At 44.4% G+C, this 107984-nt stretch overlaps 1 protein-coding gene across 1 annotated transcript; it reads left to right on the top strand.

The window, feature by feature from the left end:
• Positions 1-23412: 23412 nt before the first annotated feature.
• LOC115459269 (zinc transporter ZIP10-like) lies at positions 23413-104596 on the top strand (the record flags this gene model as incomplete). The annotated part of the gene is made up of 6 exons (XM_030189120.1): positions 23413-23614; positions 35121-36178; positions 38612-38792; positions 72393-72562; positions 88395-88589; positions 104476-104596. Coding segments are annotated over exons 2-6 (1714 nt in total), but the record flags the coding sequence as incomplete, so codon positions are not given.
• Between the last annotated feature and the right edge of the window lie 3388 nt (positions 104597-107984).

Here is a 107984-nt window from a genome sequence, read left to right as displayed (position 1 = left end):
GAGACCCCACCCCAGTCCCCTTCTCCCCTCTGAGATCCCCACCCCAGTCCCTTTCTCCCCTCCCCTGTCTCAGATCCCCACCCCAGTCCCCTTCTCCCCTCTGAACACCCCCACCCCAGTCCCCTTCTCCCCTCTCCTTCCCTTCTCCCCTCTAAGACCCCCACCCCAGTCCCCTTCTCCCCTCTGAACACCCCCACCCCAGTCCCCTTCTCCCCTCTGAGATCCCCACCCCAGTCCCCTTCTCCCCTTCCCTGTCTGAGACCCCCAAACCCAGTCCCCTTCTCCCCTCTGAACACCCCCACCTCAGTCTCCTTCTCCCCTCTCCTTCCCTTCTCCCCTCTGAACACCCCCACCCCAGTCCCCTTCTCCCCTCTCCTTCCCTTCTCCCCTCTGAGACCCCCACCCCAGTCCCCTTCTCCCCTCTGAACACCACCACCCCAGTCCCCTTCTCCCCTCTCCTTCCCTTCTCCCCTCTGAGATCCCCACCCCAGTCCCCTTCTCCCCTCCCCTGTCTGAGACCCCCACCCCAGTCCCCTTCTCCCCTCTGAACACCCCCACCCCAGTCTCCTTCTCCCCTCTCCTTCCCTTCTCCCCTCTGAGATCCCCACCCCAGTCCCCTTCTCTCCTCCCCCTCCCCTGTCTGAGATCCCCACCCCAGTCCCCTTCTCCCCTCTGAACACCCCCACCCCAGTCCCCTTCTCCCCTCCCCCCATCTGAGACCCCCCACTCCAGTCCCCTTCTCCCCACCCCAGTCCCCTTCTCCCCTCCCCTTTTCCCCTCTGAACACCCCCACCCCAGTCCCCTTCTCCCCTCCCCTTCTCCCCTCTGAGATCCCCACCCCAGTCCCCTTCTCCCCTCCCTTTTTCCCCTCTGAACACCCCACCCCAGTCCCCTTCTCCCCTCCCCTTCTCCTGTCTGAGACCCCCACCACAGTCCTCCCTCCCCTGTCTGAGACCCCCACCCCAGTCCCTTCTCCCCTCTGAGATCCCCACCCCAGTCCCCTTCTCCCCTCTGAACACCCCCACCCCAGTCCCCTTCTCCCCTCTCCTTCCCTTCTCCCCTCTAAGACCCCCACCCCAGTCCCCTTCTCCCCTCTGAACACCCCCACCCCAGTCCCCTTCTCCCCTCTCCTTCCCTTCTCCCCTCTGAGATCCCCACCCCAGTCCCCTTCTCCCCTCCCCTGTCTGAGACCCCCAAACCCAGTCCCCTTCTCCCCTCTGAACACCCCCACCCCAGTCTCCTTCTCCCCTCTCCTTCCCTTCTCCCCTCTGAACACCCCCACCCCAGTCCCCTTCTCCCCTCTCCTTCCCTTCTCCCCTCTGAGACCCCCACCCCAGTCCCCTTCTCCCCTCTGAACACCCCCACCCCAGTCCCCTTCTCCCCTCTGAACACCCCCACCCCAGTCCCCTTCTCCCCTCTCCTTCCCTTCTCCCCTCTGAGATCCCCACCCCAGTCCCCTTCTCCCCTCCCCTGTCTGAGACCCCCACCCCAGTCCCCTTCTCCCCTCTGAACACCCCCACCCCAGTCTCCTTCTCCCCTCTCCTTCCCTTCTCCCCTCTGAGATCCCCACCCCAGTCCCCTTCTCTCCTCCCCCTCCCCTGTCTGAGATCCCCACCCCAGTCCCCTTCTCCCCTCTGAACACCCCCACCCGAGTCCCTTTCGCCCCTCTCCTTCCCCACCTCAGTCCCGTTAAAACCGGCGAAGCAGCGCCTCGTGCCCTGCTTGTAAAAAAAAAAAAAATCAAATCTCCTTCCTTCTCCTCGTCTTGACGTCTTGACGTCGACTCGGGCCTTCCAATCAAATTGATTGGAAGGCCTGAGTCGACGTCAAGACGAGGAGGAGAAGGAGGAAGGAGATTTGATTTTTTTTTTTTTTTACAAGCAGGGCACGAGGCGCTGCTTCGCCGGTTTTTTAAATGTGCGGCGCCGCGGGAACGGCCACGGGAAGCGGCGGGAGCGGAGCACCCCCCACCCACTAGCACCCGGGGCGGACCGCCCCCACTGCCCCCCCCCCTTGGTACGCCACTGCCCTCACCTATCCACACCCATCCTGTTAGAATATCAATGATATGCTTTGATGTCCCCATGCATACCTCCTACCCACCCCTATCCTCCCACCCTGTCAGACTGTCATAGTAATGCTTGAATGTTTTCACTTATATACACTGTCAGCTAGCACATTTGCTTATTTCCAATCTGAGGAAGAAGGGCGACCTTTGAAAGCTAATCAAGAAATGTATTAAGTTATGTCCAATAAAAAAGGTATCATCTTATTTTCTTTTCCATGTTTTATTTTGTTTGATTTCTATTGATAAAACTTTAGTAAAAAGGGGTATGCTTGCCACTGGATGGTAGTTTGCCCACATCACTTCAGCAGTGGAGTGAGAACAATTTTGCCCATATGAAGAGGAAGAGAGCCAGTTTTTAACAGCTCATTGAGATTATTGAGTAACCAGTTTACTGCTTCCATAGGGATGGATTTGAGTAGGTGATTTGGGCATTGATCCAGGGAGCAGTTGACTTGGGAGCATTTCAACAACATTGATCTTACATTCTCAACTGTTAGTGGTTGAAAATATTCTCAGTTTTGGTCAATTTTGAGTCCTTGGTTTGTAGGATCTCTGGTGATTAAGGCTGAGCTATGGGTTGGACTATTTTCCTCTGTTGGTGTAGCTTTAGATAGTTCAGACCTAATTTGGAGGATCTTGTTGGCGAAATGATCAGCTAGGTCTTAGGCAAAGGGACATGTTTCTGTGAATGTTCATCCTTATTAGTGGAAGCTAGTGTTTTAACTAAGAAGAAAAGTTTTTTGTTGTCAGTTAATATCATCTTGACCTATTAGGCTTGTTTTTATTTACCTCTTCTTATAGACCTCTTTCTGACTCCGTCACATGGGGGACTAAAGGTACTTAGTTCATATATCAGGTTCTGTATAGTTTCTCTAACCTCCATTGTCACCCAATCATAAGGGGGTCTGTTCTGGGGTGGCATTAGGAGCCGTAATTGAAAACTAATTCCCATAACTACTGCTTTCTGTCCAAAACTGAGTGTCACTTGTATGTGATCTACCTTAGGCTAAATGTAAGGTAAAGAGAAGATAGAATCAATAAAAATAGAGACAGAGATAGGTTTAGATAGATAGGTACATTTTATTTCTTACCCAAACACAGGTCTTCAAGTTGATACAAATACAGACATCAGATTCTGGTTTCAGCCGCACAGGGCTTCGCCGTCTGACAGAAGCTTTGGAGAGGACTCTCAAACTGAGCCAAAATCTCCCCTCTTTTATACTCTATCTTCTCCATAGAAGTGAATGGTGAGATACCTAGCTCCTAATATTTCGCAATTTCTGAGATCATACTTTCCCATGCGATCTGCTATCTGATGTACCCAACTCCTTCCGTTCTCAGCTACTGCTAATTATCAACATGTTTTGGGAAGCGTTGAGATAACAGTTTCACATCTTCCGGCTGCAATACTTTTCATACCTTTCTCATGAACTCTGTATTACCTCTGTATCATTGTATACCAAAACTAATAAGCTCCATTTTATTCATCTGATCTTTCATTACAGGTGCTATATTTGATTTAAAAATTGTACCAATTTGTGTCAGAAGTCATTATTCAGACCTGCTTTTTGCAGATTCTCAAATATTAAATCATTTACTTGTTGTTTGGCCTAGTCAGTACTTTTTCAGTTGTTTTTAGGCTGCATAGCTTTGGCCATCACTATTCCAGTGGTAGCCTTAAAGCTAGGCCATATATTAACATTCCCCTCTTCACCCTATCCCATAGGGTGACACCAGGGTTAACGTACCTTGGTACCATCCATTCCAGAAGGTATTCTATGAGGCCATAAAATTATCTGAGTCTTAAGATCAACTGGTACAATTTGTTTCGTTTTCGGTTTGAAAGTATCATATATTAACAGGCTGCTATAGTATTGGCGTTTTGAGTCCGCTACCTTCTTTTTATAGCATCGGAAGACTGACTTCCATTTGGATTTATCAGTAGTATCTTTGTTCTTTCTCAATTGCTTTTCAAGGCATCAATATTATTTTTTTAGGATGGACAGTTCCTCTGTAAACCATGGCAAATTTCTGGATGTCTTGATCTATTAGTGGTAAATGGAGCAATTTTGTCTAATATGGCTTTCACCTTGGTGTCCCAGCGGGATTTGATCAAATCATGTGTAGGAGATGCAATACTGAGGGGCTCTGAAAGCTCAGACCAGAAAGTGTCCTCATTGATTTTACCTCTGATGGAGATGAGTGTGGATGACTTGTGTCTAGTTAAGCTTGACATACTGATATCAATGGTGAAATCCAGTTGGAAGTGGTCAGACCATGGTACTGGCTTCCATTTGAATGAACTAATTAAGCTATTGGGATAGGAAGTCATGAAGTCTAACATATGGCCTTTTTCATGAGTTGCACCCTCGGAGAAAGTAGTTAATTTGCAGTCCTTCAGAACGATTTGAAGTTGTGGACATTGGTGTCTGCATCATTTTCCAAGTGCAGGTTTAAGTCTCCCAGGAAAATAATCCTTGAAAATTGTGACATGGCAGAGGACGTAATCTCTTCAAGTAGAGGTTTTGCCTTGGACCAAGCTCCCAGAAGATGGTAAATAAGGAATAGGGTGATTTAATTTGCCTCTTTTGAATCATCGCAGAATTTGCACAGCATGTATTCCAGTTCAGGGAACACCCCAGAACTAACTGAAGACAAATGGGAAAAAACCTCTTAAAGATAAGAGCAAAACCTTCTCCTTTTTTACCTTGTCTTGGAGAATGAAGAATACCATAACCGGGTGGATAGATGTGTGGCAGTATCGGACTATCAACTTCTGTGAGCCATGTTTCTGAGTTAAATAGAAAGCCCAGATCTGAAGATTCTAACAGATCACTAAGAGAGCCTTGTTTCCCACAGACCTGGCATTGATATAAATGGCGGGGACAGGAGTGAGTTGAAATTTGTGTTACAAAGGGGAGAATTGTTTGGATAATTGCAAAAGGTAGTGAGGTTTTTTACACCATCAAATGTTAGCCATTTGGTTCTGGTCTATAACCATAGAAGTGTTCTGACGGTATATATTGGTATTGTCTAGCAGATAACTAACAATACAATTAGGCTGTTTCTTAGTACAGGGTTTTCTAGACAAGTTATAGATTACGGGGATAGGATTAGGCACTAAGTTATCTGGTAGGTTGCTGCCCGACTGCTCAAAAGGGCTAAGCAAATCTGTGTGAGCCACTTTATGGTGATAGCTTTTGGAGCTAGTTTAAGTCAATTGGGTTTGGCGTTCTTTATCAGTCCTAAATGCGCGCTGTTAAAGACTTCAGAACAGAGACCTCCTTGAAGGTAAATGCCACCAATGGTGAGGAGAGGTCATTGTGTCTCAGGTACTCATAAGATGGGGAGGTATGGATGTTCCAATGTGTCAGGCTTCAAAATGACACTAATACTCGCTATAATTAAATACAGTTCCTCATCATACAAAAGTGGAGAAGCTTCCTGAAATTTATCCAGCTTAAAAATCAGCCTGGCTGCTGTATTTTGCAAAAATCACATTCTTTTCTTTAAATTCACATTGCAAGAGCTATATAAGGAATTACAATAATCAAGGTAGGGTGTTAAAACTCTGAACAACAACCTCAACATTTCCAGAACTCAAGAATGATCTTATACCTATCAATTTACCTAAATTAAAAAAAAAGAATTTTCATTCTAATTGATTAATATGTAATTTAAAAGACAGTCTACAATCTAAAATCATGCCAAAACTTTAGATATGTCCTCACACTGAAGCATTTCCTCAGAGGACAAAGTAATATTAACTGATGTAACCTTCTGTATATCCCCGAACCCTGCTGAACAATGCCCAAACTTTTTGATGTCATTGCTTTAGGATGTTCCTGCCAGTGTTGGTTTGCCCCTCTCCCAGTGCTTTGAGGACTTCATGCCACTGTTTCTATATTGATTTCATGTTACAATCCTATTCTCCCAGAAGCTCTGCCTTACACTGGTTAATAGTAGCTCTTTAGTGACAGGGGAATAGTACAGATGGACCTTTAGGCTACATTCCACTTTTTTTCCTCTCAAAATAGGGGTCCTATGTTCTTTCATGTGATCTTTCTGGCAAAACAACATAAACTATAAAGAAAGCATTGAAAAGTTCAGGGCATTGTGTAGAAAGGAAGTGATAACAGCAGCACATTTCAGCTAACTCATGTGGAAACCCTGACTACACACCACATGCAAATGCACTGAATTTGCTATCCTGCAGCATGCACAGTTAAAAAATCATTTTTTGGCCATGTGGCTACCAAGGAAAAAAAATGCACCAGGTCTGGGACAGAATAGAACAGTTGGTTAGAGAGTGCCAACACACCTTCTCTCTTCCCAACCCAACTACCTTGCCCCAGATACCTGCATTGCTTGCATACCCCCAACCCCTGACCTCAACCTGACTTTTAAAAAAATTATCCCTGGTGCCTAGTAGCACCCACTCAAGCCTCCTCCCCATGACTGCAAAAAAGCCACCACTCCCTGGTGTTCAGTGGCACTCCTTCATCCACCCAACCCCAGGACACCCACTTCATTAAAAAAAAAAAAACTCTCATTCCCTGATGTCTAGTGGCACCCCCTTCCTTCCCCCTAACTCAAAACCAAAAGTCCCTAGTGTCTATTGGCACCCACCCGATCCCTCTCCCCAGACCCCCGTACCTTAAGTAAGGCAGGAGCAATGCCCATTTGCCTTTATCCTCTAAATGGTGTGCCCTGCCCTTGTGTGGTATATCCTGGGATGCACTAGGTAGGGCCAGTTCCATAAAGGGGAGAAATTCCCTTATTTGGCAGACTGATGCCCACCCAGTGCATCCCAGGATGCACCATACAGGATGCTGACATTTTGAAGAGAGGGGCACTGGAGGCAGGAGCAAGTGGGCATTGCTCCTGCCTCTTTTGAAGTATATGAGTCTGGGGGGGGGGGGGGGCACTGGACACCATGGACTATTTTGTAAATCAATTCAGAGCAGGAGGGGTGCCACTAGACACCAGGGCAGTATTTTTAAGTCAGGAGGGGGACAGTCGGTCCATTTTGGGGGACTGTCTTTCTTCTATGTTTGTGCAGCGCTGCGTACGCTTTGTAGCGCTATAGAAATGCTAAATAGTAGTAGTAGTAGTAATGGGGTGGGCTGGTGTCTGGTGCCATAAGTACATAAGTATTGCCATACTGGAACAGACCGAAGGTCCATCAAGCCCAGCATCCTGTTTTGAACAGTGGCCAATCCAGGCCACAAGTACCTGGCAAGATCCCAAAACAGTGCAATATATTTTATGCTGATTATCCAAGAAATAAGCAATGGATTTTCCCCAAGTTCATTTTAATAATGGCTTATGGTCTTTTCTTTTAGTCACTTTGGAGCGGGGCGGGCCACTAGACACCAAGGATTTTGTTTTTTAATATTGGGGTGGGGGCAGGAGAAATGGGGTCATCCAGAGTTGGGCAGGATAGGAGGGAGATCTGGGGTCAGTGAAGAACGCTGATAAATATTTTTTTCTAATGTCACCCTTCCTGTCAGTGCCTGAGCCAATCATGGCTCAGACATTGACAGGAAGGGTGACATTTTGCTCTGTGTTGCAAATTACTGCCGCACTTTTAACATGGCAGTAATGTGCATGCTCATTGCTTAGAGCAGTGGGGGGTTTTTAAGTCAGGGCCACTTTGAATCCATATGAACTGAAGGAGAGCCGCACAGTCTTCCCATGTGGGACCATGACAGTGCTTACTAGCAAGTGAAAATGACATCCATCCCTTTAAGTCCACTTTTAAAACTTGCCCACCTCCTTGTGGATACTTCCCAATGACATTTCCAAATGCCTTGTTTTTCAATCATGCATCCCTTCGCTCATCCACTTCCTGCTTTTTGTCATGAGCTTGGGAAGAGAAGCAGAGAGCAGTGAAGAGCCGTGTTCAGAGCTGGCTCTACCACATGACTTTCTGCAATGGCCCCTCAGTTGGGAGCTGAAGGTAACAACCAGAAAGGCTCTGTTAGTTTCTTTTTTAGTAAAAGATTACTGTAGCAGATTACTCCTGGGTACTTGTTTAGCTCTATTGATCTGCTTTCTCACTTCATTGGGTGGGTAGTATAATCCCAAAAATGTCTTTTGTAAATGGGAGTCCCTCTTGGATAGGTCAAAACAAATGTGATTGTACCATAGGGCTTGGTGTAGACAAAAGACCAGTAATAGATGGAAGCTAGAAGCATGTAGATATGTGCACTGGTAGATTTCTAGCATATTACATAGTAACCTAGTAGATGATAGCAGATAAAGACCTGCTATCCATCCAGTCTGCATGGTCCATCCAGTCTGCCCAACATATGTATACTTAGTCTTGAGCTGTTCTTGCCACTTTCAGGACACAGACAGACCATAATTGTCTGCCCAACAGTGGCTAAATTTTTAATTACTGGAGTTGCCATCGAAGCCCACTCCAGCTCAACCAGATCTATCTATCTATCCATAATCAGGACACAGACTTTAAAAGTCTGTCCGGCACTAGCCTTACTTTCTAACTACTGGATTTGCCACTTAATTGTGGTTCTTATGTGTCCCTCACATAGGTGCACAGAAGTAAAGAGAAGGTGAACCTGCTGTGTGGGCTTTTAGGTTCAGAGTGATGGTGGGATGGAGTTTGCTAAATTGCTGATGGAATCTCTTCAGGGCTTCAAGTCAATGAGAGCTAATGATGATGAAGATATCATTAGTGTATATTGGTTGAGTAGAGGCTTCTGGGCATAGGAGTTAAAAAAAACATTGTTCTAAGTCAGCTTTAAAAATGGCATATTGTGAAGCTATGAGGGTATGAGATAGATACAATTTCTCTTCATATTTGAAATAGTTCTGTGTAAGGACAAAGTGGCAGAGTTCAGTGGTCAGGTCAGCTGTAGTGGCATTTGAAATGATATTCCTGATGACTTGCAGTCTATGTTCTTGGGAAATAATGGTGTAAAGGCTTCATCATTCATAGCTGGCAGGACAGTATTCTCTGGGAGGTAGCCAATAGAATAGAGTTTCCTCAGGAAGTCAAAGACGTCACAAAAGTAGCCGGGAATGCCGTTGGGATTGAAAATGGAATTCATGTAGCCAGCCCCTCCTATTGTGATATTGATACTAGAAAAAAATGGTTATGCCACTGAAAATTAAATACATCTTTCTGCAATTTTTAATGCAAAATTATTTATTAGTTGCTGATTTTAACAAATTAAAATAATAAAACAGTAAATATATCACATGCAAAAGTTTGGAAACTTTTCCACTTGATTCATTACTACTTTAAGTCGTTAGTGAGGACCAAGAAGTTGATTAACTCATTGAGCCTTTGATTAGTTAGGAGAAGATGATTCCATTATTGAAAAAATATTCTGACCTTCTAACTTCCCTGTGATTGTCAGTCTGTGTGCTTTCACGAATCATAGGCTCTTCTAATCAGCTGTCTGAGCATTTGAAAATGAAGAGAATTCAAGGCTAACTTCCACAGTTAGTGGAGAAATTGGAGATAAATAGAAGTTAGGCATTTTAGCAAGACAACTGATTTTGAAATATACCTCACAATTAATCATGAAGTACTTACAGGGAAAAATTTTGGAATGACTTTCAAAGTCATCAGAGAAGAATATTATAGAAAAATCAACGTGGAAATCTCAACCATGCAATACCTGCAAGGAGAGCTAAGAATATTTCTGAGTTAAAAGGTTCTGCAAGGAAAAGGGTGGAAAATCCAAAAGTAAGAATAGACGGACTCTTAGCTGTCTACATGAAAGATTGAGAAGCTGCGATTTCTGCCAAAGGAGGTGTTAAAAAGTACTGAGTGTTCAAATTTTCAGTATTTTCTTATTCTGAATCTATAAAAAAAAATAAAAATAAATAACTGGCAATCCTGCATTAAAACTTGTAGAAAGATGTAGCTCCTAGTATTCAGCTCATGGTAGTAAGCGTTTTTTAAATGCAGGCCACCAAAAGTTTTTTATGACTGAATATTCAATACTAGACCGAACTCTGATACTGGCACTGAACATCAGGGTATAAAGCAGCTGTAAGCACTTACCCAGAAACTAGCAATATTTAGACCAGTACCTGGATAAATACCTGGACCAAGTTAGGTCAGCCTTTTTGCTGTCCCAGCTTTATCTGAATAGTGGACTGAATATCAGCAGTAACCCCTGTCTCCACCTTAGCTCTAACCTGGACCACCTTGGCACTATTTGGATAGCTAAAAATCCATGACTTGGTGCAGGTGAATATTGACTTATCTGGGTAGTCGTTGATCTTAATCCGGATCAATGAACACTGAATACTGACCCTGTAATGTTTAACTTTGTACCATATAAAAGTTGTGTCTGCTTCTATTCACATAGGGGCCCTTTTAGAAAGCAGTGGTAAGCCCAACACGGGCTTACCACATGCCAATTTGGAGCTACCATGGGCACCTGAGGTAGTTCCAGACCCAGAGCATGCCATTTCCTGTGCTGGAGAAAATAAGGCTTGATTTGTTTTGCATGGTGGTTACCCAGCAGTATTCGGGCAGTGCCGCGCACTGCCCATTTACCACCAGGTTAGCACAGGATCCCTTTCCACCCATATGGCCATGTATTTTTGCAGCCTTTTTAACCACTGTGGTAAAAAGGGCATCAGCGTGCGGCAAAAACGCCACTGCCGCTACCGCAGGGCCCTTTTTACCGCAGCTTGGTAAAAGGGCCCTATAGGGATTCACTGAAACTTAGTTTGGCCAGGGATGTTTGCATACAACTATAGGTAAATTAACCCAGTAATTATCTTACATACAGCAGAGAGACAGCAGGAGCAGTTGATGTGCACCTGGCCAATGACACCTGCAAATGAAGTGTTTTCATTAACCAAATAATCGAATACACAGAAATTCCCTTTCTAGAAGTGAATGGGGGTACAGTATTGATGTGGTGTCTTATCTGACTATCATGTTTGATTCTTTTCCAGAATAAGCTGCAGTGTTATTGCAGGAAAATATCTTTTGATCTCCACTATATGTCTACTCTAGGAAGAATTCAGTTAGGTGTGGGGAACTCTTACTTTATTATGCAGATGATATATTGCTGTTAATTCCAGTCTCTACTGAAAGTTCTGATTTGTGAATATGATTACATTAGGTATGAGGAAGATACAAAATTGGGTACTGAATACCAAGTTAAAATTGAACTGCAGTAAAACTAAGGTTTTGTGGTTTAAAAACACAGGAGTTTCTATCCCTTCTTTTGTAATATTACCAGGGGATCAAAAGTTAATGGTTGAGTCTTCCTTGTCTTATCATTCTCAAATTAATTCTCTATGGCGGAAGACTCTTTTTAGACTAAAAAGGCTATCTTATTTTCATCAAGAAGCATTTGCCTTACTGGTTTAGATGATGATTTGGCCTCATTTAGATTACTGTAATGTCCTTTATCTGGGCTTATGCACTAAACTGATGAAGAAATTCCAACTTAAACAGAATACTTCAATAAGAGTAATATTTAGGCTTAATAGTTTTAGCAGTGTGTCTTCCTATATCACCAGACTTCATTGGCTTGTGATTTATGAAAGGATCCTTTTAAAACATCATGTTTGGTTTTCATATTTTGTGTGGTTCTACTTCAGAACTATTGATAAATTTAGTGTCCACCACTGTACTAAGATTGTCCTGTCAATTAAGAAATCAAATGACACTTCAGCCGCCTTTAAAAAACAAACATGTGATTCCTTAGAATTGTTAATTGAATTTTCTCTGTCATTGGGGTTTCTTTTTTTTAATTCTCTTCCTGCTTACGTTAGAACTGAACAAAATTGGATCCAAGATGGCGACGGTGTGACTTGCACTGACAGACACGTTCTGAACAGTGCTCAAGCTGAGTCTGGAAAGAGCCTCTTACCTGCTGTTTCAGATGGGTAAGAGACGAGGGAAAGTCAGGGAGATTCCCTCTACCCCAGGCAATAAACCCCGCCCCCCCGCTCGAACACTTTGGAATTGCATCTGGCTCAGGTATGACCTCTACTTCTGCTGCTGGAGTCCGCCCCTCGGAGCCGACCGACAGTGTCGACGGGGCTTCTTTGAGCCCTGTCCCATGTACAGCACCACCCCAACCAGGAAGAGAGAGCTTTGTGGCGAGTCCTGTTAATTCAATCCTGTCAGGTGAAAGGAGCATTCAGGGAGGGAACTTGCTCGAAGCTGGAACAAATGCTGTAAGCTTGAATATTCCAGAGGAAAGCTCTACTCCTGCTGTGACTGTGAGTATCCTGGAACAAGTTGCTAAAGCACCTCCACTGGTTTTTGAGGGGAAGTTGGAAAGACCTGCTGTAGTGACATTAGAGTCACTTTGGGATTTAAAGTCCACAACTCTCTCTGCTTTACAAACTATGATAGTTAAGAATTCTGAAACTATCAAGGTTTTGGCTGGGTCTACATTGAAACAATTACAAATTAATGATCTCCAAGCAGCAGAGGTAAAAACCCTCTCTGGTAAACTTGAAAAAATGGAAATTGTGGAGTAATCTTTGATTAAAGAAAGGAATTTTGCCTCTAAATGCTTGGAATATTTGGAGAATCAATCAAAGAGACAACCTAAGAATTATTAACTTTCCTAAATCTCCACTTGTGTCACCAGTACAAATGGTTAAGAAATATTTAGTAGAAATCCTGGGACTACCTGAAAATTCTTTACCACCTATTACAAGGGCATACTATTTGCAAATTACTGGGAAAAACCCAGATAATTTAAACCCTCAAGGTGTAATGAACTTGACTGAGTTCCTGGAATCATCTCTGGAGGTTGTCACACAAAGAACTACTTTGTTAGTGACATTTGCATTAGAATTAGATAGAGATGCTGTACTCAGACTGTCCTTGAGACATTTGAATTCTTTATTTTTAGGTTCAAAAGTAAGGGTTTTCCCGGATTTATCCAGGGAAACCCAAAAGAGAAGAAACATTTCTTTTACAGCGTCCTAGGGTAGTAGCTTTAGGAGCAAATTTTCAATTGAAATTTCCTTGTGTTTTTAGGATACTGTATCAAACAAAGCAATATCAATTTTTTGAACCTAAGCAGTTAGAGGATTTTTTTTATTAAGCAAAGAGAGTGTAATTGTGAAAATTTAATCCTGAATGTAACACTGTATAGTAGCTTGGATTAAGTCAACAGAGCATGGTGCAGTCTTTGGTTTAACAATTAGAGAATAGGCTTTGTAATATTAGCTTATAATTTAATTTCTTTTTCTTGGATCAATTCCTAAATTGTGGTCGATAAGAGTTTTTTTTCTATTTCTCTTTGTATTATTGCTTCCCTATGATGATGTTGCATATTTTGTGTATTTTATTCAAGATTTATTGAATATTGTAATTATTAAAATTTGAAAATAAAAAAAAAAAAAAGAACTGAACAAAATTACTTAGGGCCCTGTTTACTAAGGTGTGCTAAAATTTAGCACGTGCTAATGCTAGAGACACCCATATGGGTGTAAAACTTAGTGCATGCTAAAAACGATAGCATGCCTACAGGGTGGCTTAGTAAACAGGGCCCTTAGCTTTTCATAAAAAGGTTAAAATATATCTGTTTGGTCAATGATAAGATATAGCTAGGTAATAATTTTACATTTTTTCAAGGTGCCTTTTATAGTATTCTGTTTTATCTTTTTGATTTTTGTACACCATATTGAACCCATTATAGGGGAATTAGCGGTTTATAAGAACTGCTTCGATATTGATTTTGAACTGGTTTGGAACCTGGTAGACTGACAGACAGAGGGTGTTTATGAATGGAGTTTGCTCGAAGGAAAGGAAGGTGAGTAGTGGAGTTCCTCAAGGACTGAAACTGCTGATTTTATTAGAATTTGTGAGCAACATTGCTGAAGGGTTAGAAGAAAAGGGTTGTCTTTTTGCAGATGACATGAAAATAACCAACAGAGGGAGTAACATAGTAACATAGTAGATGACAGCAGAAAAAGACCTGCATGGTCCATCCAGTCTGCCCAAGACAAACTCATATGTGTATACCTTACCTTGAATTTGTACCTGTCCTTTTCAGGGCACAGACCATATAAGTCTGCCCAGCAGTATTTCCCGCCTCCCAACCACCAGTCCCTCCTCCCATCACCGGCTCTGGTACAGACCGTACAAGTCTGCCCTCCCCTATCCTCTCCTCCCAATCACCACCCCCTCTTCCCCCCACCTGCTCCGCCACCCAATTTCAGCTAAGCTTCTGAGGATCCATTCCTTCTGCACAGGATTCCTCTATGCATATCCCACGCATGTTTGAACCCCGTTACCGTTTTCATCTCCACCACCTCCCGCGGGAGGGCATTCCAAGCGTCCACCACCCTCTCCATGAAAAAATTCTTCCTGACATCTTTCCTGAGTCTGCCCCCCTTCAATCTCATTTCATGTCCTCTCGTTCTACCGCCTTCCCATCTCCGGAAAAGATTTGTTTGCGGATTAATACCTTTCAAATATTTGAACGTCTGTATCATATCACCCCTGTTCCTCCTTTCCTCCAGGGTGTACATTAGGGAGTAGAAAACTTGAAAAGAGAACTACAAAAATTAGAAGAATGGTCTAAGGATTGGCAGTTAAAATTTAATGATATGACATGACATGCAGAATGATGCACTTGGGGTGCATAAATTCAAAAGAGATGAATGAGATAGGGGACAAGAGACCTTCAGGTGGCAGTGTCGGAAGATCTCAAGGCAGCGAAACAATGTGACAAGGTTGTGGCCATAGCCAGAAGGATGCTAAACACTATAGAGAGAAATATAACCAGTACAAGAAAGGAGATGTTACTGCCCCTGTATAAGTCATGGCTGAGGCTCCATTTGGATTATTGTGTTCAATTTTGGAGGTCATATCTAGCTAAGGACATAAAAAGACTTGAAGTGGTCCAGAGAAATGTGACAAAAATGGTATGTAGTTTGCATCAAAAAACGTATGAAAAGAGACTTTGAGGCATATTTTCAAAGCACTTTGGGAGGCTAAGTTCCATAGGTTTCTATGGAACTTTGGGAGGCTAAGTGCTTTGAAAATGAGCCTCTTAATGACCTGAATATGTATATCCTAGAGGAAAGGCTGGATAGAGGAGATATGATACAGACATTTAAATATTTAACAGGCATTAATATACAAACAAATCTTCTCCAGAAACAGGGAAGCGGTAGAACTAGAGGACATGATTTGAGGTTACAGGGGTCGAATTAGTATAGTACTACTACTACTACTTAACATTTCTAAAGCGCTACTAGGGTTACGCAGCGCTGTACAATTTAACATAGAGGGACGGTCCCTGCTCAAGGAGCTTACAATCTAAGAGACAAGTGAACGGACAGTCCGATAGGGGCGGTCAAATTGGGGCAGTCTGGATTTAGTGAATGGTATGAGTTAGGTGCCGAATGCAGCATTGAAGAGGTGGGTTTTAAGCAAAGACTTGAAGATAGCATTAGGAAGTATTTTTTCCACAGAGAGGGTGGAGGATGCCTGCCCTCCTAGGGGAGGTGGTAGAGAAAAAAATGGTGACGGAATAAAAAAATGCATGGTATTAACACAAGGGATCCCTATATGGAAAGAGGATGAGATTAAAACAAAACTTAACAGTGCTTAGATGACAACACCAGCAATTGGAAAGTAAGGCCGATGCTGTGGAGACTTCTACAATCTGTGTACTAAATATGGTAAAAGAGGGCAGACTTCTACAGCAGTATTTTCCGAGTCGGTCCTGGAATACCCCCTTGCCAGTCAGGTTTTCAGGATATCCACAATGAATATGCATGAAAGAAATTTGCATACAATGGAGGCAATCTATGCAAATCAAGTTAATGCAGTTGGGAAGTAAAGCCAATGCCGGGCAGTCCTCTATGGTCTGTAACCCAAAAATAGCAAAGACATGTCAAGAACAGGTATGCATATTTTATATCACATTCAGTATCTCTGGCCGCCTTTGTGGGCAGACTGGATGGACTGTGTGGGTCTTTACTGCCATCATTTAATATATTACTATGTGAATTTGCATATGTTAATGAGAAATGTATTACAAAATACATTGCTAGAGCAACATTTCTGCCCTTACTTAGCTTGTCGACATACAGAGATACACCACAGACAAAGTCCCAATGTGAACGCTACACATACAGAGTGAAAGCTAGGCTTCTATACATTTCAGACAAAGGCACACTGTAGTCTTGCAATTAATTACAATCATTTTCATGTTATCTCTATTTTCCTTTCAGGCTTTGAGAAAAGGCAGGATTAAGTTCTTCCCATGATATACACAGTTTCCTCCCTTCTAATACAATCATTTTTCACCTTGAGTCTGGGATTTTTGCTGACTTAAACTGAAAATAATGTTTCTGTTTATTCAGGCACTCTTGCTTTACCTACAATTATTGGGCCTAAGTTCACATTTATGCATATACCCCCTCATTCTGTAACAGGGAACCTAAAGTTAGGCGCTAATTGGTCCTCTGTGTTTATAGAATACCAGCAACATATGATCGTAAGTGCAAGCTGTGTGCTCAGTGATTTTCTATAACATACACACACAAGTGCCTTAGCACATAAATGCAAAGAGTGCATTCACAGGGGCGGAGCACGGCTAGGACCAATATTTATGCACATAAGTTACAGAATATTGTAAGTTATGTATTAAAGTGCTACATTGAGTCACTAACATTTAAGCCAGCCATACACCTGGCTTAAGTAGGTGCACCTAAATGAAGGCAAATTGTTGCCAATTTATACTAGCATTGAATAACTAAAATTATACATATAATTGCAGTTATAGAATTGCCACACTATCTTCCGGATTGTATATAAGGTGTCTGAAAATCAGTGCAGAAACCGAAGCATGTTCTATAACAATGTACATAACTTAATTTATTAACTAGCTAATCAGCGCTGTTAATTGGATGTTAACAAGCAATTATCAGCACTAATTGGTATTGAGATTTATACACACAACTCGTTAAGTGTATGTGGCTAACATGGTGTGCCTAAATTCTAAGTTGCATAGTTGAAAAGGGGGTGTGGCCATGGGCGGGGCATGAGCATTTCTAAAATCTATACGCATTATTATAGAATACACCCGATCTGTGCCTAATTTAGGCATCAGGATTTACACCAAGTAAAACATGGAGGCATGTCCAAATTTGGTTGCATGGTGAGCCACTTGGCATATTCTATATACTGTGCAGAAATTTAACACTATTCTATAAAATTTAAGCATACTTTAGAGAATATGCCTAGGCATAATTTTTTTTTCCACGCGGAATTTTCAGGCTCCATATATAAAATCTAGCCCTATCTGCTTAAATTGATGCCTTACTCTAGTGTCCAGTTATAGAAATGTGCCCATAATGGATGTATGCAGCAAGCTGATCGCATCACTCAAGAAGGCCCTCACTTGAATATGTAGAGTAAGTAGGGCTTCCAAAACCTGCCTTGGTCTCCCACAGCCACTCATGTTTTCAGGATAGCCATAATGAGAAATTTGTAGAAATTCAGTTATCGTTCTTCCATCTCACTCATTATGGTGGTAAATCTCGTTCTTTGGGATGAACCACCCTTGACATCTCTGTATACAGCTGCAGTTCTCTTGTTTTAAGCAACAACAAAGAATTCATTACATTAGAGATGGAATACATTAGATGCAACCAATTGTAATGGTCCTCATTTAGCTACTTATTTTTACTCCCTTTTTTCTTCCAGTGGGCTGTATTGAGGGTATATCTCAGATAAGAAACTGCTCCAGCACCAGAGTACTTGCAGCAGTCTTCCCTCCCTTCTTGGACCTGAGCACATTGCTCCTATAGCACACCAAATAGCCCTGTTGATCAAGGGTTCCAAATACAAATCTACTATGCCAAAGCCCATAACAGACTAGCCAGAGGCAGGCTCTAACCCATTTTTTATTTGGATCTGAAGGTAGAACAGCCTAGTTGTCTGTAGCAGGACAGGAAGACAGATTCAGAGAGACAGAATTAGATAGCTGCCGCCAGGTTATAATGTGAACGAAAAACTTTGGAAAAAAAGGGGATTTCAGAGATACTTTGCACACAGAAAAGGGCTTAAGATGAGCCTCAAGCTATACTAGAAGCTGCTGACACTGGAACAGAGGCTTTTTATGTTGAGGGTTTTGTAAAAGGAGCGGCGATTGAAATCAAGAGGGTTTGTGAAACAGTAGTTCTGCAGTGGAAAGTGTGTACAAAAGGTGCAGTACGTTGTCATAGCTTTTAATTCACTACTGTTCACAGGTGTAAGACAGGAATACCAGTTAACAAATAAAAAGAAAATCACTGTTTACAGACCTTTAATAGACAGCTGTCAATGCCAGAAATATCTGCCTCATCCATGGCTTTGTTCATGAAATGGTGAACTCTGAATTAAGAAAGACCAAGTCAGAAATTTACAAATTTAAAATACCATGCCCTTTCAGGCAAGTGGGTTCTCTGTCCATTCCAGCTGGGGAATTCTGTAAATTCAGGTGCCCAACTTTCAACGTGGAAACACGTTCTAACAGATGAAACGTGCCAAAACGGAGCTGAAACTCAGCATGAAAATACACTTATGAGCCCAGTTATAGGATAGCGCCTAAGTGTCTTTGGGGGTCTTTTACAAAGCACGCTGGTGTTTTTAGCACGCGTTAAAAATAGGCATGCGCTAAACGCTAAAGACATCCATAGGAATGCTTGGTGTCTTTAGCATTTAGCAAGCACCTATTTTTAACGCATGCTAAAAATGCCAGCACACCTTAGTAAAAGACCCCCCTAGTGTCTAACTGCAAAGGGGGCGTGGCCATGGGAGGGGCACAGGCAAGTCAGGGGCATTCCAGAAAATTGCACGGTTTTATAGAGCATTACCGATGCACGCCAGAATTTACATACCAGGTATCAGTTGGTGCAAGTCTCGTACCCAATGCTATTCTATAAAGATAGCTCAACCCGGAGTGCCTTTTATCGAATGGCACTGGGTGCCAATTTTTTACAGTGCCCAAATTGCTGAATCTAACCTACTGTGTATAGATTACACCAAACTGAGCAAACTGAGGCTAAGTACAAAAGCTTCCTTCAAGCTGGTGTGGCTCCACAGCATGCAGCTCTAGCTAGCCAGCGTGTCCTTGTTCAGTCTTCTCACTGTGGTAGTGACAGATGTGCTATGGGAATCTGTAACATGGTAGGAAATTTTGAACAAGTAGGGCTGAACATCCTTTAAATATCTGTCAAAATCATGGCCCAAGTTCCATGCAAATGTATAGTCAACACCATTCTGTAAAGTATATTTTTTCAGACCACCAGAGGCATCTTTATTAATAATAAGAGGCCTTTGGAGTGGAGGAGTAGCCTAGTGGTTAATGCAGCAGACTTTGATCCTGCGGAACTGGGTTCAATTCCCACTGCAGCTCCTTGTGACTGTGGGCAAGTCACTTAACCCTCCATTGCCCCAATACAAAACAAGTACCTGAATATATATAAACTGCTTTGAATGTAGTTGCAAAAACCTCAGAAAGGCAGTATATTAAGTCCCATTTCCCTTTCTCTTTGTGAGCATCAAATGTAGATCCTGTTTAAGATCTGTAGCTGTTGTAAATCTAAATGTTCCTGGAACAGAGTGCTTTTTCACTCCTTTGCAAGTTATTGACTGACTTTCTTCTCAATTTTCTTTCCTTGTCTTCCTCCTACTGTGGCTTGATATATGCCATTGAGGTATAGCTTTCTTCCCACCTTGTCATTTCTGAACAGATTACAGCTCAGTATAATAATATCCCAGTCATAGTTCTCTTTGATAGATGGACACCAAAGAAGAGAAGAAGTGTCTTCAGCAGCAGACTGGCTAGCCTACTAAAGAGGGCTTTAAACTAGAATCATTGGGGCTGGATGATCAAAGCCTCGAGGTAAGTAAAAGCCCTCAGGTAAGTGAAGCATTAAATACCTCTGCACAAATGGGCAAAATCTGGAAAGCAGTATATACTAATGTCCATAGTATGGGAAATAAGGTTCTAGATCTAGAGGATGTGATGGAAGTGGCTGATTTGGATTATGTAGCGATTACAGAGACATAGATTATGAAGAACTACGATTGGGATATAGTTCTACCAGGCTATAATCTGTTCAGGAAAGAGAGGGTAGAAAGGAGGGGAGTGGCATTATATATTAAAAATATTAAAGCCACACAATTGCAGGGCCTACAGCATAAGTAAGAGGCACTGTGAGTCAATCTGGAAAAAGGGAGTGGAAAATGTATTTACATTGGTGTGATATACAGGCCTCCTTCACAGACAGAAGTGGACAGAGATTTAATTGAAGACATTTAAAATATAGCTGTGAAACGGGAAGTACTACTACTAAGTGATTTTAACATGACAGATGTTGATTGGGTTATCCCTACTGCAGAGTCTTCTAGAAGAAGGGAGACCCTGGATTTTCTACAGGTTGAATTGTTCCAGCAGTTGGTAATGGAACATATATGAAATGGGACCATACTGTCCACATCTGACTGCATTAGCATCTGTGGCAGGTATTCATGCCTATTCATCACTTCCACAATGTTGATCTTTTCACCATGTTTCTTCCGACCCTAATCTCTTTTCCTGGCCTATCTGCTGTGCTTACTTATTGGCCAGGTTCACTACATTGATGCTGATAGTTCACACCTCCCAAGGGATGCACTCATCTGAGAAAGACCAACACATTTTTTGGGGGGGGGAGGGAGGTTAAATTCCAGGAATATCTGTCCTAGTCCATCACCTCTGCAAAGCATCCAAGAAAAGAATGAAAAAGGAATAATAAAGTCAGACAGCAAAGATACAATAGAAATATATCCAAGTATAACACTGCTGGCAGAACTAGCATCTGATTGAGGTGAAAAGGAGAAACCACTTTGGGGAAAAGGTGGGGGAATAGTCCTGATTGAAACCGAGTGCTCTGAGAAAAATAGGTAGGGATCCCTACAGGATAAAGCCTGCAACTCAGAGACCCATCTGGCCGAAAAAAATGCCAGTAGAAATATCCCAGTTGATATTGAAAATAATTTAAGTGGGCAGGAGAGGATCCTGCTGCTTAAATTGTGCTCTGCGGGCCAGCTGCCTATATTCAGCAGCATATAAATTGGTAGTGCCGCCAAATATTGGCTCTGACTGGCCATTTTTGAAGTAGAATGGAAGACAAAGAAGCAGACGTGATGAAAGGTAGATTTAAAAAGCCTTTATTGTAGAAAGCTGGATAAAAAGGCGCCTGATACAGCCGTGTATCACACAGCTTGGCTGCTTCATGAATGAGCAAAGATTCACCCTGTGTCTGGAGGTTCTGTTTTACATAGGTGTATTGGTAGTATTACACGTTGGGGCTTTACCTTGGGTGAAGTGGCAATATTACACCTTAAGGTGTAAGTATCACCCCTGAAGCAGCCCTGCTTGGTGAAACACGGTCGTGTCGGGCGCCTTTTTATCCAGCTTTCTACAATAAAGGCTTTTTTAAAAATCTACCTTTCATCATGTCTGCTTCTTCATCTTCCATTCTACTGGGGGTAGTGGACCGCTTGCCCATCTGTTGCCTAGGACCATTTTTGAACAGAGCCAGAGAGGGATGTTGCAAGGACAGAGTGAGTAAAGAGCTGGCAGCTATGCGGGTGTTGGCAATATTCAATGCTAGTATCTGCATAGCTAAGCGACCAAATAGAACTGCATATATAGTGGTCCTGACTTTGGTCATTTAGCTATGCAGGCGCTGACACCGATACCCAGTACCTGCATAGCTTCCAGGTCTTCCTGTCCCATGGTCTGGATCTAATGAAATTAGGTTGTTGTTGAGGTCTGTGCTGAAACTGCCTGGAATAGGGTTGAAAATGCTTTCCATAAGAAGGTTGATATTGGTAACTTTTTCTGAAGTTGTTGGAAAACCACTTCTTGGAGGATACTGGATTATCCAATGAAGGGCTGGAAAGTTCTTTAAATGTAGTCTGGTCCTCTTTAACTTGAGAGACGGCATCTTTTACTTTATTGCCGAAGAGATTATCCCCTAAGCATGGGGCAGAGGCAATCAGTCATATAAGTCGTCTCTGAGACTTGAGGTCCTGAGCCAGGCAATACGACTGGCTGCTATAGATATGGCCCCCAAACAAGAAATCGTGTCATAGAGATCATAAGTATTAGTAATAAGATGAAAAGTAATCTCCTCCATAGTAGAAAAAAAAAGAAGACAATGATTCAGGGAGTGAGGTATTTAGTTTTTCTAATGTAGAATATAGTTTAGAATGTTGAAAATTAGTAGTTGAAGTTGATGGGTCACTATTCTGGAAGCTAGCATTACAGCCGAGTAGACCCTTCATCCCACTGCATCAAGAGTTTTAGGCTCTTTCCCAGGAGGGTAAAAAGGATAGGATTGTAAAGACTTTGACTTGTTAATGGCTGCCTCAAAAACAACTGATTGGGCACTGTGTCAAGTCCAGGAGCAGGCTGGACCTTGTATTTTGAGTCCAATCTTTTGGAAATATGTTGTTGAGTATAAGGATTTTGCCAGATTTTGGTCTGAAGGCCCAATAAGATTGAGTGGATTGGAACTTGAACGGGACCAGATGCATGAAGTATGCTCTGAAATTTTTTTTTTCATAGCAGAAAATTGTGTTCCCAGAGTCAGTTCTTTGAGGATATTGTGAATGAATTTAGTATAACTAACATCTTCTATGGAAATGTTTGTTTTTAATGTGTCAGGCTGATGTGAAGTGGAAGCAGAAGTTGAAGGTTGTTCAGCATCTGGGATAAGAATGGGTTCTTCCTCTGAAGAATAGAGTTCAATAAGGTCTGGCGATGGAGAAAGGCTTCAAGGTCTCAGTGAAGGAGCTGGCGAGGGTGTATGTGGAGGAGGCAGTGGAACTGTATGAGGGTGTGGCAGAGGTGAAACCTGAGGAGAGGGCTGCTGAAGCACTTTCTGAAAGAGCTGGAGAAGAAGAGAAGCTGTGTCCTGAGTTGCCTGAAGAGGAGCAGGATCAGGAGCACTGATTATTTATAACAAATTACAACTCTTCCTATGAAAAGTTATTCCGTTATTATACTTCCTCTGTGTATATCCGTATGCTGCAGAAGCTGGCATATTTGAAAATATAAGTGAGATTAAATAAAAACACTAAAGCACGACAACGTGGATGCAGCTACATGTTTTTGTTTTGTTTACCTTTTTTGAGTGTACGTGGAACGGAACGACGGCTGCTACGGGGAGAGGAAACAGAGATCAACCTAATTTGCTTCAACATTTTGACGTTATGCCGTCACCTGTTCTCAATCAAACCTTCTTGGTGTCATAATTCTTGGTTTGAGGCTCGCTACATTAGCACGGGCAGAAAGCATTTGGCATGTGCGGCTGCCCTGAATTATTGAAGAGAGAAGGAGACGGTACCTACTTCTATTCCGTCCCCGCGGGATTCCCGCAAATCCCATTTTCCGGCGTCCCGCGCTCCTCGACGCAACTTCCTGTTTCCGGCAAGGCGGGATGCCTCAGAGGGAGAGAAGTTGTGTCATAGGGGACGGGGTACCGGAGAAGGAAAGCTGTGGAATTGTCGGTGGGCGACCTCAGGTATGAGTTTTTCGGGGGGGGGGGGGGGGGGGGGTTTGAGGGACAGGTGCCGGATCGCGGTCTTGGTGGAAGATAGAGGGAGAGATTGCAGATCATGGGGAGGGGAAGTGGTTCTCCCGATCTCCGAATGCGTGTGTGGAGCGGTGATTGGCGTGTTGAGAGTATGAGGGAGCCGAAGGCGTGTGACTTGATATGTTTGCGCTGTGTTGAAATTCATCTTTTCGGTGCTGTACAATTGTTTACGCTACCGTGCCGGGATTTGACCGTTAGCTTCCTATTGTTTAACGGGTGTTCGGTTTATGGAACGTGCTGAAGGAAGGCGAATCTAATACCTTTGATCGTTCCCGACTCTAGCTCCGCGAGTAGTGTCTACACACCAAGATTCAGAATTTATATTACTTATTATTATTTTTTTTAGAAGACGTTTGGATTGTTTGTCTTCCAGTGGAGTTACATTCTTGGTAGCACCTCAGCCTTGAAAGAAGTTACCGGAGATACGTTATAGTGTACACATTTTCACCAGATTTCGTACGTACACTAAGGATCTTTGTGGCATCGATAATCATCTAGTCGCTGTTTATTTTGGAGCTAAACAGGGTCCAGTGGTGATCACAGAGACCAGTGATTGAATGAAATCCAGCTTGCTTGTGTCACACTACATTTATTCGACTGATGCCACCCACTGTTCATTACCATATTCCTGTTTTATACCCAATCATAAGAGCATGTCTGATTGGAGCCATTTTCAAGTTGTTTTGTTTTTTGCATCATCTTTTTAGGTCAGGTTGTATGCTTTAAAGACATTTGAACCCCCAACAAAATATGAGACAAATATTAGTGATCATTTTTGTTGTTTTTAAAAGCAGCTATGCTCTAATATAAGCATCTTAATTTTTTGTACCAATTTTCAGTATTTGAGTCATACCTCTTCAACAAAACATTCCTAAATATTAAATTTCATTATAGCCCCGGAACCTATTAGACAGAAAGGTGAATCCACTGAAAATACATAATTATCCAAAGGTGGTCATTTAAATAAATGTTATAGACGACATATATTCCTTCTTTAAAATATTTGAAAAAAGGTTTGCTGCTGTTTTGAATTAATAATACAACATATTGCAATAATTCTTACAGGTATTCTAAAATATAATCAAGCAAGAGTTTTGCAGGACCAATAAAATTAAGAGTTGTTTTTTTCTACAGGAAATATGACATTAAGTAGAACAGCTTAAGTTAATATTGCATATATGCTGCCATGGAACTAATTCAGAGCATAGGTATGTATTAAATGAACTGCAAAATATGTTTGAATAAAGGTTGGGCTGAATGGGCCTTTGGTCTTCTTTCAACCTAACTAGCTATATTTTGGAAATATGAGACTTCCTGGGAGAGGCTAACATGCTCATTTTTTTTGTATGAATTCATGGCACATCCTGTCAATTTTTGGTTGCAGAAGATGTAGGGTAATTGACATTACAAGTTACATGGCATTTATTTGATGAAAAATCCACTAATATTTGATACATATTCAGAAACATTCTTTAGAGGAATGGTATAGTAGTCTTAAATGGGGGCGTGGAAATTAGGAAAAAAGTGCCCAGTGTATGTTACAGATGTGTTTACTGTCTCACAAATATGTGAATTTAGGAGCTTTAGAATTGTTTTTGAGCTGGCAGAAATTCCATTTTATTGGTGGTTTGAAGGAAAAATTCTGATAAATATTTTGGGTGAGTGATATTGATACCATGTTTGTACAGATATTTTGATACATTGAAAGTTAAAGTATAAAATGAGCCATGCTGAATCATATGAAAGTTCATCCTTTCTCCAGCAGTGACCAGTAAGGATCAGAAGATCCCAAAAAGTAGATTGCATTTCTTTATCCTTCTAGACTCTTCCAGACTGATGGATTGTGGTCCCCCAACCTACAGATGGAAGCAGAAAACACTAATTTTTCAGTGACATCACCACCAGTTAAAAAAAAGGGCAGCCATGGAACTAGTCAGTTTCCACTTTGATTGGAACCACAGAAAAGCAGTATAACAAATCCCATCCCCTTTCCCATTACTCTTAGGGTCTGTGTACCTTTGACCTAATTGAGCCTGAAGGAGAGTCCTTGGACCAGAACTCTGACCTCTGGATCCTAGTGGGTCGTGTTCTAATGGGCAACTATGGGTCCTTGGGTTCAAGGATGTTCCTCTTTGCTTCTTCATCTGCCCCTCCCCCTACCTTTCCTCTGTTTCAGTTCTTTCTGATCCTGTGGGGTTTAAACCAGGCCCTTTCAGAGAATTGTGGTGGGGGAAGGGTTACTGGTTTTCTATTGTGACTTTTCTTAGGTTTCCTATAGGACTGGCCAAGTTTTTTGTGTTGGTCTTGATGGAACCCGAAGTTGAAGAAGAGGGAGAGGGTCAGCATTTGTCTGAAAGCATGGCAGAGAGGAATTAGCACTGCAGCTAGCGTCTACTGCCTTGCATGAGAAAGAGAGGCATCAGATTCGGTTGTGCAGGAAGGTTTGTCACTGGGTCTTGAGGAGCATGCTGAGGGAGGCAAATCAGAAGCTTCTGTGGCCACAATAGATCTCATTGATAGACATCTTAAGCACGTGCCTTGTGTCTCTGACGTGGCCCGACAAGGAGGAGAGGTAGCGTTTGGTTGGTGTGCACCTGGCAGGGTTATTGGCACAGAGTGCCTCTGTAGGCCAGGGTTTGGCAGACCCCCTCCCTCGCTCCCTTTCAGCCAACAAAATTGTTTGCCGAGAAAATAAAGCTGGAGAAATGTTTTTTTGAGAGATCTGGATTAGGGTCTGCAGATAAGCTTCAGACAAGTCTAGAGGCAAGAAAGTCAACCCTCTAGACTACTACTACGATTGATCACAAAATCCCCATATAAAACAAGGACACTTGCAGGGCAGCAGTGATCCCCTTGATGTCTGTAATGGGACAGAATCTCCTTTGGGGCCACAAAATAAATGAAGTGATGACCTCTTTCCTACTCCTCTGGTGGGGTATGGACTAGAACAGTGGGTTTCTTCTACAGCCACTCTTAGCACCGATCTGCAGAAAAAACTCTATATAAATAAAGAGGTCAGAAACTCCAGAATACAGCCTTGTTGGATTTATTAAATAATTTATTTATTTGTAGCATTTATACCCCACTCTTTCCCGCTCAATAGCAGGTTCAGTGCGGCTTACAGAGTATGGTACAAAGTATCACAGATACAATACAAAGTATGTTGCAAAGTATGTTACAATGTATCACAGAGGTAATACAAAGTATGGTACAATATATCTCAGAGATAACATAGCTATAAAGAGTGGGACAATAGTAAAAGATGTGGGGAAAGAATTGGAGTGTGGCTAGTACTGGTGGTGTGGTCTAGGTTCGAGGATTAATTTGGGTCGTTTGGGTAGGCTTGTTTGAAGAGGTAAGTCTTCAGCAGCTTTCGGAAGGGTAGGTGTTCATTGGTTTTTCGGATATGTCTAGGTAAGGCATTCCAGAGTTGGCTGCCTATAACAGAGAAGTTGGATGCATAGTAGGTTTTGTATTTGAGGCCTTTGCAGTTGGGAAGATGAAGATTGAGATATGTTCGAGAAGATTTGGACCAGTTCCTGGCTGGAAGATCGATCAAATTGGACATGTAGCTTGGAGATTCGCCATTGAGGATCTTGTGGATCATTGTGTGGGTTTTGAAGTTTATTCTTTCCTTGATAGGGAGCCAGTGAAGTTTTTCACGAAGTGGTGTTGCGCTTTCGAATCGTGATTTGCCAAAAATGAGTCTGGCTGCTGTGTTTTGGGTGGTTTGGAGTTTTTTCATGATTTGGGCTTTGCAACCGATGAAGATGCTGTTGCAGTAGTTGGCATGGGTAAATACTGTGGATTGTACTAGATTGCGGAAAGTTTTCTGTGGGAGGAATGGTTTAACTCTTTTCAGAATCCACATCATGTTGAACATCATCTTCGTCGTGGCTTTTGCATGAGTTTCTAAAGTTAGGTGTTTGTCTAATGTTACTCTTAGGATTTTTAGATTGTCAGATATTGGGATTGTAACGTCGGGGGTTGGGAGCAGAGTGGAATGTTGTGATGAAAGGATTAGGCACTGAGTTTTTTCTTTGTTCAATTTCATCTTGAAGGCATTGGCCCAGGAAGCTAGGATGTTCATGGCAGTGATGATTTTCTCCGAGATTTCTGTAAGGTTGGATTGGAAGAGGAGGAATATTGTGACGTCATCAGCGTAGATGAAGGGATTTAGGCCAGACTTGGATAGGGATTTGGCCAGAGGGATCATCATGAGGTTAAAGAGGATCGGGGAAAGGGGTGAGCCTTGGGGGACTCCGCATTTTGATGGCCATGCAGGCGATATTGATGAGGTTGATTTGACCTGGTAAGAACTGGTGATAAAACATTTTATCCACTTAATGATGTTTCTGCCGATCCCTAGTTTGTCCAGTAGTTTTGTAAGAATATCATGGTCTACCATGTGAAATGCGCTGGATAGGTCGAACTGCAATAGAAGTATTTTGTTACCAATTGAAATTTCTTGTTTGAACTTGGATACCAGGGTAAGTAATACTGTTTCTGTGTTGTGTGTAGTTCGAAAGCCCGATTGTGATTCATGTAATATGGAGAACTTTTGTATGAATTCGTTAAGTTGGGAGGTCACTCTGTTTTCCGTCAGTTTGGTCAGAAGAGGGATGGAGGCTACAGGTCGATAGTTGATCAGGCACCTACTAATCCTAGTGGTTAGTACAGCAGACTTTGATCCTGGGGAACTGGGTTCGATTCCCACTGCAGCTCCTTGTGACTCTGGGCAAGTCACTTAACCCTCTATTGCCCCAGGTACAAATAAATACCTGTATATACTATGTAAACTGCTTTGAATGTAGTTGCAAAAACCACAGACAGGTGGTTTATCAAGTTCCATTTCTCTTATCTGAGGTGATTCAGACTCTCATCGCATAAAATAGACAAAGGCAACCCCACCCACCCATTAGCTCTCAGGATGGGCTTTCAGCCCTTCACTAGGTCCTTTTGCTCCTTTCAGGAGGCACCATTCCATCCAGGATGTGGGCACAGATTGTCAGGTCCTTGAAGAGGAGTCTTGGGGGCCCCTACCTACACCTTTAAAGATTGGGGGATGTCTGAGGAAGAAGCCACTGCTTACCTCGGGATTAGTAGCATGGAATGTTCCTACTTATTGGGTTTCTGCCAGGTACTTGTGACCTGGATTGGCCACTGTTGAAAGCAGGATACTGGGTTAAATGGACCATTGATCTGACCCAGTATGGGTGTTCTTATGAGGATGAGAGGTCTCCTTTTTTTGTTAGCATCATCCCAAAGAAGGTGGGGGGCAGTTCCCTGTAAGAGATACTAATCTTCGATAATCCAGCTTTCCATGAGGAGGAGCTGGTGTCCCTCATTTCTCAGGTTACTTCCTCCCTTCATATGACAGAATCTGTAGTGGAGTAACATTGGATGGTGGTCCTATTCTGGTAAGCTTTTGTTGGCCTTCTAAGTCTATTCCCATCCATAAAACTCTCAGAAGAATGGCCTTGTTGGAGTGGGACTACACAGAAACAGTGCTGAAGAGCAGCAGGGCATGGCAAAGCTTTACCCCAAGATGATCTGGAACAGCTGTTTTGCCTCCCTTGAGTTGATGCCCTCGTGATAGCAGTAACCAAGTAGACCACCAATTCTGGTGGAGGGAGGACTAGTCCTTAAGGATTCACAGGATAAAAAGATGGAAGTTGTTTTGAAGCAAGCGCATCTTCTGCTCTGGAAGTTGAGGTGGTGATATGCAGAAGCTATGTTGTCCATGCATTCTTCTGATGAATTCAGCAACTGCTAGAAAACCAGGAGGTTGTACTTCTGGAGTCAGGGACTACCTTTTTGGCAGACACCTTGTATTACCTGGTCTGGATTGGTTCCAGGAATGTGGCTTCAGTTTTTCTGATATGCCTCACTGAAAATTGTCATATTCTGTAAGTGAGTCCACATCGGAGGCAATTTTCAACATGTGGGACTGGTAGTACAAATGTGCGCTGTTCATCATTTGAAAGTGCAAGAAAAATCCTTTCGTTTGATGCCAGTTTCATTTTGCTTCTCACAAGATATCCATAAAGATAATGGTAAAAAGTACGAAGCAACTACATCAATTCAAGTCCAGATAAAATATGAAAGCTTTTCCTTTAATATCTTTGGCACAGTGGTTTGCTAAAAGTGGCATTTTGTTACATCATATTGAATAAAATCCTATTTTTTGACAATATTTCAGAAACCATGCAGCTCAAAATGGGTTGCAGTTGCTGAATGCCCGCAAAATTCTGAACAAGTGCAGATTTCACAGCTGTAGGTCACATTATTTGTTTCATTTGTACCCCACATTTTTCCACCTATTTGCAGGCTCAATGTGGCTTACATAGTACCATGAGGCGTAAGCCGCCTCCAGTGACGAAACAAATATAGAGTGAGGCAGAGTTAATAAGATTTGAAAGGTGGCCAAAGTTTCAGTTGGCCGCGAACTTTGCCGCTGTGTCCCCTCCCCCCCCCCCCCCCCCCCCCCAGTTGGATAATATGCCAATTATCTGGAAAACTGTTGAAGCTATAAGTCAGAAAGTTTTGTAGTTTTTCATCTTATATATTGGTCTCCATTCTGGTAGATTATTATCAATTTCTGAAATAGTGATGGAGGGAGGATTCCAAACTGTGGTTGAATTTACATGGAGTGACCCTTAGGCAAAGTACTGATGAAGTTGAAAATAGTAAAAAGAAAGGGAGCAGCCTCAACATTTCCAAAGCTCTTCTAAAGTTTGGAGAAAGCTCATGTGAGGCAGGTCTCTGAATTATAGAGGGAATGTGTTTTCATGTCTTGTACAAAACAGTGGTAATCCCATATTAACAATTCATTCTTGGGATTCTAAAGATGTATGAGCAGAGGGATAAGGAGAAATTCATAATGTTTTCAAATGGACCAGATCTGTCAATCTTGACATGTGACAGGGTGTTCAGTAGGGGACCATTTAGGGGGAGGAGAGGAACTGAACAAACTTCAAAGAAGGCTATTTGGATTCTTTTTTTTTTTTTTTTTTTAAACCTTTTTAAAGTAGACCCAGTGTAGTGATGCTTTCCTATACAAAAATATACAGGGTAAAAATAGGTTCACCAAAAACAAATTTCCATATTTGCAAACCCAGTTCCTTCTTTTGGAGTTAGCAAAGTTTTAAATTTGATTTTAGGTAATTTCCCACTCCAAAAATAATGTACAAAAAAGTTGGTCCAATATTTGGAAGAATTGGAAAGGAGGAGTTAGAAAGGAAGATAAGTTTAGGTAAAATAAACATTCTGATAACATTTGATCTCCCTTACCATGAGATAATGCAGTCTTTCCAGTCTGCCAAGTCTTTCTGTGTTTGTGTACTCATATGTTTATAATTCATTCTATTTATTTGTGACACATTTTGTGGAAAAAGAACAAGCAGAGCGTTCCAGCATCAGTGGTTCATCGCAAGGAATCAGCAATAAGCTGTATGATACTACTGTTTATTAATTCATTACTTTTTGCACAAGTAGTATACATCATCATATTTATTAGTACAAGGTTAGCTAATAAGTTCATACATCCAATAGAAGACTCCTGAGGCAGGCCGTTTGGAGCCGAAATATGACTCATGTCGAGTCGAGGATGTTTTGAATAAAGCTTCCTAATATTGGACATTGTCTGGGTTCAGTTTTGTGTCACCTTCATAAGAACATAAAACTAGCCATCCTGGGTCACACCAATGGGCTATCTAGCCCAGTATCCTGTTTTCCAAACAGTGGCCAAGCCAGGCCATAAGTACATGGCAGAAACCCAAATCGTGGCAACAGTTCATACTACAAATCCCAGGACAAGCAGTTGCTTCCCATGTCTGTCTCAATAGCAGATTATGAACTTTTCCTCCAGGAATTTGTCCATACCTTTTATAAACCCAGATACGCTAACCGCTGTTACCACATCCTCCGGCAAAGAGTTCCAGAGCTTAACTATTTGTTGAGTGAAAACATATTTCCTCCTATTTGTTTTAAAAGTATTTCCATGTGACTTCCTTGAGTGTCCCCTATTCTTTGTATTTTTGGAACGAGTAAAAACTCGATTTTCTTCTATTCATTCTATACCACTCAGGATTTTGTAGACCTCAGTCATATCTCCCCTGATTCGTCTCTTTTCCAAGCTGAAGAGCCATAACCTCTTTAGCCTTTCCTCATACAAGAGGAGTTCCATCCCCATTATCTTTTTGTTTGCTTTTCTTTGAACCTTTTCTAATTCCGCTATATCTTTTTTGAGATACGGCAACCAGAACTGAACGCAGTATTCAAGGTGCGGACGCACCATGGAGCGATATAAAGGCATTATAGTATTTTTTGTTTTATTCGCCATCCTTTCTTAATAATTCCTAGCATTCTATTTGCTTTTTTGGCCGCTGCTGCATACTAAGCAGAAGATTTCAATGTATTATCTACAGCAACACCCAGATCTTTTTCTGGGGTGCTGACCCCCAAGGTGGACCCTAGCATCAGGTAATTATGATTCAGATTATTCTTTCCAATGTGCATCAGCTTGCATTTGTCCACATTAAATTTCATCTGCCATTTTGATGCCCAGTCTTCCAATTTCCTAAGGTTTTCCTGCAATATTTCACAGTCCACACGTGTTTTATCAACCTTGTATAGTTTTGTATCATCTGCAAATCTGATCACCTCACTCACCGTTCCGATTTCCATATCATTTATAAATATGTTAAATAGTACCGGTCCCAGTACAGATCCCTGCGGCACTCCGATGTTCACCCTCCTCCATTGAGAGAAATGACCTTTTAACCCTACCTTCTGTTTTCTTTCCAATAACCAATTCCTAATCCACACCAAATCCTTGCCTCCTATCCCATGACTTTCATTTTCTCAGGAGCCTCTTATGAGGAACTTTATCATAAGCTTTCTGAAAATCTAGATATACTACATCAACTGGCTCACCTTTATCCATATGTTTATTCATACCTTCAAAGAAATGAAGCAAATTGGTGAGGCAAGACTTCCCTCGGCTGAACCCTTGCTGACTCTGTCCCATTAAACCATGTTTGTCTATGTGCTTTGTAATTTTATTCTTTATAATAGTTTCCACTATTTTGCCTGGCACTGATGTCAGGCTTACCGGTCTATAATCTGGATCACCCCTAAAAGCCTTTTAAAAAATCGGCATCACATTGGCCACCCTCCAGTCTTCAGGTACTATAGACGATTTTAATGACAGGACAGGTTACATATTACCAACAGTACATCAGCAGTTTCATGTTTGAGTTCGAGTACCCTCAGATTTATGCCTTCTGGTTCAGGTGATTTACTGCTCTGTTTAATTTGTCAGTTTGGCTCAAAACATCTTCCAGGTTCACCAAGATTTCTTTCTGTTCCTTCGCATCATCATCCTCGAAAACGATTTCCGGTACAGACAGGTCTCTTACATCTTCTTCCTTAAAGACCGAAGCAAAGAATTCATTCTGTTTCTCTGCTATGGCCTTGCCCTCCCTGAGTACCCCTTATGCTTCTTTGTGATTTTAGATTCCACTGCACACTGAGTAGAAGGTTTCAACATATCATTGTTGACACCAAAATCCTTTTACTGGTTGGTGATTCCAAATGTGGAACCTTGCATCACATAGCTATAATTTGGGTTCCTCTTTCCCACATGCATCACTTTGCAATTGGTTCACAAAGCCTTGTTTCTGAGACTGCTTTGGTCACAGAGCCTCCTACAGCCTCCATTTCTAGTACTGGTTATTGCAATGAATAGCTGGAAGGCACCCCACGCTGCATTTGAGTAAAGTCACTGGGGGCAAAGAACTCTGGATTTTGCTGGGAGTGTACTGGGTCTGTTGTAGGTTTATATTTGGGCTGTTTATAAGGGAGCTGGTACTGGGTGGGGAAGAAGTTAGGGCTGAAATGGGATGTGCTGGGTGAGAAAAGGTTTTTTTTTTGTTTGTTTTTACAACTAGTGAATGTGGCAGAGTTCTAGGGCTCTGGGGTATATGGTGAGTGCTAGAGGTGTGGGGGAAATGCTTTGGATGTAGGGCTTCTGATGATAATTTTTAAAAATATGTTAATTTTGAAAAAAAAACCCTTATATATGTAAGATTAGCATAAAAACACTGACGAGCACTAGTTTTAAGGTACTTCAAAAACTATCTAATTGAAGGGTCCCTTTTACAAAGGTGCAGTAGGCTCTACACGCGTGCAGCACGCGCTAAAACAAGACTACCACCAGGCTAGCGTGACCCCTGGCGGTAATTTTGGATTTGGTGTACACCCATACCACTGGGACAGATTTTTAAATTTCCTATTGCGTGCGGCTTTTTCAGCATTAATCGGCACTGCATGTGTAGCGCGTGAGCCCTTCTAGATCAATGGGTGGCGTTATGGGCTAAGGCCGTAAATAGGCGCGCGCTGGTTTCAGTTTTACCACAAACCCAAGCCCTTGCCCTGGCCCATTGAAAAAAAACCCTTTTCCCCATACGCGGTAAAAACTCGCCTGGCGTGTGCCAAAAACATGAGCCTACACTACTGCAGGCCACTTTCTCCGTGGCTTAGTAAATGGACCCCTGAAAAAAATAAATACTGTAATTCACTTTTTCAAAACACCTAAAATTAAAAACCATATTTATGTGCTCATCACCTTTTTCGAGCTCCTCATAAGGTCTCTGTTCCAGCTTTTGAACAGTAAATATTTTTATTCACTGCTGTGAAATAGGTGAATTAACACATTCTATTTATCATGAGAAATTTCATATGAAATAGACTTTTGGATAACAGTCCTATTCTGCAAATAGTTAACTGTCAGATGATTTCTGGCAGTGACAATGGTTTTATTGTGGTAAAGATGAACTGTGAAGTTCTGGGATGCTGTTTTGTTTAGAGGAATATGTTCCAAATTTTGCATCTTATTATGCAACATTAACAAGTTTTGTCATTTGACGTTGAGTGAATAATCTGCTGAAACGTCTCCTCCCCTACAAGTACATAAAAAGTAAATACCAATGACCATTCAGTTCAGACAGATATCAGCGTGCTTTCTTTAAGGTAAGTAGTAAGGTTAACTTTATAGTGTGCTGCTTTATTTACTATATTTTTAATACTAAAGTTCAGTTATAATGAATTGAATTTGTTTAAATCCTTCTGATGAAAAGATGTGTGCTTTCAGGATTAGTGTGCTTCAGAAGTATATAGCAATTAGTGCAGTAATTTTTGCCTAGTTATTTTGTGGTTTGAACATAATAGATTAGTAATGTAAAAGCTTTCTTTATATAGCAACTAATTTAACTATGGAAGACTGAGTAAAATCATTCATTTCTATACAAACATAATTGAATATTTTAGATATTATTTTTTGTTCCTTTTATAGGTTTGACTTGAAAGCTTTTTGCAGTTGTGATATAAAGTGTGTTGCCTTTGAATAAATTATTTTCTCATTTCATTTCAGGAAATAGAAAAATGAAGGTACATATGCACACAAAATTTTGCCTCATTTGCTTGTTGACATTTGTTTTTCATCAATGTAACCATTGCCATAAAGATGGACATAACCATGGGCATAATGACAGTCGCATACATAACCACAGTGATTATCAAATTTCAGAAGCGCCTTATCACCAGAATGGAGGAGTGGATTCTGTTCCAGAACATGAACAAAGATATTATATTGAAAAACTTTTTGACAGATATGGTGAAAACGGAAGATTGTCATTTTATGGTCTAGAAAAACTTTTAGCAAACTTGGGCCTTGGTGAAGTGAAAGTAGTGGAGATAAATCATGAGGACATTGGTCATGACCATGTTTCTCACTTGGAAGCTTTAGAAGTACAAGAAGGGAAACATTCTCATTGGCATAGCCATATGCACTCCCATTCTCATTCCAATTCAGAAAACCAAACTGTGAGCAGTGAATCTGCAAAAAGAAACAAAAAATGTGATCCACTGAGAGAGACATCAGAACCCTCTGTCAAATCTGATAATAAACATTCTCATGACCATAATCATCATCCTAATCACCACCATCATCAGCACCATCATCGTGACCATAATAGTACTCATCATTCTCATAATGACTCCATTAGCCACACTGAATATAAGGAGGATAGTCAGAAACCATTAACAGATACCAATACATCTCAAGAGCAACTTGAAGGAATGCCACAAAAGCACAGAAAGAAACGGAAACGGAACAAAAGCAGAGAAACCACTGTGGAAATTACACCTAAGTTTGGTAGTGACAATGATCATGGTGAACAGCATGAACATAATCATGTTCATAAACATGAGCATGTGAACCTCTCTCTTATTCACCCACACACTCATTCGTATGGTAATGATCTTAGTGCAACTTCTAGACAGCAAGATCATAATCCTGACGAAGGAAATGGACGTCATCGTGCTGAAAAACGTGAAGCACCAAATAACCAAATAAGTGTTCGCAAACATGATGATTTTTCAGCTCATAGTCACCAGGATCATAGTGAAGACGACCATCAACATGAAGAGGTAAATGACCTTAGAACAAATATTGTGTTACTCATGCCACTCAACATACACAGTGCAAAAACCAGATGAATCTTAAGTAGATTAGTTGTAGATAAATGTTTCATGTATAAATGCATTCAGATGGGAAAATGTGAATCTTAAGATTTCTCTCATTTTGCTTGCTCTGAAGGAAAAGGAGACAACCTACTAATGATAATATTTTTTAAATAATATTTTATTTTCCTGCTTGTTTCCATTAGCAAGTTGATTTATGTTTACATTGAAAGTAGTAAATAATCTCAGGCAAAATTACTCTTTTAGACTTTTGAGGAATCCTATAGTAAATTTAGCTCATAATCATGTAAAATTAAGAAGTTTTACTTTTGCTAATTTTTTTTAAACGTCTATAGAGCAGAAGTAAGAAGTGATGGAGAATTTTCAAAGCTATATATTAAATAATAAATTACTGTTCTTTTAAGAAAAATGGGAGAACTTAGAGAATGCAGGCAGTTCTTAATAATTGTTCGTATGCCTGATTGGATAATTTGTATCTTTGCGTTTATCCCACCATGTCTTATAGCAAATGTGCATACGGTAAACAGTAATATATATATATATATTTTTTTTGTTGTTGTTGTTTTTGTTTTCCTAAGTTCTTTATAAGATTTGTAAAATGTCTTGTTGCAACAGTCCTGGAAGGATTAAGGTAATTTGTAGCACAAAATGAAATCTGGCTATTTCCAGAAATGTAGAGAATAGTAGTGAAATGGTTAAATGTGTATATCTGATTCCATAAAGATTTTTCCAAATAAGTGTATACCTATATTAAATTATGTATTTCAAGTTTCATTTTTTTTCTTAATACATTTGATACAGGGTGAACTTTAGTAGTAATTATAAGGGAAATCAGCACAGTGGGCACCTTTTATTGTGTTTGTTAAGCTATTTATGAAAATGAATTGCCTGGATTTCATGTATGTGTGTTGTGTTCATATAATTTTTAGGTCACATCTGCTCACTTTCCAGTTTGATTTGTTTTGACTTTTTATCTCTGAAGTATAGATTTCACCAGTGAGGTTCATAATTACATAACCCAATAGGCAGTTACTAGGCATGACTTCATACAAGTCCTGTAGCTGATGACATAATGCTTGCAAATGAGGTTTTTTCAAGTTTAAAACATTGTCAAAACCAGTATTGTGGCAAAATTAAAGACAGAGGCCAAGATGCACTAAAAAATCATTAAAGCCCTTCCCTTACTGAATCGGTAAGGAACGGGCATGCATCAAGGAATAGGAATGCAAATGAGCTGTAAGGTTGTAACTTGCATTCTCTATTCCATCGTGTCGGCCAGTCGAGAATGCGCAGAGCAGCCAAGCGTTATTTTTATTTATTTTATTTTTGTTACAATTGTACCCCACACTTTCCCACTCATGGCAGGCTCAATGCGGCTTACATATTATATACAGGTACTTATTTGTACCTGGGGCAATGGAGGGTTAAGTGACTTGCCCAGAGACACAAGGAGCTGCCTGTGCCTGAAGTGGGAATCGAACTCAGTTCCCCAGGACCAAAGTCCACCACCCTAACCACTAGGCCACTCCTATGTTGGTTGCTCTGCGCATGGCGCAGACGTCCTTTATGGACGTCCTTCACTATATATAAAAAAGACGAGCTGTGCCTATGGACGTCCTTCACCCCCCCTCCCCCCAGGTTCGCCGCCGCTCCCCCCCCCCCCCGCATTGAAATGACAGCTTCCCGCAGCCCCGTCCTCCGCAATGACCTCAGGGGGGGCGGCGGGGGCAGGGGTGCGGAGGATGGCGGGGAGGCCGGGGCTGCGTAAAGCTGTTATTTCAATGCAGGGGGGAGCAGCAGCGGCGACCTCGGGGGCGTTGGAAAGGAAAAAAAAAGCCAAGTGCACGTCAGGGATGTCCTTGAAGGACGTCCATGTTAGGCACTTTAGAAGGACATCCCTGACGAGCACTTGGGACACGCAGCTTGTTCTTTTTTTTTTTTTCCACATGAGTGTTGGTGCTTTCCCACTGGTCTCCATGGGTCCGTCCACAGTAGCCCCAGCCTAACGAGAGGTGCAGACCTCACATTAGGTTTTACACGGTAAGGGGAATCGGTAAACGTTAGTGCATCTCATTATAATAGCCTTGCAAAGGTAGTGCATCTCCTTTGGATCATTTGCATTCTGTTTTTGTTAGCTGCTACCGTGATCGGAAAATGGCCTTCAGTGCATGCCAGGGTTTATTACTACTTGCTCGTTAAGTTTAGTGCATCTGGCCAAGAGAGTCCTCATTGAATCAAATATGTTAATATTCAGGGGGTGTCTTAAACCATTTTAGTATGCCCTCTTAATGTAGGTTGGTTTCTGCTAGCTGTCTCTATTATTTATATTTGTGTTTAGTATGTAAGATTACTTATTAAATAACTGTATAATTTTTGTAGTGTTTGAATGTCACCCAGCTGCTTCAATATTATGGTCTTGGCATCAACTCTCCAATTTCTCATGATCAGTTTACATACCTCTGCCCTGCACTTCTGTATCAAATTGATAGCAGACTTTGCATTAAGCACTCAAGTCATCTCCATGTTGAGGATTTGGATAAGGACAAAGGTAGTGCCTCAGGTAAGACACTGTAACTTGGTAAATAATTCAAATTAGGGTTACCTCTTAATCTTTGTTGTTTCTCTTTTTTTAAAAAGACCATTCCTCTTGCTATCTAGTATTGACTAGTCATTACTTGAAGCTCAGTTGTTCTGTAGGGGCATTTGAATGAGTCCCTATACCAAAGTGGTAAATGTAGCTTGATGCATGTTCTAATTTTCAGTTTCTTTAACTTTGACCACTGTTTTTCGCAGTATAATTTAATGCCGTTAAGATATCTAATAGATCAGCTAGGAATGGCAGAAATTCAGCACCAACCCCTTGTAGAAAAGTAGTGACTGTTTGTGCCTATTAGCACAATCACTTTTATAAATGTATTTTACTATAGTTATCACAAATAAGTGGATATGACTCATATATAGTACATTTTGTCTATTCTTTGTTCATATGCTGCTCTAAGAGAAACATGGTAATCGGGTAACTTCTCTAAATAAAGGGCTAACTGTAAGGGACTTAAATACAAACTATTATATGCATCCAGCTTCTCTTCATCTGCACGCAACTTTGGAATGCACTGCCGATTGCCTTAAAAACAACGCAAGATCTGGCAGCCTTCCGGAGGTTACTGAAAATCAAATTATTCAACGAAACTTATAATAAGATTCCTTCATAAATGACTCACTATCACATCTATATTAGAATTAATAAATACTGAACTCCATAATTAGTTTCTTTAACCATACTGTTATTATGTACGTTCTACTTTACCCTACATTTTGCATATCCGATATGTATTAATTATTTTCTTTACTTCTAATTTTCTTGATATCTTATGTACCTGAATTACTCTGTTCTGTTAATGGCGATTGTCATTGCGGCATAATGCAAGCCACATTGAGCTTGCAAAGAGGTGGGAAAATGTGGGATACAAATGCAGCAAAATAAACAAAACAATCCCCTATAATAAGGTATTTTACAGGGCTGCTGATTTGGAGTTTTAAGATGGTTCCCTACTAGCCCGATATCTGTAGCCTCCAGTCTCTTCTCTCATGCGCTCAGGTATCCTCAGTGGTCACAGGTCACCACCTCCCTTCACTCCATACCCACTTCGATACTACCAGACCTATCCTGCATAGTATCACAGTAGATGACCACAGATAAAGACCCGCACAGTCCACCCAGTCTGCCCAACAGTCACATTCATTATCAATTAATGATTAAACCAACAGTTCAGCAATGTTATTAACTAACAATATTTCTCTCTCTGAATTCAGCATAAAGATATCCTTCCCCCACTGAGTTACACTTTACCTGCACTTATAGTGTATGATATGAAAGTGGTATAAAATAAAATAGATATACTTGATCCTGATCTGTCTTTCCATATACTGGACACAGAATGTAGAAGTCTGCCCTGCATTGGACTTGCCGAATCATACCACAGCAACAGCTGTAAGGTCATTTAGGTTTTGTTTTGATACTCTCCCCTTTCTGTTTAAGGATCCTCTGTTTATCCCATGCATTTCTGAATTCCATCACTATCTTTGTCTCCCGCTCCTTCTCAAGGATTGCATTCCAGGCATCTCACCCTCTCCGTGAAAAAGTACTTCCTGATGTTGTTTCTAAATCTTCCACCCTGAAACCTCAACTCATGTCCTCTAGTTTTATTGCTTTCTCATCTCTGGAAAGGGCTTGTTAATATGTTAATACCTTGTAAATATTTAAATGTCTGTTTCATATCCCCCCTTCTCCCCCCCACCTTTCCTCTAGGGTATACGTATTCAGGTCTTCAAATCTCTTCTCGTAAGACTTTTGACACAAACCCCCATACTATTTTTGTTACCTTCTTCTGAACCCCTTAAAGTCTTTTTATAGGCTTAGCAAGATACAGCTTCTAAAACTGAACACAATACTCCAAATGGGGTCTCGCCAATGACTTAAACAAGGGCATTAACCTCTTCTGCTACTTGTGTCTTTCTCTGTGCAGCCCAGTATCCTTCTGTGTTTGTCCACCACCTTGTCACATTGTTTTGATGCCATGAGATCCTTGGACACTATCACCCCTGGTCCCTCTCTTGGCCCATGCATATCGGCCTCTAGTGCCCTAGCCACATGCAGCTCCTTTGATTTCTACTCCCTAGGTGCATCATGCTGCAGTTTGGTCTAATTTTTTTTGTCAGTTAAAATTTAATGCATTCTTCTCATTTTTGTAGATCACTTTTCATGTTAACTTCCTCCAGGGTGTCCACTCATAATCTTCCTGTCATCCACAAAAGGCAAACTTTTCCTTCTAACACTTCGGCAATGCCACTCACAAAGGTATAGAATAGAATCGGCTCCGGTACCGATCCTTGAGGCACACCACTACTTGCCTTTGTTTTCTCAAAGTGAATTTCATTTACCTTCCGTCTTTGTCATTTGTGAGTCAACTGGTTTCTAATCTAGTTCACTACTTTGGGACCTAACCAGCCTACAAGCTGCATTTCTGATCAGGCACTGCTTTGAAACACATGGTACAAGAAGCTTGAGGCTATAATCTGAAGTCCTGTGAAATTACTTAGAAAACAACAGGGCAACAGGAAGCTCCAGTGTGCTGCCTCAGACATTTTGGGTTAATTTACTGTCTTCTTGAAGAAATTCTCCCAAGGTAGCGTACAACAAGAATAAGCTGGACATAGGCAATAGACAATTACAGTAGAAAAGTGTTCAGATAATGCCCATTATAGCACAGAATGCTACTTACAATATCAACACAATACACATTAAAACATCTTAATAGACAACATAGGGTGTAAGAGGATGTGAAGTATATAGACAGTATATAATAGGATGACTAACAAGGAAAAATTGGACATGGAGCTATAAAAGATGGTTAAATATTAACTCAGCTGGAGGAGGAGTGGATAAACAAGTCCTGCTACTGTACAGTATGTGCAGTTGATATTAGTCCTTGTGCATGTGACTACTAGTTAGTTGTTTCGTCTGTTAAAGGCTTGAGAGAAGAACCAGGCTTTCTCCTACTCCCTGAAGTAGATTTTGTAACATTGTGCCTCAGAACAGAAATGCTATTGCTGCTGGCAAACCAAATATTTTTTTCTTCTACTTAAGGAGAGAGGAGAAACTTCCATACCTACTTGAGAGGGTGTTAGAACATTAGTTCAGTCAAACAGTAGCAAAAGCTTATCTGGAATAACAGACTGCCTATGTCTGGTCCATCTGTAGAAAGTGTAAAGCTGTTCAAGTTGAATAGGAAGTGCCTTAAAAGGTGGAGGTTAAAGGATTTTATTTTATACTAGTAAAAAAGCCCCGTTTCTGATGCAAATGAAACGGGGGCTAGCAATGTTTTCTTCTGTGTGCATGTGGGAGTGTGTGTGTCCCTGCCCTCTGGCCTCTCTCCCCTCCCCCCTCTGAGTCCTTCACTGTTACAGAGCCAGGGATTTGATTTCGTGCTCTGCTGTTTTCCTTCACTGACTGTGTTACAGAGAGGGCGGGGCAGACACTCATAGGGAAACCGGATATCTCGCCCCCTTCACACTTCCGGCTGGAGGCTTCATAGAACGTTGGTGTTGCTTTTTATATAGAGAGATTAATTATTTATTTATTTATTTATTTATTCTTTGCGGATATCCTGAAAACCTGACTGGCTGAGGTGCCTCTAGGACCAGGTTTGGGAATCACTGATTTCTTTTGACAGCTTTTGTATTTATTTGAAAGCCTCCCACATCTAGATATAAATATCATAAAATAAAATTGAATATCACTAAAACAGCTTAAAGAATTATTGTACTGTGTATTTTATGCTAATTTTTCTACACTGTTCTATAGAATACAGTAGTACATGGCCAAATTTAAGTGAGAATATCCTGTTTTAATCTGTCTTGGAAATCCTGGTGTTATAAAGATGGAATATATTGAAATAAAATGGAAGTAAAATTAAACTTTCCTTTCATTGTGGTACATGGAATCATCTCTTTCCTTGTCATCAAGCAGATGAAGCCATTACGTATGGGTTGTGTCCATCAACCAGCAGGGGGAGATAGAGAGCACTCATTTCACAGTGCCACATGGTCAGCAAGCTCCACTGCCTCTTCAGTATTCTCTATCTCCCCAAGCAGGGTGGTTGCAGCTTGATCAAGCTCCTTAAAAAAATCTGCCTGGGGGTGGCTCCTGGCTTGCCAGTTGTTAGCCGGAGTGTTAGAGGCTATAGCAGCTTCACTTTACAGGCACATAGGTTAGCCCTTTCCCTGCCTTACCCATCCCCCCAGTGGATGTGAGCACATTAGTTTCACTTTTCCCTGCTCTTTCCCACTCTATACTTGGTGGATGCAGGCACATTGGTTCGCCTTTCCCTGCCTTTCCCACTGTTCTGTACCTCCGGAGTTGATTTGATTGCCTCTTTTGCTGTTTTCTCTACTTTCCTCACAGCGTTAAAAAAAAAAAAAGCAAGAGGTTTTCTTCAGTTTCTACAGCGTGACCAGAGCTTCTATACTCGGTCCAGTGAGGTAAGAGTGTTTTCTGACTCCTCCGGGGAGGGCCTGTGATCGGGACTTTTTTGGCGCGAAGCCGCCATTTTGAATTTTCCGCCGTTTTTTCGGCGATGGCTGCAGAGAGTGTTAAGCCCTGTTCCAAGTGTGGCAAGCGCAGATCAGCAGCGGGGCTCTGTAAAACGTGCTGTTCAGGCGTAAGAGCTGGCCCGAGCATGGCGAGTGATGATTCTTCCCGCTCGGTGAAGCTGGCAGTGGGCGCCATTTTGAAAGCACCACATGGCGCGACCCCCGCTGAGGCGGAGGGTCTGGAGAATGGAGGGGGCCCTTGAATTGAGGCTGGCCAAAGAGCTACTAGCCCCGGACTGGAACTGGGTGCCCAGGGCGAGTTTTTCTCCCCTGACTTTGTATTATTGCTTCATAATGCATATGTGCTTAAAAGAGCTCAGCCACAGGGGTTTTCTACGGCCCCCCTTACTGCCCCTCTGGTGGATGCAGGCCTGGGATTGCCCTCTGAGGCATTTTTCCCTGATAGCTGGCCGCAAGAGAAGCGCAGAAGGGTAAATTCCCCTTCAGAGAGTGGCGCACTCCCCTTCCCCCCCCCCCCCCCCCCCCCCCCCCGTGGTCGGGATGTGGTGACTCTGAGGGGTCTGGCAGGCCCTCGTGGCCAGAGGAACCAGAGGAAGGTGCAGAAGGGCCACTGGATCCAGATGATCCGTCCGCGGTGAGGATTTTCCACCGCGAGGAGCTGCCAGCGCTTATTTCAGATTGTCTTACAGGTCCTCTCTATTGAAGATCCTGGGAGTGGCGTGGCCTCCTCTGGAAATCCGAGGATGGCAAGTACCAAAAAGCCTGCTCGAGCCTTTCCTTTGCATGACTCCATCCAAGAGCTTATTTCAGCTCAATGGGCTGACCTCGAAGGACCTTTGAAAGTTTCCAGGGCTGTGGGGCAATTATACCCTCTGAGTGAGGAGCATTTGGCTCGCTTTGCAATGCCTAAGGTGGATGCCCTAGTCACAGCTGTGACAAAGAGAACTACCCTCCCAGTTGAAGGAGGTGTTGCCCTGAAGGACATGCAAGACCGTAGACTGGAATCAGCACTTAAACGGTCCTTTGAAATTGCTGGTCTTACTATTCGGGCATCTGCATGCAGTTATTATGCTGCTGGAGCCTGCCTGGCATGGTTGCAACAGGCAGTGGAACAGCCCGGTGATGGAGCGGAGCCCTTGTCTGAAGTGGCTCCGCGAATGGAGTCGGCCTTGTCCTTTTTGGCTGACGCCCTTTCTGATATTGTCAGAGCTTCGGCTAAACAGATGGCTGTAGCAGTGGCGGCTCGCCGTCTTCTGTGGCTACGACATGGCCTCTAAGGTTGGTGAAGTTGCCCTTTCAAGGCCTTCTCCTGTTGGGTGAGGAGTTGGAGAAAATTGTGAAAGGCCTGGGAGATGCTAAACCCCAGCGCTTACCCGAGGATAGGCCGCGGCCTCCCTCCAAGGGTCAGGTGGTTCACTCCTCTTATAGACCTCGCTTCCGTGGAGCTAGAAGGTACCGCCCGGGGCATTCTGCTGGGTCCACTTCTCGTGGCCGGTTTTCAGCAGAGGAACTCCTTTCGCTCGGACAAACGTTCCGCAGCAGCAGCAGGCTCAAGACTTGGAGTTCAAGGGCAACCCTCTCAATGAGGGTGCGCCGGCCCCCTCCTCGATTCCTGTTATAGGAGGACGTCTTTCCCACTTTCTCGAGGAGTGGGCTAAGATTACCTCAGATCAGTGGGTCTTGGACCTGATCAGAGAAGGATACCAAATAGAATTCGATGCCCCAATAAGAGACGTGTTTGTGGAGTCCCGATGCGGTTCTGCCGCCAAACGGGCAGCGGTAGAGGAGACCTTACAAGGCTTGATTCACATTGGGGCGGTTTCCCCTGGTGCCTCCCGCCAATTTCGGCTGCAGCCGCTACTCCATTTACTTTGTGGTGCCACGAAAATGAGGGTCTTTTCGCCATATTCTGGACTTAAAAGAATTAAACAAGTCCCTAAGAGTGCGGCATTTTCACATGGAAACCCTGCGCTCCGTCAGTGCGGCGGTACAGCCAGGAGAGTTTCTCACGTCTCTGGACCTGAAAGAAGCTTACTTGCACATTCCAATTTGGCCCCCGCACCAGAAGTTTCTGCGGTTTGCGGTGATGGGAAAACATTTCCAGTTTCGGGCCTTGCCTTTTGGCCTCGCCACAGCTCCCCGAACCTTTTCCAAGGTAATGGTGGTAGTAGCTGCTTTTCTCAGGCGAGAAGGTATCCGGGTTCACCCGTACCTAGACGACTGGCTCATCAGAGCGGACTCCGCAACAGAGAGCCATCAAGCTACAGCCAGAGTGGTCTCAGTACTGCAATCTCTGGGCTGGGTTGTCAATGTAGCCAAAAGTCACCTGACCCCCTCGCAATCTCTAGAATATTTGGGGGCACGGTTCGACAGAGACTCGGGATATGTATTCCTACCCGAGCAAAGGCGGTACAAGCTTCAGAATCAGGTCCGTCTGCTCCTGAGGATGCCCCGCCCGTGAGCTTGGGACATTGTCCAGCTGTTGGGATCAATGACGGCCACCTTGGATTTGGTGCCCTGGGCGAGAGCGCACCTGAGACCTCTGCAGTATTCCCTACTTCAACGATGGTCTCCAGTATCTCAGGATTATCAATGCAGACTCTCTTGGCTCCCTGCGGCCCGACATTACAGGCTGGATGTGGCTGCTAGGAGGGATGCGCGTTTTGGAGCACAAGTGCTAGCGCGTGGTGTGACTTGTTCCCACCCAATATTGGGATTGCTTTGATACATCCCATACGTAATGGCTTCATCTGCTTGATGACAAGGAAGGGAAAATTAGGTTCTTACCTTGGTAATTTTCTTTCCTTTAGTCATAGCAGATGAAGCCATGAGCCCTCCCTGTATGATTGTCTGTATGATGTGAATCTGTTTCAGGTTCTGTTCTTGTTTCCTGAAGTTCTAATCCTTCCTTGGGAGAAAGTTGGAAAACAGTCTTCAGGATTCTTGTTCACTTATAGGAGGATGAGTTCATTCCCTCCAGTTCATGTGTAGGAGGTTGAGTTCATTCCCTCCAGGAGGATGTGTGTATTCCCTCCATAAATACAAAGAGGAGGACGAGTTTATTCCCTCCAGGAGGATGTGTTCATTCTCTCCTTTTGAGTTCATGCCCTTGTTATGGGGCCATCGTTCGCTGTGAGGAAAGTTCATGTTATTCCCATTGCGGTTTGTTATACTGCTTTCGAAGCTTCAAATACTGAAGAGGCAGTGGAGCTAGCTGACCATGTGGCACTGTGAAATTTGAGTGCTCTCTATCTCCCCCTGCTGGTTGATGGACACAACCCATACATAATGGCTTCATCTGCTATGACTAAAGGAAAGAAAATTACCAAGGTAAGAACCTAATTTTCCCTTTGTAGACGTTTACATCTTAGATACACACATGGATTATTCTGTTTCGAGCATGTTTCAGGGACAAATAGTTGTATAAGTCAAAATAATAAAAATAAATATTTTGTTTCATTCAGATCTCTCATTTGTTTAAACATAATTAAATGGGTTATAAGCCCCTAATTCAGTCCATTGGTTTTCTTATATTTTGTTATTGTGATGACTTATAATGTGGCAAAACTCAAAAGTCTTATATGTATCTGGTCAATAATAAAAGGCGCTCATTGTGAACACTATCCGCCCTAAAAAGTTGTTTTATGGCTGTACATGTGAAATTGTAATATTGCATGAATAAGTGTGCATTTTTTATACTAATCATTCATCCAAAGGTTATATAATTCTTTCAAGAAAGCCAGTTAATTGTTTAACTTATTAGTGGAACATAACCACAAAGGCATGATATGGTTGCATTTTAAATATGGTAATACTAGCGTCCAGCTAAGGAACAAGTTAATTTGAGTTAGTCTTCACTGGATCAGACTTGCTTTCCTTGTGCCATCACCATCCAGTTGGATAGGAAGTGTCTTAAAAGGTGGAGAATAAAGGATTTTTTTTTTAAATTTGACATTTATATTCCACATTATCCCAAGCAAACACTGGTTCAGTGTGGCTTACATTTGAAAATACAGTGAGAGAATAATAGAATTCAGTAACAACAAGGGGGCAAGTTGATGGATATAACTGAAACAATGAACAAAGTTGAAATTACCATATATACCCAACTGGGCATTTAAAAGTCTGTCTGTTAATGATGCCGCATGTTCACAAATCAAAGCCAAAAGTATAGACAGTTATTCAAACATTATCATATGCACACACCAGAACAGGCATCCATGCACACATTGCAAAAGTAAACAACAACTTCTACAGAGTACATCCATAACTTTTTTTTAAATGTTTTAATAATGTTTATTCAAAGCACAACGTGTTGGTAGATAATCTTCATACAGAACAAGAAAAAAACAGTGAACCATACAACATGGTACAATATAAACTTTTACAGAGCACATACCCCAAGAACCCTTCCCCTCCTTCACTCCCCTCCCTCCCTATAAGCACATGTGACTGTTTCCACCCACTAAAATAACCCAGCAGATGTACGGATCAGTAGTCCCCAAAGCAGTACAAAACAAGTAAGTCATAAACAGCACAGTTTATACCAAATTGTTTAACCACATACCGTATGCATGTAAGGTCTGGATGAATTAAAACAATCAAAGTTTAAAGCAAATTCTGAAAATATGTAATACGTTGTAGCAATAATGAAATAGTGAGGGAATATTCACATAGCAGGCAGCCAACGGATTTATTTTCCACTGAAAATAATTAACTTTGTATGAAATAATAGTGTGCTGCTTCCTACTGTATTTTGGTGGTGTATTGTTTGCCTGCATAATAAAATATAGTCATCTATATATAAACACACAGCTAGGAGACAAAGTTTCCCTCCCCCCCCCCCCCAAAAAAAATGCCTTTTACAACCAAACAGACTTGAAGAAGAAATAAATATGTACAACATAACTGGAAAATGTTGGCATGTTTAGACTGACTCTGTACAGAGTTTCTGCACGAAGGAAGCTCTTTCCTCATTATTGAATCTGTCAGTAATGATTAAAAAAAAAAAATCAAGTGCATTTTTATAATATACCACTGCATTCCACAAAACAAAAGGAGCAAATTTCCAAATACCAGCTTATTCTTTATATGTACCCACAGGGAAAAAAAAGATGTTAAATGCTTCCAGTTTTCAACCTGATTAATGTTTAAAATAACCATTGTACTTACAAATAGAAACTCTGAATGTTGAGTACCTGATTCTCATAACATGTCTGTTTTGGTGGCCCGTTAGGTGAAAAAAATCTGTGCACGAATACAACACCTGCTAGGGTGCTAGAAAATCCTGATAACCAACCCCTCAAAATGACACACTAATTACAATTTAATACCAGTTACTACTCTAACTGATGAAAGATTATTCCATTCTGATGGTTTCTCTGTGTACATCCGTATACTGGACAAGCCAGCATGTTTGAAATTATAAGTGAGATCAAATAAAATTGCAACCAACAATTAACGCCAGTGTGGATGCAGCAGCAGCTGATAGGTTTCTTTGCTGTGTTTTTGGTGTACCAAGATGGCGGCTGTGCGGGAGAGACTGTCAGCTTTTTGATGTCATGCTGTTTCCTGTTCTTCATCTAACCTCCTTGATTAGCCCTTCTCTTAAGTAGGATGCGTGATCTCATTTCCTGCTCACCTCTTTCCTCCCTGCCCTGGAGAATGGCAAGTTGCTGTAGTTTGATCAAGGAGATCTAATTAATAGGAGTTGGCGGGAGCGTGCTTGGCCCTTTTTCTGGCCTGAAGCCAGTAGACAGAGCTTGCCACCATATTGAGTCATCCTAAACAATAGTAAATGCTTATTAGAAAATAAGTCTGCATATGTGTGGCTTGGCGTGGATCAGTAGTTTGTTTTGAGTGTATCAAGATGGTGCCTAAGGCTTCAGCTTTGTCACGTGACTTGGTTTCCTAGCAACTAAACCGCCTTGAGTTTGAGCATAACACTGCCATAAAGCATCTGGTGCTGGCAGTCTTGAGCTGCATGTCTGTAGTTGTTGGCGGTTACCAGCTGAGACCAGCTGAACACCAGTGATCTTAAAACTGTGCCCCCTATCTGCAGACACTTTGGGTCAGTGTTCAGATTCGCAGTTGGTGTTTCATTAAAACATTAGAAGCGGTGTCTGAAGTCACATGTTACAAGCAAGGACAGCTACTAAAATATAAGATTTCACTTCAGGCTGGAGAGGAGTATGGGAGGGGATCTCTTTATTGTATTTGAGGAGGTGATTCCTTCCTTCAAAGGTGATCCAAGGTCCCCTTTCTTCTTTCCTCCCAGCTCTCTGTAGTGGCTGTAGTCTAAGATCCTTCACTACTCCAACTAAGTATGCAAGAGATGAAGGGAAAGTTATTTTCTGTCATGAAGTAGAATGAATCAGCCACACAAATGGGTGATGTCATCTGACAGTGTCAAGATGGAGTAACTCTGAGCTCAGAACAAGCTAGAAGAATTTTCAAAGAATGCATGGGAATTCCCACATTTCTCAGTTTCTTTTATTCCGCTTTGCTGAACAGATGTGCATAATTTTCTCCATCCTTTTTAGTTTTATTTCCCCCTCGCTTCATTTCTTTCATGCCAAGAAAAGGCCCTTATTGTTTTTCTCTCTATTTTATTTTCAAGCGTATTTAGCATTAGGTGCTACTACGTGTTATCAAGGGTAAGTCTGTCTGACTGTCCATCTGTTTGCACTTGTGCAAATAGATACATACCAAACTTGTGCAAATAGATACATACCAAGTAAACTAGCATGAAGTTCTACAGTATGGTACTGAATATCGCCATTGTCCTGATGATCACAGCTCTGTCTATTGTACCCAGATATTCAGCGCAGGTACTCAAATATTAGGTGGTACTGAATCTACTACTACTACTAATCATTTCTATAGCGCTACTAGACATATGTAGCGCTGTACACATTATATTCAGGTACTTTCTCTGTCCTTAGGGGGCTCACAATCTAAGTTTTTGTACCTGGGGCAATGAAGGGTTAAGTGGCTTGCCCAAGGTCACAAGGACCTGCAGTGGAAATCGAACCCATGTTGCCAAGATCAAAGCCCGCTGCACTAACCATTAGGGTGTGACTTCAAACACCAGTGCTGGTGTTTTAATGAAACGCCTACTATAGAATCTGAATATTGACCCAAAAGTGTCTAGTAGTAGCAGTAGCTCACATGCGGAAGACTGCTATATATTCCCCTTTCTAGACAACAGGATCATAGTGGGAGCCTTGTGCTTTATGATCAACCATGTCATTCTTGAATCAATTTTTTTACTCTTTCAAAAAGTACAAAGACTAGGGAACACTCAGTGAAGTTACATGGAAATAACTTTTAAAACATATTGGAGGAAATATTTTTTAATTTGATGAATCGTTAAAATGTGGAACTCATTGCCAGAGTATGTGGTAACAGAAGTTAGCGTATCAGGGTTTAAAAAAGGTTTGGACAGGTTCCTGGAGAAAAAGTTCATAGTCTGCTATTGAGACAGATATGAGGAAGCCGCTGCTTGCCATGGAATTGGTAGCATCAAATGTTGCTACTATTTGGGTTTCTGCTAGGTACTTTTGATCTGGATTGACCACTGTTGGAAACAGGATACTGGGCTTTCTAGACCATTGGTTTGACCCAGTATTTCTTATGTTCTTGCATCGTTCAGTTGTTGCAGAAGTTTTTATTGATTTATTTTTTTAAATCAGCTTTCAGAAATCAAATGTACAGCCATTTTAGGCCACTCTGAATGCAGTGAGGTTTTGTATCTCAAGGCACAGCAGATCAGTTGATAACTGCTCCCTAGTATTACATTCCAGAAAAGCTCTCTCTTGTCCCTTTATGGGACTGCTAGGCCACATGAGCTTTACAGTTCATTTTACTCCATTTGCCCATGTGATAGCACAATGAGAACTTAGGTTCCAATGAAATCAAGCCATGCAGCTTCTCACTTAAATGATTGATTCTACAGTTTTCTTCAATGATGTATGATTGGGTGTGATCTAACAAAAGGTCTTTCCTTGTTTCAAATGCAGCACAGATGCATTTTATTTATTTATTTATTTGTTTGTAGCCCACATTTTCCCACCTATTTGTAGGCTCAATGTGGGTTACGTAGTTCGAACTGGTTACAGATTCTAGTGTGAACAAATACAAAGTGGATAGTACAATTTATAGGTTTGGTGCAGTTTGTTCCGTGCGGGTTGCGAGGGTGGGATCATTCAGCAAGGGATTGAGTATTGTCCGTTACTTATTTTAATTTTGGTGGTAACTTTGTTCAGTGTTCATGATGGTTATGTGGGGTATACTTTTCTGAAAAGATGAGTCTTTAGGTTTTTTCAAAAATGTAGGTGGTTGCTCGTAGTTTTCAGGTCTTTTGGTAATTTGTTACAGAGCTGTGTGCATATGTAGGAGAAACTGGACTCATGTTGATTTATACTTCAGTCCTTTGCATCTTGGGAAGTGAAGGTTTAGGTACGTTCTTGCTGATTCAATGTGTTTCTCATTGGTAGGTCGATTAGTCCAGTCATGTAACTTGGCACAAGACCATGGATTATTTTGTGAACTAAAGTACAAATCTTGAAGGGGATTTATTTATTTATTTGTTACATTTGTATCCCACATTTTCCCACATATTTGAAGGCTCAATGTGGCTTACATAGTACCGGAACGGCGTTTACCGATTCCGGTGTGAACAGTACAATGTGGTTTTGTGGTATGATGATCATATGGCAGGGCCACAGTAAGGATAGTCGAGCACAAGAGTAAAGTTATGTTCATTACATGCTTTGGTTTTCTTGTGTAGCCGAGGTCAGGCGTTTAAGTAGGATCGAGAGGGTATGCCTTTTTGAACAGGATGGTTTTTATTAATTTCCGGAAGTTTAGGTGGTCGTACGTTGTTTTCACAGCTTTTGGTAGTGCATTCCACAGTTGTGTACTTATGTAGGAAAAGCTGGATGCATAGGTAGATTTGTATTTAAGACCTCTGCAGCTTGGGTAGTGTAGATTTAGATATGTTCGTGTTGAATCAGATGCGTTTCTGGTTGGTAAGTCGATTGTCTGTCATGTATCCCGGTGCTTCGCCGTAGATAATTTTGTGAACGATGGTGCAGATTTTGAAGGCAATGCGTTCTTTGATTGGGAGCCAATGTAATTTTTCGCGGAGGGGTTTTGTACTTTCAAATTGCGTTTTTCCAAATATGAGCCTAGCTGCCATGTTTTGAGCGGTCTGAAGTTTCTTTAAGGTTAGTTCTTTGCATCCTGCATAGATTCCATTGCAGTAATCTAAGTGGCTTATTACCATTGATTGTATCAGGTTGCAAAATGTTTCCCTTGGGAAAAATTGTTTCACACGTTTGAGTTTCCACATTGTGTGGAACATTTTCTTTGTAGTGGATTTTGCTTGGCTCTCCAGTGTTAGGTTACGGTCCACTCTAATGCCGAGGATTTTCAGGCTATCTGAAATAGGAAGGGTGTAATCGGGAGTGTAGATATTTGTGGGGTTGTCTGTGCTGTGCTGGGATGTGAGAATGAGACAATGTGTTTTTTCTTTATTAGTTTTAGTTGACATGCATTTGCCCATGTATCCATGATGTTCAAGCTGAGCTTGATTTTGTTGGCGATTTCTGTCAGATTGGTTTTGTAAGGGATGACATCATCTGCGTTCTTAGCCAGTACAGTTTTTCGCGAAGGGGTTTTGTGCTTTCAAAACATGTTTTTCCATAGATAAGCCTGGCTGCCGTGTTCTGGGCAATCTGAAGTTTCTTTAAGATTTGTTCTTTATAACCTGCGTATATTCCGTTGCAGTAATCGATGTGGGTAGTACCATTGTTTGAATCATGTTACGAAAAGTTTCCCTCAGGAAGAATTGTTTTACATGTTTGAGTTTCCACATTGTGTGGAACATTTTCTTTGTGGTGGCAGAGGCTTGGTTTTCCAAAGTTAAGTTGTCTATGGTAATGCCAGGATTTTCAGGTTGTCTGAGATTGGGAGCGTATAATCCAGGGTATTTATGGTTGTGGGGTGGTTTGTGCTATGTTGGGATGAGAGAATGAGACTTTTTTTTTTTTTTTTTAGTTTCAATTTGAATGCCGATGCCCAGGAATCCATCAACTTCAGGCTGTTCTTTATTGCGTTGGTGATTTCTGATGGATTCGACTTGAAATGTATATATATTGTAACATTGCGTAGAGATAAGGGTTAAGGCCTTGGTTGAAAAGGGACTTGGCTAATGAGGTCATCATTAGGTTGAATAGAATGGGTGAGAGAGGCGATCCCTGCGGAACTCCGCAGACAGCTTTCCAGGGTGGTGAAATGGTTAAGTTTGCCTTAACCTGGTATGACCTTGTTAAGAACCCCTGGATCAATTTGAGTATATTCCCATCGATTCCTATCTTGTTGAGTATTCTTAGTAGTATATTGTGGTCTACCATTTCGATTATTGTCGACATGTCGAATTGTGGTAGGAGAAGTTTTTTACCTAGTTCAATTTCCTGCTTGAATTTGGCCAGTAGAGTAACTAGTACAGTTTCTGTACTATGGAGGGGTCTGAAACCAGATTGTGATTCATGCATTATTGAGAATTTATCAATGTATTCCTTGAGTTGTTTGGCTACAATGCCTTCCATCAATTTGGTTGTCAGTGGGATGGATGCTATAGGACAGTAGTTGGTGATATCGTTTGATTTTTTTCTTGGTGTCTTTTGGTAACGGTGTAAGATGTTGCCTTTATCCTTGGGGAATATGCCATGTTGGAACATGTACTTTAGGTGGGATGTGAGATCTGCAATGAATCGATTGGGATGCGATTTCATTAAATAGTTGGGGACTTGTGTCCAGTTGACATTAAGTGGTGGTGAATTTACTGGCCGCCTGTGCAACTGTTTCATCTGTGAGCTGGGTGAAGTTTGATCAAGTTCGATCTGATGGGTATTCTCTGCTGAGTGTGAGTCTAGTTCATCAAGGAAGGTATCAAGGTTAGTGTTTTCTTGAGACACTAGTAAAAAAGCCCCGTTTCTGATGCAAATGAAACGGGGGCTAGCAAGATTTTCTTCTGTGTGCATGTGGGAGTGTGTGTGTCTGTGCCCTCTCTCCCTTCCCCTGTGCTGTCTGTCCCCTCCCCCCCCCCTCGGAGTCGAGTCCTTCAGTGTTGTTTCCTGCTGTGCTGTGTTTGTGTTACAGAGATAGTGAGGGCTTCTGCCCTCTCTCCCCTCCCCCCCTCTGAGTCCTTCACTGTTACAGAGAGAGCGATTTGATTTCGTGCTTTGCTGTGTTTTCCTTCACTGTTTGTGTTACAGAGAGAGCGAGGGCGGGGCAGACACTCATGGGGAAACCGGATATCTCTCCCCCTTCACACTTCCGGCTGGAGGCACCGGATATCTCTCCCCCTTCACACTTCCGGCTGGAGGCTTCATTTAGAAAGTTGGTGGTGCCTTTTATATAGAGAGATGGTTTTGCGTAGGTTGACAGTTATTTCTTTGAAGTATTTGGCAAGATCATCTGCTGGCGGAATGCCTGTATTTGGTGTGATAATTGGTTTGGTGTCTAGTATTTTGTTCAAGAGCTGTCTGTGCTTTTTAACATATTTATAAATAACCTAGAGATGGGAGTAACTAGTGAGGTAATTAAATTTGTTGACGACACAAAGTTATTCAAAGTCGTTAAATCGCAGGGAGGATTGTGAAAAATTACAAGAGGACTTTATGAGACTGGGCATCTAAATGGCAGATGACGTTTATTGTGAGCAAGTTCAAAGTGATGCATGTGGGAAAGAGGAACCCGAATTATAGCTACGTAATGCAAGGTTCCACGTTAGGAGTCGCGGACCAAGAAAGGGATGTAAGTGTCGTCGTTGATGATACGTTGAAACCTTCTGCTCAGTGTGATGTTCAAACCTTCTGCTCAGTGTGCTGCTGCGGCTAAGAAAGCAAATAGAATGTTAGGTATTAGGAAAGGAATGCGGGATGCAAAGAACAACTCATAAAGAAACTACAGACTGCTCAAAACACAGCAGCCAGGCTTATATTTGGAAAATCGCAATTCGACAGCGCCAAACCCCTACAAGAAAAACTGCACTGGCTTCCAATCAAAGAACGTATTACTTTCAAAATCTGCACCCTGGTCCACAAGATTATCTATGGCGAAGCCCCGGGTTATATGATTGACCTCATAGACCTACCAACCAGAAACACAATTAGAACATCACGAACATACCTAAATCTTCACCACCCTAGCTGCAAGGGACTCAAGTACAAATCAATTTACGGATCCAGCTTCTCCTATATAAGCACGCAACTATGGAACGCATTACCGAAAGCCATAAAGACAACGCAGGACCACCTCAACTTCCGGAAATCACTACAGACCGATCTGTTCGAGAAGGCATACCCTATTGATCCAACTTAAGTGCTTCAACTCAGCAACACAACGAAACCAAAACTTGCAATGAACATTATATCTCATTCTCTACAACATCACTCTGTATTGTTTCATCACCGGAGGTGGCTAATGCCTCACGGTACTATATAAGCCACATTGAGCCTGCAAATAGGTGGGAAAATGTGGGGTAAAAATGCATCAAATAAAACAAAAATGAGGACGTTATAATGCCTTTGTATCGCTCCATGGTGCAACCGCACCTTGAATATTGTGTTCAATTCTGGTCGCCGCATCTCAAAAAAGATATAGTGGAATTAGAAAAGCTGCAGAAGAAAGGTGACGAAAATGATAAAGGGGATGGGACAATTTCCCTATGAGGAAATGCTAAAGCAGCTAGGGCTCTTCAGCTTGGAGAAAAGGCGGCTGAGGGGAGATAAGATAGAGGTCTATAAAATAATGAGTGCAGTTGAACGGGTAGACGTGAAGCATCTATTTACGCTTTCCAAAAATACTTGGACTAGGGGGCAAGCGATGAAGCTACAAAGTAGTAAATTTAAAACGAATCAGAGAAAATGTTTCTTCACTCAATGTGTAATTAAACTCTGGAATTCGTTGCCGGAGAATGTGGTAAAGGCGGTTAGCTTAGTTTAGCAAAGTTTGTAAAAGGTTTGGACAGCTTCCTAAAAGAAAAGTCCATAGACCATTATTAAATTGGACTTGGGGAAAATCCACTATTTCTGGGATAAGAAGCATAAAATGTTTTGTACTTTTTTGGGATCTTACCGGGTATTTGTGACCTGGATTGGCCACTGTTGGAAACAGGATGCTGGGCTTGATGGACCTTTGGTCTGTCCCAGTATGGCAATACTTATGTACTTGTATATTCTCCGAGGACAAGCAGGCTGCTTGTTCTCACGACTGGGTTGACGTCCGCGGCAGCCCCCACCAACCGGAAGAAGCTTCGCGGGACGGTCGGCACGCAGGCCACGCCCACCGCGCATGCGCGGCCGCCTTCCCGCCCGTGCGCGACCGCTCCCGCCAGTTACTTTTTTCCCGCGACTGAGAGAGTGGTGCGTTTGCCTCTCTCTCTGTTCAGCCGCCGGATTTTCGACCGCGTTTACGCGGATCGTCGCTTGGACCGTTCGGTTCCCTCTGTTTTTTGTTTGTATTGTTTTAAAAAAAAAAAAAAAAGAAAAAGAAATTTTTTTTTGCGCGTGTGGAGCACGCGCTCCCCCTTTTCCCTCGCTTTCTAGCGGGGACGCCACGTTGCGGCCTGGTGGCCGCTCGGTCGGTTGATTTTTTCGTGGTGTGATTTTAGCCACCATTGCCGACTTTGACTTCGCCGACGCGATTTTTCCGTCGATGTCCTCGAAGGTCCCGAGTGGATTTAAAAAGTGTGGTCGCTGCGGCCGGCCGATCTCGCAGACCGACACCCACGCTTGGTGCCTCCAGTGCCTCGGGCCGGAGCACAATCTCAAGTCGTGCGCTTTGTGTCTCGGTCTCCGGAAACGGACTCAGGTTGCGAGGCAAGTTCTGCGGGACCGTCTTTTTGGAACTTGCGCCGGCCCCTCGACGTCGACCTCGACGGCATCGGTATCGAAGGCCGGTTCTTCGGTACCGGTATCGATGCCCGAGACATCGGCACCGATGGCAGCGACCCCAGGAGAACAGGTCCCGTTGGCCCGCCGGTCCGCCGGTGAGAGTGGGGTTGAGAGGCCGCGTGGGCAGTCGGCCCCGGTCACTCCCTCAACTCGTGAGCCACGGGACCGAACCCTGTCGGACCCGGTACCCTCGAGACCGAGGGGATCGAACTCCTCCTCCTCCATGCCCTCCGGCACCGGTGACGTGCACCGGAAAAAAGATAAGAAGCGCCGTCACCGGGAGCCCTCGGTGCACCCTGAAGAGGAGTCGACGCCGAAGCGTCATCGCAGAGAGGAGAGATCTCCGTCGGTGGTGGAGGTACCGACGCGTCGGGGTTCCGGCACCTCGGTGCCGTCTCCTGGCCCCCAGCAGCTTCTGGCACCGACACCCTTACCGGCCCCACCGCCTTTCCCGGCAGCGGGCCTGGACGAGTGCCTCAGAGCCATCCTTCCGGGGATCCTGGAAGGGCTGATGCGCCAGGCTGTGCCGGCGTCGGGGGTGCTTGCGCCCCCGGCGCCGATGACTGTGGCGCCGGCGAGCTCTAGCCCGGCGCCGGGGCTGTCGACACCGCCGCCGCTTGCGGTGCCGGTCTCGACCGCCACGCAGGTGGAGTCCCCGTCGACGTCGATGGAGGGAGCTCCGTCCCCGCCGGCGCGGGAGTCCACCGCTCGACGACACCGAGACCTTGGTGCCTCGACGTCGAGCCGGGCCCGGTACCGGACTCAGCTACATGAGCTAATGTCCGATACCGAGGATGAGGACTCGTGGGAGGAAGAGGAGGACCCGAGATATTTCTCCTCAGAGGAGTCTACGGGCCTTCCCTCGGACCCCACGCCGTCACCGGAGAGGAAGCTCTCACCTCCTGAGAGTCTCTCCTTTGCCTCCTTTGTGCGGGATATGTCTATAAGCATTCCCTTTCCCGTGGTCTCTGTGGAAGAGCCGAGGGCCGAGATGCTCGAGGTCCTCGACTATCCATCACCACCTAGAGAGTCCTCCACGGTACCGCTGCACAATGTCCTGAAGGAGACGCTGCTTCGGAACTGGGTGCGACCACTAACTAACCCCACCATTCCCAAGAAAGCAGAGTCCCAGTACAGGATCCACTCTGACCCAGAGCTCATGCGGCCCCAGTTGCCCCATGACTCAGCGGTCGTGGATTCTGCTCTCAAGAGGGCACGGAGTTCGAGGGATACCGCCTCGGCGCCCCCGGGGCGGGAGTCTCGCACTCTGGACTCATTTGGGAGGAAGGCCTACCAATCCTCCATGCTCGTGACCCGCATCCAATCTTACCTGCTCTATATGAGCATCCACATGCGGACCAATGTGCAACAGCTGGCGGACCTGGTCGATAAGCTCCCGCCGGAGCAGTCCAGGCCTTATCAGGAGGTGGTCAGGCAGCTGAAGGCGTGCAGAAAGTTCCTGTCCAGGGGGATTTTTGACACCTGTGACGTGGCATCTCGTGCTGCGGCCCAAGGTATAGTGATGCGCAGGCTCTCATGGCTGCGTGCCTCTGACCTGGACAACCGCACCCAGCAGAGACTGGCTGACGTCCCTTGCCGGGGGGATAATATTTTTGGCGAGAAGGTCGAGCAGATGGTTGACCAACTGCATCAGCGGGAAACCGCTCTCGACAAGCTCTCCCACCGGGCGCCTTCAGCACCCGCCCCCGCGGGCGGGCGTTTTTCCCGGGCTCGGTAGGCTGCACCCTATTCTTTTGCGAAGCGTAGGTACAACCAGCCGGCCCGAAGGCCTCGTCAGGCACAGGGACAGCCCCAGCGCGCTCGTTCCCGTCAACAGCGTGCGCCTAAGCAGCCCCCTGCGCCTCCACAGCAAAAGCCGGGGACGGGCTTTTGACTGGATCCATGGGAACATAGCCGCCCTACAAGTGTCCGTACCGGACGACCTGCCGGTCGGAGGGAGGTTAAAATTCTTTCACCAAAGGTGGCCTCTCATAACCTCCGACCAGTGGGTTCTCCAAATAGTGCGGTACGGATACGCCCTGAATTTGGCCTCCCTGCCTCCAAATTGTCCCCCGGGAGCTCAGTCTTTCAGCTCCCATCACAAGCAGGTACTTGCAGAGGAACTCTCCGCCCTTCTCAGCGCCAATGCGGTCGAGCCCTTACCACCCGGGCAGGAAGGGCAGGGATTCTATTCCAGGTACTTGTGGAAAAGAAAACAGGGGGGATGCGTCCCATCCTAGGCCTGAACAAATTCCTGGTCAAAGAAAAGTTCAGGATGCTTTCCTTGGGCACCCTTCTGCCAATGATTCAGAAAAACGATTGGCTATGTTCCCTGGATTTAAAGGACGCATACACTCACATCCCGATACTGCCAGCTCACAGACAGTATCTCAGATTCCGCCTGGGCGCACGGCACTTTCAGTATTGTGTGCTGCCCTTTGGGCTCGCCTCTGCCCCACGAGTGTTTACAAAGTGCCTCGTGGTGGTAGCGGCCTACCTACGCAAGCTGGGAGTGCACGTGTTCCCATATCTCGACGATTGGCTGGTCAAGAACACCTCGGAGGCCGGAGCCCTCCGGTCCATGCAGTGCACTATTCAACTTCTGGAGCTGCTGGGGTTTGTGATAAATTACCCAAAGTCCCATCTCCAGCCAACTCAGTCTCTGGAATTCATAGGAGCGCTGCTGAATTCCCAGACGGCTCAGGCCTACCTTCCCGAAGCGAGGGCCACCAATCTCTTGGCCCTGGCTTCGCAGACCAGAGCGTCTCAGCAGATCACAGCTCGGCAGATGTTGAGACTTCTGGGTCATATGGCCTCCACAGTTCATGTGACTCCCATGGCTCGTCTTCACATGAGATCTGCTCAATGGACCCTAGCTTCCCAGTGGTTCCAAGCCACCGGGAATCTAGAGGATGTCATCCGCCTCTCCACCAGTTGCCGCACTTCACTGCTCTGGTGGACCATACGGACCAATTTGACCCTGGGACGTCCATTCCAAATTCCGCAGCCCACGAAAGTGCTGACGACGGATGCATCTCGCCTGGGGTGGGGAGCCCATGTCGATGGGCTTCACACCCAGGGTCTGTGGTCCCTCCAGGAAAAGGATCTGCAGATCAACCTCCTGGAGCTCCGAGCGATCTGGAAAGCACTGAAGGCTTTCAGAGATCGGCTGTCCTGCCAAATTATCCAAATTCGGACAGACAATCAGGTTGCAATGTATTACGTCAACAAGCAGGGGGGCACCGGATCTCGCCCCCTGTGTCAGGAAGCCGTCGGTATGTGGCGTTGGGCGTGTCGGTTCGGCATGCTTCTCCAAGCCACGTACCTGGCAGGCGTAAACAACAGTCTGGCCGACAGACTGAGCAGAGTCATGCAACCGCACGAGTGGTCGCTCCATTCCAGAGTGGTACGCAAGATCTTCCGAGAGTGGGGCACCCCCTCGGTGGATCTTTTCGCCTCTCAGACCAACCACAAGCTGCCTCTGTTCTGTTCCAGACTTCAGACACACGGCAGGCTAGCGTCAGATGCCTTTCTCCTTCATTGGGGGACCGGCCTCCTGTATGCTTATCCTCCCATACCTTTGGTGGGGAAGACCTTACTGAAGCTCAAGCAAGACCGCGGCACCATGATTCTGATAGCGCCCTTTTGGCCCCGTCAGATCTGGTTCCCTCTTCTTCTGGAGTTGTCCTCCGAAGAACCGTGGAGATTGGAGTGTTTTCCGACTCTCATTTCGCAGAACGACGGAGCGTTGCTGCACCCCAACCTTCAATCCCTGGCTCTCACGGCCTGGATGTTGAGGGCGTAGACTTCGCTGCGTTGGGTCTGTCTGAGGGTGTCTCCCGGGTCTTGCTTGCCTCTAGGAAGGATTCCACTAAAAAGAGTTACTTTTTCAAGTGGAGGAGGTTTGTCGTTTGGTGTGAGAGCAAGGCCCTAGAACCTCGTTCTTGCCCTGCACAGAACCTGCTTGAATACCTTCTGCACTTATCAGAGTCTGGCCTCAAGACCAACTCAGTAAGGAATCACCTTAGTGCGATTAGTGCTTACCATTATCGTGTGGAAGGTAAAGCCATCTCTGGAGAGCCTTTAGTCGTTCGATTCATGAGAGGCTTGCTTTTGTCAAAGCCCCCTATCAAGCCTCCTACTGTGTCATGGGATCTCAACGTCGTCCTCACCCAGCTGATGAAACCTCCTTTTGAGCCACTGAATACCTGCCATCTGAAGTACTTGACCTGGAAGGTCATTTTCTTGGTGGCAGTTACTTCAGCTCGTAGGGTCAGTGAGCTTCAAGCCCTAGTAGCTCATGCTCCATATACTAAATTTCATCACAACAGAGTAGTGCTCCGCACTCACCCAAAGTTCCTGCCGAAGGTGGTGTCGGAGTTCCATCTTAACCAGTCAATTGTCTTGCCAACATTCTTCCCCAGGCCGCATACCCGCCCTGCTGAACGTCAGTTGCACACATTGGACTGCAAGAGAGCATTGGCCTTCTACTTGGAGCGGACACAGCCCAACAGACAGTCCGCCCAATTGTTTATTTCTTTCGACCCTAACAGGCTAGGGGTCGCTGTCGGGAAACGCACCATCTCCAATTGGCTAGCAGATTGCATTTCCTTCACTTACGCCCAGGCTGGGCTGACTCTTGAGGGTCATGTCACGGCTCATAGTGTCAGAGCCATGGCAGCGTCGGTGGCCCACTTGAAGTCAGCCACTATTGAAGAGATCTGCAAGGCTGCGACGTGGTCATCTGTCCACACATTCACATCTCATTACTGCCTCCAGCAGGATACCCGACGCGACAGTCGGTTCGGGCAGTCGGTGTTGCAGAATCTGTTTGGGGTGTAAATCCAACTCCACCCTCCAGGACCCGAATTTTTTCTGGTCAGGCTGCACTCTCAGTTAGTTGTTCTTCGTAGGTCAATTTCTGTTGTACCCTCGCCGTTGCGAGGTTCAATTGACCTGGGTTATTGTTTTGAGTGAGCCTGAGAGCTAGGGATACCCCAGTCGTGAAAACAAGCAGCCTGCTTGTCCTCGGAGAAAGGGTATGATACATACCTGTAGCAGTTGTTCTCCGAGGACAGCAGGCTGATTGTTCTCACCTACCCTCCCTCCTCCCCTTTGGAGTTGTGTGTTTCATATTTTATTGCTTGTCATTCAACTGGCGGGAGCGGTCGCGCACGGGCGGGAAGGCGGCCGCGCATGCGCGGTGGGCGTGGCCTGCGTGCCGACCGTCCCGCGAAGCTTCTTCCGGTTGGTGGGGGCTGCCGCGGACGTCAACCCAGTCGTGAGAACAATCAGCCTGCTGTCCTCGGAGAACAACTGCTACAGGTATGTATCATACCCTGTTTCTTCAAGTCCTTGTAGTCTGTTCCTGTTTGTGCTTTGTAGTAATTCGGTTTGGATTTTTTAATCTCATATTTGTATTTTCTTTGTCATTCTTTCCATGCATTTAGAGTTTTTTTCATTTTTGTTTTTTCTCCATGCTCATTCGAATTTTCTGGATGTTTTTCGTTTTTTCAATTTGTCGTTGAACCATGGGATTTTATTATGTTTGTGTGGGGGCTATTTCATTTAGGAAAGAGATGCATCTCTTTTCCCATTCCATGAGGTAGTTTATCGAGTTAGTTGGTGCTGACCAATTGTAGTCGTATATCGATTGCCAAAATGTTTTTGTGACCATAAGACCTCTTGTATGATATGCTTTCACTTGCTTGGTGATGACCCTTCTTCAGCCATTGTAAGGTCAGATTTAGTTTGAAGTGATTGGACCATGGTGTTTCCGACCATTTATGTTCCGTTATTTTGAAGTTTCGGTTTGTTGCGGACTTGTGTGCGAGTATGTCGTGTGTGACCTTTTATGTGGGTAGCATTCGCATGTGGCCATTTAAAGTTCCAAAGTGTATTTATTTATTTATTTATTTGTTACATTTGTATCCCACATTTTCCCACCTATTTGCAGGCTCAATGTGGCTTACATAGTACCGGAGAGGCGTTCGCCAACTCCGATATGAACAATTACAAAGTGATGTTGTGGTAGGATAAGGTTCATGTGGATCAGACACATTAGGGAATCGTAGAGCGGAAGAGTTTTGTTCATTATGTGCTTTGGTTTTGTTGTGTTGCAGAGTTTAGGCATTTAAGTTGAATTGATAGGGTATGCCTTTTTGAACAGGTTAGTTTTTAATGATTTCCGGAAGTTTAGGTGGTCGTATGTTGTTTTCACGGCTTTTGGTAATGCGTTCCACAGTTGTGTGCTTATGTAGGAAAAACTAGATGCTTAAGTTGATTTGTATTTGAGTCCTTTGCAGCTTGGGTAGTGGAGATTTAGATATGTTAGTGCTGATCCGGATGTGTTTCTAGTTGGTAGGTCTATGAGGTCTGTCATGTATCCCGGGGCTTCACCGTAGATTTTATGAACCAGGGTGCAGATTTTGAAAGCAATACGTTCTTTGATTGGGAGCCAGTGCAGTTTTTCATGGAGGGGTTTTGCGCTTTCAAATCACATTTTTTCCAAATATAAGCCTGGCTGCTGTGTTTTGGGCGGTCTGAAGTTTCTTTATGATTTGTTCTTTGCATAAATTCCGTTGCAGTAGTCTACATGGCTTAGTACCATTGATTGTATCAGGTTGCGAAATGTTTCCCTCGGGAAGAATGGTTTCACACGTTTGAGTTTCCACATTGAGTGGAACATTTTCTTTGTTGTGGATTTCACTTGGCTCTCTCTAGTGTAATGTTACGGTCGAATGTAACACCGTGGATTTTCAGGCTGTCTGAGATAGGGAGGGTGTAATTTGGGGTGTTTATATTTGTGGGATTTTCCGCATTGTATTGGGATGAGAGGATGAAAGAGTGTGTTTTTCTGAAATGAGTTTTATTTGAAATACATTTGCCCATGAGTCTATGATGTTCAAGCTGAGCTTGATTTCGTTGGTGATTTCTGTCAGATCATGTTTGTAAGGTATGTATATTGTGACATCGTCTGCATAGATGAAAGAGTTAAGGCCTAGGTTGGATAAGAACTTGGCTGGTGGCGTCATCATTAGGTTAAAGAGGATCGGTGATAGTGGTGATCCTTGGGGTACTCCGCAGTCTGCTTTCCACAGTGATGATATGTTTGAATTTGATTTCACTTGATATGTTCCAGTAATTAGGAAACCCTTGATCCAACTAATTATATTTCCGCCAATCCCGAAGTAATCTAGTAGTTTTAGTAGTATATTATGGTTTACCATGTCGAATTGGAGGAGAAGTATGCTTTTACCTGTTGCTATTTCTTGCTTGAATTTGTCTAGGAGAGTAATTAGTACTGTTTCAGTGCTATGGAGGGGGCGAAATCCTGATTGTGATTCATGTAATATTGAGAATTTGTTTATGTAATCGGTAAGTTGTTTGGTTACCATGCTTTCCATCAGTTTGACTACCAGTGGGATAGATGCTACTGGGTGGTAGTTAGTGATTTTGTTTGGTTTTTTTCTTGGTATCATTTGGTATTGGGGTGAGTAGGATGTTGCCATTTTCCTTAAGGGAAGAGGCCTTGCTGAAGCATGTAGTTTAGGTGGGATGTGAGGTCTGCGATGAAAGCGGTCAGGGGCAGATTTTATTAGGTAGCTGGGACAGATATCCAGTTTACAGTGAGTGTTGGAGAACCTACTAATCGCCTGGGTAACTGTTTCGGCGGTGAGGAGAGCGAAGTTTGACCAGGTTTGGTCAGCTGGAAGAAATCCTTACATTCTCGCACACCATTTGAGTTTGGGTCTTTTAAGTGAAGTTTAATGTCTCCTATAACCAGCACATTTGAGTGAGTTGGGCATGTGGCTGATATGAAGTCCATGAAGTTTATCTGGGCTTCGTTCCAGTTACCTGGAGGTTGCTGTACGCTGTGGGACACGATTGCAAGGCAATCACAGCACTTGCAGCAGGGATATTGGTCTGCAGACCCGGAGCTTAGGGCCTCAGAGCTTGGAGTCTAGCTGCTTCTTCCATCGCCATCTTGCATCCATCTAAGGGTGGTGTGCCCATCTTGACACTTATCATATTGAAGGTTATTGGTCAAGTAAGGAAAGATTGTCAAAGAAATCAACTGGAGCTGAGAGCAGTCTTCAGTGCACTGAAAACATTTCACTCATCACCTGCAGAACAAGGTGGTCTTCATACAGACAGCCAAATAGCAATATACTAAGTTAACAAGCAAGGGGAAATAGGATTCCTGACTCTTATGAGGTGACCAGATTTTGAAATCTAGCAATATCTCACTTTATGTTAAAGCTACATATAGTTGTGAGCAAAGTTTTAGGCACCCCTGGTCAAATTGTATATTTCAGTGAATTCCTCGGTGATAGAAAGCTGATACAACCCTCTGTATGGTACAGAAATAAGTATCTTCTTGTTAATACCCTCCTTCAGTCTGTCCATTGAAAAGAATTGACACAGTAAGGACAAATTCCTGAGTAGTCAAGACCACTTTTTGATATTAATTACTATGGTATTTTGTCCCCTCTATGTCATTTGACCTATTCCTTTGAATGAATAGAGTGATATCCTTCACTGATAGAAATATTTTTTTATATCAACAAGAAGTTGATTGGGTGATGTAATGAAAGTTTAGTTGGTTGTACTCTTTGGGCGTAGGATTTTTTTTCTTTCCCCTATTAAACATAACATCTTTCTGCAAATTTTAACGTTTGGCAATTAAAATTCAATGCGAAGAAATGCAAAGTGATGCATTTAGGGAGTAGAAATCCAAGGGAGATGTATGTGTTAGACGGGAAGAGTCTGATAGGTACGGACAGGGAGAGGGATCTTGGGGTGATAGTATCTGAGGACCTGAAGGCGGCAAAACAGTGTGACAAAGTGGTGGCCGTAGCTAGAAGATTGCTAGGCTGTATAGAGAGAGGTGTGACCAGCAGAAGAAAGAGGTTTTAATACCCCTGTATAAGACTTTGGTGAGGCCCCACCTGGAGTATTGTGTTCAGTTTTGGAGGCCGTATCTTGCGAAGGATGTTTAAAAAATGGAAGCGGTGCAAAGAAAAGCTACGAGAATGGTATGGGATTTGCGTTACAAGACGTATGAGGAGAGACTTGTTGACCTGAGCATGTATACCCTGGAGGAAAGGAGAAACGGGTGATATGATACAAATATTTGAAAGGTATTAATCCGCAAACAAACCTTTTCCAGAGAGGGGAAAGCGGTAGAACGAGAGGACATGAAATAAGATTGAAGGGGGGCAGACTCAAGAAAAGTGTCAGGAAGTATTTTTTCACGGAGAGAGTAGTGGATGCTTGGAATGCCCTCCCACGGAAGGTGGTTTAAATGAAAACGATAACGGAGGCGGGGATAGTGCTGGGCAGACTTATACGGTCTGTGCCAGAGCCGGTGGTTGGAAGGCGGGGATAGTGCTGGGCAGACTTATACGGTCTGTGCCAGAGCCGGTGGTGGTAGGCGGGACTGTTGGTTGAGAGGTGGGGATAATGCTGGGCAGACTTAAACGGGCTGTGCCAGAGCCGGAGGTGGGGCTGGTGGTTGGGAGGCAGGGATACTGCTGGGCAGACTTATTCCCTGAAGAGGACAGGTACAAATCAAGTTAGGGTATACACAAAAAGTAGCACATATGAGTTTATCTTGTTGAGCAGACTGGATGGACCATGCAGGTCTTTTTCTGCTGTCATCTACTATGTGACTATGTTAATTATTGTTTATTCAAAATAAGAAAATAGTGAATATGGCAGGTGCAAAACGTTTGGACACCCTTTCAGTTGGTACTTTGTATACCACCTTAACAGCTTATAAATATTTCCTATATTCTTTCTGTTCTTGCTTTGGGAATTTTTTTCTCACTCGCCTTTGCAGAACACTTTAAGCTCAGAAATATTTTATATATTTTTTGCATACACTGCATGTTTGAGATTCCTCCAGGACAGTGGTTCCCAAACTTTCTCGGGTCATGGCGCACATAGGCTACACATTTCTTCTCAAGTCTCCCCCATCCCCAACAGCATTGAGTCCTACCTTTGCTGGTGGGGATGCCCAAACCCCACTAGTTGAAAAGGTCCAATGCCCAAAATCCAAGCTCCATGCTGCTTACGCAAGCAAATTAATAGCATGAGCCACCAACACCTGGATTTCCATGCATGCCCTCCTTCTCTTCCCCCTTCCATCCAGCGTCAGCCCCCCTTCTTGCTCCCCTTTCATCCAGCATCTGCCCTCCTCCTCTCTCCCTTTCATACCTCCCTCTCTCGCCACTTTCATCCAGCTTCTGCCCTCTCTTCTGCTTCCATCCAGCCTAAGCCCCCTCTCTGATTCTCTCCCCAGTCCAGTATCTGCCTCCTCTGACCCCTTTCCCCTCACACACACATCCTTTCCGTTGCTGTTTTTCTAGATGAGCAGCAGTGGCAGCAAAACATATGTGGTTGCAGCTAGTTTTGCCGCCACCGCTGCTGCTCATCTAGAGAAGTGGCAGGGATGGGTATATGGGGGGAAAGCGGGGACAGAGAAGAGGCAGAGGCTGGGTTCAGAGGAGCAGTAGGGGTTTGTGTGATGATGGGAGGGAAGTCGGGATTTGCTGCTGCACACCTGAGAGTTTGCTGTGGTGCACCATTTTGCTGTGGCACACAGTTTGGGAGCTGTTGCTCCAAGTTATTCAGTAATATTGTGGTGACTATGAAGGCCATTCCAAAACCTTCAACTTACTCTTCTGTAAGTACTTCATAATTGATTTTCAAGTATGTTTCAGAGAGTTGTCTTGTTGGGAAAAAAAGTAGCCTTTTTTTAAATTCACTTTCTTTATGGCTAATCAATTTAAAAATTAAACTAAACTAACCTTCTAGGATATACTGATATTTAATCTTGCTTCCCATTCAATGTTTCCTCTGCCATTGACTGCCACACAACCCCAAAGCATAATAGATCCACCCACACGCTTAAGGGTTGGCAAGGATGGTTGTTGTTGATGGTGGTGGGTTTTTTTTCTCCCTTCCCCCTAATGCTTCATTTTTTTCTTTAAATGTATTCTTGTGCTTGTGGCAAACATTTCAAATTTTGTTTCATTAGTTCAAAGCACTTTGTTCCAGAAAGCTTCAGGATTATCAATATTCTCTTTTGCTTATTTAGACAATGATTTTTGTGATGTGGCTGTAGAAAAGGTTTAATGCTAACAACTCTTCCATGCAGATCACTCTTGTGTAAGAAGAAGTGTTGTACTGTTGGCATGTGGAAAACTACTCCATTATTGACTTAAGATTTTCAGCAAGGCATTTGCAGGAATCTTTGAGTTTTAGTTTACAGAGCTGACCAGTTGTCAAGCAATTCAGTCAGTTAGGATAGCAGTTTCAATGACAAAGGGCTCCTCTAAGCACTACAAATTGGATGTCCTATTTATCAAATTTCTGTCCCGCATTATCTTTAAAATAAGTGGGTTACAATAAACATACATAATTTCAGACTTTCAATCAACATATGTCTTAAAACCATATAAAACAAAGGTTAACTTCAGCCATCCAGATTTAACAATTTAATTCAGATCATAAATTTGCTGGAATAAAAAATCTTTTAGCTTTTGGCTAAAAGAGGTGACTGATGTTGTTTTATTCAAATCTAATGAGAGACTTTATATTTCACCTTTACTTGTTCCTTTCTATTTTCATATTGCATTTTATACTGTATCCCCACAACGTATCGGTTTTCTTAACCAGAAGGTCTGAAACCCATCACATATATGTTGTAAACATCTTTGCTGTTATGCGGTCATTAGAGATATCCTACTGTTGTTGTGCTATATACATTGTTTAAGGCATTAATGCATATTAGTTTCCAAAGTGGATTTCTTCAGTACTCTATATGATACCTCTTATTCTAGCATTATGTGTACTTCACTTCCTGTTGTCGGCACAATCTTGGATCCACATTTAGTCTCCGGCACACTTTTGATCTACTTTTTAGTCGGCATACTTTTGAATTTAGTGTGCCATGCCCTTAACGTTTAAGTCTTTAACACAGTGCCAGTATCTCTAATATGTGCCAGGAAGCAGTGTGTGGGCACATAAAGAGTGCTGAGTAAGAAACGAGTGAAGAAGTCAACAATACCAAAGTCTGTTTAAATTGTACTTGTATAAGGCATTTATATGTTAATTTAAGATGTTCCCTTCCTTACAATGCTGCTCTCCTTTTTCACTTTTGTAGTACCCCTTGTAATTTGTATATGTATAGTTGGTTTATGTTTGTTCTCTTGTATAAATCGGATCTGCAAGTTGCATGTTATTTCGGAACAGTCATCTTCCTTTGCTGACTCATGTAGGGACAGTGTGTTCCTCCACCATGTACAGTAGATATTTCCCTATCCCTGGTGGGCTCACAATCTATTTTGTACCTGAGGCAGTGGAGAGTTAAGTGATTTGCCCAAGATCACAAGGAGCTCTAACCAATAGGCTACTCCTCAACTCTCTTTGTTATAGCTACTGTAAATACTGTCACATCAACAGCTGCTGGGCATCTCTCAGAGACATGCTGTAGCACTGGATCTGGCTTTTTTCTTTTTTTAATACCAGGTTTAGTCCCCCCTGTACAGGAGGGCTTTACAAAGATTCTTTCCAAGGCTTACAATTCAAAGTTCATGGTACTGAAGCCAGTACAGCTCTTCAACTTATAGAAATTAAAGTCAGAGTAGAATCATCATTAAATAAAGCAACCTCCTCTTTATAAAAAGTCCTTCAGATTAACCATTCGCAACTAGAACATGACAGTCCTTTTTCCTTCAGTGTTTGTTTGCCCCAAAAAGGGGTCCCTTCCCTAAGTGACAGCCAAAGGCTTACCTTTCAGCCTGGATAAGCGCTAGAAGTTCAACAGTTTTGTATCTGTTAAGTTTTTCAGTTCCATGTGCAGTTCTTATAATTGCAAAAATAAAGATGTTTAAATCTGCTCTCTCAGCAATATTTAGAAAAAACAAAAGTGCCAACAAAGAACTGTTTTGGCTGCTCTTTCATTTAACTAAAGGCAGCCAGTTTAAGCAGTGACCCACCCACTAGAAGCAAAAACTGCACTCCTTACTACCCTTTCCCCACACTGCTTGGAAGCAGTCAGAATGAAAAACCTTTAAAGAAAGCTGAAAAGGTTCTAAAATCAACCTCTTCCTTTAAGGGCAGTCCGATCCCTGTTCTAGGAATCCTTTAGAGTCTCGAGCTTCTGGGCTAGGAAAATCTTGTGTGCTTCCATCTGTTCTGGAGCTGTTTCTGACCCAAACTGCTTCCATGGCACCTCTGCAGTTAGAGGCCACTCCTTCTTTCTCTGGGGCTCTAGAGCAGGGGTTTTCAATTCAGTTCTCAGGACACACCTAGCCAGTCAAGTTTTCAGGATACCTACAATAAATATCTGTGATAGATTTGCATGCCCTACCTTTATCTTATACTATTCATGGTGAGTATCCTACCTTCTTTTTACACAAATTTATCTTATGCTTATTCATGGTGTGTATCCTGAAAAAGTGACTGACTAGGTGTTTCCCAAGGACTGGGTTGAGAACCCCTGCTCTAGAGAGTAACATATATCTCTCTCAATGCTCCTCTTCTTCCCTACTGAGAGGTAAGCCTTTTGAATCAGCCAGTGTTAGGGGCAGTTCAGGCTATACATTGTTTGTCAGGCTCTCCCTTCCCCTCCTCTAGTATCCAAAGGTATAATGCTTAGGAACTTGTTTTTCTCTCTTAAAGTGATGGGGACCTTGCCCTTTCCTTTTGGGTATGACTTTCTTAGCAGTCCTATCAAAGGGGAAGGTGGGGGGTAAAGGGTCATGGGTTTGATATACTTCATTTCTGTGGTACAACCAAAGTGGTTTACATTTATTATATGCCGGTACTTATCTGTCCCTAGTAGGCTCACAATCTAATCCATCAGGACTTGCTGGATTTAGGTCCTGTTCCATCTCACTATATAGATTGGAAAATAAATATAAATCTTGAAAAAAAAAAAGAAAACAGATCTATAGGTGGCAGAATGAGTTAAATAGGATACAGGTAGGTTCCATTTAAATGGCAATTTATTTATGAAATGTATTAACATGTAATGAGGGTATATTCCCACTGGGGCTACACATGTTGACCTGGTGTTCATTTACCCTTGAATTGTATAGCCAGCATCTAATCCTCTTTTATGTACCAGTTTCTTCTGTAGTAACATGCTTAGTTTGCACAATAGCAGTTTAGTGTACTTTAAACCTATTAACTGTGGAACAAGCTGATAGTGTGCACTAATGCTGGCCACAAACAAAGTCCCAATCATAAAACATGGAAACCCATGAACAGGATCACCAAACTGCTACTACTGCATACGCAGCACTGTACACAAAAAGACAGTCCCTGCTCAAAGAGCTCACAATCTAAATAAGACAGGTAAACAGACAGAAAAATTAAGAGGTAAGGGAATAAAAGAGGTGGGGTAAAGGGCAAGTGAGTAGTGGTTAGGAGTCAAAAGCAGTGTCAAAGAGGTGGGCTTTTAGCCTGGACTTGAAAACGGCCAAAGATGGGGCTAGACGTACAGCCTGGGAAGTCTATTCCAGGCGTGAGGTGCAACGACATAAAAGGAACGGAGTCTGGAATTAGCAGTAGAAGAGAAGGGGATGGACAACTAACCTATAACCTCCTCTACTGTTCCATATCAGTTTTCAAGTCAATTAATTCTTTTTTCTTTGTATGCAAACACCTAAAAATGCAGATTAGAATTAGCAAATGATGAAAAGCATAAGAACATAAGAGTAGCCATACTGGGTCAGACCAATGGTCCATCTAGCCTAGTGTCTTGTTTTCCAAACAGTGGCCAAGCCAGGTCACAAGTACCTGGCAGAAACCCAAATTGTGGCAACACTCCATACTACAAATCCCAGGGCAAGCAGTTGCTTCCTATGTCTGCCTCAATAGCAGACTATGGACTTTTCCTCCAGGCTTGACATAAATTTTAGCATGGCATTTGCAAGAATGACTACAAAACACACATTATGGAAAGGCAAGGTTGTCTTACTCTTATTTATAAAATATATATCACACTCAAGAATTTTCTGTACTGATAGTTGTTCATAACCTTGTATGTACTTTGTTTCCTTTTGCAGCTTGGGTTTGTGGTCTCATTTCTATCACTGTCATCAGCCTGCTCTCCTTGCTAGGCATCATACTGATTCCCATCATCAATCAAGGGTGCTTCAGATTTCTTCTGTCCTTCTTAGTTGCTTTGGCTGTTGGAACATTGAGTGGAGATGCTTTACTCCATCTACTGCCTCATGTAAGTATTGGGTGGGTTACTGCAAGCTGTTAAACTACAGTTAATTTTTGCTATGTGTGCAGAATATTTAATTCAAAATGAACAAAATTATGTAGAAGTTGTCACATGATGAGGCAATAAGCACTGTTGGAAAGTCAACTAGTGATTAAAAAGCTTTGAGCTAGAAGACTGAGCGACATTAAACCAACTGACAGGATATTTTTGTTTTTTTAAACTACTACTACTACTTGACATTTCTAAAGCGCTACTAGGGTTACGCAGCGCTGTACAGTTTAACATAGAAGGACAGTCCCTGCTCAAAGGAGCTTACAATCTAAAGAGCATCTCTAAACCTCTACTAGCTTTTTGTGCTGAAATGTTTTTCCCAGCAGGTTTTTCATTTTTAACTCTTTATCCTTTGGTATTTTAGTCTTTTGTTTTGGTTTTTAAAAAAATTATTTATTTTGTTCATCATTGCTGTGTTTAGCATCTCACATTGAAGGTTCTCTCTTTTGCCAAACTATATTGAGCTAGTCTTGCAGTATGTTAAAGATTTTATTGACCCAAGGACAAGCTGGAGAATAACTCTCACAAATGGATAATTCATCTGATCAAACATGATGGTGGTATATAGTTTACAAGATGTAGTGCTTTTCCAGTACTCTACTGAAAATAATCTGTTGTTCCTACACAACTCTCATCAGTTGCAGCCAGTTCAGGTCTAGTTTTTCCATAGAGCCCAATGTTACATTTTTCGTAGTGTCTAAGTGATATTTTTCTCTTCAAAAAATGTTGCTATTTTTCTGTAGTTTGCATTTCAGTTTGGCCTTTTTCCTGTTTATATATTCCTTAGGTATTTTTCATTTAATTTGTAAGTTTTGTATGAAAAATAATTTTCTTTTGTAGCCATAGTCTGTATGTCAGTTGATTTTTACCGTCCCTGTACAGCATCTAGTTGTTCACTTCCTGAGAGATTTGCAATTTAGCCAGTCAAGTATTCTGCCAACTTCCATTACGTTCATTCCCACTATTCCAGGACGAGTGGGTAGTTATGTCCATCGACCAGCAGGTGGAGATAGAAAATACAGAACTGAGCACCACTACATAGCTCCCTGCTAGCAGCTCAGCTCCTCAATATTTTTGCTTGTTTGTGCTGTGCTCCAGTTAAAAAAAAAAAAAAAAGCGGGTGTGTAGCGGGGTGCACCACATGTTTTCCCACACAGCAGCAGTCTCTGGCCATGGCAACCCCCGCTTAGTGTGTGACCTGCTGACCATCTTGCAGTGAGCAGTGTTCCTCCTTGAGCCGCTGAGCAGTCCGGTTCCCAAGTGGAGGAGCTGATTCGGGGCTTGCACATACAGGGTGCGTTTGGTCACAGCAGCGTGCTTCTTTCAGCTCTAGTCCCCGGTGCAGGGCCTTGGTGCTTCGCCTCAGAAGGAGGTGGGAATGGCGGCCATTTTGGGTTTTTTTTTTCAGCTGAAGCGAAGCCCCTGCGCAGGCAGCTGTGTAGGTGTGTGTGGGGGGGGGGGGGGGCCTGGGTTAGGGCCAACCCTTCGTCTGCTCCACCAGGCCTTGGGCTGGTGCTAGGATCCTTTTCTCCAGCAGGGCTGGCAGCTCTGGGGAGAGAGAGAAGATGGGGATCTCCCTGCCTGTTCCCAGGGGATTGCGACTGCTGCCCCATGGAGACTCTCAGATTTTGCTGCAGTTGGACTGCTAGGAGGCGGCCCCCTGATTTCAGAGGCACTTGCAGCGCTCCCTTGGGGAGTTTCCGGAAGGTAGTCAGGAGGCTAGCCTTATGAAGAGCCTCAGGACCACCCAGTGTATTTCTCCATTCACCTGGACATTCGGGTCCTGCTTGCCACAAGGTGGAGTGCGTCTGACACAGGCCTACAGGTTGGGAGGACCGTGGCCTGTCCTTTTTCTCTGGTGCCAGAAGGAGGAGATGTTCCCTTACCTAAGTTGTACTCGGTGTCTGCAGTCACCTAGAGTACTACCCTCCCGGTGGTTTGCGGCCTTGCCTTGAGGGATCTGCTAGATAGGAAGCCGAAACTGGCTTTCCAGCACACCTTGAGGTGACTGCTTTGGAGCTGCAGGCTTCTGTTTGTAGTCCTTTGGTGGCACAGGCCTGTTTGCAGTGACATCAGCAGTCCTTTTTCCTGGGGCAGTCCTGGGCTACCTGGATGGCGGCGGGTTTAGCCTGTCTGATGGCCACTGTGTATGTCAGTTTTTCAGCCACAGGCATGTCTTTTACACTCTCCGCGAGGCGTGAGTTCTGGCTGCGGGCGTGGGTGTCCGTTGCCACTTCAAAGGCCTGCGTGGTCAGGTTACCCTTTTGAGACGCATTTCCTTTTGGCAGTGACCTCAGCAATTTGATTCAGGAGCTGGGTGAGCGGGCCCCAGCGTCCTCCAGAAGACGTTCCTTGTTCCTCTGCTTGCCTTGTGGGCTCAGCAGGTGCCCTGTTTCATGACAGCTCTTTGTGTAGGTCTGGTCGTCAGATCTTTGGCCAGAGGGCTCAGTTTTGGACCCGGCAATCTTCCTTCTTGGGGACGGAGTGAGTAGCTGCTGTCTCCCGGCAATCCCAATATAGCCAGGCCGGATAGTCCCTCTGGGCCTATAGGGGGCTGCTTCAGGCCTTTCGGGATGTGTGGTCTACCTTTTCCTCAGCTCTGCCACTCCCATCCATTCAGAGAGAGAGTTGTCTGTGCTCTTGAGACCAGGGAGCGTAATTACCTTCCCCTCTTGAGGCTGCTTCTGCAGTTCTTTTCCAATTCCGGTCCCGACCATTTAGTTTCCTCACGGGCCCGGGGACCTTTTCCTAGGTCGTACGTGTAGCGGTCTTTCTGCGGAGATGGAGGTTTCGTTTCCTCCTGCACTTGGACAGCTCGCTAATCCAAGCCTCCTGTTCCCAAGCTGGTGGGTGAAGGTGGCCGTGGTCTCTGCTTGTATTCTGGGAGGCTCTTCTCCTCCTCTTGTTGGAAGGCACACTCTCCTGGGCGTGTGACTACATCTTGGGCAAAGGCTTCGCTGTCTTCTCTGATGGATATTTGTAGGGCAGAGGCATGGGCTTCTCTGCTTTCCTTCAGTAGCATGATGGTATAGCGGGGGCCACGCAGGCAGCGGCAGCATTTGGGGTGTCAATTCTGCTTGTGGCAGGTTCGGCTTCCCACCCTCATAGTGATAGCTTTTGAACATCCCACTCATCCTGGAATAGTGGGAATGAACGTAATGGAAGGAGAAATTAGGGCTTACCTGATAATTTTCTTTCCATTAGTTCTTCACACTATTCCAGGAGCCCTCCCATGGTTCGATGCCATGATTGGTGGCTGTATGCATTGTCTTTGTATCCTGTTTTCCAGGGACCTTGTCTTCTGATGGTTCTTGGGGCTGGATGTGTTGGTTACTGACCATGTGCCTGATTGGGCGTTCTTTCTTCCTTGCTTGAGGACTGATAATGAGGAGCTGAGCTGCTAGCAGGGAGCTATGTAGTGGTGTTCAGTTCTGTATTTTCTAGCTCCACCTGCTGGTCGATGGACATAACTACCCACTCGTCTTGGAATAGTGTGAAGAACTAATGGAAAGAAAATTATCAGGTTAAGTCCTAATTTCTCCTTTTTTAAATTTTTGCTACATTTGTACCCAGCATTTTCCCACTCATGGCAGGCTCAATGCGGCTTACATGGGGCAATGGGGAGGGTTAAGTGACTTGCCCAGAGTCACAAGGAGCTGCCTGTGCCTGAAGTGGGAATCGAACTCAGTTCCTCAGTTCCCCAGGACCAAAGTCTACCACCCTAACCACTAGGCCACTCCTCCACTCCTTCTTTCCCAAACCTTATGCCCATACTAGTGAAAGTGCACTGTACACTTTGGACTGCAGGAGATCATTGGCCGCCTATCTGGAGCGAATTAAAGCCCATAAACAGTCCACCTAGCTTTTTGTTTGTTTTGACCCCTACAGGATGGGAACTGCCATCCATAAATGCACACTATCCAATTGGCTAACAGATTTCATCTCTTTCACTTATGCCTATGCTGGACTGACTCTGGAGGGACGTGTCACGGCTCACAATATTAGACCCAGGTTCAACTACATTGACCTATGAAAGGGAAGAGAGCTCCCATAAATGCAACTCCAGGTTTTGAGAACTTAAACTTTGATGCTCTCGGTGGGCAATTTAGAGAGAGTTTGTGCCAAAGGGTGTAACCTGTCCAGACTATTTTAAGAACCTACTAGTCTGATGTTATAAGGGGCCACCTTTCTTGGAAATAAATTCAGCCTCCCTCCTACTGGTAGGTCGTCCAGAACTGATACATTTTTTTTTTCACCTTTGCTTTTCTGGAGCAGTCAAAAGCCTGTTCCTTGTCAGTAGCCCATCTGAGGTGAGCTCCATAGAGGTGATTTGCAAAGCTGCAATATGGTCTTTTGTTCACACATTCACAACACTGTAGCTGGCTTGGTTAGAGAATCCTTCAGCATTTATTTAGGGTCTAGAATCCAACTCCTCTCCACACGCTCGTTTGTCTTTATGTTCCAGGCTGTTCCAAAAACAAAAAAGTAATAAAAATAAGTAGTTTTTAAAACGTTTATGTCTGTTGCAGGTCGCATTTTTCCTCTTTTTTTATTTTGAATGGCCTAGTAACTAGGGATTCCCATATATGCGAATAAACTGTTCTGCTTGTTCTCTGAGAAAGCGAAGTTCCTGACCTGTAGCAGGGGTTACCCAAGGACGGTAGGTGACACATTGTCACATACCCCTCATTTCTCCTAGGAGTTGTAATCTATCCGCTGTTGTATTAGATTGCCTTGGTCCTTTGCAGCAATGGCTGGCGTGAAGGCATATATGGATGATATCACAGTGTGTCCTGCTAGCCACCTACTACAGGTGAATAACTTTGCTTTATAGCTTCTTTCAGCTTAGACCACTGATTTTCCACTTCTCTTTCCTCCCATCCTGCCAGCTTTCTTTATTTTACTAAAGTCATTATGTTTGAAATCCAGGACCTTGAGTTTTGTGTGTCTACACTCCGCTTTAGCTCTTATTGAACCATAAGGTGTGATGATCACAACTGCCCCAGACATTACACACATTTTCTCCACTTGTGAGCATGAAATTCAGCATCACCCCTCTCTTGTGGGTTCTATCGTTATTGTCTGAGCAGAGCACTTTGAAAGGCATCCACGATCACACTATTTCTTTCTGATTCTTCAGATGCAACATTCTAATCCACATCTAGCAGGTTGAATCTTTCAGCTACAGCACTTCCCCTTTCATTCCCAGCCTTTGGATATATATAACCAGATCTTTGTCCAGATTCTCTGTTTGCGTCAGAGGTCTGTAGACGACACCTATGTGAACAATGATTCCATCTTCTCAAAGATGATCCATATTGCTTTCTCTTTTTCCCAGAAGCTCTTCATTTCAGCTACTTTTATATTGTTTTTTATATACAGTGCTACTCCACCTTTTCAGCCATCTGTATCCTTCCTAAAAAGATTATAGCTTGGTATGGTTGCATCCCAGCCATGCGAGTCATTGAACCATGTTATGTTTCTGTGACAGTAACAAGATCTAAATCTGCTTCTAACATTGGGGCTTGCAGATCCTTCACTTTGTTGCTTAGACTGTGATCATTTGTACTCCTTGCTTTCCATCTATATTTTATTGTCTCTCTCACCTTTTGCCTAGTCCCTCTTTGCAGTTAGTCGCTAATAACTGATTTGCTAAGATGGTTTATTTTATTATTTCTCCCACTGTTTCCCACTTTTCCTTTTGCTGGGGGTGATTTCTTGAACTCATCTGCTTCTGTTTGCCACCCCCACTCTTATTTAAACACCTGAAAATATATTATCTGAATTTCTCACTGAGGATCCTCTTTCCTGCTACGAAAAGATGTAGCACGTCATTACGTTATAGCCTTTTGTTTCTCCATGTGTTGCCTCATCCTCCTATGCATATAAAATCTTCTTGTTGACACCAGATTTTGAGCCACTTATTGAAGTTTTCTGTTGTATGTAATCTTTCCTCTCCCTTTTCATAGACACTTCAGAAAAAGTTACAGTCTGTACCAAAGTCTTTAGCCCTTCCCCCATCTTCTGAAAAGCTCTCTGTGCTACAGGAGCCCTGTTTTTTACCAGGTTATTTGTCTCCAGGTGGATAATTACATCAACTTTAGAATCCTCTCTCTCTCTGATCGTACTCAGTATTTGATTTGTATTCTCGCTCTCTGAGGATCCTGAAAGGCATTTCACTTTGCTGATACCTATGGACTGTGTTCTAGGTTCATCCCTCTGATAAGAAGAGTCCCCTAGTAGCAAGAATTTGCTGTTTATGAGCTGTTTCTTGTGTGTTTGGAGGGTGTTGAGTTAACTTTTTGGTCTCTGGTTCCACTTCAGTTCTGATTTCTTGAGTATCATAATGCTAGAGTGCTGCAAAAGCATTTTGTATTGTCAACAATTGGGCAGGTGGATGCCTCTTTGACACAGGTCTTAATCTACCTGAGTCTACTGTCATCCTATTTATTTTTTAGGTGTTTTAATCTCTGTGGGAGTGGGGGTAAACTGGTTGGATGCTGTGTAGTTCTGGAAGCCGCTTTAATTGCAGCCGATTCCTATTTGAGCTTTGGCAAGCTTCTGTTGCATAGCAGATAGTTGTAGACAGATGGACAAGCTCTAATCATTCGCATGGTTTGCCTTAAGAGAAAGGCACCACAGTTATTTCAGTGATTGGTTGCAGTTTAGAAAAGTTATTTTATGATAAATGAGTACCAGTTAGGAAGAGTACAAATATATAGCAATTGTAGTCCAAACAGTTCAGCTAATGAGAGACAGGAAAGAGGGGGTTTTTTTTCCCACTCCATAGGATAGATTAAAGCAATGCTAGCAAACTCTGTAGGAAAGCAGAGTGAAAAGAAGTGCAAGTAAGAAAGCAGTGTAGGATCTATGAATCTAACTAAATATAAAAACTGTTGATTCCCTCTGACTTCATGCTTGTGATGTAGTGTATTGTGATGCCCTGCTTTGACTATTGTAATGGTCTCTCAATAGGGATCTGGAGGAATTCACTTAAAGCATTACAGGTTACACAAAATACAGCTGCTGGAGTATTAACAGGTTGCTCACATTATATTCATATTTTTCCCAGACCTTGAAAAAAATTGCATTGGCTTCCAGTAGAGCAGAAGATTATTTTTAAAAGTATATTGCTGGTTTTTAAAGTCTTGAATAATTTTGTGTTTCCAGTGATAGCAACAAGTCTATGAATCTATCAGCCTCCAGGTCCCTTTTACAGATACCTTCTTTTGGTGCGATTAGATTAGAAGAATATTGCAAGTTTATTTTTAAGGTAATTGGGCCACATTTGTGGAACAGTTTACCTTTAAAATTAAGAAGTGCCAAGAACTTGGGAGTATTTAAAAAAAGACCTGAGCAGGCATATGGTAAGAATTAAGAATGAAGGTATACAAGCAGTAGCAGTTTTACTGGAGGATATATAAGAAGCCAGCTATTTTATGAGTCAAATTTTATGAAGGTTGTGGAGATGGATAAAAGCTATAACTGTAAGAGTGTCTTGATTTTGTTTTATTTATTGTGTTATGTTTTTGATCTGTGTTAAGTTGTACTGTATAATGGACTATGTATGTTTTAAGTTGTTACCTACTGAGAATAATGAGATCGAGTGGGATATAAATAAATATAAATTCAGAAGAGTTTATCTTCAAACTGTGTGTGTGTGCTTCCAAAGTCCTAGTTCCCCAGGAAACAGCCCCTCCCTCAAACACACTCTGCCCGATATTCAGCCACTCATAGCCATGGGCTGAGCTGACACTGGATATTTAGTGCAGGGTCATGCATGGCTCCTGGTATTGAATATCTGGCAATCAGTGGTTAACCGGGAACCAGCCAGTATTGAGAGGGTGATGGGATGCACTTGGAATGCCCTACCGTGGCAGGTAGTGGAGATGAAAACCGTAGCAATTAAAAAATGCATGAGATAAACACGTTGGAATCCTGATTAGACGGAATTGATCCAAAGAAGCTTAACAGAGACTAGGTGGCAACACTTGTAATTGGGAAGCAAATAGATTTGGATGGGCTGGAATGGAACTTATCAAGGGCTTCAATAACAACTTCAAAAGTATTTTGAACAAGGACAGTGCCAGGCAGACTTCTATGGTCTTTGCCCTGAAAGTAGCATGAACAAATCAAGTTCAGGTATACCTATGTTGTATCACCTCATACCTTATGTAATGAGTTTATCTCTTCGGGCAGACTGGATGGACCATACAGGTCTTTATCTGCCATCATCTACCATGTTACTATTATAACTTTAGCACATAAAGTTAGGACAGCCTATTTGCTGTCCTAACTTTATACAATTACTTAGCCAGTTAGCAGACTGAAAAGCACTGCTAACTGTAGATTCTCCACCCCTGGCTCGCCCCTAACCTTGATTTCTTGTTTTATTCACCTGGTCTGTTAAATTCTCCTATTGCCAGCGGTCTTTTTTTAGAGACTTGGTGTGTGTGTGTGGCATTGGTTAGGTTTTTGACAAAATTTAGTTGTTTGACTTTGCTTCGTTCATGTTTCTGATACTGTCAGAGAAGCATACCAGTAGCCTTCAAGAAGTATATGTGCTGCAGTCACGTGATATCTGTTGCCTTTTTGACAACTGTATACATTTCCTTGGGATCAGACATGCCATCCTAGGTTGTGGCACCTTTCAGAAGATAATAGAACATGTGTATTCAATGTTCTCCGAGGACAAGCAGGCTGCTTGTTCTCACGACTGGGTGACGTCCGCGGCAGCCCCCACCAACCGGAAATAAGCTTCGCGGGACGGTCAGCACGCAGGGCACGCCCACCGCGCATGCGCGGCCGTCTTCCCGCCCGTGCGCGACCGCTCCCGCCAGTTACTTTTTTTCCGCGACTGAGAGAGTTGTGTTTTCCCCTCTCTCTCGTTTCAGCCGCCGGATTTTTTCGACCGCGTTTACGCGGATCGTCGCTTTTGGCCTGTTCGGCCTCTTCTTCTTCTTTCTCTTTTATAAAAAAAAAAAAAAAAGAATTTTGCGCGTGTGGAGCACGCGCTCCTTCTTTTCCCTCGCTTTCTAGCGGGGACGCCTCGTTGCGGCCTAGTGGCCGCTCGGTCGGTTACAATTTTCGTGGTGTGATTTTAGCCACCATTGCCGACTTTGACTTCGCCGACGCGATTTTTCCGTCGATGTCCTCGAAGGTCCCGAGTGGATTTAAAAAGTGTGGTCGCTGCGGCCGGCCGATCTCGCAGACCGACACCCACGCTTGGTGCCTCCAGTGCCTCGGGCCGGAGCACAATCTCAAGTCGTGCGTTTTGTGTCTCGGTCTCCGGAAACGGACTCAGGTTGCGAGGCAAGTTCTGCGGGACCGTCTTTTTGGAACTTGCGCCGGCCCCTCGACGTCGACCTCGACGGCATCGGTATCGAAGACCGGTTCTTCGGTACCGGTATCGATGCCCGAGAATCGGCACCGATGGCAGCGACCCCAGGAGAACAGGTCCCGTCGGCCCGCCGGTCCGCCGGCGAGAGTGGGGTAGAGAGACCTCGTGGGCAGTCGGCCCCGGTCACTCCCTCAACTCGTGAGCCACGGGACCGAACCCTGTCGGACCCGGTACCCCGAGACCGAGGGGGATCGACCTCCTCCTCCTCCATGCCCTCCGGCACCGGTGACGTGCACCGGAAAAAAGACAAGAAGCGCCGTCACCGGGAGCCCTCGGTGCACCCTGAAGAGGAGTCGACGCCGAAGCGTCATCGCAGAGAGGAGAGATCTCCGTCGGTGGTGGAGGTACCGACGCGTCGGGGTTCCGGCACCTCGGTGCCGTCTCCTGGCCCCCAGCAGCTTCCGGCACCGACACCCTTACCGGCCCCACCGCCTTTCCCGGCAGCGGGCCTGGACGAGTGCCTCAGAGCCATCCTTCCGGGGATCCTGGAAGGGCTGATGCGCCAGGCTGTGCCGGCGCCGGGGGTGCTTGCGCCCTCGGCGCCGATGACTGTGGCGCCGGCGAGCTCTAGCCCGGCGCCGGGGCAGTCGACACCGCCGCCGCTTGCGGTGCCGGTCTCGACAGCCACGCAGGTGGAGTCCCCGTCGACGTCGATGGAGGGAGCTCCGTCCCCGCCGGCGCGGGAGTCCACCGCTCGACGACACCGAGACCTCGGTGCCTCGACGTCGAGCCGGGCCCGGTACCGGACTCAGCTACATGAGCTAATGTCCGATACCGAGGACGAGGACTCGTGGGGGGAAGAGGAGGACCCGAGATATTTCTCCTCCGAGGAGTCTACAGGCCTTCCCTCGGACCCCACGCCGTCACCGGAGAGGAAGCTCTCACCTCCTGAGAGTCTCTCCTTTGCCTCCTTTGTGCGGGATATGTCTATAAGCATTCCCTTTCCCGTGGTCTCTGTGGAAGAGCCGAGGGCCGAGATGCTCGAGGTCCTCGACTATCCATCACCACCTAGAGAGTCCTCCACGGTACCGCTGCACAATGTCCTGAAGGAGACGCTGCTCCGGAACTGGGTGCGACCACTAACTAATCCCACCATTCCCAAGAAAGCAGAGTCCCAGTACAGGATCCACTCTGACCCAGAGCTCATGCGGCCCCAGTTGCCCCATGACTCAGCGGTCGTGGATTCTGCTCTCAAGAGGGCACGGAGTTCGAGGGATACCGCCTCGGCGCCCCCGGGGCGGGAGTCTCGCACTCTGGACTCATTTGGGAGGAAGGCCTACCAATCCTCCATGCTCGTGACCCGCATCCAATCTTACCTGCTCTATATGAGCATCCACATGCGGACCAATGTGCAACAGCTGGCGGACCTGGTCGATAAGCTCCCGCCGGAGCAGTCCAGGCCTTATCAGGAGGTGGTCAGGCAGCTGAAGGCGTGCAGAAAGTTCCTGTCCAGGGGGATTTTTGACACCTGTGACGTGGCATCTCGTGCTGCGGCCCAAGGTATAGTGATGCGCAGGCTCTCATGGCTGCGTGCCTCTGACCTGGACAACCGCACCCAGCAGAGACTGGCTGACGTCCCTTGCCGGGGGGATAACATTTTCGGTGAGAAGGTCGAGCAGATGGTGGACCAACTGCATCAGCGGGAAACCGCTCTCGACAAGCTCTCCCACCGGGCGCCTTCAGCACCCGCCCCCACGGGTGGGCGTTTTTTCCCGGGCACGGCAGGCTGCACCCTATTCTTTTGCAAAGCGTAGGTACAACCAGCTGGCCCGAAGGCCTCGTCAGGCACAGGGACAGCCCCAGCGCGCTCGTTCTCGTCAACAGCGTGCGCCTAAGCAGCCCCCTGCGCCTCCACAGCAAAAGCCGGGGACGGGCTTTTGACTGGATCCACGGGAACATAGCCGCCCTACAAGTGTCCGTACCGGACGATCTGCCGGTCGGAGGGAGGTTAAAATTTTTTCACCAAAGGTGGCCTCTCATAACCTCCGACCAGTGGGTTCTCCAAATAGTGCGGTGCGGATACGCCCTGAATTTGGCCTCCCTGCCTCCAAATTGTCCTCCGGGAGCTCAGTCTTTCAGCTCCCATCACAAGCAGGTACTTGCAGAGGAACTCTCCGCCCTTCTCAGCGCCAATGCGGTCGAGCCCGTACCACCCGGGCAGGAAGGGCAGGGATTCTATTCCAGGTACTTCCTTGTGGAAAAGAAAACAGGGGGGATGCGTCCCATCCTAGACCTGAGAGGCCTGAACAAATTCCTGGTCAAAGAAAAGTTCAGGATGCTTTCCTTGGGCACCCTTCTGCCAATGATTCAGAAAAACGATTGGCTATGTTCCCTGGATTTAAAGGACGCATACACTCACATCCCGATACTGCCAGCTCACAGGCAGTATCTCAGATTCCGACTGGGCGCACGGCACTTTCAGTATTGTGTGCTGCCCTTTGGGCTCGCCTCTGCCCCACGAGTGTTTACCAAGTGCCTCGTGGTGGTAGCGGCCTATCTACGCAAGCTGGGAGTGCACGTGTTCCCATATCTCGACGATTGGCTGGTCAAGAACACCTCGGAGGCAGGAGCCCTCCGGTCCATGCAGTGCACTATCCAACTTCTGGAGCTGCTGGGGTTTGTGATAAATTACCCAAAGTCCCATCTCCAGCCAACTCAGTCTCTGGAATTCATAGGAGCGCTGCTGAATTCCCAGACAGCTCAGGCCTACCTTCCCGAAGCAAGGGCCACCAATCTCTTGACCCTGGCTTCGCAGACCAGAGCGTCTCAGCAGATCACAGCTCGGCAGATGTTGAGACTTCTGGGTCATATGGCCTCCACAGTTCATGTGACTCCCATGGCTCGTCTTCACATGAGATCTGCTCAATGGACCCTAGCTTCCCAGTGGTTCCAGGCCACCGGGAATCTAGAAGATGTCATCCGCCTCTCCACCAGTTGCCGCACTTCACTGCTCTGGTGGACCATCCGGACCAATTTGACCCTGGGACGCCCATTCCAAATTCCGCAGCCCACGAAAGTGCTGACGACGGATGCATCTCGCCTGGGGTGGGGAGCCCATGTCGATGGGCTCCACACTCAGGGTCTGTGGTCCCTCCAGGAAAAGGATCTGCAGATCAACCTCCTGGAGCTCCGAGCGATCTGGAACGCACTGAAGGCTTTCAGAGATCGGCTGTCCTGTCAAATTATCCAAATTCGGACAGACAATCAGGTTGCAATGTATTACGTCAACAAGCAGGGGGGCACCGGATCTCGCCCCCTGTGCCAGGAGGCCGTCGGGATGTGGCGTTGGGCGTGTCGGTTCGGCATGCTCCTCCAAGCCACGTACCTGGCAGGCGTAAACAACAGTCTGGCCGACAGACTGAGCAGAGTCATGCAACCGCACGAGTGGTCGCTCCATGCCAGAGTGGTACGCAAGATCTTACGAGCGTGGGGCACCCCCTCGGTGGACCTTTTCGCCTCTCAGACCAACCACAAGCTGCCTCTGTTCTGTTCCAGACTTCAGGCACACGGCAGGCTAGCGTCGGATGCCTTTCTCCTCCATTGGGGGACCGGCCTCCTGTATGCTTATCCTCCCATACCTTTGGTGGGGAAGACCTTACTGAAGCTCAAGCAAGACCGCGGCACCATGATTCTGATCGCGCCCTTTTGGCCCCGTCAGATCTGGTTCCCTCTTCTTCTGGAGTTGTCCTCCGAAGAACCGTGGAGATTGGAGTGTTTTCCGACTCTCATTTCGCAGAACGACGGAGCGTTGCTGCACCCCAACCTTCAGTCTCTGGCTCTCACGGCCTGGATGTTGAGGGCGTAGACTTCACTGCGTTGGGTCTGTCTGAGGGTGTCTCCCGGGTCTTGCTTGCCTCTAGGAAGGATTCCACTAAAAAGAGTTACTTTTTCAAGTGGAGGAGGTTTGTCGTGTGGTGTGAGAGCATGACCCTAGAACCTCGTTCTTGCCCTGCACAGAACCTGCTTGAATACCTTCTGCACTTATCAGAGTCTGGCCTCAAGACCAACTCAGTAAGGAATCACCTTAGTGCGATTAGTGCTTACCATTATCGTGTGGAAGGAAAAGCCATCTCTGGAGAGCCTTTAGTCGTTCGATTCATGAGAGGCTTGCTTTTGTCAAAGCCCCCTATCAAGCCTCCTGTTGTGTCATGGGATCTCAACGTCGTCCTCACCCAGCTGATGAAACCTCCTTTTGAGCCACTGAATACCTGCCATCTGAAGTACTTGACCTGGAAGGTCATTTTCTTGGTGGCAGTTACTTCAGCTCGTAGGGTCAGTGAGCTTCAAGCCCTAGTAGCTCATGCTCCATATACCAAATTTCATCACAACAGAGTAGTGCTCCGCACCCACCCAAAGTTCCTGCCGAAGGTGGTGTCGGAGTTCCATCTTAACCAGTCAATTGTCTTGCCAACATTCTTCCCCAGGCCGCATACCCGCCCTGCTGAACGTCAGTTGCACACATTGGACTGCAAGAGAGCATTGGCCTTCTACTTGGAGCGGACACAGCCCAACAGACGGTCCGCCCAATTGTTTGTTTCTTTCGACCCTAACAGGCTAGGGGTCGCTGTCGGGAAACGCACCATCTCTAATTGGCTAGCAGATTGCATTTCCTTCACTTACGCCCAGGCTGGGCTGACTCTTGAGGGTCATGTCACGGCTCATAGTGTCAGAGCCATGGCAGCGTCAGTGGCCCACTTGAAGTCAGCCACTATTGAAGAGATCTGCAAGGCTGCGACGTGGTCATCTGTCCACACATTCACATCTCATTACTGCCTCCAGCAGGATACCCGACGCGACAGTCGGTTCGGGCAGTCGGTGCTGCAGAATCTGTTTGGGGTGTAAATCCAACTCCACCCTCCAGGACCCGAATTTATTCTGGTCAGGCTGCACTCTCAGTTAGTTGTTCTTCGTAGGTCAATTTCTGTTATACCCTCGCCGTTGCGAGGTTCAATTGACCTGGGTTCTTGTTTTGAGTGAGCCTGAGAGCTAGGGATACCCCAGTCGTGAGAACAAGCAGCCTGCTTGTCCTCGGAGAAAGGGTATGATACATACCTGTAGCAGTTGTTCTCCGAGGACAGCAGGCTGATTGTTCTCACCTTCCCTCCCTCCTCCCCTTTGGAGTTGTGTGTTTCATATTTTTTGCTAGTCATTCAACTGGCGGGAGCGGTCGCGCACGGGCGGGAAGACGGCCGCGCATGCGCGGTGGGCGTGCCCTGCGTGCTGACCGTCCCGCGAAGCTTATTTCCGGTTGGTGGGGGCTGCCGCGGACGTCACCCAGTCGTGAGAACAATCAGCCTGCTGTCCTCGGAGAACAACTGCTACAGGTATGTATCATACCCTATCCTGAGCAAAAGCGACAGTGGAGAGTGACTAAGCAAGAAGAAAGTCAGTGTCCTTGAGTGGCCCTGTCAGAGCCCCAGACTACAGTCCAATCTAAGACTTGGCAAGACTTGGACAGCAGTTCACAGATGACCTCCAGCCAACTTATAAAGATTGAGCTATTCTGCCAAAAAGAATGGGGAAAATTGCACCGTTCTACTATGCAAAGTTATTGTTGCCAAAGGGGCTTCCACCAAGTATAGCGGGAAGGGTTGTGAAGACTTAATTACTTTTGAATATTTCCATAATTGTTCGTTCATGTTGCAGGTTTACAGCATGTTGTGTCTATCAGTGAAACAAACCTTAATGCATTTTGAATTGTAATTTTAGGCAGACAGAATCTGAAGGTGTGCTCTCTGTTTCTCTCTAAATACATATATATATGTATACTGATAATGGCTTTGCAGATATTCTCTTTATCTTGGATTCACTATTGAGCACTTACTATGGGTAAAAATGAATAGGATAGTTTTACTTTCTTAGAAATATTAAAAATAGAAGTTGAGATGAAATAATATATTTTTTAAGCCATACTTATAGCTAAATGTGTGCAGTTTTGTAAAAGTGTACATATTGTCAAAGAGACTGTGAAGAATAATACTGCCTGCTATAACATAGAACTAATATCATGACACTGTGTCAGTGAAGTTGGGAGTGACATGAGTGACATGTACACTGTCTGCTGTCTTTCTGATTAGCAAACTTTTCATCTTGGTTAGCGATATGACTGCAAGGCATAAATTAACTTTTATCACTTCCTGTATACATGTGATGAACTTAACATGCCTAACTATGATCTGGAATATATTTTACCAGATAGGTACCATTTTATAAATTGGGTGCAGGGGCCACGCAAGGGATAGAAAACTAATAAATATAACTGTTACAAAACAGAGTAAAACTGGCAACATTCCTAATTTTACCTGTGATTAAGACAAGCCTTTAGAAAATGGGACAGTGCAGTGTCCAACTGAATAACATTTGTTTTATTCTTTTTATTTTAAAAAGTCTCAAGGGGGACATGATCACAGTCAACATGGCGGACATAGTCATCAGCTTTCACACAAACACGAAGCTGAGTCTGAAAGCCTTCTGGAAGAATATGATTCTGTTATGAAAGGGCTTGTGGCACTTGCAGGCATTTACCTGCTCTTCATCCTTGAACACTGTATACGAATGTTTAAACACTACAAAGATGAAAAGGTATGTTAATATTCTTAGAATGTTATTTCAGAAAAATTTTCAATTCAGTATTTGTTCTGAAATGTAAATCATGGTTTCTAAATAATTGTATGTTGTGAAAAAGATCTAAATCTTTTTTTCTTGTCCTGCAATGTTTTGATCGGCATATAGGGGATTTCAGTGCCCCATATTTTGGCTACATTACGAGAGCTGCTTATGGTTGTAATCAAAGTAGTTTTCAGTGGAAAGCCAAATAGTGATTAAAATTGTTCCCAAACAAGAAATGAACAGCCTTAGAGAATTTCTGTTCAATATTTATGGACCTATTGAGGGGTGATTTTTAGGGCTACACGTTAATCGCAATTAATAATTAACCTGCCAGCATCTCTCTCTCCCCTCCCCTCCTGGGTTACCTTTTCAGTAGTCTTTGCCCTGCAACTTCCTGTTTTCAGCAGAGGGTGGGATGGGTCAGAGGGAAGGGCCCAGTGCAGTCTGAGGCAGCATTTCAATATGGCTGCCGATGCAGGGCGGAAAATTACTGAAAAGATAAACTGGGAAGGGGAGGGAAGAAAGAGCCATTGGCGGTCCGAGAGGGGAGGGAGAGATGCCAGACTGACCATGCGGGTGGGTGGAGGAGGGAGGGAGAGAATAGAGAGAGAACATCGGGCAGGTGGGAGAGAATTAAGAGAGAATCGTGGTGGGGGAGGGAGAGAATTGAGAGAGAGCCGCGGGCGAGGAGGGGAAGTTATTGAGAGAATCTCGGGCAGGGAGGAGGGGAGGGAGAGAGAACTATGGGCAGGGCCAAAAGGTGAAGGAGAGATTCTAGACTGTGCATGGGGGGGGGGGGGGGGGGAGAGAGATGCCAATTGAGGAAGAGAAGGGAAGGAGGGAAATGGAGGGAGAAGAGAGAGAGATGGGCTCAGAGAGAGGGAGAGAGAGCGGGAGGGAGAAAGAGATAATAGACCTGGGGTGGAGAGAGTTGTGGGAAGGAACAAAAAGAGAAAGGTGTTGGGCTCGGTGGTGGGGGGGGGGGGGTGGGGGATTGGGAGGGAAGAGAGAGAATGAACCTGGGGGTAGGGGGAGGAAGGGAGAGAGAGCTGGTTATGGAGGCAGGAGAAAGGAAGATAATTGGCATAGCCACAGGTATTTATTTTTATTTTTGTTACATTTGTACCCCGCGCTTTCCCACTCATGGCAGGCTCAATGCGGCAGGCAATGGAGGGTTAAGTGACTTGCCCAGAATCACAAGGAGCTGCCTGTGCCGGGAATCGAACTCAGTTCCTCAGTTCCCCAGGACCAAAGTCCACCACCCTAACCACTAGGCCACTCTAAAGAAAGGGGCCTTGGAGACCTGGGGCCCCCTACTTTGGGCTCTGGCCCCCTCCAAGATGCAATGCCTGTTCGATGGCTGATGGGATAGCTGAAGCCCCGCCAGCTGAAGAAATCCGCTGCCTAAGTCATCCCCTTCCTCTTTGTACTGCCTCAGGAACATGGAAACCAGCGGGTGCCTCCAGCCACCAGCGCTTGCACTCCCCAAGTATTCTGTTTGTGTATAAACTGAGCATGCTTGGGGAGTGCCAGCATCTGCAGCTGGAGGCACTCTGCTGACTTCCTCGCTTCTGAGGCAGCCCAAGGAGGAAGGGGACCACTTTTGGCAGTGGATTTCTTTGACTGGCGGGGCTTCAGCATCCCCATTAGCCAATGTATGATAGCCAATGTGTGCCCCCCCCCCCCCCCCAGTCCATCCCTGTGTTCCTTCTCCTCTGCTCTCCCAGTGGACTGCTAGCTATGCCCTGCTTTTAATCGTGTGAATAATTATGATTACAAATTTTAATCAACATGCAGCCCAAGTAATTTTAAAAGGCTATTTATCCAGGTAAAGAAGCTATCTGAAAATTTCTCACCCTTTCACAGGATAAAAGTGTGCATGGAGATCACCAAAGCATTTACTTTTACCTGTAGGAAATTTAGGTAGGGTTAGCTCATGGGAATCATCTGTGCACATAGTTTTGCATTTTCAAAAATATACATATTGTTTTGAGGGAATACGTGTTCATGTGGAAAGCAAGTTCTGACCTTTTAGGAATACTTCTTAGGCAGTTTGCCAAGGGAAAGTACAGTATGCATATACTTTTCTCTTTGAGCATAAGTGCAGAGTTAATAGTTAAATATCCTTTCAGGCTTTGTACTTACATAATTTTGAAAATTGCCCCCATTATCTCTGCTGAGAATACCTTGATCTCTTAAAGGTTAGGTTTTTCTAAACAGCTCTACAAAGTTTCTATGTGGTGATGTGCATTAATGTGTGTTATTTACCATAAGTCCCTTTTTATGCAAAGGGACCTATAAATTAATAATGTGTATTAAAGCATTCATGTGTGCTAACATGGTAGTGCACTTTCACCTTTCTTATATGGATGAATAGACTAATAAAGCTGCAGGCTAAGAACCGGGGAAACCAGGGTCAAAACCCACTGTGGCTCCTTGTGATCTTGGGCAACCCTCCATTGCCTCAGGTTCAAAATTAGTTTGTAAACTCTCTGGGAACAGCAATACTTATGTTCTTCTTATCTTCCATTATAATATGATTATTTAGTCTTTCTGACACTTTCAAAATGTGTTTTCTTTGTTGTCTTCAGTGCATCAGCGGAACACATGATTGCATTTTCAGCTCTGTAACCTTGTCACAGAAGTATGTCTGAATTTTGCCTTTCCCATTTCAGTTTGGCAAAGGTTTTCCCTTCTGGTTTCCTCAAAATATTGAAACCACAAATGCATCCAACTTGAACTGAAGAATTTACCTAGCGGACCTCTTTATCCAAGTTCCCTGTTCTCTGAGAAAAAGGATAGCACATCAGTCTTTTTCAAATGTGATGGCTGTCCTGAATGCACCAAAAGTCTTCAGAAATAAAATCCAACAAAATGTCAAATTGTTTTCAAGCAGGTAGTCTAAAACAATCTTGAATCAATAGTAAGGCATAAAGGAACCCTTTTACAAAGCTACGGTAGGGCTACCGCGGCAATGGCACATGGCAAATCGGCCCTACCGCAGGAGCATGATGGTAGTTCAGTGTGTGCCATGCGCCATTTTCAGTGCTCCAAAAATATTTTTTTTTTTTTTAGCGACGGGGTTTTACCTGATGGTAATTGGACAGTGCCGCATGCTGGCTGGTTACGGTCAAGTTAGCATGGGAGCCCTTACCGCTCTTAACTTACCACATGGCCATTTCCATTAAAAAAACAAAAACGAAACTCATTTTACCCGCTGTGGTAAAAGGGGGCCATGGCATGCGGCAAACCCGCGCGCTGACGCCACTGCAGGGGTCCTTTTTCTGCAGTTTGGTAAAAGGACCCCAAAATGAAGCAACAATAAAACAGGGAATCAATTTATTTAAAAGAAACAGCAATAAATGATAAGAGGAAGAAATAAGACACAGAATAAAAAGTATTTATAAAACTGTATAGAGAATTAATATTATAGTTTATTCAGAATTTTATATACCACTTTAGAGTAATAAGAAATGAAAAACAAACTCAAAATAATGAATTAAATTCTATTTTTAATCCTATTTTTTTAATAAAATAGATGAGCAAAACAATGTGGTTATGTATAAAATCATAAGGGAGAATGGAAAGGGCAAGGAAAAGCGAGGAGTGAGAAGAAAAAGAATAAATTAAGAGAAAACAAAAGACCATCACATTACTGGATGGAAATAGCCAACAGTTTAAAACTTAAAAAAATAATATATATGTAAAGACAATTTAAACATAATATTAAAAATACAAGGTACATCACAGCAAAAATCAAGAAGTAAGACAACCAGCAGCACCTTATGAAAGAGTGATGTTCCCATCAAAATTCAGCAACCTATAAAAAAGAAAAACAAAACAGTGAAATGAATTTCTTGGTTTAGCTCTGAAGGTTTTACTGTATTTAGTTAAAAAATTAAGTTTTGCTCTTATTTTTTCCTTATTTCTCCATGTGAGGACATTAAAATGATGCATAAAACACATCTCTTCCTCTCCATCCTTCCTACTCCTTACCCCCCTCCCCATCTCTTCTCCTTTTGCTCATCCTGTCTTTGTTTACCTCTCCATGCTCAATTTACATATCCTCAAGACCCCACTACTACTATGTTTACTACAACTTGTAACATTCTCCTTCAAGACTTTGTAATTCTATTTACTATGTAAGCCGCATTGAACCTGCTATGTGTGGGAAAGTGCGGGGTACAAATGTAATTAATAATAATAATAATAATCTTAATTCTTCGAAACTTTGATCATTAATTAGGTATTGTTCGAGCAATGGTGCATTCATAGCATGTTTTGTTATACAGTGTTTGTGTTCTGCCTTCCTAATGCTTAACTTTCGTTTCATTTTACCACTTTGTACCAACTTGCATGGACTGACAATAGCCACCTCTTTATGCTGGCTTACAGAGAACAATTGGTGTGGTAGCCTCTGTTACTGAGAGCAGCCTCTTTCCTTTATGCTACTACTTCTACCTACTTTCCTATTCTGCTCTTTATTTTCTCTTTCCTGTCCACAGTTGTAGTTGTTTTCACTCTGATCAGTTTGATTGTTAACCCCTTTGTTTTGTTGAAAGGTAGTACCTAATAATAAGCATAAATCATCAAAACAGAGGCACACTTTCAAAATAGGAGGATTTTCCAAAAACATCAAAAGCAATAGTGCTCCCTTCTGTGTTAACTTTTTTAGGCTTATGTTGAACCTTCAGAGGTGTCAGTTGGGAATTACACATTTTCACAGAGATAAATGCACCATAATCATCATGGGTCCAAATTTTAGCCAACTTTTAATAAAAAAATGTTCCTTTAGTAATCTTTTAATCATTATTTCAAATACAAAATAGTACTCATCTGCTTAATAGTTGGCAGGGGAACTTAACTCCGACATGTTTCGCAATAAGCTGTGTCAAGGATCATCTCCTATAATCTAAGCAAATAGATAGAAAAAGACTTTAAAATACTGACGTTATATCCAGTAAAGTTACCTAATTGTCCAGTATTCTATTTTCAAGTTCACATTATGCAACAGTGTAATTTCTCATATTGTGTGTTTTCTAATTATTTACACCATGTTGAACCTTCAGAGGCCAATCGGGTGTTCAGAATTCCCACAATTAATATGCATGGGATACAATGGATACCTATTGCATGCACATCTCTCTCCTACATATTCATCATGCTAATCCTGAAAACCTTCTCCTAGTACAGTGATTGGAATACATAGGAGCTCTGCTAGATACATTGCAGGCTTGGGCTTTTCCACAAGCGAGAGAAGAGATTTTATCAGCGCTTGCCTCGCAAGTCAGAAGCAGCAAGCAGGTCACAGCTCAGCAAATGTTGAGATTGATAGGCCACATGACCTCAACAGTGCATGTCACGCCCATGGTAAGTTTCCACTTGAAAGAAGCCCTGTGGAGCCTAGTTTCTCAGTGGTCTCAGGCAGCTGGGAACCTGGCAGATGTCATCTAGTTTTCGCCAGAGTTGACTCATACCCTTCTCTGGTGGACAGTTTGGATGAATTTGACTGTGAGACTACCATTCCACATATCACCTCCTCAGAAGGTGCTAGCAACGGATGCATCCAACCTAGGAAGGTGAGCTCATGTAGATGGGCCTCACACCCAGAGGCTCAGGGCCATTTGGAATGCTTAAAAGGCTTTCAGAGCGAGGCTGCAAAACCAGATTATTCTTGTCCAAACAGACAACCAGGTTTCAATGTTTTATGCAAATAAGTAGGGGATACGGGATCCTACCCCTTGTGTCAGGAAGTAGTGGGGATGTGGCAGTGGGGCATCCTTCACGGGATGGACCTCTGAGCCACATAACTCCCAGGAAACGACAATTGCCTGGCTGACAGACTGAGCAGGGTTTTCAGCTGAACGAACGATCTCTTGATATGGGCATAGCCTGCAAGATCTTCTCAGCGTGGAACATCCCCTTGGTAGATCTCTGTACCATTCATTCTCCGAGGACAAGCAGGCTGCTTGTTCTCACGACTGGGTGACGTCCGCGGCAGCCCCCACCAACCGGAAGAAGCTTCGCGGGCGGTCCGCACGCAGGGCACGCCCACCGCGCATGCGCTGCCGTCTGCCCGCCCGTGCGTGACCGTTCCCGCCAGTCTTTTCTTTTCCGCGCCTGGAGAGAGTCGTGCCGTCGCCGCTCTCTCTTAGCAGCCCCGGAAAGACCGTCGCGTTTACGCGATTTTGTTTATTTTTCGTTAGATTTTGTTGCCGCGCGCTCCTGTATATCTTTTCTAAAAAAAAAAAAAAAAAGAGAGAGCACGCGCTCTTTTTTTTCCCTCGTTTTTCTAGCGAGGGCGTTGCGTGTGGCCTTGTGGCCGCGCGATCGATTTATTTTTCCGAGGTGTGATTTCCGCCACCATCGACGACTTTAACTTCGCCGACGCGATTTTTCCGTCGATGTCCTCGAAGGTCCCGAGTGGATTTAAAAAGTGTGGTCGGTGCTGCCGGCCGATCTCGCAGACCGACACCCCACGCTTGGTGCCTCCAGTGCCTCGGGCCGGAGCACAATATCAAGTCGTGTTCTCATGTGTCTCGGTCCTCCGTAAACGGACTCAGGTTGCGAGGCAAGTTCTGCTGGGACCGTCTTTTTGGAACTTGCGCCGGCCCCTCGACGTCGACCTCGACGGCATCGTATCGACGCCCGCCCTATCGGTACCGGTATCGATGCCCGAGAAATCGGCACCGATGGCATCGACCCCAGGAGAACAAGTCCCGTTGGCCCGCCGGTCCTCCGGGAGGGTAGGGGTGAGAGGCCGCGTGGGCAGTCGGCCCCGGTCACTCCCTCAGCCCGTGGCCCTCGGGACCGAACCCTATCTGACCCGGTTCCTCTGGACCGAGGGGGATCGACCTCCTCCTCCTCCATACCACCTGGCACCGGTGACGGGCACTGCAAGAAGGCTAAGAAGCACCATCACCGGTCGCCCTCGACGCATCTGGCTCTCGGTACCGTGGGAGGAGTCGACGCCGAAGCGTCCGCGTCGAGAGGAAAGGTCCCCCTCGGTGGTGGAGGTACCCGCCACGTCAGGGTCCCAGCACCTCGGTGCACTCTCCTGGACCCGAGCAGCTTCCGGCACCGACGCCTCTACCGGCCCCCACGTCTTTCCCGACAGCGGGCCTGGACGAGTGCCTCCGAGCCATCCTTCCGGGGATCCTGGAAGGGCTGATGCGCCAGGCTGTGCCGGCGCCGGGGGGTGCTTGCGCCCTTGGCGCCGATGACTGTGGCGCCGGCGAGCTCTAGCCCGGTGCCGAGAGGCCGTCGACGCTTGCGTGCGCTGGTCTCGACCGCCACGCAGGTGGGGTCCCCGTCAACGTCGATGGAGGGAGCTTCGTCCCCGCCGGCGTGGGAGTCCACCGCTCAACGACACCGAGACCTCGTGCCTCGACGTCGAGCCGGGCCCGGTTCAGGACTCAGCTACATGAGCTTATGTCCGATACCGAGGAAGAGGCCTCGTGGGGGGAAGAGGAGGACCCCAGATATTTCTCCTCAGAGGAGTCTGCGGGCCTCCCCTCTGATCCACGCCTTCACCGGAGAGGAAGCTCTCACCTCCTGAGAGCCTCTCCTTTGCCTCCTTTGTAAGGGATATGTCTATTTGCATTCCCTTCCCCGTGGTCTCTGTGGATGAGCCGAGGGCTGAGATGCTCGAGGTCCTCGACTATCCATCACCACCTAGAGAGTCCTCCACGGTGCCGTTGCACAATGGCCTTAAGGAGACCACTGCTTCGAACTGGATGAGACCGCTATCTAATCCCATCATACCCAAGAAAGCGGAATCCCAGTACAGAATCCACTCGGACCCAGAGTTAATGCGGCCCCCAATTGCCCCATGACTCGTGCGGTCGTGGATTCTGCTCTCAAGAGGGCACGGAGTTCGAGGGATACCGCCTCGGCGCCCCCGGGGCGGGAGTCTCGCACTCTGGACTCGTTTGGGAGGAAGGCCTACCAATCCTCCATGCTCGTGACCCGCATCCAGTCATACCAGCTCTATACGAGTATCCACATGCGGAACAATGTGAAGCAACTGGCGGACCTGGTCGATAAGCTCCCGCCGGAGCAGTCCAGGCCTTATCAGAGGTGGTCAGGCAGCTGAAGGCGTGCAGAAAAGTTCCTGTCCAGGGTATCTATGACACCTGTGACGTGGCATCTCGTGCTGCGGCCCAAGGTATAGTGATACGCAGGCTCTCATGGCTGCGTGCCTCTGACCTGGACAACCGCACCCAGCAGAGACCTGGCCGACGTCCCTTGCCGGGGGATAATATTTTTGGTGAGAAGGTCGAGCAGCTGGTGGACCAACTGCATCAGCGGGAAACCGCCCTCGACAGCTCTCCCACCGGGCGCCTTCAGCATCCACCTCAGCAGGTGGACGTTTTTTCCCGGGCCCGGCAGGCTGTACCCTATTCTTTTGCAAAGCGTAGGTACACCCAGCCGGCCCGAAGGCCTCGTCAGGCACAGGGACAGCCCCAGCGCGCTCATTCTCGTCAACAGCGTGCGCCTAAGCAGCCCCCTGCGCCTCCACAGCAAAAGCCGGGGACGGGCTTTTGACTAGATCCACGGGAACATAGCCGCCCTCAAAGTGTCCGTACCGGACGATCTGCCGGTCGGAGGGAGGTTAAAATTTTTTCACCAAAGGTGGCCTCTCATAACCTCCGACCAGTGGGTTCTCCAAATAGTGCGGTGCGGATACCGCCCTGAATTTGGCCTCCCTGCCACCAAATTGTCCTCCGGGAGCTCAATCCTTCAGCTCCCATCACAAGCAGGTACTTGCAGAGGAACTCTCCGCCCTTCTCAGCGCCAATGCGGTCGAGCCCGTACCACCCGGGCAGGAAGGGCAGGGATTCTATTCCAGGTACTTCCTTGTGGAAAAGAAAACAGGGGGGATGCGTCCCATCCTAGACCTGAGAGGCCTGAACAAATTCCTGGTCAAAGAAAAGTTCAGGATGCTTTCCTTGGGCACCCTTCTGCCAATGATTCAGAAAGATTGGCTATGTTCCCTGGATTTAAAGGACGCATACATTCACATCCCGATACTGCCAGCTCACCGACAGTATCTCAGATTCCACCTGGCGCACGGCACTTTCAGTATTGTGTGCTGCCCTTTGGGCTCGCCTCTGCCCTACGAGTGTTTACAAAGTGCCTCGTGGTGGTGGCGGCGTATCTACGCAAGCTGGGAGTGCACGTGTTCCCATATCTCGACGATTGGCTGGTCAAGAACACCTCGGAGGCAGAAGCCCTCCGGTCCATGCAGTGCACTATTCAACTACTGGAGCTGCTGGGGTTTGTGATAAATTACCCAAAGTCCCATCTCCAGCTAACCCAGTCTCTGGAATTCATAGGAGCTCTGCTGAATACCCAGACGGCTCAGGCCTTCCTTCCCGAAGCGAGGGCCACAACCTCCTGTCCCTGGCTTCGCAGACCAGAGCGTCTCAGCAGTTCACAGCTCGGCAGATGTTGAGACTTCTGGGTCATATGGCCTCCACAGTTCATGTGTCTCCCATGGCTCGTCTTCACATGAGATCTGCTCAATGGACCCTAGCTTCCCAGTGGTTCCAAGCCACCGGAATCTAGAAGATGTCATCCGCCTCTCCACCAGTTGCCGCACTTCACTGCTCTGGTGGACCATTCGGAACCAATTTGACCCTGGGACGTCCATTCCAAATTCCGCAGCCCACGAAAGTGCTGACGAGGGATGCATCTCGCCTGGGGTGAGGAGCTCATGTCGATGGGCTCCACACCCAGGGGTCTGTGGTCCCTCCAGGAAAGGATCTGCAGATCAACCTCCTGGAGCTCCGAGCGATCTGGAACGCACTGAGGGCTTTCAGAGATCGGCTGTCCTGCCAAATTATCCAAATTCGGACAGACAATCAGGTTGCAATGTATTACGTCAACAAGCAGGGGGGCACCGGATCTCGCCCCCTGTGTCAGAAGCCGTCGGGATGTGGCGTTGGGCTTGCCAGTTCGGCATGCTCCTCCAAGCCACATACCTGGCAGGCGTAAACAACAGTCTGGCCGACAGACTGAGCAGAGTCATGCAACCGCACGAGTGGGTCGCTCCATTCCAGAGTGGTACGCAAGATCTTCCGAGAGTGGGGCACCCCCTCGGTGGACCTTTTCGCCTCTCAGACCAACCACAAGCTGCCTCTGTTCTGTTCCAGACTTCAGACACACGGGCAGGCTAGCGTCGGATGCCTTTCTCCTTCATAGGGGGACCGGCCTCCTGTATGCTTATCCTCCCATACCTTTGATGGGGAAGACCTTACTGAGCTCAAGCAAGACCGCGGCACCATGATTCTGATAGCGCCCTTTTGGCCCCGTCAGATCTGGTTCCCTCTTCTTCTGGAGTTATCCTCAGAAGAACCGTGGAGATTGGAGTGTTTTCCGACTCATTTCGCAGAACAACGGAGCGTTGCTGCACCCCAACCTTCAGTCTCTGGCTCTCACGGCCTGGATGTTGAGGGCGTAGACTTTGCTGCGTTGGGTCTGTCTGAGGGTGTCTCCCGTGTCTTGCTTGCCTCTAGGAAGGATTCCACTAAAAGAGTTACTTTTTCAAGTGGAGGAGGTTTGTCGTTTGGTGTGAGAGCAAGGCCCTAGAACCTCGTTCTTGCCCTGCACAAAACCTGCTTGAATACCTTCTGCACTTATCAGAGTCTGGCCTTAAGACCAACTCAGTAAGGAATCACCTTAGTGCGATTAGTGCTTACCATTATCGTGTGGAAGGTAAAGCCATCTCTGGAGAGCCTTTAGTCGTTCGATTCATGAGAGGCTTGCTTTTGTCAAAGCCCCCTATCAAGCCTCCAGCAGTGTCAGGGATCTCAACGTCGTCCTCACCCAGCTGATGAAACCTCCTTTTGAGCCACTGAATACCTGCCATCTGAAGTACTTGACCTGGAAGGTCATTTTCTTGGTGGCAGTTACTTCAGCTCGTAGGGTCAGTGAGCTTCAGGCCCTGGTAGCTCATGCTCCATATACCAAATTTCATCACAACAGAGTAGTGCTCCGCCCCCACCCAAAGTTCCTGCCGAAGGTGGTGTCGGAGTTCCATCTTAACCAGTCAATTGTCTTGCCAACATTCTTCCCCAGGCCGCATACCCGCCCTGCTGAACGTCAGTTGCACACATTGGACTGCAAGAGAGCATTGGCCTTCTACTTGGAGCGGACACAGCCCCACAGACAGTCCGCCCAATTGTTTATTTCTTTCGACCTTAACAGGCTAGGGGTCGGTGTCAGGAAACGCACCATCTCCAATTGGCTAGCAGATTGCATTTCCTTCACTTACGCCCAGGCTGGGCTGGCTCTTGAGGGTCATGTCACGGCTCATAGTGTCAGAGCCATGGCAGCGTCGGTGGCTCACTTGAAGTCAGCCACTATTGAAGAGATTTGCAAGGCTGCGACGTGGTCATCTGTCCACACATTCACATCACATTACTGCCTCCAGCAGGATACCCGACGCGACAGTCGGTTCGGGCAGTCGGTGCTGCAGAATCTGTTTGGGGTGTAAATCCAACTCCACCCTCCAGGACCCGAATTTATTCTGGTCAGGCTGCACTCTCAGTTAGTTGTTCTTCGTAGGTCAATTTTCTGTTGTACCCTCGCCGTTGCGAGGTTCAATTGACCTGGGTTCTTGTTTTGAGTGAGCCTGAGAGCTAGGGATACCCCAGTCGTGAGAACAAGCAGCCTGCTTGTCCTCGGAGAAAGTGAATGATACATACCTGTAGCAGGTGTTCTCCGACAGCAGGCTGATTGTTCTCACCTACCCTCCCTCCTCCCCTTTGGAGTTGCGTTTTCATCTTTTGCTTGTCATTCAACTGGCGGGAACGGTCACGCACGGGCGGGAAGACGGGGGTATTTTAGAGAATATTGAAATTCAAGCAAGACGAGGGAACTATGATCCTAATCTTGCCTTACTGGCTGAGGCAGATCTGGTTTCCTCGTCTTCTGGAGTTATCCTCTAAAGATCTGTGGAGATGGACCCTCCTCATTCAGATCAAAGGGTCTCTTCTGCATACCAACCTTTCCACGTGACCCTCATGGCTTGAATGTTGCGAGCATAGTATTTGAAACCTTGGAGTTGCTGGAGAGTGTTTCACTCATTTTACTGGCTTGCAGAAAAGACTCCACTAAGATGTGTTACTGATTTAAGTGGCGGAGGCCTTAGATCCCCTTACTTGTCCTACACAAAAATGGCTTGAATACCTCTCTTGACTCGGGTTTGAAAAACAATTCTGTAAGGGTTCTTCTCAGTGCAATTAGTGATTATGACGGTGTGAGAGGTAAGCCCATCTCTGTACAGCTTCTAGTTTTTCATTTCATGTGACGTTTGTTGTTGACAAAACCGCCAGTCAAACCTCCAGTTGTGTCATGGGATCTCAATGTTGTCTTCACCCAGCTGATGAATGCTCCTTTTCAGCTGCTTGATTCCTGTCATATGAATTATTAGACCTGGAAAGTTGTATTTCTGGTGGCAGTCATTTCATCTCACAGGGTCAGTGAGCTTCAGGTTCTAGTAGCTGATCCACCTTACACTAAGTTTCATCACAGTAGAGTAGTTCTCTTTGCTCACCCCGAGTTCCTTCCTAAGGTAGTGTCGGAGTTCCATCTTAATTTTCCTAATGCCATCCTAGCAAGAGTGTACTGCATGTCTTGGATTGCAAGTGAGCCCATAGACAGTCCACCCGGCTTTTTGATTCTTTTGAGCCAAACAGGCTGGGGGTAGCCATTGGCAAATGCACAATTTCCAGTTGGCTAACAGATTGCATCTCCTTCGCTTATGCCCAAGCTGGGCTGACTCTAGAGGAACATGTGAAGACTCTTAATGTCAGAGCCATGGCTACGTTGGTAGCCCACAAGGTCACATCTCCGTAGAGGAGATTTACAAAGCTACAACCTGGTCATTTATCCACATCATATCTCATTACCATTTTGAGCAGGGTAACCAATGAGACAACCGGTTCGAGCAAGCAGTCCTGCAGAATTTGTTCCATGTCTAGAATCCAACTCCACCCCCTAGGCTTAGTTTTCTTCTGGTCCAGGCTACACCTCCACAATTAATAAATTCTTTCAGGTTGATTGAATAACAGGCTGTTTTGAGTCCCTATTGTCCTAGCGTTATTGTTTTCGGTGAGCCTCCATTGGGTGAAGTCACCCGGCTATGAGAATACTTGGTCTGCTGTCCTCGGAACATCTGTTACAGGTGAATAACTTTGCTTTTCCATGGCTCTTAGTGATTTTTCACCAGTACCAGCAGGTGCTCTTAGGCATGTGAAAAGACAGTTCTCCCTTTACCCTGCATCAACTCACATACACAAATGAGATGACATGGCTTCACAGCTAATGAGTAAATAACATTTTTCACACAGCAGAGTTAGTTGCCCCTGGGCACTTGTGTAGGCCGCCTATTGGTAAATTTGCCCTATCTGGTTCCTGAGTACTGTAAATATATTTACATTTCTTGCATCTTACATGTTAAGACTCACTAGTCCTAAGAAGTGATGGTTATGTATGTAATATTAAACCAGTAAACAATGAATCAAGATGGCGACCAAGCAGGATGCATGACTAAGACGCTCCTGATAATTCTTCATAATTTACCTTTTCTTCGATGAAAATGCCGAAAAGGAAGGGCAAGCCGAAGGGACCACTCCTCCCGAAGCAGGGCACCTCCTTGCCGGGACAGCAGTCTTTGCCTGCATCTTGGGTTTCTACCCCGAACGCGGACGTTTCCATTAGCGGGGCTGGGAAGAGCCCCGCTCTGGAGAGCGATTCTCTCGCCCCGCTGGGACCGTTGACCCCGACGCCACCGCGTGCACCCGGAAGCGCTGTGCCGATCACGGACAGAAGCGCAGATTCGAAGGAGTGGCGCGCTCCGGTAGCAGTAGCGATGCCCGATGTAAGCTTGGGGCTGGCAAAAGGAGCCCAGCGAATGACTGGAACATCGTCGGGGGAAATCCTAGAGGACTCGCTGATAACAACAACACAAGAAGTTACTTCTTCTTGTGTTCTGGCGATGCAGCCTCTGATTAAACCCCAGGAGGTATCGCTGGAGACGATTTGGACGGCCCTGGAATCACTTCACAAGGTCTGTACCTCATTTATTACCGTCTCCTTGAATAATTCTGCACAGATAAATTCACTAAAATCTCAGACTGAGGGGTTATTGAAAAAACAAACTGACTTGGAAGGACAAATGGGGAAAATGTCTCAACAACAAGCATTAATTTCAGGGGATCGAATTCTAACTCATAGGAAGCTTGAGAACCTTGAAAATTTGTCAAGAAACCTGAATTTAAGACTATTAAATTTTCCAAGATCAAATTTGTCACTCCTAAGGACATGTTTGTGAAGTTTTTAAAAGAGGTATACAAATATACTGATCAATCATTACCCCCACTTCAAAAAATTTATTACCTGGAAATGAAGACCACCCCAAAACAGGATACTCTTAACAGATTAATCCATCTGAAATCTTGGACTTAACAAACTTTCTAGAGCAGTCGATGGATAATACAGAGACTAGAGCAACCTTAATTGTTACTTTTGTTTTTTTGCAAGATAAAGAATCTTTAATGAGACTTTATTTTAAAGACATTCATCCAGATATCAAAGGAAGTAAAGTCTCTATATTTCCAGACATTGCACGATGGACACAACAGAGAAGGAAAAAATTTTTGGACATGAGACAAGAATCCCTAATATAGGGGCGGTCTTCCAGCTACGATTCCCATGTAAATGTATGCTGATATTCAAGGAGAAAAAAATATATTCTTCGAACCTGACCAATTGCGGTCCTTCCTTGATATGAAGAGGAACCAGGTTCCACTCCAAACCTTGAGTCCTGAAAAAATTTAAAATTTAGAAACTAATGCTTGTTTTCCTTTAATTACTTTGCTTATGCCAACTTCCTTTGGTTTTTCAAACCACCTTGATTTCCTTATACCATTCTAGTGGACTATAAAATCCATTTTCAATATAAGATCAATGTATAGATTATTTCTTTTAATTCTGTTGTTTGAATTGGATGTATCTATTCAAAGAGGTTTATCTTTGTTTAATTTGAAATTAATAAAGAAAAGTTAATATAAACCAGTAAACAAGGCATTATCCAACCTGCTGATTACCTTGCAAGCCTATCTGTTTTCATCAGTTATTCAGAGAAAGCTAAAGATGCTGCCCTTCTGAGATCCAACACAAGATGAATTATTTTATTAGGTTAAAAAAAATGTATACCATCAGGAAGGGGAGTTGTCCTGGATAAAAGCACTCATTAATGTAATTTGAAACCTAGGATATAATTCCTTACAATTTGAAGGATATAGTAGTAGGACACTGCAGTATGATATTTTCTGGGTTTTGAGAATTTGGTTTAGGCTAATTAATAACTTGCAACAGGCCTGATGATATGAAGGTCTCTTAAATATTCTGTATCCTTTTTTTTTCTGCTGTTGTAGAGGACCTGGTTTTAAGTTTATGCTAGTCACAGGATGTCAATGAACAAAGCAAAGACAGAATGATTGATCAGCACAGTGTCAGTCACAAAGTTCATTTATCTTTATAAGTCAGATTTAATGGAATTAAGTAGTAGCATTGACAAAAGGCATGCAAAAAGAAAACATAAAGAAATTATCCTTTTTCTCTAAACATTCCACTGATCTAATTTGTGCAAGTATCTGTAAAATATTTCAGCTGCCACACAAGCTTGATTTGTTAAAATTTAAAATGTTAATGGTTTCATTTCAGTGAGAGCATACAAAAAAAAATCACTTCAAAATTTTAATAAGATATCTTGAAATTAGTACACCCTATCTTAATGTATATCTTGTGCTATGTAATAAGTAAGATATTAACTACCAGATTATTTCAGGGTAAAGAGAAGTGGTTCAAGAAAAAACAGATTGAAGAATCGGTAGTAGGGAGGAAGCTTTCTGACCACAAACTAAATCGCAGGTCAGATGCCGAGTGGCTTCAGCTGAAACCTTTGTCAGGTAAATATTTAATTTATTTTCAATATTTATGTCTAATAGAGGAGACATGAGAGTATTCAAACTAGGAAGAAAGAACATTACTGATGCTCATTTTCAAACAGAAACTCTCAATGGAGCCATTCTTTGCAAATACTGTATATCAACATGGAGTACTTAATCTGCATGCTTTGCAGATTGCAAAGTATACAGTTAAAACAATGAAAAGCAAACATGGAGATTTCAGAATGAAATCCTGGTACTTACCTTATTTGTTGTTGTTCTTACCCAGCCCTGCTGCTCATCCTCTCCCCTTTTCACCACAGAGAGTACCCTTGGCAATTCTGGAATGAACTTTTTCATTGGGTAAACACCCTTAAAGCATTTCCCTTTTTAATTTCAAATTACTTTTGGCTTTTCTGCAGGCAGAGTTCACACCCACTGAGTGATATGTTAGACCTAATTAGATACATATGTAGCAAATGTTGGAGCAGAAAGTCCAGAGTTGCAAGGAAGAAATTTCTGGATCAAAAGAAAACACTTACCGCCCTGTTACTAAGCCTCCCAGCAATACCAACACAGACCATTCAAAGTGAATGGGCTGTGTCTGCATTAGAGGGCAGCTTAGTAAACAGAGGGGTTGGTTAATTGGTGATCATTTTTCAATGAAAAACACTTTTAAGGTCATGGTGTTAAAGAGCACTCAAATTTTACCATTTTGCTTTTGCAGCTATAAAGCACAGTCCATGTTCTTTAGGATCAGTCAGTCATACAGCTGGAACATGTGACTATATATGACATTTTTAAATAAGTAAATAAATCCAGAGCTCTCTAGAAAAGCAAAAAGCCTTTCTCTGCCCATTTCTGGTAGTTCCCTCACCATATCAGCTTTGGTGCTCTCGTCAGTTCATTTTTTCTTTCTCATGGCTTTCATGTTTTTTCTATTACGACCCTACGAATTTTGAGAGGACATGCCTTGCTTTGTCCTTATGATCTTCTGTTTCTATTAGAACACCCTAGAATTATGTAGTCAGAAATGTAGGCATTTTTTAAAATTTCTTGATTCTAATAAGGCTTGCAGAAAACTTTAACACAAGTTTTGTTTGCAGGTTAATCAGTTGATTTTATTCTCTTTGGACCATATCCTTTGAAGAAGAGAAAATTTCATCATTCAGTTTTACCTACTGATAAATCTTGTTTAAAAATACACACACACATACAATTTTTGTTTTATTGCCAAAATTATTTTAAAATAACTAGGCATACCAGTTTGCTTCAATTTGCTAGTATAAATAGAGGTGCTAATAAGTGATCAAATCCCTTCCTTCAACCCACATTTCACTGTTAACCAACCATGCAGGACATTGCCCAAAGGGTTCAGACATAGCTTTTATACAAAATAAATCAAACTCAACCTTTGAAACTGTCTAAAACTAGGAAGATACAAACTCCTGTCTATCCATCTTATTTGTATTGGCCATAATTGCAGATTATAGAGATAATTTGGTGAATTCTAAATGCTGTTCCACCAACTTCCTCCTAACATTCACTGTTTGTGGGGCCCTTTTACCAAGCGGCAGTAAAGGTGGCCTGCATTGGCAGGCAAGCTTTTCACATGCCGAGGCCACCTTTTACTGCCATCAGTAAAAAGGCCTTTTTTCAGGAGGATCGGTAAGAGATTGTGCAGTAAAGAAAATATTGACACACAGCCATTTATAGTTGGATCCCTTACTGATTCCTGTTTAGAAGGCGGTAAGAGCTCTGGAGCAAATCAGCGCTAGAAAAAAATGTATTTTCTAGTGCCGGAAGTGGCACATGGCAAAGGTAGGACTACTGCCAGGCTCCTTGGTGAGTCTAGCAGTAGACCCAATTTGCCGCTCACCAAACCCTTCTGCCCTTTGGTAAAAGGGCTCCTAATTTTTTTTTTTAATGTAATGAAAATGACTAACATAATGGGGTAAATTCTATAAGTGGTGCCTAAAAATCAGCGCCGAAATTTACGTGCTGAGCATTATTCTATAAAGAGTATGAATCCTTTATAGAATAGCGCTTAGGGCATTAACCATGCCTAACTTTAGGTGCCGACAATTATGCCTTCTAAAAGCAGGTTGTGCATGGGATGTAGTCACAGGCATTTTCGATGTGATGTCCAAGTCCAATTATATGTGTTTTGCTGCAAACATTTACAATTCTAATCCTGAACATAGCAATTTCTGAAACAGAAAAAAAAAATCTGTTTGTTTTCTTTGTTTCGAAAATCAGTATTTTCCTTTTTTGTGCTCAATACCTATTTATTTAGGTACAATTAAAAAAAAAAAAAAAAGTCCTAGAGTAAAACATACAAAACAAGCCATAGGAATGGCTGTGTGGCACAATTCCTAGTAAACTGGCCACATAGGCATCCCAGCAGAGCAGAGGGGCAATCTAGTGGTCAATGCAGTGGATGTCACAAAGGGACCCAGGTACAAATCCCACCTTAACACCTTTATTTTGCATAGTGAGGTGTTCAGAAACACCTAAAAACCTACTATACCTAACTGTATACCACTACAAAAGCCCTCGTGTCTGCAGGTGCCTCTCTTTCTATAGGTACAATTGGTATTTTTTCAGATTTGGAAGGTTCATAGTTTCCACCACAAATGTACTAGCTACAGTGGGATATGGACCTGAATCTCTTTCTCTACATATAGTCCACTGCACTGACCACTAGCCTACTCCTGGAGCCAGCTTGCTGCTCTAGTAGGAATGGCCATAATATCTGAAGCTGTCATAGAGCATGGTATGTACTGTCATTGTCACGTCTTTGGTGGGTGGAAAGCGGTCAGTGACCACTGGGGGATTAAGGGGGGGGGGGGGGGGGTATGCCTTAATCCCTCTAGTGGTTAGCTGGTCAGTTAGGGCACCTTTTTGTGACTTAGTCATGTTCGAAACAGGTCCATAAAAGTGTCTCAATTTTTGCCCTACATGTTTTATCTTGTTCCATTATCCCTGAAAACATCCAAAGTCTGGGCCCTCCCAAATCTCAGCCACACCTCCTTGCAATTTAGACAAACTGCAGAGAAAACCATCTCAAATCTGAGTTTCGAAATCGCAGCTTGGTTTTTTTTCCCATGAAGAACGTGCATCTGCCTCTTTGTGCCGTTTTGAGATTTTTCTCTTTTGAAAATGAGCTCCATAACCACCTTCTGTGACTGATGAACTGTTGTCTTTATAGAATACTAGTAAATCAGGCCCGTTTCTGACAAAATGAAACGGGCGCTAGCAAGGTTTTTGTCAGAGTGTGTATCTTTGAGAGGGTGTATGTGAGAGTGACTGTGTGTGTGTGAGAGAGAGAGTGAATGTGCGAGTGTGTGTGTGTGACAGAGAGACTGCTGGGTGTGAGTGTGTCTGCTCTGTCCCCTGCCCCCCCCCC

Source organism: Microcaecilia unicolor, unplaced genomic scaffold (assembly GCF_901765095.1).
Source record: "Microcaecilia unicolor unplaced genomic scaffold, aMicUni1.1, whole genome shotgun sequence".
Taxonomy (NCBI): Eukaryota; Metazoa; Chordata; class Amphibia; order Gymnophiona; family Siphonopidae; genus Microcaecilia; species Microcaecilia unicolor.
This window is presented reverse-complemented; position numbering and strand designations above follow the sequence as displayed.